This window comes from Sylvia atricapilla, chromosome 11, assembly GCF_009819655.1.
Source record: "Sylvia atricapilla isolate bSylAtr1 chromosome 11, bSylAtr1.pri, whole genome shotgun sequence".
NCBI lineage: Eukaryota > Metazoa > Chordata > Aves > Passeriformes > Sylviidae > Sylvia > Sylvia atricapilla.
The window spans coordinates 18,222,699-18,344,594 of NC_089150.1; the positions used below are offsets into that span (position 1 = coordinate 18,222,699).

The window sequence follows — 121,896 nt, forward strand, 5'->3', positions numbered from 1 at the left end:
TGGGAAAAGATGCAGCTGGCAGAAAACGTGTCAAAATCACCACAGAATAAATAGATATTAATGGAAAAATGGAATTATCACAAGCAGCAGTTCAGTTGTCTGATCCTGCCTCTTCTAATTCTCCACATCAAATATATTTGTTAATGCTCTCTTCCAACCTCGTGCTTCCCAAATCCAAGATGCAATTGGAGCTTAGAAACAGAGGCAAAAAGAAAAGGAAAAAAAGGTCTTTGTGCTACCTGCCGCCCAAGGAGGGGGACCCAAACAGGCTGTGACAACCTGACCTTCAAAATGACATTTCGCAGCACTGGAGCAGCATTTCAACAGAATAAAACCCTGTGAAGGCTTTGATCTGGACAAAGAGCAGCACATCAGAGTGAATCCAAAGGGTGACATCCCGCTTATCTCCAGTAGGCATTATCTGAGCTGCAGAAGAATCTTCTCTTCCTCACTCCACAGTCACAGGGACCCTGGAGCATCCTGAAAGCCAGTCAGAGGTTTGTCTGCAGTGTGACTCAAGGGAGCGTTAAATGGAAATGCAAAGGGGGCTGATCTCCCACCAAATAACCAAGGAGACCCTCACAAATCTCTGTGATGTTTTACCAAGTACCTTTGAGCTGCAAAAAGTTCAGGTGTAGGTGGGCTAATATCAGAAAGTTTCTGAGAATAATATCTGTCAATCACTGAAATACTGCTCAAATCAAACACAAACCACGAGTTTAGGGTCATTATCCTTCATGCTACACCAGCTTTTTGTGTCCTGCTGGTGTTTCCAACACCTCTGATTTCAAACCCAAATGTTTCCACGGTGTCATAGCTGATAGCAAATCAAAATTTTAACACTTGCCCTTGCTTTTTTCCAGTTCCCTGCTCCGTGTCCCAGGAGATGTGCAACAGCTGGAAAGGAAAATGGAAGCAGAAACATTTACAGGGTATCATGCTCAGCCCCAATGAAATTTAAAGATAATTTATCTGCCCAACACATCCTTGACACTTCTACATTTCAGCAAATCATTGCAAGGAAGGGAAAAACCCCCCTGGCATCAAGGGAGAGTTCTAAAGGAGCTACGAGTTCATCAAATATTATCCTCTGTGAGAAGAGGGTAAATTTTTAATGTGTGGACAAAATAATGCATTTCCCTCAATGGGAGTCAGCCTGGGAAGATTTTACTGGAGTCCAAATTCCACAGGAAATTGCACATTAAAACTTTCCCTCTCCCAAATTCCAGGCAAGGGCTTTGCCATGGAAAACTCTTCACCTCTGTACTGTGCTCAGGGCTGTGTGGAGAGCTGCACCTGTATTTAAAACTACATGGTCTGAGCCTCTCTGGGCTTAAAAGAGGAGTTCTAAATCTTGAAAAAGCACATTTTCCAATGCTTTTACACGTGCAGCATAGATTTTAAACCTGTTAGAGGGTTTATTTCAAGAAAGAAAGGAATTCTGTGCTTGGCTAAGATCAGATTAGCCTTAGATGAATTAGAGAGCAGTGATTCAGGATAATGATACAACAAACCTAGTCCAGACACAATCATAGAATTTCATTTTGTCTCCACTACAATCCACTTTTTCCTTCCTCCTTGGCCATTTGCAAATAAATCAAGCAAAATGAGTCCGCAAGCAACTGCTGGCTTGGCCCAAAGCCAAATAATCCACACAAATTCTGGTTGATGGCAGAGCAGAGCTACAAAGGACAAGATCTTTCTAAGGGTCTGACATGCTTTTTATACAACAAAATAAGTCCAACACCTACAGGAAATCAGGTGTTTGCACAAAAATGTAATAGAGCTGTGGAACCCCTCTGAGGAGATTCTGTTTTGAAAAGCAAAAACTAAAAAAAACCAAACACACAAAAAACCCCACCACCACCAAAAAAACATCAAAAAGACCCCCCCAAAAAACCCTCCAAACAAATCTGTGGAAGAAGCCTTTCAAAAAAGGAGACCTCTGGATCTTTTTCACCTAACTCTTGGATTATTCCCTGTTGAAGATGTTTCAAGTGCTAAATTAAATTCTCCCTTTGACCCACCCAATTAAATTTGTTCTGAGTTCAACCCTAAATGAAACCTTCACCATTTAAGCAGGAATAAACAGCTCCATTAACCCATATTTGTTTCCCTCAAATGACTCCTGTCTGACAGACACCACTTGTAACCTCACCTGACCCACCAGAGCATGTAAAGCACCTGTGCAATTGGAAGCCTTAAATATTCATTGGGGCAAAATTAATATGCACTAATTATCAGGTTGCCTTTTTTATAGCGAGAGGCAGGGTGGCCAAGGGGGCACTGGTTTTGTGTTTCCCACAGGGCTGAGCTCAGACAGCTGCCTGCAACCAGCATTTGTAAATAAAACGTGAATTTTCTGCGTCCAACATTTTCTTCAACGCCGAACTTCAGACCCCAAGATGTTTCTGAGCAGCGTTGGGATGATAACAGCAAACAGAGCAAAGGAATCTGGCTGGTTTAACGCAATGTTGTGTTTTCCTCCTCTCCAGATATTTCAGAAAGCCACCGACCCAAAGGAAGACGTGTCACAAAACGAGGAAATCGCTTTTATTTCCTCACAAACACTTCACTATTTTTTTTTTTAGTCCAACATTGCCATCCAGTGGCTGGAAGAACAGTGCCAACTAATAAATCCTGTCTCTTTTCCCAGCGCCACCTGGCCTCAAAATGACACAGGCAAATTAAGCTGGTAATTTGATTTCCTGCTGCCACCCTCAGTTCTCATTTCACTCAGACAGCAGAAGGATTCTGTAGGTACAAAAACTCCTCACTACGAGCTCATCAGAGCAAATGCTGAGAGCTGAAAAGCTTTTGGCTGAGATTTTCCTTGATGCTTCACCTCAGCTGAGACTTTTCTGACCCCCAGCTCAGAGTCTGGCCCAGCTCTCACTCCAGGCTGCAAATATGAGCTGAACCCTTCATTTTTGTTTCTGCTGCATCAAATTCCATCAGATTCCATCAGATTCCACCAGATTCCTTCAGATTCCATCAGAATCCAGGATCCATCCACTCCCCAGCCCACCCTGCAGTTTGCTGTGGTCATTATCAAACCCAACTCAGCTTTTCCCCTACAGAAAACCTCTCCTCAGAACATTTAACCAGCCACTAATCAAAGGGCTGCTGAAAATTAAATTACTTCTTAAAAAAAAAAAAAAAATAGAAGGAGAAAAATGCTAAGCAAGGATATCTATTCTCCTTTAGCACACCGAGTCATGTCCTGGTGGGATATTTTCAGGGGAAAAGAAAAATTCAGGAGATGAGACTTTTAATTAGAAACTGGGGTGAAAAAAAAAAAAAAAAAGAAAAGAAAAGAAAAGAAAAAATCCATCGTCTTTAAAACTCCCAGAAGCTCTGCAAGTTGTTAACCTTTTAGCAGAATCCTCTAATTATGCTGGTTGCCATTGTTAAGGGAAGGTCACAAGGAGTGAATTTGGATTTAATCTCGCTGAGCAGGGCCCCGGTCACTGGGTGGTGCTCAGGAACATTCTCAGACACATTCCGGGTTCCCAGTGCTGGGAATAAACACCTTTATTTGGGGGATGTGTTTCTTTTCTGTACTTTTTTCCAACAGACCAATTTGATTGGTGACAAAAAGACAAACCTCTTCACTCACACTGGTCAGAGCAGAGGACGCCAAGAAGAAATCCCTCCTAGGAAAAGGAACGAATAACAAAGTTACAGTTACAAAACTTGTCTCTTGTTTACAGAAAATTGCCTGGGAAAAGAATTTCAGAAAACCAAAACACCTCAGGCACAGAACCAGGGCTACAAAAACTCTCTTTTTGGCCTGCATTTTTACAGAGCAGCTTTTGGAGCAGCAAAATCCATTTTTTCAGCCCAATAATTGAAGTTTCACTCATCTCTCCTCCTTTAACAATCTGAATGTGGCTTAGAATCCTCAAAATTGTTTGTACACATTCATTAAAGTTATCCATTTCTCCCATGTAATCAATATAATAATTATATAATGATTATAATTAATATAATAATATACTATGCTATACTATAATACAATATACTATAAATATACTATTAATAGAACATAACATAACACAATATAATATAAATATAATATAGTTTTAATATATAAAATAAAATAATATCATATAAATAGTATGTTTATATCATATTATATATTATTTAGTATATTATTTTATAAATTATTATACCATTATAAAATTATATAACATGATATAATAATATTATTATATTATATTATTAATAATTCCCACATTCCAAATTCCCATCTGAGCAGCTGCAGATGCTGATTTTTTATAAGTAGGCTGAGAATTAAATTCCTTCCACATCACAATAGATTTCCTGGGGCATTTTGCTGCTAAAAGAAATGCTGGTTGATTTTCCGGAGAAGGACTATTTTAGCCAAGAGAAAGGATGGGAAATGGTCAGTTGAAGTCAGTTGAAGTCAGTTGAATGGTCAGATTTTTGGTGATTCATTTTTTATTTTTTAGGAGAAAAATATGAATTGGATATCCTAGAACAATGGGATTTTTGCTTGGTTATTTTAGTTCACACACACTCAAAAAGAGTTGTTACAAATTGAACTGGAATTCCACCTGTTTGGAAATTGGTTTCATTTGGCAAATTCATTTGTTTCCTTCTATTTCGACAAAAGCTTGCAGTTTCAACAAGAAATGCACTACCATCATGTATTAGATCAAACACTATTTATTAAGTTACAAATGGCTTCCCTTATGTGCATAAAATTTGCAATGAATGTGCTCATTCTGGTGGAATACCAATAAATTAGGGTATTAGTTTAATTTTTTTAAAAAATCCTGAATAATCAGCAGTCTTCAGCCACAGCACGGAACCAGCAAGTTATCCAAATACACGAGGAATTATTCCAAATAACAAGATTAAAAATGTGCATCCGAGGGCCAAACACAGCAGAAAGTGTTAAAATGAAAAAAGGTTAAAGTGAAAAGTTTTTCCTCAGCCCAGTGCTGGCAGAGGTGATGTTGTGCTGGTAAACCTCTCCCAGGGGGCAGAACCTCGAGTGAGCAAAAGATTTACCACAGGCACACACACACACACACACACACACACAAAAAACCAGAATATAATTTTCCTCTGAGAGAGGGAAAGAATAAAGGAGGAAGGGATAAATGTTTGAACTTGAAATTGATTTTTTTTGAAAAAAATTCTCCTTTTCTTTCACTGCAGCCTCAAAATCTTGAGATATCCACAAGTTTTCTGAAGTTCCTCTGATGCTGAGCAGGAAGCAGAATGTGCAGGGGATGGGTGCAGGATGAGCAGGAGATGGGTGCAGGGTGTGCAGGGGATGGGTGCAGCTTTTGGAAAAGTCTGCTCAGAAATTTGGGAAGCTGCAGGGCAGCTTTAACCCAGCCCATCAGGTGGCCTAAGAGACAACATCAAATCACACAGAGAATTGCACATTTAATTTGTTTTATTCACATTTCAGCCCCACAAGCTGGTACAGGCAGCTTAAAAGTTCCTTTTCCTAGGAGGCTGGGTATGTTTTTACTGATTTTTTTTTTTGGTTGTTATTTCCATCTGGGGGTTTTGCCAGCAGAGGCTGCTCTTCTGTTTGAGTTCAGAAAACACACACCAGTCCCACAAACACAAAAATCCAGGGAATCAAGTGGAAATTGCTCATTCTAATGAAATCAGGAACTACTGAAATTAAGAAAACAAACATGTCATTTACTCTAAATCCTGCCCCACTAATTTATCCTCCAGTGCTCCTCAGCAGAAGTTTAATAATTTCTGTTTATTTCATTCAGGTCAAAGAACTTAAAAGTTGTAACTTCATCCTGCAAATATCTTAATTTCAGCAATACTTATGACCTCTTCTACAATATTTATTGCTGAGAGATTTATGCCCCTCAGGAGAAAGAGAGCTTTATTTTCTCAGCTCTGCAGCAGGGAGAAAATTCTTATCTATTTTCCATCTGGACCAGAAAATGGCACAAGAAGAGCCCCTTTCACCCTTCATTATTATATATTATGTATACAATTATATATTATCTATATAATATTTATATGTTATTTCTGTTATATTTATATTGTAATTTTTATATTGTAATATATTCTATTCTATTGTTACATTGTGTTATGTTGTGCTATGCTAAGTCATATTCATTACATTTATATTCTATTCATTATATTCTATTTATTATATACTATTTATTATATTTTATTATAGATGTGCAATATTTACCTTCCCCATTCCCTCTGGGCACTCAAGGCTGGGAATTCCCATGCTCCAACAGAGCTGTGGGTGCCAAACTACTGAAAACTCCTGGGCAATTCAGAGAGAAACCCAAAGCAGAAAGAACTCCAAAGCGAGAGGGCTTTTTGCAGGCTGTAGGAAGGCAAAGGCTCCTTTGTCAGGGTGATTTAATGTTGTATTACCCTCAAGGAATCACATTTTGGATGATGAAAGCACTGCCTGGTCTTTGTGGAAAAGCAAGAGGTCCATCAGGAGCTGTCAGGAAAAAAACCTGGGAGTTTGGCAGGGACTGTTCAGGCTTCTGGCACACGAGAAGGAAGCTGAAAGACTCTGGAATAAACATTCAGAGAAATGTTTAGGGCAGAATTGTTGGGAGTAACACGGGAAGTTGGGTGGCAGGATGATTATCAATGGGCAAACAACACTTCAGGGTTTGAAACATGGGGTTTGGGACTGGGAAACGGGATTTCAAATGGTAACATTTTCTTGCTATTAAAGGAAAATTCAGTCATTTTCTGCAGTAGATGGAAGAATCCTATCTTCTGCTTGTTCTTCTTTCATGGGAGGGATATTACAGAGCTGGACAGAGAATTTACAGTTTAAAAAAACCCAAACAAATCAAAAGAGAAGGAAAAAAACCCAACAAAACTCCCCAGTTCCCTGTGTTCTTACAATTGTTACAATTATGTATAAAATGCATACAGAAAATGTCTTTTTCTGCTCCAGCAAACCAAATTCAGGGCAAAAGGTAAAGGTTAAATGAGAGGCCAGAGAAAGCCAATTCACACAGCCCTGATTTTTCTGCAGGTGGCAGGATCCTGTATTTGTATTATGTTGTCCTGGAAAGAGTCAAGTCAGTTGACAGTCCAGAGGAGAAAAATGAAAGTGTTTGTGCATCTCAGAAATGCAAAGAGAGAACAAAAGGGCTGTTTGGTGAGGGGGCGGCAGCAGAATTTGTCTGTAGTGGGGCAGAACATCCTCACACCACCCACGACAAAGAGCAGAGATAAAAATGGGCTGAGCTGGTGGCAGGGAAACTCTCCAGGTCTCAGGAAATTTCAGATTTTCTTAAAACTTTCACCTACAGGAACTTGTATGCAAGGACTGGCAGGCTCTGGGATTCTTTACCTGTTCTTTTTCAGAGTCTGGGGGGAGTTTTCAGCAGGAATTCACGTGTCAGTGCAGCAAGAGGTGAAGCAACTTAGAATTCCCAGCCCTGGTGTCTGCACAGATCAAATCCTCCAGCCCTGGGCTGGATCCTCGTCCTCTCCATCCTCCACCTCTGCCCATCCACATTCATTTTCCACTCAAAAAAATCCCACAGGAGTAGCCAGAGCAGTTCTGAAGCCAGCAGAGCTTTCAAAACAATTCCTTATCAGTTTCCTGAGGTGTCTTTTGAAGTCTGGGAAAGTTCTCCTCGGAGAGCTGTCGGAATTAATTCTGAAATTATTATCTCACAATGTCTCGCTATCATTTGAAATGATGCTCGGTATTTAAACCAGCTGAAGAATGGTTTTGGTTTTTTTTTTTCAGCACTTCAAGAAATTCCTTCAGATATGTGCTGATGCTTCCTGAGAACAACAGAGGCTCATTACCAGTAACCAAGAACACAGGAAAACACAGTCAAACAGGACAAAGAGGGTACGTTAAGCAAAGGTCATGATCTCAATTCTGTTTTTCCTCAGAATGTTTCCTAAGAAAAACCAGAAGGGAACAAGAATTCTTCACTTTTAGCAATTAACTCTAGTTCTTAGAGTGACTTTCCACGTCCCCATCCACATTCTTCCATTATTATCCCTGGTGTGTATCACCATGAAAATACTGCTTTTAACTGTAAACACTCTTGTAAACACTGCTTTTAGCTGTTGCCCAGATGAATCATCCGTGCAAAAAGAAACCCACAGCAGCAGAACCTGCACTCATTATTCCATGTACTGGAAGGAGTTCTGGAGGTGATGAACTTTTTTAATTCCAGTAAGACACACCAGGGAAATGCCCACCCTGCAGCAGGTTAGGGGGCAAAGGTGGGGAACAAACCCAGCAAGGTGAAAACATAGCCATGTTTCTTTTCATTTATTCCCCTTAACTTCATTTAATTTCATTCCCCTTAACTTCCCACCAGCAAGAAACAAAGATGTAATTCCTCATCTAAATCCTGAGGGATTTTAAATCCTGTTCTTCTTCCTCAGACATGTATTTTTAACATTTTTTACCTCAGAGTCATGGTTTCAATTCTTGTGCATGTACAGAAGAATTTAAAGTGTGACTCTGCTTTGAAAAAGAGAATTTTTCTCCCCACCTGCAGCGCCTCTGCCTGGATTTAGGGAGTTATGATTTCCCCTAACAACCTGACTATGAGCCTCTAACTTGTCAAGTCTTAAACCAAACCCATCCTTTGCAACTTCCCCATAAATTCAGCATTTTGTTCTCAGTGACTGCAATCAGCACAAGCAGCAAACATTCAATTTTTTATCTACAAAAACCACGCCTGGCTGATGTAGACCTGTCAATGAGACATCTTCTGCCACACAGTTTCTCTGGGAGTCTGTAAAAATTGATGAGAATATTGTTTACATTTTCAGCTGATCACTTAGACAGACATATCCTGTTCAAGCTTCCTCGTGGATCTTCACAGGGTTTTTTTTTTTTTTTTTTTTTTTTTTTGAGATAATCTAATCAGCAATTAGAGCTGGAGGAGCCAAAAGCACTGAAAGATGAACATTCCCAGTCCCCCATCTCAGCAGTAAAGTGTAAAGCAAATAATGCACATTTTCTTGGCTCTGTTGTTTTCCCTCCTCTCCCCTGTCCACAGATGCCCACGTCCCTTCCTTTTCCCTGGAATTCCTCTGTTGTCCTGAAGGCTTTCCCAAAAGTCACCCTGCCAAGGCTCCTCCACCTCTGCACAAAGCACTTCTCCCCACAATTAAATCCTACAATTCAATCCTACAATTAATTAAATCCCACAATTAAATCCTACAGTTCAATCCACGTAAAGCTTTGTTAACCCCTCGCTGGCAAAGGCTGCCCAGAAATGCAATGTAATAAAGCCCAAATAATCCAAGTACCAATCTTTCTGTGGGTATCCTGGTGCCTTAAAATCCAAAGTGCCTCTGGTTCAGAATCCAATCCAGCTTCAAGATCAGATCTGAATTTTCCATCTGGAGTAAGGGATTGGACCAACAAATGGCCAAAGAAGGACCCTTCATTACTATGTCTATTCTGAAGCCAAGTCAGCTGAAAACCACCCCCAGAGGAGCTCAGAGTTGTTTTTCCTGAGCTCATCCCCTGCCTGTGAGCCCAGGGAGGGCTCCAGGACAATCCACCCCAGGGACAGTGTGCCCTGACACACACCAAGGGGAGGATGCTCCCTCCAAGGGATGAGCTTTAATTGATGTCCCAGCTCCTCAGGGGCCTTTCCTGACCCTCACTGACCCCAAAGGCTGGAGCTCAATCTCCTCCTTTTGCTGGTCACTCCCATACGTTTTCCCACTGGCAGGGAAAGCAGGATGATCTCTCTCACTCTGGCAGCTCTTCGAGGAAGCAGTGAGAGGTGAAACTCTCAGTGAATCCATGCTAAATGACAGATTGACAGGAACAGAGAGGAAAATGAGTGTTTAAAAGGCACTTCTGCATCTTTTTTCCTTTTTTTTTTTATTTTAATGAGACATCACTGAGAAGACACTCCTCTGTGTAAAAAGTATCGGACAGGTTTTCAATTAAGAAAACCCATCCATGTGCTTTTGTGCTTTTATCTGTTTTCCCTTTTTGTGCGCAGGAAAGCTTTTAATGCTGTTTCTCCAAAAGCTCTCCTCCAGGGTTGAATTTCTCTGCAAACTTGGGGGAAATGGGCTGAAATCTGTGAATTTCTGTCACTTCCAGGATGAAATCCCTGCTGCCTCTGGACACCAGGCAAGAACCTTCCTTCGCTTGATTGCTGCTCTGACCCAGACACTTCCTGTGCTCAGTTTTTCATCACCAACTTACTGCAGGAATAAATTTTGGAGGAATAAAGAATTCAGGGCAGCCACAACTCCGTGCACATGGGCTGGGCCTTCACGTATGCCAACCTGCACCACACAGACCCCACAAAACCAAGGGAAAGGCATTCACACACGGGTTTCTAATTGCAACCCCTCCCCAAAACCAAGACTTCAAGGTTACAGCATTAAATGCTTTCTAGTTCTGCAGGTTTTGGAGATATTCTTTGTTTGACTCAAAGCAGCAGTGGCAAACCACATTTCTTGTTTGTTGATACTGCTGACAGCCCATTATTTCCTTCCACTGCCAACACTTCGGTTTGTTTGCTTTAAAAACCAAACAGACCTGGGCTGTTTCTTCTTCTAAACTCGAAATAAAGTCTGCAGGCACTCTTTCTTTTGGATTTGTCTCCTCATTGAAGCTACTAGTTACAGAGACTAATAATAATAATAATAATAATAAATCATTCTATTTCTATTTCTTGATGCTTCCTGTAGTTTTCTTTCTTTCCATTTCCCGTTTTCCCAGAATTTATCCTTCCCCTCATGTCTTCATCATTAGGACAAGGCAAATGGAGAAAGAAAGAAAGAAATTAGGTTCATGAAAAAAACATTTTAAAGCTGCAAGCTCTTTCTTTGCATCCAAAAATAGCCGAAAAATGACCAGTTTTAAGGACACAAACAGGATTTCATGTAAACCGTGGTCTCCATCTCTGGAGAAGTTGTGGATTTTTACAGATCCTGAGGTAACCCTGGGACAGGATTTGTGTTGCACTGGGCATGGTTCCCATCAAAAGTGGGAACAGCAGCAAAGCTGCTTCCACGCAGTCCTGACCAGGATTGTGATTTTATTTAAGTTTTTCCTGATGGTTTCCATGACGTACATCCACTCACACAGATACATTTTGTGTCTTTATTGTGTGAAGCTTTCAAACAAGTAATTTGCTTCTGTAAATTTTACATCATCTCAGTCTGGACAGAGCATTACCAAAGGATTCTCTTCTAATGGAAAAAAAAATCCTCCTGTAAAACAATGTTGCCTCAGTTCTGAGAAAGCAGCTAAAAGGGAATTATATACCTGATTTAATTCTTTTGGAAGAGATTCACCTGAGGTATTTCTTGCCTATCATTAAAAATTCACAGTATTTACTGGTGATGATGGATTAAAATGATAATTATAGTGATAATTCCTGTATTACCTAGGAAATAATGTGTTCTTAAAGAAGAGATGACAGCAGCACCCTGTGGGGCAGTTTGCTGCACTGTAATGGTGCTTCATAAACACCGGATGCAATTAGTGACTCCCAGATAAATGGGAGCATTCTATAATTAGTTACCTAAATCTATGCAGAGAATTTCCACCTTTCCTGTGGCCCACTAGAATGAAGAGATCACTTTTTGCCAAAGGGTCACAACGATTTCCCCAGGGGCAAAGCCAGCCTTGGTTTTGTTTTCTGCTCCTGTTCTCGTTCCCAGGCACACTCAGGGAGAAAATGGGACTGGAGGGTTCTCAGGAAGAAAAGAGCTGTGATTTAATGTCATTAAATGATTAATGGGGGAGCCTCAAGCCCTGTGGCTGCAAATTGAGGTGATTTATCCCCAATAATTTACTACGGGAGAGCAAGGACAACAGTCATCAAAAACAGCCTCTTTGGAAATATTCTGGATTTAGAGCAATAGCTGCAAAGTGGAATGATGATGGGAGAGCCATGGGAGGCTGAGCCTTTTGGGGGCTCCCTAAAAACAGAGGCCAGACAGGATTAAGGGGATAAAAAGCTGGATATAAAAGGGCCTTCAGGTACATTTTGGGCACACAAAGCCCCCCAGGGGCTGCACCCAAAAATGGACAACAGGTTTTCACACTTTGAGCTGGGAAAGGGGCTCAGCCTGGAGAAAAGGAGGCTCAGGGGGATTTCTGGCTCTGCACAGGAGGGGACGGCCAGGGGGGATTTGGGATCTAATCCCAAGGAACAGGGACAGGAGGAGAGGGAATGGCCTCAGGCTGGGCCAGGTGGGACAGCAGCAGGAATTTCCCCAGGAAAAGGTGCTCAGGTCTTGGCAGTGCCCAGGGAGGTTTGGATCCCCATCCCTGGAGTGTCCCAGGAATTCCTGGAGGTTTCTCAGAGCTCTGGGCTGGGGACAAGGTGGGGACTGCGCCTCCATGGCCTTGGAGCTCTTTGCCAATTTTTATGCTTTTATGTGGAGAAAAGCAGCTTTGGGGACATATCAGCCTTCATTAGTGAGCCCTTCCTAAACCCTGAGAACAGTGGACTATAAATTCCATCTCTATATTGGAATATAAATTCCCAGTGTCCCCACAGCCGCTGGGGCAGCACAAAGGCTCCTGCAGTGAATTCCACATTGAGACACTTTTTTTGTGCACAAACAAAAGGCCCTCAGTGTCTCTCCTCTCTGCTGACTTTCCATTACCCCTTCAATTCAACACAGAACATTTCTAGAAAGCTGCAGGCGCCAAAGAGTGGGATCAGGCTTCACGTGGAGGCAGAAGAGCTGAGGAATATTGCATTTTGCTCCCCACAGCCTGTGGTGGACATTAACGTAATAATGTTCAAGTACATACCTTGAGAGTGGGACAAATTGTTTATTTAGTAGCTTTTCCCCCCCCCCCCCGCCCCCAGGATAATTTTCTACTTCGTTTTAGTTTACTTTCTCTATATATAAAATAAACTTGTTTCTAGGCCAAGCTTAGGTGTGTTAACTTCATTTCTTGCACTTCAGAGCACTCTGTGTTCAGAATGCTTCCCACTCCTAAAATTCTGCTAAACTTTGCCTCAAAACAAACTCCTGTGAGGACAACAACATTCAGGTCACTGGTATGAACAGAGAAATGACAAAATAACTGCAGATAAACACACAGACGGGGCAGAGGAAGGGGAGGAAAGGAGTTTTGAGTTCCAGCAATCCCTTTCTGAGAAAAGTTTTTCACCTTGAACCCCGCTCCCAGCTGCACCCCAGAGCTGCAAGAATAAATGCACAGATGAGACCAACTTTTTTTTTTTTTTGTTTTTTTTTCTGAAGCAAAATAATGAACAGTACATGCAGTAGAAGAGAAAAACAAATGGATGAAGTGTCGGAAAAGGCACTTTACCTTCCACTGAAAGCGCTTCTGTCTCCCTGAATCCATCTTGCAATTATTGAGGACTTTCTATCACTCAGAAATATTGAATTTATTTTTTTTTTTACATAGGTTTTATACCCAGGGCAACATGGATTTTAAGCAGACTTTTAAATCCAGGGCAAAGGCAATGAATTCCACCAACACCTTGGGCACAAAACAGCAGCAAAACACTGCCACAGTTTCTGGTGCTATTATGTTACATTTTTCAAGAGTACACAGCATCTCTCAGTGTTCTTTTATTCCCCTCACAAGGACAGCCCGAGATGTTTAGCACAGATTCTCTGGGGTCGCCTCATTGCTCCTCCTCTGGCACAGAAAATCAGTCTGATCCATGAGGAGAACAATTCCCAGAAATGGCCAAGACACAGGGATGTCACCTAATATTATCCTAATTATTACTATTATCTTAATTAATTAATCCTAATATTATTTATTATTATCCTAATTATCCTAAACCTAATATTATCCTATTCCTATTCTTATGTTATACTGAGGTTAATGAATTTATTTTTTATCTTTATTTTATTTTTATGTTATTTTTGCTGGAAAGAGTCATTAATCACCTAGAAAAGTGAATTTGTTTCAATAGCAAAAGGACCTGTGAAAAAATTTCTGCCCATTTTCTACATTTCTCCATTTCAAGAACTTTGTAAGAACGGGCAAGGATGTTAAAAATTAAACCTCTCACCAGATGTTTTGGTCAAATTTTGGTCAAATTCACCACAACTGGACTCAGATCATCTGGATAGGAGCCACTCGGAAAGATTTTAGCATTTTTTCATGTTTCAGCCCAGAAAAGCTCAGGAGCAGCCACAGAGGATTTCATTGATGGGAAGAGACTATTCCCAAAGACAACACTTCCCAAAGAAATATGCAAAAGGCTGCCAAAACCAGGCCTTAAAGTGACTCAGATTCCTTCTCAGAGGTGCAAAAACAATGAGGAAAACAATCTCTCCCCTCCAAAAGCTCCAAAATAACCTTAATCCTGAGAACAGACGACACTCAAGCTTTTGTTCAAAGTTTAACTCTGTTGACAAGGGATTTTGGAACTTTTATCAGCTTTTCCTTCAGTATTCCTTTATACATTTCCTGTAAAGCTGAAAAGAAAGGTGTTTGCCAACTCCACGTCCTCCAAAGCGCTGCTGGAGTTGATACCAAACCTGCACTGAGGTTCCTGAGATGCTTTTTGTGTCATCCCCATCCTCAGGAAGCATTAATGAAACATTTTTAAACACCTTGGTTTGTTTTCCTCTCCCCTCATAGCATTTCTAAGACACCGGTGTGTGATCAGGGAATCATTAAGGTTAGAAAACACCTCTAAGAGCATCAGTCACACCCAGAAGTGCCAAGTCCACCACAAAATCATGTCCCTGAGTGCCACCTGCCTTTTAAATGGCACAAACACATTTATTCCTCGGTCACAAACAGCCTAATGAAAAATTAAAAGGTGAATATTTTGTCTCGGCTGCCAGGTTTCCTCCCATTGCTTCTTCAGAGCCAAGTAATAATTAGGGGGGGAAAGGAGAATTTGAAAGGGGTGAAATAATCAGAGTTTAAGTGGTTCAAGGTTTAGACCCTGCCCTTATAAAACTACAGAGATCTGACACAATCCAGAGTGCTTCCTTTGAATCAATCCTGTTGCAGCTACAGCACCTTTCCCCACAAGTGATCATATTCAGAAGTTGTATAAAATAATTTTTCTCATAAAAATTGTTGGCTTGGTTAGGAAGGCATCTTGCCTTTAATCTTAATTCTTAGTGTGGACAGATTTCACTTGCTCACTTAAAATATCTGCAAGTTTTTGGAATCAAATCCAGTATAAAAAAAAAATTGAAAAGCTGTTTTGGCAAATCCAGTTAAATTAACTTTTGCAGATATTAGGTTGAATCGAGTCACATTTTCCAAATATTAAAATACCCATCAATTTGCAAACAAATCCAGTATTTTCTGTGTTACAAGGACAAGGATCTCCTGCTCTTTCCTCTGTCAGATATAAGAACTGGAAGCACACAGAATCATTTATGAGAAAGGCAGCCTGATTTTAGCTGATCACATCTGAAAGACTTGGTTTATGGAAAAGAAATGTCTAATGAGAAAGAAAAAAAAAATATCCCAGCACTAAGAACCTGTCACAACAACACTCATAAAACTGTACTCAGGCTCACAATAATATTTTTAGAACAATATTCTCTCTGCTTTTCAGATTAATTAAAATCAGCCAAGGTTTCAATTCTTGTAAGTGAGGCCATTTCAGTACATTTGCTTCTTTGAAATTGATTCACCTCTCAGACAACAAATGTAGATCTGGATAAGCAATTAGTGACTTTGAAGGTCATTAAGATCTCTGATATGTGCCTCGTTCCAGTTTCTGTCTGCAACAACTGCTAACTTCAGAGAAAACTTGTTTTGCAAGACACTGATTGGTTTGGGTCCAAAGAGACCTTAAACCTCATCCCAATCCACCCCTGCCATGGGCTGGGACACCTTCAGAACATTTTCTTTTTTCCCAGGGAGTCTGGAATAGCCCTGCAATTGCACAGATGAGCTGCAGGTTATTTCCATGGAAGCCCAGGATGGTTTGGGTTGGAAGGGACCTCAAAGCTCACCCAGTGTCACCCCAGCCATGGGCAGGGCCACCTCCCACTGCCCCAGGCTGCTCCAACCCCAATGTCCAACCTGGCCTGGGACATTCCAGGGATCCAGGGGCAGTCACAGCTGCTCTGGGCACCTGTGCCAGCCCTGCCCACCCTGCCAGGGAACAATTCCTGCCCAACATCCCACCCAGCCCTGATCTCTGGCACTGGGAGCCATTCCCTGTGTCCTGCCACTTGTAAATCGTCTCTCTCCATCTTTCCTGCAGCCCCTTCAGGCCCTGCAAGGCCACAATTCAGCCACCCTAAAGTTTCTCTTTTCCAGGCTGAACAATCCCAGCTCTGCCAGCCTTTCCTGCCAGCAGAGCTGCTCCATCCCTGGGATCATCCTGGAGCCTCTCTGGGCTCTCTGCAGCAGCTCCAGCTCCCATACCCATTCCCTGGGAATTATGGACCTGGCCAATGAAAAGGACACGTTTCCACTTCACAGAGTGTTTCTCAGGAACACTAATGATTTTCCATCAGGGACCAGAAGAACTCTTCACTGCCATCAGCAGAACTTCTCCAGGTGCTGGGAGAAGACACTCTGAGCAGGACCAGCCTGCTGAGAATCACCACAGTTAAGGGAAAAACTGGGAACTCTTCCCTACACTGCTCCTCCTCCAAGGAAATATTTCTGTGGCCGCTGCAGGCACAAAGGAGATCTGACTCCTAACACTAATTTTTTTTTTTTTTTTATTATTTCCTTCAGTGTACTGAGCTCCAGAATTCCCTGAAGCTGGACTTGGGATTTCTGTGGAATATTGCACAGGAAACATAATCATCCACTGTTCCTTCCTGCTAAAACCATCTCAGAAGAGTCTGAAACACATCAGAAATCACTGAGCTCTCCTGTCAGGTCCATAGCATCCCCTACATGATTAATTCTGAATATATCACCTAGAAATAATGTATATACTTTTATATATCAGCATATATATTGCCCACATACACACACACATCCAGGACGTGTTGGACTTCTGAGGCAAGAACTATCTGGCAATTTTCAGGATGAAAAGTTTTTCAAAAATCTCTTAATGAAGAAAAGCAGAGAGGGGGAAGAAGCAGCTTTTCATCCCTAAAATTTCAAAGGTAATTGTGAAATCAACCCAGTCTCTTCTTGCTGAATTCAGTCAAGGCCAAATGCAAGTTTCAGATCCTCCAAGTCTCTTCAGGATCTAAAATAATTTCCTTTCCTCTTGGCCCTGGCCCCCTGCCAAGGAAAACCAATTGAATGTTCTCATTTCCACCACCTTCCTTCAATACAGAGGGCAGAACAGAATTTTGTCTCTCCTATCTTGGACGTGAAAATCTTTCTTCTTCCTTCACCGAACACAGTTACCAAACATTAATAACTTCCCTAAGTATCTAAAACTTGGGACTTTTGACCAGGAAAAGTGAAATTTCTCAAGATTACACATTCCCTCCGACTGCTTTTCAAGCAGTCACATTTCAAATTTTGGAAATTTGCTTTTCAAATTCCGATTTTTGAAATTCCTCAAGTTTTCTATGACACAGATTTAAATGAATATTTTTAAAGTGTAAGCACCAGGCAGTGGCCTGTGAGAACTTTCGAGTGTTTTATGTGTGGCTTAATGGCTAAAAAGAGCTTTGTGGTTCACTATAAAAAGCACTTGTGTACTTTTAAAAAGCATTTTTGTAGTAGTGCCTGGTGTGGAATGAGCTCCAGCTAAAAACAGATCCAGGGATGGAATTAGAAAAGCACAGGATTCTCCTCCTGGCCAGTTTCTGTCCATCCACAGAGACAATCGGCCAGTATTGGTTAAAATTCATGGGCAGTTACCCACCTCAACAGCTCCAGCACAGAGGCAGGAATAGAAATAACATTTATGTTGGAAATTACAGCAATTTACAGCAAACATTCACTCAACAGCATCATAAATAAAGAAAGACAGGGGGGAACAACAATCAAAGTCCAGAATTTGTGGAAATCTCCAGCAGAGCCAACCCTTAGAAGCTCAAAAGCAGAGATGCTGGAACAGTCCTTAGCAGAAGCATTAATAAGAATAATCTGGTTTTGTAGTGGCTGAACACTAAGCACAAACAAACCAAAGAAATCCCCCCCCCAAAATTTCCTCCACACAAAGTGTTTCTATTCTTTGCAAAAACTATAAAAAGGAAACAATTCCATAGTCACAGGCCTGAAATAAATCAAGGTTATTTTAATTCTTCCTTCCAGGAGCTTCCACAATGCTTCCATATTTTGGAAACTGATTTTTCTTGTCTCTTGCCTGAAAAAAAATTAAACTCATTTCTATTGGAGAAAACTCTGCCCATCAACATCCATGCACGGAGAGATGGAAGTGTTTTCAGTAGGAAATACTGACTTTGATTGCACTAGAAAATTGAATCTGGTTTATTTATTTGTCATTAATCACGGATTTTCAGTTTTGGATTGCGTTCTGCTCACAACAGAGAAGTTGGAGGGCCTGGGAGGATGATTTGTTTTCACCAGAGATTGAGCCTCTATCCTTTGTATCCCCATGTGCAAAAGCTCATAAATTGAACTGAAAGACACCAAATAAATTAATGACAACGAAATTTTGTTCAACCTTCCCAAAGTGGCTTGTCCTGTGACTCAATCCCATACCCATGACCATCATCATTTACTACTAATAATTTCTAATATAGTAATTTATTACTAATAATTTCCCTGGCTCGCAGCTACCCCCAAACCATGCAGAGAGATTTAAAGCACAGATGGAAACACGGAGTTCAGGATCAAAGTAGGATTTCCCACAGCAAAAATTCATCTTTTCATATTTAAACCAAATAACTAAAATAGCACTTTAAAAAGCCATTTGTAATGACACTTCCTTAGTCTTATTCCCTTGGTTAAAGTGGGAGTGGTTTATTAAATGTATGCACTGCCATAATAGATTTCTTTCATGGTGTTAAAAAATGTTCAAACTATTTCCAAGCTGCCCACCTCCACTTCCATTCCCAACAAAGACCCCTAAAGGATGACCACAACTCTTTTTAGTGTTTCATCCCATAATTTCATTTACTCAGGGCCTGAATTTCACCTTAGGGGAGCAGTGCAATGCCAGAGTGACCTACACAGACAGGAGGTGGAATTCCCATCCCTGGAATCTTCCTAAAACTGCACAAAGCCAGGGCTGGGCAGCTCCAGAAGGGGCACAAATCCCACTGGGACAGAGTCTGGATTTGGTGACCTTTCCCACTGTGCAGAGCACAGAAAGTAAAGCAGAAACCAAAGGATTTCTGCCTGGAAAAGCTGGACTTGGGAGCTCAGGGTGTAATTTCCCAGCTCAAACAGCATCCACAATCCACTGGCAGGTGGAAGACAGGGAATGAGCAGAGTTTTCTGCCTCCAGCAGGTTCCAGATGTCTGGAAATGTGCAGCTGAGTGATTACATAGAACCTTTGTCCCTCCCCTATTCCAGAAGCAAGGAGCTTTCAAACAGCAAAACTCCCTCTTTTTTTTTTTCACCCTGCTGCTTATGGTTAATATATATTCAGCCCTTGTGACACAACAGAGCCCTTTGAAGGGGCAGAAAGCTGTTTCTTATCTCCCCTGGTTTATCTTTACTGGGCAGTTTCTCTGACAGCGTTTTATCCCGTTCCAGAATAAATCACTCGCTGGGAGCACAAATAAACACTGCCCATATTTATAAAGCAGGATTAATCTCCCCATTTCTTGGGAGAAGGGCCTGCCACAATCTGCAATTTCAGCGCCGGAGGCCAAGTTCCCAAGTGTTTTCTGAAGACGACTATTTTGAGATTTCTAGGGAAAATTTACCACATCATAGATCTCTGTAAGTGTCATTCCTGGTCATATTCTCAGGAACTTGGAGTTCACTTTTCCACGTGAATGTGTTTGAGCTGTGGCTGAAAAATTGACCACCCAAATGGACAAGGCTGAGCATTCACCTACACTTAAACAGATTTCCCAGAGGCACCTGGCACGTTGAAACAATAATGAGAATTTGATATATCCATCCCAAGAGCTCCATTTCTCAGAACCCAGCACTGTGCAAACAGAACACCCACCAGGCTGTCCAAGAAAAACAAAAAAACTGAAAAAAACCCCACAAAAAACCCAACAACCACACACAAAAACCTTAAAAAAACAAAAAACAACCAAACCCCAGCTAAACAAACAAACAAAAAAATTGGAGACTAATTAGCAAAGATACCATAATGACCATTATACCTCATTTATTGTCTTCTATTAAAGGCAGTACCAGAAAATTTGCTGTATTAAATATTTCATATTTATCCAGCAATGCCAGGGATCCATTGATAACAAAGCAACCCCCTGAGGACAGAAATAACACCCAGCACATGAAGAACCAGCACAAAGGTTGTCCAAAGCCAAAACCAAATGTGGGGTCAGAGTTGAAACCTCAGTCCAGAACTCCTGGGCATGGAGTATCAAACTTCACCTGCCTGACTCATTTTCCTGCAGCCCTGACCTGAGGGAAAGGGGATATGGCTGAGCCCCTCCTAAATTCAGTTATAAATTCGTTTATAAAAACATTTATAAATGCACAAATGTGGCTGGGAGCCACCTCCCTCCTTCTCCAGCCCCATGAGCGCTGAGGATGTTCTTGAGATGAGGTTTGGTACCTCAGCTTTTGCTTTGCAGATGTTGAATTTCGGAATTAAATTAAGAAACATGGGCTTCATTTGCCAGTCCCAGAATCTATAGGTGTAAGCCTTCACATTTAGTGTGCTCTGCCAGGAATAGCCACATAAATACAAATATAAATATATTTTTTTTATTTATATATAATTGTATTATATTGTATACCATATTGTATTGTATTGTATTATATTATATATTTACAACATATCTCTACATCTTATATAAATATAATATTGATTTGAATACATTATAAATACACATTATGAATATTATATATAAAATTATGTCTGCATTATATTTATATATTTATATATAAATAATATATAATATATATTTATATTATATATAGAAATAACAAAAATATAAATATAAATATAAATATAAATGTAAATGTAAATGTAAATATAAATAGCATATCTATGAAGTAAATGTCCCAAGAATCTATAAGTGCAAATATGCATGTATTTATATTTAGCTATATTACATTATATTGTATTATATATAATCTATATCTATATTTTATATATAATATATACATTATATATGTATATTATATGCATTTTCTATATTATGTCGTATGTATTATGTATCATATAATATACAATATATAAAAATAATACATAATATAAATATAAATAGTATATCAACGAAGTAAATGTTACAGTAATTACAAAAAGAGAGACAACAAAAAAAGAGAGAGAGAGGGATAAAAACAATTCAAGAGGCAGTTTTTCAATCAGAAACCAAGAAATTGCTAAGTGAGTTTAATGACATTAAGTGGTCTCCCAAATTGGCAAGTTGTGCACAATCATTTAATGGTTGATGTGCATTGGAAGCAGCAACTCATGGATCTCATTAAAGACAGCAGGATCATGGATATTTCAAATAAATGCTGCCAACAGAAGGTCGTTTGCATCCAAAAGAATCAGCAGAAGGAAACACAGATAAACAACCCCAGCACATATTTTAGCTATCACATATTGCTGCTTTTCCCATAAAGGGCACCAAAAAGAATTCACAAAGATTTTCTCTTCTGCATGGGTGGGTTAATTTATTATTTATTGTTTATTGCAAAGAAGAATCTGCAAATTAAACCAAAACTCCACTTTAATAATTGCTTGCAGCGCTCTGTAGTTTAATAAGCAGAATTAAAAACAAGAACAGTGGGCATGCAGACACTCAACGAAAATTCAAACAAAGTTTAAAAAACCCTGACAAACACTCAAACACTTGTACTATTATTAGCCTGTTGCTCAGTCTTCCCAAATAAAAACTAATGGTGTTGTAAATCAAGAGGGCTCCGTGTCTCACACCATAATCCATTTGCTTTGTTTGAAATTCCAGCAGAGCTTGTTTGAAACAGGATCTCCTCAGAATCCTCCAGCAAAAGTAGGAGTTTTTAAGAGGAAGCTTGAGAAGCCTACTAAATTTGTTCGAGTATTTTGTGAAATTCTGATTTATAACCCTCTGTGAGCTCGTTCACGTGTCATGACAACTTTTGTAACTTTGCCTGGCAGTGTGAATGACAATTCCAAAATAAACACAGAGCTCTGGGCATGAGGCAATAGAGGCACAGCCCCCAAATTTCTTCCTGTCACAGCTGGAGCTCCCTGAGGTGTGGGGACCAGCAGGGTGGCCTGGGGACAAGGAGACAAATGGGGACCTGGGGACACCAGGGAGAGCATTCCCAGCAGGGCTGGGAGTGATCCTGTCCCTGTGCCCAGCCCTAGGGCACATCTGGAGTGATCCTGTCCCTGTGTCCAGCCCTAGGGCACATCTGGAGTGATCCTGTCCCTGTGCCCAGCCCTAGGGCACATCTGGAGTGATCCTGCCCCTGTGCCCAGCCCTAGGGCACATCTGGAGTGACCCAGCCCTGAACACAGCCCAGAGGGGCTGTGGGGTCCCCTCCCTGGGGATATTCCAGTGCTGTGTGGACACAGCTCTGTCCCTGTGCCCTGGGCTGGCCCTGCTGGAGCAGGGAGGTGCCACCAGCTGTGCTGCCTCCCAGCCTGAGCCATCCTGCCACTCTGTGGTTTACCTTGCTCCTTTCTCTAGAAATGCCAATTCCAGTGGTACCCTCAGCAGCACAAAGCCCCTGCCCTTCTAAAGGAGGTTACAGCCAGTTTGGAACAAACACCTTTGCTGGGATACAGGAACATCTCACAGCAGCTCTTCAGCACGGGGTTAAAGCCTCCATCTCTGCTTGTGCTTGTAGACAGCATTGTCTGCATGGAAGAGGTCCAAAGGAGAATAAGCACACAGAGCAGATGCAAATTGGTCTTACAGGAAGTTATAAACATCCCTGATTTCCAGTGTTCCACCTCAAACCTGTCTGCACTCAGCAAAAAGGTCAAACAGCAAAGAGACTGAGCAGGAAACCGCTGCAGAAGTGAGGCCAAACATCACTGGGTGGGCACACAAGTTGTGCTTCAAGTCCTGGGCAACAGGCACGAGCAAGAAAAGACATTCCTTCATTCATCTCTTACACAACCATTTTCCAGGGTAAAGCCCCTCAGCACAGGATGGGTCAGGCTGGGAGGAACCACAGGGGGTCCCCTGGTGCCACCTGGGACCATCCCAGGAGACATGGATGGGATGTGTCCACACAGCTCTGGAAGATCCCCAGGGACAGGGACACACCACACACACACACAGGGACAGGGACACCCCACACAACCCCAGGGAGGGACAGTCCACACACACACCCGGGAGGGACAATTCACACACCCCCACGGAGGGACATTCACACACCTCCTCTCTGGACAATCTGTTCACTGCTTGGTCACTGCCCAGGAAAAAAGTTCTGTCTCCTTGTCAGGTGGAATTTCCTGGGCATCACCTCCTCTCCTATTTTCTCAGAGCCTGGGCCCTGCTCTGACACCCAGAGACACCCATGCTAACACCTCTTTAGAAACTGGGCTTATCATAATTGCAATGGGACAGGGAACAATTCAAGAACAGAAAGACTGCCTTGGTAAGGCCAAAAAGGAGTTAATGCATGTAACACTTAGTGAGAGTTGCACTTTCTGGCAATGGATATTATCCTCTTAGACTGAGGGCAGGAACACGGCGATTTTCCTGTTTGCTCATGGTGGAGGGGAATTGTGCAAAGTTTACAATTCCTCTTCACCAGTTTACAATGAAGTTATCAAGTGGCCGACAACGGTGCTTGGAAAAACATCATTGCATAAATGCTTTGTGACTTTACACAACAAAATTACCCCTTGGAGTCCACAGAGAGTTTTGTGCAATACATTTCTGAACGTTTTTTTAAAATGAAGGGGAAATATGCATGATCTTGAAGAAAGGAATGAAAATTGCTAAGTTGGTGGCAAAAAAAAAAAAATCCCCCCAAATCCTGCTTGCATGTTTAACATAGAGCAGATGCACTGAACCCGTGTGAATCACAAAAACATCACTAGTTAAGTATGCAATCGTGCGTTGCACATGCGGGATTTTCCAGACCTCGAAGTCATTGAGTAAGGCAGCTCCACTAAAAGAATCTCCAGGCAGCGCTACTTCAGCAGCAATGCTGGTTGTCAGTGACAGCGCTGTGAGCGATGAGCGCTGGGACGATCCCAGAGCACGATGTGGTGTCTGATCCTCCACAGCCTCCTGGGCTTACCTCAGCTGAAGCCCCAGTCACCTGCCCGCCGCAGCCGGCTGATTCCCACAGGTTGGCAGGCACAGCCGGAGCTCCCGGCAGAGCAGAGCCGCGGGCAGCGGAGCGGCCGGAGCCGGGGACATCCCTCGGCAGCTTCCCGGAGCTCCGGGGCGGGATGGGGGCCGGGCATCCCATCGCATCACCTCCTCCCACCACATCCCATCGCTTCCCATCGCCTCCCATCGCATCCCATCGCACCCACCTCCTCCCATCGCATCCCATCGCTTCCCACCTCTTCCCACCACATCCCATTGCATCCCATCGCATCACCTCCTCCCACCACATCCCATCGCTTCCCATCGCCTCCCATCGCATCCCATCGCACCCACCTCCTCCCGCCACATCCCATCGCTTCCCACCTCCTCCCGCCACATCCCATCGCTTCCCACCTCCTCCCATCGCATCCCATCGCCTCCCATCGCGTCCCATCGCCTCCCATCGCGTCCCATCGCATCCACCTCCTCCTACCACCTCCCGCCACATCCCATCGCATCCCACCGCCTCCCATCGCATCCACCTCCTCCCATCGCTTCCCATCCTACCTCTTCCCATCGCTCCCCACCGCCCCCCACCATACCCCCTCCCCTCCGCGTGTCCCAGCCCAGCCGTGCCCGGCCCAGCCCGGGCCAGGAGGAGCGGCTCCGCCCGACCTGCCGCCACCGCTGCCGCTCTCCCGCCGGATTTGGTGAGTGCACCGCGGCGGGGAGCGGGAGCAGGGAGCTGGGCCGAGGGGGATTTGGAGGGATTGGAGATTTTGGAGGGATTGAGGCTGGGGGAGCGCGGGCGGCCCCTCGGAGCTCGCCCGTCCCGCCGGAGGCTGCGGCGAGAGGAGCGGGGGACGAAAGCAAACGCGGGCAGCGCACACAACTCACCAACAAACACACTCCGCCTCTGAGAACTCTCCCTCCGCAGAAACTGGGAGTCTCTTGGCAGATTGGGGCTGCTCCTTACCCGGCCCAGAGCAGCAGAGGGGAGCGTGGGGCAGAGGGTCTCCCAACAGGGGCAAACGAAGTTGAAGAAAAATCCCCCAAGTGCAGCAACACCGTGCAGGGAGCTCCGCCGGCTTTCCTCCCCGCACGACACTTGTCCAGGCTGCACATCCAGCAGCTCCAGCGGATCCCAGGTTTGTCCCTGCCCCCGGAGCAAAGAGGAGTCGCTGCCAGCAAGGGCCGGAGCACGGAGGGGATGTTCCGATGGAAATGGAGAGGAAGGGAAGGGAAACGGATGGATAAAGTCCCGATTCTCCATTGTGCTTAACGGCCACACTTGATTTAAGATGGTTCAGGGCAGTTCCTGTCTGCCTGCAAAATATTCATGCTCAGTTTCCAGCGTCTCTCTGGTGAGGGAAGGGAAGGGTACCTTCCCTGGCTGGGAAAAACAGGCAGGGAGGGGCTGGTTCCTCGTTATAAGGGAAAACAGTGGCTTGGCTGAACAAAGAGGAAGAACTTAAACCCTCAACTCCTTCCTCACCCTCTTGTGAAAACAATGGTGCTCTTATGAGGAAAAACCGTAAATGCATTGTTTTCATCCAAATCTTTTCTCAAAGACAAGCCCAGCACATCCTGAGGGGGTTGACCCTACAGCAGGGACATAACCTGTCCTAAACCTTATCCCATTCTTGAGCCCTCTACAGACAGGAGTGATGGAGAGGAATCAGAATTCTTGGATAAGATGTTTTTAAAGTTTTACTTGGAAGGCACCAGGCTCTCTCACTGTAAGAGACCCTGTGCCCCTTTGCCATCTGCTAAATCCGCAAAACATTAAAGCTGCCTGGAAATTTTTTTTAAAAGGAGCTTGTTTGAGTCAGATGTGTATTTCTGTAAAGGAAATCTTTTTACCAGATCTTTATGTTTGAATGACAGGGTGAGTTACATTTCTAGAAGTTAATTGTATTTCCGATGCAGAGGGATTAAACCTACCAAGTTTTACAGTTGTCAGGAGTTGGAGTCAGTAATAGCAGGAGGTGGAGTCCAAAAAACTCAAGTGGTTTTTTACCATCCTTGTAGGAAAGATATCCTGTTAGATTGAGTTGGGATAATGGGTTCCAAACCCAGAACAGAAAGGCACCACTGCAGCTGCTCAGCTTTAAAGGAAGCACATTTCGGGGAAATTCCCTTTGTTTATAAGGGATTTTCCAGCTCGTGGGTTTATTCAGTGCATCACAGCACAAAGGTCTTTTCTCCTATTACAGCAGAGATTTCACTGCTCTGGCACCTATAACAAATTCTCTTTTTACACATAATTAATGGAGTAAAGAACACAAGACAACACAGCAGTACTTAAAGAAAATGACATTTAAATACTGTTTTGCTATGAGACCATATTAATGACCAATCAGTTGATATTGATGACATTTATATTAGCAGGAAAAATTAAAATCATGTGTGGAGGCTTGGGGATTCTACACAAGATGAGTTTTTCCTCCAATCTCTCAGCAAAAATAATCCATATTTGGGAAATGCTATCACAAGAACAAGACTGGATTTTGTCATGGAAAAACTGACATTTAGAACAACTTAATCCAGAAAATGGAAGAGGAGTTTCATGGAAGTCTGAGCTTACATTTGGAAGGCCAAAACATTCTTTGGAATGTGTCCATCTTCTGTCAGCTCTTTTTAATGTTCACAGAATATAGGCCAAGTGTTAAAGAGAGTTGTTAAAAAACACCAGCCAGAGTCAAAAAAGTCTGTATCTCCTGATAATTTCAGGCTAAGGCTGAAACTTAAAATAATAAATTTACTTAGGAAAAAAAAAAAAAAAGAAAGTAAATACAGTGGTGTGCAGAAAATTGTTTCATTAAGTAGCTGGTTATGCTGCTTGAAGGATCCTGAAGCTAAACTTCCAAACTGTCCTGGCTGGACTGAGACATTGTCACTTGAGTGGGAACAACAGGCAGGTTTACCAAGTTTTTTTCATTTACTTTTTATCAAAAATATTCCTTGAATATTGGCAGGCATTGAATAGGGATTGTTCCCTTTCAGAGAAATGAATGAGTTTTTGAGAGGGAAATTAATCAAATTTCTAACGTGTTCATTCTTTCAACAATGCAAGAATAATTTAGGGGGAAAAAATCAATAGAAATAAATAAGTCTCTTAAGTACAACAGCGTGAGCAAAGGCCATCTGAATTAAAATCTCACTTTCTGCCTTCACTTGAGTGTGATGAACAAAAAATTTGCTCTTTGGAGCTGAAATTTCTTAAAAATCTATCAGCAAGAGAGGTGCCAGTTTCTAGAAACTTACTCCCACTCAGTCGGAGCTTAATAGATTTCCCCTGCACTAATAAGACAAGGAGGCATCCACTTAGTGTCTCCCAGTAGATTCTTGTTCATTGGAAATGTGATACAATAACAAATCGTCATTGCTGAGCCTCCCTGTGGAAAGAGCTCTTCACAGACAGCAAAAATTAAAGAGGCATTTCCTGGTAAGATCAGGATTTAGAACTTCCACAAAGCAATCCAAGGTTTGGGCTGGGCTTTTTTAAAATCCTTCTTGGTGAACTTTGTTTCAGCGTAATTAAACTGTGCAAATATTAAACCCCATTTATTCATTATTATTATTACTTGCCTCTACTGGCAACTGAGGTAGAGATAAGGAATTACATCAGTAGCTCCTGAAGAAAGGGCACTTTAACCTTCTTTGGAGCAGGAGTAGCCCAGATCCATTTGGCAATTTGCTTCCTAAACCCTGCATTATCCAGCCACAGCAGTGCTAAGGAGAAGGTTTGGGAACACTATTTGCTGCATCCTGCTGGTTTATTCACAGAATCACAGAATTGTGAGGTCTGGCAGGATCTCTGCAGGTCAGTCCAAGCCCAAATGTAGTTCATATATTCAATATACATCCAAGGAGAGTTCTCTCACCAGGCTGGTATTTCTTTGCTGGTGTTTTTTTCAGTTGAAGACTCAACAAAGTCGCCTTTTCTCCCGTTATTTTACCATACATTTAAATGGAAATACGAGGGGGTGAGGATCAGCCATTTCAGGTTCTTACATCAGCTCCTTGCCTTGGCCATGCCCTGCACACATAAACTTAAAAACACTTGAAGAGGGGGAGAGAAGAACACAGACTGGGATGTAAACACTTTCCAGACATGCTGGTTTAACATCCATGGAGTCATTTCTGTTCTCAACATGCATGGAATACTTTCTGTCCTTGTTCTCAGGAGATGCTCCAGGGCTCTGTGACCTGTGAGCAGCTGCCACAGAGGAATTGTGCTGGCAGAGCCTGAAGGAATCTGGGATCACAGCACTCCCCAGGATGCTCCTCATTCCTCTGCCTGTGGATGCTGCTGGCACCGAGGGCACAGCTCCTCTCTCAACACCCACCTGTGAGTAAAGCCCAGGCAAGAAGGAACTTGACCTCTCATAAGGAAGCACAAATCATTTGAGCTTAAACTCTGATTACTGGAATAAAAAGGATAAAGTTAAATGAGGTATTGCATCATTGAATTTCAATAGCAAATGCTGATTATTGAACAATCTGTTGCATTGTATTTGTCTGGTCATGTTTAGAGTTATGAGGGTGAGAAATCCCGTGCATATCTCAATGTTAGTTGAGTAAATACTCCGAGCAAATATATTTACAGTCTCAATTTCCTTCCTTATTGCTTTGAGAGATTTACCAGAACATAAACTCAGACAAGCTGTGAAATGGCACAAAATGTGTGTCACCCTCACAGGCGATTTTCATCAGTGGACTGGAGGCAGAATTTGGTCAATTGGTCATTTGCTCCAAGATGCAAAATATTGTTAATCAATTCTGCACTGCAGATCAATACATGAAGATAGCAGTTGGGAAGCAGAAGATGCTTATTAATCCTGAAAAATCCTTTTATTTTGCATTTGATCTCAAACAGGCCTGGCATCTTTAAATGTTTGAAATCTGTGTGAGCCTAAATTGTGTAGGAAGAGATTACTCATTACCTATAATTTGAATAACTGCCTACTGACTGCCAACTGCTGGATTCTCAGACTGTTAGACGGAGGTTGTAAATACGCATTGGCTTGTTTAAATTATTTAGCACAAAATATGTGAATATTCCTTTTAATACTACGTTTTAAATTGGTTTGCCAATATGGAGTTTATGTCATGGTTCATGATCAGCTGTTTAATGTGATATAATGAATTAAAACTGTGAGGAATCAAATTTCTTCTTCAGATTCTAGGGCCAGAAATAGATGAGGCTCTATGAAAACTGTTTGAGATTGCTAAGTGGGGTTTCATAAAACACAGATTACCTGTATGTAAAATGTTGTAAAAATCTGTTATTTAGGAAAGCCCTAAAAGGGACAGTGCTAAGCTAAGGCACAAATTAGCTTTATTATCTTATTACTACAACGATTGAGTATGTTTTTTGGGGTTTTTTTTCTCTAGTTCTGGAAATAAAAATCCCCAAGCAACCCAACACATTCTCATCCAGGAGTGCAAACCATGACTGAATGCCCAAGGCCTGCACGTCCACTGGGATTCTCACTCTCTGTACCCACGAAAAAGATGTCCAACAACACAACAGCGAACTCCAGCAACACTCCCTCGGCTTTCCTCGGCCTGTTCCTGGGAAGCATTTCCCTGACCACCATCATCATGAACATTTTGGTGCTGTGCGCAGTGAAAACAGAGAAGAAGCTGCAGACCGTGGGTAACTTATACATCGTGAGCCTCTCCATCGCCGACCTGATCGTGGGGGCGGCCGTGATGCCCCTGAACATCGTGGACCTGCTGAGCCCCAGGTGGCCCCTGGGGCTGGCAGCCTGTTTGTTCTGGCTCTCCATGGATTACGTGGCCAGCACGGCCTCTATTTTCAACCTCTTCATCCTGTGCATGGACCGGTACCGCTCGGTGCAGCAGCCGCTCAGGTACCTCAAGTACCGCACCAAGATGAGAGCCTCGTTCCTCATCCTGGGGGTGTGGCTGCTCTCCTTCACCTGGGTCATCCCCATCCTGGGCTGGCACGTCTTTGCCAACCAAGGGCAAAGGAAGGTGGCAGGAGACGAGTGTGAGACCGAGTTCTCCAAGGTCACCTGGTTTAAAGTGCTGACAGCCATCTTCAACTTCTACCTGCCCTCCCTGCTGATGTTGTGGTTCTACTGCAAGATCTTCTGGGCGGTCCGAAAGCACTGCCAGCACCGAGAGCTCTCCAATGGATCTTATTGGTCTTCCCGGGAGAAAAACACCGCGCAAAATCAGACTAAGACGAGGAATGAGAAAAGTATTTTCCTCCAGAAGCAAATCCCAGGTGAGAACACCCCTGGCACAGACAAGCAGAGCTCCCCAGAGCCACAAAAAGTGGGGGCAGGGCTTCATTTCAGCAATCCTGACAAGGCTGCCAAGGCAGTGAGTAATGGCAGTGTCCCAAAGTGGAGCTGTTTCTCTGTCAGCACAGTCAAACCTGAGCCTGGCTTGGATAAAGCAGGGAAGAAGAGGGTGTGTGCCACCAAAATACCTGGGAATAAAGAGCAGCCTGACTGCCAGGACAGTGACTCCAGCGTGGCATCAGACAACCACACCTTCACTGAGGTGGTCCCCTGTGCAAAGCCCAGCCCCAGCGCCAGGGGATCCTGCTGTCCTCAGGGAAGGGCTGAGCACAGGGAGTCCAGGGGGCTGACATTCCTGAGGAAAACCTGGCACACCCTGCACAGCCACTCCAGGAGCAGCCAGCGGCACGGCAACAGGGAGAGGAAGGCGGCCAAGCAGCTGGGGGTGATCATGGCAGCCTTCATGCTCTGCTGGATCCCCTACTTCGTGCTCTTCCTGGTGATCACGTTCCACAACCAGGAGCAGCTCTCAGAACTGCACAAGATCACCATATGGCTGGGCTACATCAACTCCACCCTAAATCCATTCCTCTACCCTCTCTGTAACCACAATTTCAAGAAGACTTTTAAAAAGATCCTTCGCATTCATTGATGCTGGTCTGGGGTTTTGGAGCTCAGGAGTTCAACCAAACCAAAGTGTTCCAGTTTCAAAGGATGGGTACAGTAAAAGGCTTTGGCAAACCACAGTTTATAAACAAGTGTTAGTAAAAATGGGAATTGTGCATTTAATAGTTTAACACATTTTAAGAGCAACTTCAGATCGCGATTCTGAAAAACTCAAGGTCAATGTGTGAACTGTTACACTGCTGTCAACTTTTACCATTTGAGATCATCACTTCCATCCCAGAAATGGAGATACAAATAGACACCTTCAGTGATTATAAATTATTGATCTACAGAAAGGGAAACAATCACATTCCTGTGATTGGCCAGAAACATTTTTCTCTCTCAACTTACTCCATTAAACACATTGCTGGTGAAGTGAGATTTACAAGTGGAGGTACTTGGCACAATCAAAGAAAGAACTTCCAACTAACTGTTTAAAAAAACTCCCCTATTTATTTATAGCTTCCTCTAAGTCACAAACTTTTCATCAAATGTCAAGTTTTAGTGTGTATCCTACTGTATCTCTTTGATATCATGCTTATATTAACTGTACATTAACTTTGCTGAAAAAAAATTAGAATTTTTTATGTCCCAGAAGAGTTTTCATGCTCAATATACTGTCAGCATCTGCTGCAGAAGGGTGTGCTGCTGCTTCTAGACTTGCAGAATGTAGTTGGTTATACATGAAATACGTTTACCTTTTTTTACCCTTTCTATTTAATTGTATTTCATAAACCTTGCTGTCAAATATTTCAGGAGAAAAACACAATAATAAAATGCTGGAAATAATATTCAGTGTTGGAAAAGAGACCACGAAGATGTTGAAGCACAACTGAAAGCTGGGCTGGCTTTGATGTTACAAATTAAAAAGAAAGTCCTCTCGTTCTTTTTGTTGTGCTCATGAATTTCCCACACCCTTTAATTGTATTTAAAGGATTCAGTATTAATTGAAGCCCTAATATATCTGCATTTTAATAAACTGGGTTAATGTGCTAAAGGAATACACTTAAATTCAGTCTATTTCAGTGTATCATGCAAAGTCCAGAGATCAATTGGCTTTGGTTTCAAGTTGCACACAACAAAAACTGCAATTAGGAAACTAAAATCTAGGACGAATAAGGCAAAATGCAGAGAGAGAACAAAATTCATTGCAGAATTCAGGCAACTTTTTCCCTGCAGGAAGAACACCTGCACAAGTAGTAAAACACACCTTTTTGGAGTAGAGAACAGAACCTTTTGAAACACATTCTCCAAGCCCTGGAGATTTGCTCAGCTCAATTGCTGAGCTTCACAGCCATTAAATTGTTCTCTTTTATTATTCCAATTTGCAACAGCAATTCAGGCCAAAAATGGATGGCAATTTAGATAAGGAAATAAAAGTCAGCCACAATTCTTAGTGCTGAAAAACACATTTACCCAAGGGCTGCTGAGAGTCTTCAAGAAATCTGTCCTGTTGATCATGCAAATTGCCTTTTCTGACCTTAAAATATACTACTAATACACAACAAAACCTCAGCAGGATCATTGAAAACTGGTCTAAAGATGGTGGTGGCTTTAACAACAAAAACCTTTGGTTAAAAAAAAAAACAAACAAACAAACAAAAAACCACAACACCATTCAAAGAGCTAAACCCAGGAAAATAAAGCTGCCTGAATATTGTTTATCTCAAGTCATCTTACCAATGATCTTTGTGTAACTGTGTTATGGCAAAGACGGGATTCGTGATAGCCACATTTTATAGCTATTAGATAACAATGAAGCAGGGAAACAGAATAATGTCTATGTTAAATTGCAAATACCTAAGAAAATTTCTCAGTTTATTTCACTGAACAGGAAATTCCAGTGCCTCTGGCTGTGAAGGAAGCAGAGGAAAGCAAATTCGGGTAAGAAAGGGAGAAGCCTCCCACCAACATGGGGCCAGGGCTCAAGAGAGGATTTCAGGCGTGGTTTCCTGTAAAATATTTCCAGTTTTTCACTCCACAGCCGAGGTCAGAGGACACGGAGGTTCCAGAGAACATCAGCAGTGTGGGGATTTCTGGGATGAAGGTGCGGTGGGAGCGGACCTGCTTTCCAGGCACAGCATTCCCCTCGGAGCGTTCCTGCGCCACTGGGGACATCTGGCGGGGCAGGAGCGAACGCCCCGGCCAGCGGGGGATCCTCATCGCGCTTTGCCCTGCACTTTCAGGAAAGGAAACATTACATTTTGGCCTTTTCGCACCGTCTAAAAGAACACCAGTAAATTTTCTGAGGGTTCTGTTGCGTGCCGGGGAAGGTGGGGCAGGACACGGCTGCGGACACACGGCTCCAGGCGCTGAGGGGCACGGGCCCGCCTCAGCCGGCGGCTGTGGCTGCAAGGGACGCTGCCGAGGGCGGGCGAACACCGCCGAACCCCGCCGGGACCGGGAGCGCTCGCGCCGCGCCCGTGCTCCGCGCCTTGTGACGTAATCACTCCGCGCCTCGTGACGTAATCACTCCGCGCTGCCCGATCGTCATCTGCGCGCGCCAGGCGTGACGTCACCGGTGTGCGCGGGCCGGCGATGCGGGAAGTGCGGAACGAGCGGCGCAGCCGGTGAGAGGGAGTGGTCGGGTCGTGTCGGGTCCTGTCGGCCACTGCCCCCGCGGGGTCACAGCGCCGGCACTGTCCCCGCCCTGCCCCTTGCAGCCCCCGCGGTCGGTGTGTCCTGCCCTCAGCCGGCTCCCCGGGGCTGCAGTCACGCATAGACGAGGCGGAGCCTGCCAGTGCCGGGCGGCCGGGAACGTGTCGCTGTCAGTCCCGGTGCCGATGCCGTGTCGCAGTGCGGGGCCGGTCCCGGGGTTGGTGATCTCTCGGTTCCGTGTCGCTGTGCGGGGCCGGTCTCGTATCAGCGTACAGACGCGGTGCCATGTCCATGTTCAGGGTCCGTCCCGTGCTGGTCCCATGTCGCTCCTGTGTCGCTGTGCGGGGCCAGTGTCAGTCCCGGTGCCGGTGCCGTGTCCTGTGCGGGGCTGGTCCCATGTCAGTGTTCGGTCCCGGTCCCGTGTCGGTCCCCTGTCGCTGAACAGGGCCGATCCCGGTCCCGGTGCCGTGTCAGTGTTCGGGGCCGGTGCCGTGTCAGTGTACAGCCCCGGTGCCGTGTCAGTGTACAGCCCCGGTGCCGTGTCCTGTCCGTGCCCGGTGCCGTGTCAGTGTTCGGGCATTGTGCCGTGTCAGTGTACAGTCCTGGTGCCGTGTCCTGTTCGGGCCCGGTGCCGGTGCCGTGTCAGTGTACAGCCCCGGTGCCGTGTCCATGTTCAGGCCCGGTGCCGTGTCCTGTTCGGGCCCGGTGCCGGTGCCGTGTCAGTATACAGCCCCGGTGCCGTGTCCTGTTCGGGCCCGGTGCCGTGTCCGTGTCCGTGTCCGCCCGTCCGCTGTGTCCCGTGTCGGCCCGCCCAGGCTGAGCGGTGTCTGTGCCCCCAGGCCTGTCGCCCTGCGCTGAGCCATGGCCGCGGCGGGCGGGGATCCCGGCGGCGCCGCGCTCTCCCGGCTGCAGTTCGCGCCCTTCAGCAGCGCCCTGGACGCCGGCTTCTGGCACCAGCTGACCCAGAGGAAACTCAACGAGTACCGCCTGGATGAGACCCCCAAGGTCATCAAGGGCTACTACTACAACGGTCCGTACAGACCCTCTTTACTAGTCGGGGTTCTCCTGGCGCTCCTCTAAGTGCCTGACATATTTCAGGCGTTTTGCTGAAACACTAGAAAGTGTGCCTGTGAATTTGATGTGTTTCACTGGGTAATTGACATCAACAAAGTGCAAACTTTCACTGGATACTTCGTATGTTCACTGGGTATTTCGTATTTTTCACCGGGTAATTTACATCAACAGAAAACAAATATTTCACTGGGTATTTTGTGTATTGCACTGGGTGATTTCCATCAACATTTGATTTCCATCAAATGTTTCACTGGGTGTTTTGTGTATTTCACTGAGTGATTTCCTTCAACAAAAACCAAATGTTTCACTGGGTGTTTTGTGTATTTCACTGAGCGATTTCCATCAACAAAAACCAAATGTTTCACTGGGTGTTTTGTATGTTCACCGGGTAATTTACGTCAACAAAGATAACTGGAGTGTTTCAGTTTCAAAGGAGCTTTGTTGCTTCTTTTTTTTTTGGCCAGGTGATCCCTTGGGTTTGCCAGCTCGCTTGACACTGGAGTTTAGTGCCTTTGATATGTAAGTACAGGCTGTAATTCACCTTCGTTTGTGTGTCAAGACACTTTCCTGGCATAAAATTGATATATTAGTCAGAGAAACTCTACATGTGAATAAATAGCATTTTAATGAGCTTTATAACAATGGAGAGACTGTTTTGAATCACAAAAAATTAACTGCTTCAGCCTGAATTTAAAATATTCTGAATCCTCAAATTCACTCACTTTCTGCATGTATGTTTATATAAAATACATTTTTTTTCCTGTTTGCTCAGCTTTTTGCATTAGGGAGGCTTTTTTAGTCCTTTGAGTCTTTCCCTTATAGCTTTAATTAGGATTTCAAAGAGTTTTTACAGACCCTGATTATTACACTGTAATCTCTTCCAAAGTGGTTATCTGTTATGACTGGAAAAATATCAGGTTTTGAGAACAGTGTTAAAGGAGGCAATGAAATCAATCTGATCTGTAAATTAAGGGAATGTTGTAGGGTTTTTACGTAATTTATCTCAAAAATAAGATGCTGTTTGCAAACAGCAGCTTCTCCAGCTGATGATGCTACAAACTATAGAAGCTGCTCAATCTTTTGTCTGGATGTGTTTTAAACATCAAATTGAATTAATTCTTTGAGTACAACACTGACAATCTACATTCAGCTTAAATCAGTTTTTCTCGGTGCAAATCCTATTTATCACAGGTAGCCTCTACTTGAACAGAATTTAAAAGCTTCAGTCCCTGATTTGGTGTCACTCTGCTTGGAGAAAATGCAGATGCCAGATGTATTTCTGATGTATTCCATCATTCCATGCTCATAAAGGTGTTTTCGATAGAGGAGGTGTTAATTCAGTTGCTGTGCCTCATCATTTGATAATTGAAGTTTACACCTTAAGATAGATCATGCTGCTGGTGATGGATGTGTTAATTCCCAGAGTTTTCCTTGTTTTTTTCAGGAATGCTTCCATACCAGCACATTGCTGTCCTGCTTTTGGAACTCTGTATAACACCAACACTTTGGAGACTTTCAAATCCTGTGATAAGAAGTCTCTTCTGGACAAGGAAGCAAATGAGGTGAGGTTTAAAACCAAATCACAGAGTGTTTCCAAGTCCTTTCTAGCACTTGAAATGCTTTACACTCTGCCCCAAATCTGGAGATACTCCAGTCCTGAGTAGCCTCAGGATTTAGCTTATTCTGGAAGGAAGAGTTTAGTGTTTGCTTTTTACTGTTCTTTACAAGAGAATAATTTAATTAATGATAACTTATTCTACTTGGAGAAGTCCATCACATTTTGAGCTCTGCAATGCTCTTGGAGCTGTCAGGGACTTGAATTCTGTAGAGCACATTTTTAACATTTGCCTTCATATTCAAAACCCAGCAGTGCCTGGTTTAAACCTCAGATGACTGCAGTTTATCTGTGGGACAGAGATGGGGAAACTCCCCAGCAGCAAGGAGCCTGAGATAAAGTAAGAAAAAGATGTGTCAAAGGAGCTGGTCTGACTGCACTGGCACCAGTTAATTTAATCTCATGGCCTGGGGAGAGGTGAAAGTCAAATTAGGATGCTTATTTTGACCAGTCCTTGATTCCATTAATTAGTTGCCTCGAGTAACAAAATTTTCATGCATATCTTCACTCCAAACCAGGAATTTTTTGCATTCTTGTGGCCTCGTAATTCCCTGCTGTCTGACCTTTAAAAATCCTTTTTAACACAGATAACAATGGATAAATGCAGTTAGAAAAGATCACAGTGAGTGTTTATTTGCATGCTTTAAAGGTAGCTGGAAGAATTTCAGATTTTTGCAGCTGTTCTCATGTTCTCTTGGTGTTTTTCTGCCCTTTCTCTTCCTTCTTGGCCCCACAATCCATGGCAGATCTGGGAATCCATCAAATCTGGAGCTGCCTTGGAGAACCCAATGCTCTTGAACAGGTTCCTGCTGCTGACATTTGCAGTGAGTACAGATAATTTGTAGATAATTTGTGTCTCCTACTTGTAGTGGAGATAACAAAGTCGTTTCTTTTTAGAAATATTAATATATTTTGTATTAATAATAATGCTGCATTAATATATTTTTATCTTATTTTCTACAAATGTAGAGGATTGCTTGATGGTCTTATAGGTATCAATAAAAGTAGGACAGCTGCTTCATGTTTAATAAACTGAAAGGTTTACTAAATGCTCCAGCTAACAAAACCTGAAGGATTGTACACACATTGTTTAAATCTTAAATAAAAACTTATACAGAGAATGGAAGTCTTTTGCTATTTTTGTGATCTTCTAAAATCTTTGTGAGGTTAAAGATCCCTGTGGTTCCCATGGTAAAAATCATAAGTTATTAATTTTAATTAATATTATATATTGCACTTCAATATTTCTCTTTATTATCTAATTTTACAATATTTTTTTCTTCCTTAGGATTTAAAAAAGTATCATTTCTATTACTGGTTTTGTTACCCTGCTCTCTGCTTCCCTGATGGAATTCACATCACTCAGAAACCTGTGTGTCTTGGGGACAGGTTCTCACTAACTCAGGTACTCAAAATCCTAAATACTGTAAATTCTGCAATACTAGAACATCTGTTAGCTTTAAAACTCAATATTTTTTATTACCACAAACTGAATTAATTGGACACTCTAATTTCTTTTATAATCTTTGGGGGTTTTTTATTACCAGGGTGGTTTTTTGTTTATCTTTTGTTCCATGATTGTTTAAATTGTCTCAGTTTATGGCAAACAGTTCTTGAAGAGAGGATTATGTTAAGGTATATATGATGTATCTATTTTTGAGAATATATGTTAAGCTGTAATAAAAATTAAAATTAGTGTATAGTTATGTATATAGCTTAGGGTTTGAAACTCATTTAAAAGAACCCTTTATAAAGGGACATCCCCTGAGTGAGCCAACTCACTAAAACTACAAAATTATTAGTAAAATGCATGATTAGACAAGAAAAAGAAGTTAAATTTTTAATCTTTTAGGAAAAAAGCTGAATGATTTTTAATTTCTTTCATAGGATATTGCAGAATTGTTAGAACTGGTGGTTCAGTTGTGTTTGCACTTTCAGATCCAAGCCCTGCAGAAAGCCTATGATGACCTCTGCCAGCAGGAGGGGGTGACAGCCCTGCCTTATTTCCTAATTAAGTATCATGATAATTCTGTCATGATATCCCTGCTGAAAACGTGGGATGGCTTCTTTCAAGACCAGGAAGGAAAAGTAATGAGAATTTTATATAAACTTATATATTTAAACCTTTTACTCTGGGAATGATTTGAAGCTCTGTGCTGGGCACAGTGGTTGTGTCTTGAGGATTACTGTAAAGTGGTTTTTATGCTGTTTTCCCTTTGATTTGTTCTCTTGCTGCCCTGTGCCCTTTCTCTTTTGGATAATCCCAAAATCAATGTAGAATTTTGGGTTGGGAGCAAGGCTTCAGTTGCTGGATTTCCCTTTTAATTGTGTTTCTAAGGTAATGAAGGTGCATTTATTGCAATGTCCCTAAAGAGGCCAAACTGAATAAATCTCAAAGCTGTGGAAAAAACCTTGATTAAAACATGGTTTGACCATGGATGAAATATTTATAAATACAAATTTATATATATATATATGTGTGTGTGTGTGTGTGTGTAATTTTATATGTATATATAATATAGTCCTATACATATAAATGTATGTCTATTTATATTATATATATATAAATTTATATATCTTTTTATATATTTGTAAATATACAAAACGTGTTTGTAGGCCTGCCCTGTCCAGAATTTTTTATTTGAAAATGCCAAAAAACTTTGGCATGACTGTGGATAGATGACTTTTCATGTGCAACAATTTGATTTGCAGGTGACAGTTGGAGTTTATGATCCCTGTAATTTATCCCAATATCCAGGATGGCCACTGAGAAACTTCCTGATCCTGGCAGCTCACAAATGGTATCTGCTTTATTCTTTCCCACCAAGTTTATTTATTGGCTGATATTAAATGAGATATTTTTGTCCCCATGGCATTTCACTCATATCACCCACCTGAGATTTTGCCGTTTTCCATTGCCCACTCAGAGTGATTCTGATTTTGTGCATTTTTCTGGGTTGTTTTACTTCTGTCAGTCACAAATTCCTATTAATCCTAATCCTTACATGCACCTGGAAGTGGCAGCTTCATACCCTCCCAACACCTCCCAAATCTGTGTCAAATCTGGTTTAGAATACTCTCTGAATTTATGTCGTTAATTAGTGTCAAGTTATAGCAGACTTAAATTGTAAAAATCAGATTTCTTAGGTTTTCTTCTTGTACCACTTGAATTTTTCTGTTGGGGAGAAGATGGGAAGACAAGACACAGTTTTACACTCTGGGTTTTCAAAGAAAAGATTTAACTTATCAAATAAATTTGGGTTGCTGTAACAGAACTGTAATTAGGTTGCACTTGGGTGTTACATTTACACAGCCTCAGGGTTCAGAAGGATTTAGGCACTAAAATTCTCATTTTTTGTTTGGGAGTTTGAATCATAGGGAGGAAAAATTATGTATATTGAGAACTCTGAGGATCTTGGTGCCACAGCAAAGTCCCAGAGTGTCACCTAATGTGTGCTCTGGTGCTTTTCTGCTTTTTATTCCTCTCAATCTGCAGTTTCTCCAGTAAATAAATCAATTTATATAGATAAATGCAAGGACAGGCTGACAGTGGCATTGCTTTGGAGCTCTTTCACACCAAACCAGTCATTTTCTTACACTTGAGCAATTATTTATCTTTCTGATAAAGCAAACAATGTTCAGTACCAAGACAAAAAGCCTCGTTCAGAACCTGCAGGGCAATAAACCTGTGTGAAATCCTGGTTAAAATAGCACTTCTATTAATTTCTTTTAAAGAAATTACATGCCTGTCTCTCTTTATCTTTTATTTCCATGGCAGGGGCAGCGTTCTGCAGAGGGTTGAAGTGCTCTGCTTCAGAGACAGGACCATGCAAGGGGTGAGAGACATCACACACAGCATCATCTTTGAAATCAGACTGCCAGAGACACCCCTGGGCCCAGGTAATCCATTCAAAATACTGTTTTCCCTTTTTTTCTTTCTTCTTAATCACTGCTGGTATGACAAAAGAAGTTATTGCTACAAAATGGTGACTTAAGTGATTTATTTCAAATGGATTTTAAATTGTTTGAATTTCTGTGAAATGTCTCTAAAGGAAATGGTTCCTTTTTGGACAAAGAAAGAAGAGAGAATATTCTCTCTTCATTTTTTTCCTCCTGTAATTGTGTTTCTAATTGAAAAGCAAGAAAAGCCCTGCTGGTGTCATAGAAAATACAATAAACCAGCAATTTGGCTCTTTCTTTTTTTTGATGTGGAATTTGTATCCAGTCCCTCAGGTAGGCAAAAAGTGACAGTGAATTTATGGGATGCAAAATTGCTGGAGAATTTCTAAAATGGTCAAAACCTGCCCCAGAGTGAAACTGTTCCTTTAATCCCACAGTGACACTTTAAAATCCAGGTGGATTTTAAAGCAATAGACTTGAAGTGTTAAAATATAAAAGATAATTTGATATTTAATTTGTAGGTACAGGACAGTATCACAAAATTTCTCTTACCTCAGGCAAAAAATTCTGACTGCTTCACGTGTCATTGTTGCAAATTATTAAATTATATGTAGTTAAATATTTAATTTATATAATTATATTATATATGGAGATATATATATGTGGAGAGATGTAATTCCCTACTGAATTTGCAGATGAGGTCTAAGGACCATGAAATGATGAGTGAAATTGGCAAAATTGACTGAATAATGAATTTACTGAGCTTGATATTAAAGATCTGAGGGGGAATGATGGCATCTCTGTGCTGGGTTTGAAGCTGAACAGGCAAAAACAGCACAGGGAACACCTGAGAGCAAAGAAATCCTCCAGGAACTTTCAGTTGATGTAAAGAGCCAAATTTGTATTAGCGGGGCAGGTTTAAAATAAGGGTTTTTTCCAACAGCTTTAAATCCAACAAAATTTCTTTTTTTTTCTCTCCTGCCATATTAAGGTTTTCATTCTCTCTTTCCTTTTTTTTTTTTTTTTTTTTTTTTTTTTTTTTTTTTTTTAATGTGTGTGTGGTTTTTTATTGTTTTGGGGGGGAGTTGGTTGGGGTTTGGGGGGTGTTTTGAGGTGGGTTTTTTGGGGGGAGTTGGTGGTTTGTTTGTTTGTTTGATTTGGTTTTTTGCGTTTTAAATATTTCAAACAGATTGCCCAAAAGCTGTTGGATGGGAGAAAAACCAAAAGGGAGGCATGGGGCCAAGGATGGTGAATCTCAGTGAATGCATGGATCCAAAAAGGTTTGGTTTTTATCTTTTAAATTCACATAGTTTTCTTTACTTGGGTTAAATCCACAGCAAATTAAAATGTGAACTAGGTAAGAATATCCAATAAAACATACTCTGGATACTGTCTGGACTTTCCTTTTGGAGGTCAGGACCTTTACAGAGCACTGCACTGCCTGCAGCAGAAATCTTGGCACTTTTGCACTCTAGCTGAAAATTCAGAATGCATTTATTTAAAATGGAGTCAAATGGAGGTCAGAGTGTTACAGGCCTGTGGTAATTTCATTGAATTCTCTGCCCTGTGGGGTGTTAATGAAAATAAACCTGGGGGAAAGCTCCTCCTTTGGGATTTGTCAGAGTGGGCCAGGAAAGAGCTCAGGAAATGTGACTTTAATGATTTTCATCATTCTGTACATAATGTTTGGGCAATGGATTGAGAAGAATGAGGTTACAGAGTGTCTGCATCTGTGTCCTTGCCTTGGAAAAACTTTATTGGTCTGATGGTTCACATTCACATTTTGCCCATCAAGCAAAGCCTTTTTGTCAAGCATTTGTGGAAATTCTCAGTGTCTTCACAGATACTCAATAAAGTTCATCTCAGAGTTCTTAATTCTTTAGGTAACTTGCATTTCTTTACTTGTGTAAATTACTGAAGTGATTTCCATAGAGGTGTAGGTTTGAGAATTGCTGTTTAAGCCCTTGCTGCACAAACAATTTACTGGATGCTGAAGAAATTTTATTTATGTGCAAGGGAATGGAATTTGCAGGAATCTTAGACTTGTGGTGGCCTGTCCTGGTGAGAAGTTTGAACAACCTGTGTTCTGATGGATCTAAAATTCTGCCCCTTGCTTGAGCACGGATTTCCTACTTCATTTTCCACAAAGAACTGCCCACATGCTTTAGGGTACAAGTGGAAAATTGCATGTTAAGGGCAGGTGTAATTGCATGCAGGAAACCTGGTAGTGTAAAAAAGAAACAAAAATTTATGGACAAATTATCTGTCTTAGCACTGAGCTTAACAGGATTCTTGGCTGAGACACCCATTTTTATTTTCATGCTTACATCAAACTCATTACTAAAACTTTAGTTTTGGATTGTTACTTTTTCAGAAACTGTTGTCTGTTTTTTGTATTGCCTGTGTGTTAAATTGCTGAATTCTTTCTCTCCTTTAAAAAAACCTTTAAAATTTACCTCCTCCATCTAAACTCCCAGTGATTGCTCTGCTGGAGAAGCACAGGAGGGTTCAGAAGTTGTTATTATTTATTCCATGGCACAGGTTGGCGGAATCATCCGTGGATCTGAATTTGAAGTTGATGTGCTGGAGGTTGGTGCCTACTCTGGATTTGGAGAAGATTGTGACTGCCAAGTGTCTGCTGCTGGGAGCTGGCACCCTGGGCTGCAGTGTTGCAAGGACCTTGATGGTAAATCCTTCATCTTATATCTCCTGTTTCTCATAAATTGTGTGTTTTGGTTGGTTTTTTGGGGTTTTGTTTTTGTTTTTGTTTTTTTTTTTTTTTGGTCCACCTGGACATCAGAGACAAACTGCATCCTCTGCATCAAAACACATTAGTTATATTATGAATTGCAGGGAAGAGGTGCCAGCTGTAGCCAATGGAAATAAATAACTTCATGTTCTGCTGATATGAGAGTGAGGGAACGTAGGCAGAATATTTTGGATTTGTATTAAGAAAGAAATTCTGAAACAAATTCACAAGCTGAAAATTCACAGTGAAGCACTTGTAATAACTGTGCTGATAATTCCTTTCAGGGATGTTCACCTCTGAATTCAGCAGGGTTGGAGAGATTTCTGTTAAATGCTCTATCTGGACCAACCAAATTTTTTGTTCCCTTATTTCAGGTGCTTCGAAAAATTGCAAAACCTTTTGTAGCTTAAAAAACTGGACAAAACTCAATGTGGAGTGTGTGGCATTCCTCAGGGAGACTTCCCATGGCTGTTTTAATTACCTTTATTAAATGCTGTTCTCCTTTAGGGCTGGGGGGTGAGGAAAATCACTTTTGTGGACAATGCCAAGATCTCCTACTCCAACCCCGTGCGGCAGCCGCTCTACGAGTTTGAGGATTGCCTGAGTGGGGGCAAGCCCAAGGCTCTGGCAGCAGCAGAAAGGCTGCAGAAAATCTTCCCAGGAGTGGTAAGATCATTGTTTCCATCTTAATATCACTGTGGAGTTAAAAACAAAAAAAGTGATTTTAAATTGTTGTTCCAAGTTCTCGTAGTTAAACGTTAAAAAACTCAGCGCAAGTGTTCTGTTGGTTACTGGCTTTATTTCAAAATAAAAATCAGGATTTGATTTCAAATCTCTGCTCTTGGTAACTTTATTGAGGGAAATATTTGTAGTAATGAAATATGATTAAAGATCATTTAGTCATCTTGTAGCTTATTGATAGTGAAGTGAATTTTTGCTGTCTAGGATGTCCTAAGGAAATTTGAGTAATGCCAGGTCAGGCATTTTAACTCTGGGAGTAGGTCTTGAGGGAAGTAATAAATGTGGTTTTGAGATTTCCTATTATGTTTTAGACCCCGAATTTGCAATCTTCTCTAAATTGATTTTCTACATTAGAAAAATGTAGCTTAGTTTTTAATTTGCAGTAAAGGGAACAACATATAGTCCCCTTTTTTAGTGTCATTCCAATATTTTATGAGATGGTAGCTAAATATTTTGGATAATTTGGAGGCATTTGAAAACTTTTCTTGTATTCTTGAGATTTTAGGATTCTGTGGAATGATCAAGATCTTTCTTTGGGGATATATATGGACATTTAGTCCTCCTTAAAATAATACCAGTGTACCCTTTGAGCTCTTTTTGCCATTTTTTGGCTGCCAAAATGCACCTCTGCCATTTTGGCTGGTGACTGCTGTCATTTTTTGATTATTCAAATAAAATTGTTGAAGCTGCCAGACTTGACTGTATTCCTACAGCTACAATACCTGGATTGAACTTTTTTATTGGAATTTTGGCAGGATTTTAGTATTTACAACCTCATTGACCATTTTTGGGTGCAGCTAATGTCCAGCTCATTTATTTTAATTTATTAAACCAAAATTGCACTCCTAAATCACCAGAAGTGTCAGTTGAGCTGATCTAATCAATTAGCACTTTGCAACACAGGCTTGATGAGTTATCCATGAGTTACTCAGGCACAGCATGGATGAAGTTTTATATTCCTGCCACAACTTTCTGGAGGAGATAATGACACTAAAGCCTGTCCCAGGAATCTCCTGATGTCTGTGGTGATGGTACAGAGGGGGGAAAAAAAGGTTAATGCAGATACTACCCACAGTTATTTCTCCAAGCTGCTAAATGGGCCTGGTTCTTCTTACCCTCAGAGATATTTATGTATTTTCACCCTTCTGGTTATTTGGCTCAACTGGATTTATGAGTTGTGCTGGTAATTAATTGGTCTGTGCAAAGCAAATTCCACCAACCTTTCTTCCCTCTTTTCCTGTGGAATTTTGTGCTTGGTTCATCCAGGTTTTTTACATTTTGGTTTTGAATTTTTCCTGCAGTGCCGAGCAGGGAGACTTTGGCAGGGCTTGTCCTTCTGTGAGATAAATGAGGGATCCATCCTTGCCTTGCAGCAGATGGCTGGCAGATTGTGCTGACACATTTCCAAAGGAGTGAGTTCATTGTTTGCATTGTGCAGGCATTGTGTAGATGCTGATTTGGCTCAATATTTGCTCTCAGTGTGCCCTGCCCAAGTAAGGGGCTAGGAGAGGGAAATGTTTCTACCACAGGAACAAACTCCTCCAGCATCTGCACAGTGCAGGCCTCCAGCTCTGCAGTGACAAATCTCAGAAGAGCTTTTTGCTGTCTCAGGTTCCCATGTGGCTGGGGAATTCCAGGGAAATCATCTGAGGCTGTTCTTCTCAGGAACTGAGAATAAAGAGCAGAGTGTGTGCTACTGTCACTGAGTCAGGATCCAGCAGCAGAAATACAAACTGCAGCCTGGTAAAATGATGTGTGAAGGGGCTGGAAAGAGAATCCAGGACACAAGTTTTAATCAGAGATCATAATCAAATGTAAATGTGGCTGCTTGGCTTTGGGGTGATGTTTGTGACCCCTGGGATCAGGAGCAGTTGCACTCTGTTCTTGTAGTGATTTGCTAGGTCTGCTGAGACTTCCTGAGGCTGTTCTGCATAAACACAGAGTGAGAAACTCCAGCACTGTGCTTTAGTGCACAGCACTGCCACCCAGAGAGGTGCAAAGAGCAGAGCTGCCATTCTGACAGACAGGAATTGCGTTTGGACTCTGATTTGTATTGAATTTCACACCAATTCAGTCACAAGGTTACCTTCTGAACTGGTGATTTTCTGTCTGCCTCTCTCTCTAGAGCTCTGAAGGTTACAACATGAGCATCCCCATGCCAGGCCACCCAGTGAATTTTTCTGAGGTGACAATGGCCCAGGCTCAGAGGGATGTGGCCAAGCTGGAGGAGCTCATTGATGCCCACGATGTGGTTTTCCTGCTGATGGACACTCGGGAGAGTCGCTGGCTGCCTGCTGTCATTGCAGCCAGCAAGAGGAAGGTATTGTAACAATCCATTTATTCCCCTTCCTTTCATTCTTCCTTTATTTTTGTCCTGGGTTGTAGTTTAGGGTGTATTCTATCACCATCTTCAGTTAATGGCCCATCAATGCCTTTTGCATGACTCAGAGATAACTCCCTCCGGGCGTTATCTCTCTCTTTAATGGGCCATTAAGGCTCTCTTCCATGACTCATCATCCCATTGTGAGATGCTCCGCCCATGGAGAAGAGCCAAGCATTCTCACCTGGATATAAGCTGGGATTTGGGACAGTAGAAGCAGCCCTCTCCCACTGGATTCCCAGAGGACCGGAGCTACCAGACCTTTCTACAAGATTTCTGTTTCAGGAAGACCACCTCGTCTGGACTGTTTCCATCACCCTGATCAGGTTGTATTCTGACTCTGTCACTGGTTTTTTCTTTTTGTATTTATTTTATTTTATTCTATTTTATTTTCCTTTTCTTCTCATTAAATTTTATTTCTGACTTAGAGCCTCTTACTTGGTTTGTTTTTAAACCACAACATATTTTTGGCGCCCAACGTGGGGCAGAGGCAATAAGAAAAGTCAGAAATTACAATCTTATTGAGGACACCTGTCTGTTATGATGCCCAACATGCTTACATGTGTCTTATACCTATCTCTCTATATTTTTCCAAACGTGGGGCACTATCTGCCGGCCTTAATACTCCTGCATAGACCAGGATATGGTACTAAAATTGCTTTACTGGTCTATTATGTCCATTGCTTGATAAAATCTGAGGCAATGAACATTATTCAGAATATATACCCAGTTTTGTATTCTTGTTCTAGTCTAGGATGCTACGTCTGGAGCCTCAACAATCTCACCCAGCCCCTGTGGGGAGGAGTAAAGAATGATTTTTTCCAGCTTTTCAGGAAGGACATAGCAGTTTTTGAAAATATTGAGTACCCTCTGGATGCCAAGGACAGCATAATGTTCTTGTTAGTCCTGCTTTGTTTTCTCTGCACCATGCTTAGAATCAAAACACTACATGGTGTGTTGGAGCATGTTCTTAAAGAAGTAGAAGAGGTAAAAAGAAGCAAAGCAATAACATCGACGACTACACAGACTCTCACAGAGGAAAAAGGAACCAAAAGTGCTGTCAGCATCTCCACACAAACCGTCACTGAACCGGAACAGCCTAAACCAGTAGCAGTTGCCACCACTCAGAAGAAGAAATCAAGGAGCAAATCAGTCCGCATAGCGACTGACGAGGATGGAGCAGGACCTTCGCACTCAGCTGAAGAGACAGAGACAGAGATCATCACCCGCTCTCTATCTCTGGGTGAGCTGCGTGACCTGCGAAGGAAATTCACCCGTCAGACCAACGAGTCCATCCTCACTTGGCTGCTCCGCATCTGGGATGCTGCAGCCAATGACACCATTCTGGATGGAACTGAAGCCAGGCAACTGGGATCACTGTCCCGCGATGTGGTCATTGACCAGAGAATTGGAAAAACCCAAGAAACTCTCAGCCTCTGGCAGCGACTGCTAACAAGTGTGAAAGACAGATACCTTTGTAAAGAAGACCTCCTAGTGCACCAAGGAAAATGGAACACAATAGAACAAGGTATCCGATGCCTAAGGGAATTGGCTGTGCTGGAGATCATTTTTGCAGAAGATGAGAGATTTCCTAAGAGCCCAGATGATGTCCAGTGCACATCACGGATGTGGTTGAGATTTGCACGGCTTGGACCAGAAATGTACTCGCGTTACCTGGCAACACTGCAATGGAGAGAAGGTGAGGACAAGGTGGGTGTCCTGGCTAATAAACTAAGGATTTACGAGGACACTGTCACCGCCCCAGTTCGTGCCCATGTCTCATCTGTGGAAACAAGACTGGCTGAGCAAGTCAGGAACTTAATTGAAGAAGGCCATCAGAAACTGAAAAAAGAACTTAAGGAAGAAATTTACGATATTTCACCAGAGCCAACGAGAGTCTCTGCGATTAAGAGCAAGCGTCCCCCAGCCAGGGAGAGAGGATACACATCCCGAGGTAACCTTTGGTCTTTTCTTCGGGAGCATGGAGAAGATATGAAGAAGTGGGATGAAAAACCTACCTCCTCCTTAGCAGCCCGGGTACGTGAACTGAAAAGGGAAATGCCTACAACAAAAAGCTCATCTAGAATCAGTGTTGCTCCGGTCTCTCGTGCACAGAACTCCAGACGTTACAGGAATGATGATATGACTGATCCTCTTGAAGAAACCTCAGCAACTCATTTACAAGAAGAGAACAACGTATGCGATGACCAGGAATAGGGGGGCCCTGCCTCTAGCCAGGAAGAGGAAAGGGACAATCGGATCTACTGGACTGTGTGGATCCGATGGCCTGGCACATCTGACCCACAAAGATATACAGCATTGGTTGACACTGGGGCCCAATGTACCATGATGCCATCAAGGTATGTAGGAACAGAATCCATTTCTATTACAGGAATAACAGGAGGGTCCCAGGAACTGACTGTATTAGAGGCCGAAGTGAGTTTAACTGAGAAGGAGTGGCAGAAACACCCTATCGCAACTGGCCCAGAGGCCCCATGCATCCTCGGCATAGACTATCTCAAGAATGAATATTTCAAAGATCCAAAAGGATATCGTTGGGCTTTTGAGATAGCCGCAGTGATGAAAGAAGGCATCAGACAATTGAATACCTTGCCTGGTCTCTCAGATGACCCCTCTGCTGTGGGACTGCTAAAAGTAGAAGAACAACAAGTACCAATTGCCACAGCAACAGTACACCGTCGGCAATACCGCACAGACAGAGACTCTGTGATCCCCATACATGAGATGATCCGCAAACTGGAAAGCCAAGGGGTGGTCAGTAAGGCCCGTTCACCTTTCAACAGCCCGATTTGGCCGGTGCGTAAGTCCAGTGGAGAATGGAGACTGACGGTGGATTACCGTGGTCTGAATGAAGTCACGCCACCACTGAGCGCTGCTGTGCCAGACATGTTAGAGCTTCAGTACGAGCTGGAGTCCAAAGCAGCAAAGTGGTATGCAACCATTGATATCGCCAACGCCTTCTTCTCCATTCCTTTGGCAGCGGAGTGCAGACCTCAGTTTGCCTTCACCTGGAGGGGCGTGCAGTACACCTGGAACCGGCTGCCCCAGGGGTGGAAACACAGCCCCACCATCTGCCATGGACTGATCCAGGCTGCACTGGAAAAGGGTGAGGCTCCAGAGCATCTGCAGTACATTGACAACATCATCATATGGGGGAATACACCAGAGGAGGTCTTCAAGAAAAGAGAAGAAATTATCCAAATTCTGCTGAAAGCTGGTTTTGCCATTAAAAGAAGCAAGGTTAAGGGACCAGCTCAAGAAATCCAGTTCTTGGGGGTCAAATGGCAGGATGGTCGTCGCCAAATCCCCACAGAGATAATCAACAAGATCACAGCCATGTCCGCACCTACCAACAAAAAGGAAACACAAGCTTTCCTAGGTGCCATAGGCTTTTGGAGGATGCACATTCCTGAGTACAGTCAGATCGTGAGCCCTCTCTACTTGGTGACCCGCAAGAAGAATGATTTCCACTGGGGGCCTGAACAGCAACAAGCTTTTGTTCAGATCAAGCAAGAGATTGCTCATGCAGTAGCCCTGGGCCCAGTCAGGACGGGACCAGATGTGAGGAATGTGCTTTACTCCGCAGCTGAAAACAATGGTTTGTCTTGGAGCCTTTGGCAGAAGGTGCCTGGGGAGACTCGAGGCCGACCATTGGGATTCTGGAGCAGAAGTTACAGAGGCTCCGAGGCCAACTACACTCCCACAGAGAAGGAGATCTTGGCTGCCTATGAAGGAGTTCAAGCCGCCTCAGAAGTAATTGGCACTGAAACACAGCTGCTTTTGGCACCCCGACTACCAGTGCTGGGGTGGATGTTTAAGGGAAAGGTTCCTTCCACACATCATGCCACCGATACCACATGGAGCAAATGGATTGCCCTCATTACACAGCGCGCCCGCATTGGAAACCCAAATCGCCCTGGGATTCTGGAAGTTATAACGAACTGGCCGGAAGGTGAAACTTTTGGATTATCGTCTGAAGAAGAAGAAGAAGAAAAGCAAGTAACACGCGCTGAGGAAGCCCCACCATATAATGAGCTACCGAAGACTGAAAGACGATATGCTCTGTTCACTGATGGCTCCTGCCGAATTGTAGGAGCTAACCGGAAATGAAAAGCTGCAGCATGGAGCCCCACACGACAAGTTGCACAAGCTACCGAGGGACAAGGTGGATCGAGTCAAGTTGCAGAGCTTAAAGCTGTCCAGCTGGCTTTGGAAATTGCTGAACAAGAAAAGTGGCCGAAGCTTTATCTCTACACTGACTCATAGATGGTAGCTAATGCTCTGTGGGGATGGCTGAATCGCTGGAAAAAGGCCAATTGGCAGCGCAGAGGAAAACCCATCTGGGCCGCTGACATTTGGCAAGACATCGCCGCCCGAGTAGAGAGGCTGACCGTGAAGGTTCGACATGTGGATGCGCATATACCCAAAAGCCGGGCTAATGAAGAGCATCGCAACAACGAGCAGGTAGACAAAGCTGCCAAGGTGAAAATATCACAAGTGGATCTAGATTGGCAGCACAAAAGAAAATTATTCCTAGCTCGTTGGGCCCATGATGCCTCTGGTCATCAGGGAAGAGATACAACATATCGATAAGCCCGTGACCGAAGGGTGGACCTCACTATGGACAGCATCTCACAGGTCATCCACAGCTGTGAAACCTGCGCTGCAATCAAACAGGCCAAGCGAATGAAGCCTCTGTGGTATGATAGACAATGGCTGAAGTACAGGTACGGGGAAGCCTGGCAAATTGACTATATCACCCTTCCCCAAACACGCCAAGGAAAGCAGTACATGCTGACCATGGTGGAAGTCACCACTGGATGGCTAGAAACCCACCCTGTGCCTCATGCCACTGCTCAGAACACCATCCTGGGCCTTGAAAAACAAATCCTGTGGAGACACGGCACCCCTGAGAGAATTGAGTCGGACAATGAGACCCATTTCAAGAACAACCTTATAAACACCTGGGCTAGAAAACATGGTATTGAATGGATATACCACATTCCTTATCATGCACCAGCTGCCGGAAAAGTTGAACGGTGCAACGGACTATTAAAGACTGCCCTGAAGGCACTTGGTGGGAGAACCTTCAAGAATTAAGAACTAAACTTAGCCAAAGCCACATAAATAGTTAACACCCGAGGGTCTGTCAATCGAGGTAGTCCTGCCCAGTCTGAACCCTTACACACAGTGGATGGAGACAAAGTACCTGTGGTACACATGAAGGGCATTTTAGGAAAGAGTGTTTGGATTAATCCCACTTCAGGCAAAGGCAAACCCGTCCATGGGATTGTCTTTGCTCAAGGACCTGGCTACACTTGGTGGGTAATGCAGAAAGATGGAGAAACCCGTTGTGTACCACAGGGAGACTTAATTTTAAGTGAGAGCAGTGTGTAAGGTTTCATTCTGTATGTCTATATGCATTCATCTGTAAGAATGTATTGATTTAGGCATGTTGTAGATGGTAATAGAATAAGGGGTGGATTGTCCTGGGTTGTAGTTTAGGATGTATTCTATCACCATCTTCAGTTAATGGCCCATCAATGCCTTTTGCATGACTCAGAGATAACTCCCTCCGGGCGTTATCTCTCTCTTTAATGGGCCATTAAGGCTCTCTTCCATGACTCATCATCCCATTGTGAGATGCTCCGCCCATGGAGAAGAGCCAAGCATTCTCACCTGGATATAAGCTGGGATTTGGGACAGTAGAAGCAGCCCTCTCCCACTGGATTCCCAGAGGACCGGAGCTACCAGACCTTTCTACAAGATTTCTGTTTCAAGAAGACCACCTCGTCTGGACTGTTTCCATCACCCTGATCAGGTTGTATTCTGACTCTGTCACTGGTTTTTTCTTTTTGTATTTATTTTATTTTATTCTATTTTATTTTCCTTTTCTTCTCATTAAATTTTATTTCTGACTTAGAGCCTCTTACTTGGTTTGTTTTTAAACCACAACAATTTTAAATACATTTCTGGCCCTGAACAATGGACTTTTATTTCCTTTTAGCTCAAATGAACTTATCTTTGACAGTGGAGAGATTTAGTGAGGGCTTCCCTGAATTTAAACTTCAGTTGTGTGTGTGTAACTTTGTAATTTCATGAGTTCCTCCTTAATCCTCCTGCCCTTTCTGCAGCTTGCACCTGTTCTCTTTCAGCAGTGTTTGAGCTGTTTAAAAACAGGACAGAACTGACAAAAAGGGCAAATTTGCAAAGCTGGCTGTTGAACTGGGAAGTGCCAGGGCCAGCCTGCTCTTCCATGATGGTTGGGAGTTTCCAGCAATATATGGAGTTTTATGTGTACATTCTGTATGAATCCTGTGTGGTTCAATCAGGATGGAGTGGTTTTATGATCTCCAAAACCTCCCTCCCACATTTCCTTGCCCAGCAGTCCTCCTCTACCTTCTTCTTGCAGCATTCAAATAATTTTGAGGATAAATTTTGAAACTTCTTTGTGACACTTTCTCTGTTACTCAGTGGTGTAGCGTGTCTGCATCACAGTTGGTTGATTTGATAACATCAGTTTGATCTGAGGAGATGGAATTCTCTGTCATTGGAAGAAACACAGCAGGGAAATCTCGAAGTGTTCAAACAAATGCTCAGTATTTGATGTTGGTAAACACTCAGTGGGAGCTCTGCTCCAGATGTGATTTTGTGTGGCACCTGCAGATCTCAAGCACTGCACAGTTTGGTCCTGAAGCTCTCAAAAAGGCACACGGGAAAGAGGGAACATGGTGAGTGATTTGTGGAAAATGCACAGAAGCAGCTCTGTGGGTGGCACTAAGAGTTGTTCTCCCCACTTCATCATTCAATTCTTGGATGATCTTTGCCATTCCTGCAGTCCTTCCCCAAAACATGCACCTCAGACAAACCAACCCCTCAAAGGCTAAATCCTCATGTCAGATGTTCAGTCTCTGTTCCTGCTGAGCACTGGAACTTGTGAAAATTTCTTTTTTTTTTCTTTTTGTTAATCTGTGCCAAAAGATACTTTTCCGTTTGTCTCTTGTACTTTCCCCTTGTCTCTCTATCAAAACCAGATGATTTTTTTAATTAAGTCTCAATCAGAATGAAATAGTTACCTGCCAGTAAACTGAGAAGAGAGAGCTAGTTGATTGCATTGGGAATTGTTTAACAATATTATTAATTTTTGCTAATACCAGCAAGAATTTTGGAAGTGGAGCATCATAATCAGGTTTTACAGGTAGATGCACTGAGAAGATGCAGTCTTTTAATTGCTGCAGCCCAGGATAAATTCAACAGCAGGGTTCCACTTCAGGACTGAGGAAAAATAAACTACTCCAAGGCTGAAAGAGAATCTGCAGAAATAATTGGAAATACTGAGAATGATGCTGAGACTCAAAGCTTGCTAATCAAGATGATTAATTCTTGAGAGAGCTTCCCTCAGAGCTCTTCTTTTAAATAATTCCTGGCTGGGAGAATGGGAAACGAAGAAGTGCTGCACCAGAACTTTCATCAACAGTATCTGCAGATGAAGCAGTGAATCTTCCTTTATGTTTGACTGGCTGCAGTCAGGATGGTGTTGATGTTGTGCCTCAGATTCCTCTGTGCACTTGCCACAAAGTGGAGGGAAAGGGGGAACATGAGGACAGAGGAATTGTGCAGCACAGCTGCTCCTGCTCCCCATGTGACTAAGCAGATGCAGATGAGGCCCATAAGGGATCATTAATTGCTTTCCTTACTGAGCAGAAATTGGTTTGGATAACAGATGGCGTTTCATTGCTTGAAGTTGCTGTTGCTTTTTTGTCACAAGTTTGTGTAACAGCTAGAGGGAGTCATTCATTGGGAGCAGATTGCCCTGAAAGGCACAAAGACAAGGGCCTGTGACTTTCTGAAACACACTTTTATTTTGGGTTTGCTTTTGGTATCTGCAGTTCTGCACCTTTCAGAAACTGTTTTTTATGGCTAAAGTGGTAAATATGCAGCTGATGGGTTGTTTATCCATCTACAGTGGGTGGAGTTTTGGCATTTATAATGAATAAAAACCTGGAGGCTGTTTTTTCTTTCCCCCTCGCTTTTTTGGCTCACTTAATATCTGTTGTTCTCTCTTTATTGTTCACAGTTGGTCATCAATGCTGCCTTGGGATTTGACACTTTTGTTGTTATGAGGCACGGCCTAAAGAAACCAAAACAGCAAGAATCTGGTGATTCCCATTCCAGCAACGCCTCTGCTGCTTCTGATCTGCTGAGCTCCTCCCTCTTCTCAAATATCCCTGGCTATAAACTGGGCTGTTACTTCTGCAATGATGTTGTGGCACCAGGGGATGTGAGTAGAACCTCAGATGTTGGTTGTATCTCTTTTTTTGTTGCAACTGGAATTTTTTTATTTGGTTCTAAGGGTGTTTCACAAAGGGATCTGCGCTGTGTTGATGCACGTGAGGTGAAGAAGATCCCAGCTGTGAACTGCACAGCCCTGGAGGTGTTTTGTACAGGGCAGCTGGTTACTTTGGAGTTGTTTTTGCTTGCCTTCAGAGCTGTCTGTGTTTGTAGTCCACCAGGGATCGGACACTGGACCAGCAGTGCACGGTCAGCCGGCCTGGACTGGCCATGGTGGCTGGAGCCCTGGCAGTGGAGTTAATGGTTTCTGTCCTGCAGCATCCAGAAGGGTGAGCCATTGCTGCTGTGCTCAGCTGTTCTCTGAGAAATCAGATCTTTATCAGGATCTTTAGGGAGCAGGAGGAATCACATCTCAAGGACAGTTCTGTGAGGGGTCATGTTGTCTGTAAATTAATGCGATGTTGTGCAGGGTTTGAGGGAACTGCCTCATCAAGTGTGAAGGTTTTCTTCTCTCTATTGAATTTAACCACAGAAAAGTATTAAGAATCTTTCAATTTCAATTCAATCTTTCATTGCTGTTAGTAATCCTGGCTTTCCTTTGCTGACCAGTGTTTGGGTGTGAGGAGGAGCTGTGTGGCACATGAAGGAATTCAAGATCAGCAAATCTTATTTAAAATTCGGTGTGTGTGCTACTGAAATCACACTGAAAATTCTGCACCTTGAACTTGAGGCTTGTTTCCTCTTTAAAACCTGTGAGTGAAGAAGTGATTTAGGGGTTGAAGATGAGTCTCAGATGAGTCTCAGAGTGATTTATTTATATTTATCCTGCTGAATCTTGATTCCTATGACACAGACTTTCCACATAGATTCCTTGCCTCATTCTAAGCTGTAGCAAAATGCCTGGAAGCTGACTGGAAATTCTGAGTGTGTTGACTTGCTCTAATTTTCTCTGTTGGGTTTTTGGCAGTGGTTATGCTGTGGCCAGCAGCAGTGATGATAGAATGAATGAACCACCCACTTCTCTTGGGCTTGTTCCTCACCAGGTAAATTATTTGTGATAAAAGCTTTTGTTTAAAAGCTGGGAACTGATCATCACAGATGTTGACTCCTTAAAAAAATGCTGATGCCATTCCCCAGAGGACTGACTCTCCATGTTTATATTAAAAAAAAAAAATTAAAAAATAATATTAACCCATCACACAGCCCAGGCAGGGCGTTCCTGGCATTGTGTTTGTGCTACTCATGGACACAAAATTCCTGCTACCTATTGAGCTGAAATTTGTTTGGAGCAGAAATTATGTGAATAAAACAATTTCTGACTTTTCTGTTCTCCATCAGAGCTGCTAAATGTGAGCATCCTAAAATTCACTTTTTAAATCTCTTCAGAGTTTGACAACAATTCAAATCAGCCAATTCCCAATAATTATGTGAGTTGGCTGATTTTTATTATTACTATTATTATTATTATTACAAAATATTCATGTTGCTTTGGTGCCATACAGCACTTTTTTTCTTCAAGTCAACCCAAACTCTACTCACAAATGTGTGACAGTTTTTCAAAAACTCAGTTTTATTAAAACTTCAAAATTGAGGTATTACTATTTGTATTTCAGTAGTTACTTAAGTTCTGTTCCTGGTGCCATCTGTTCATTGTAATAAACAGAATAAAAAGGACGATCAGTACTCCAAAGAGTTCACAACTGAAGTGATCAAACCCTGCTGCAAAGTGTTTTCAGTGCTCTCTCTGTTAGCAGAAAGAGTGGTCTGGAGTTTTAAAATGGCCTATCAATAGTATCATAGTGACATCATAACTGAGGACTGCACACCAGTTAAATGTTCAGTGTAAAGGTTATAGAGATCGGGGGAAAAAAATGTGTTTCAGTGGTCACACACCATGACTTTTTATTTTTCATGGAGCTTTGCACTGAGGAAAGGCCAACTGCAGATGGTGCTGTGCCTCCATTTCTGGTGACATGATGCTGCATTGAGGCAGTTGTGCCATTATTTGTACACAAAAAAAACAAACCAAAAAAAAACAACAAAAAAAAAAACAAAAAAAACAACAAAAAAAAAAAAAAACAAAAAAAAAAAAAAAAAAACAAAAAAAAAAAACCACAGTATTATGTGCTTAGTATAAATTCACTGCAAGTTTTACTGTTAGAACATGACAGATGTTCTTTTTATGGAATGGATGCGTCCAGTTCATGATGAATTTTGGAAGTTTCAAATAGTAATGTAATTTTTTGGCTCTTTCATCTTCTAGATCCGAGGGTTTCTATCCAGATTTGATAATGTTCTTCCAGTCAGCCTGGCATTTGATAAGTGCACAGCCTGTTCAGCCAAGGTAGGGCTGAGTTTGTGCTTTTTATTATTTTTCTATTTCTAAGCTCAATTTTGGGGTACTTTTTGACAATTTCTCTGACTTCCTTAGGGCTTGGAATCTGTTCCTACTTCAGCTAAAGTTCTTTTTCCCACACAGCCTTCTGTTTTTTAGCTGCTTTTCAAATTTCTTTGGCACCACCTCTTGGCATGTTTATCTCCACATAAATGCTTACATCAGCTGAAGAATCCAAGCAGAGCTGGACCAAGACATTTCTGAAAAGTTGATTACAGAAGCATTGTCATTATCTTGCAGCTTTGTAGAAAGGGATGAGATTGGTATTATTTAAGAAATCCTTTCTGATATGTGGTGAATAAATCACTTTATCCTTCTGCAGCTTAGTGTCTTTCCAAAGAGGCAAAATGGTCAAAATTTCTGGTTTGTGATACAAAACAGACAAATAATGAACAATTGAGGGGGAAAAAATGACTTCTTACCATTTCTTTCTTGAGCAAATTGTTTATTTTGCTGCTGGTGCTGCCAGTCCTGAGTCACCTCAGAGTTCCCAGCTGTTTCTTGGCTCTCTGGGGCAGCTCTTGCATTGTTTTCCTCTCCTGTGGCCTTGAAAAGTTCCCTCTGGCAAGTTTTTTTCTGGCTGTGGAGTGCAACTTCCAGAAGTTTTCCCTGGGATATCTCAGCAGGGAGATTCAGAGGGGTTTTGACTGGTGGTTTTGAAGTGCTTGGAGTGCCCTTAATTTATTTCACTCTCCTGTACCTTGAGACTGACTGCAGGAAGTTCTTTCTGTTCCTTTCACTGCACTCATCCTCCTTTCAAGCAGCCATCAAAAAAATAATGGGGCACTGGCATCTTCTGGAGAACTTGCACAATATCTTCTTACCCAGTGTTCCTTTTTTCCCCTCTGGGCTATCTGGGTACATCTGACAAGTTTTGAAGGGCTCTGAATGTGCATTTTCTCTTCAAAAGTTGAAGCACTGAAGTTGGACGTTTCTAAAAATAGCAGCAGTTTTATCTGCCCTGCTGAAGAGCTGAAAGCTCAGCAGTAGCTAAAGCCTTGCTGCTGGAGGATTTAAACAAAGTTAGAATGGACTTTTTCCTCCTTCTTTTTCTCTTATTTTCTCCTTATCTCCAATTCAGGAAACACTGATAGGTAGAAACAATAAAAATGTACATCCACACAGATAAAGTCAATGCAGGGATCAATTTCTCCTTAGCAAATCATTTCCTCTTGGAGGTCATTTTGAGAGAGCCCCGTTTTACATAAACAGACTTGATGATTTAATAAAAACTGCCTTGGATTTTAGCAGCTGTGCTATTCCCAGAGAGATCACTTTTCATGTGGTTTGGGCATTGAGTTACTTGTGTGCTGAAAAGGTTGCTGCATTGGCTCACGGATTTCCTTACAGTAGAAACACAGCCTTTGTTTACTTTGCTAACTTTATTTATTAGCATAAGAGTATGTCACCCTGCATTATGTGGAAATCTGATGCTGATGCTTTGAAATGACAAATCCAATTGTGATTTAATTGTAGTCTGTATGTTGGTTTGTTATGTGAGGGTTTGTTTGGTTTTTAATAAGGTAATTTAGTGTTTCATCCTGCTCTGTGTCAGAATTACTGGAGATTCAGACTTTCAGCGCAGATAGAATTGGATTTGCTGGCATCGTGTTCGTTGTGGTTTTTTCTTTTGTCAGTACTCTTCTTGAGCTCTTGTCACTCTGTAACTCTTAAAGCATAAACCCAATGAATTAGGAATTTCAGAAGAATTCCAGTACATCCTGCAGCCATCCAGTCCAGCTGGAGGACTTGGGAGAAGCTGCTGAGGATCTGCATGTTTGGAGATTCGAGTCCATTTCAGTCATTCCTTTACTTCTCTGCTTTTGAAGCTGCAGAGGCCAGACATGCAAGCAGCCAACTTTTCCTTACCCTGCCCAGGCCACGTGCCAGAGAAGCTTCCCACAGCCAATTGTTCAGGAATTTTGGGATGGTCACAGCAGAAAACCAATCTATTTTTATGCTGGGCCAATTTTTCCTTGTATGATTCCCCCTCTGTCTTGTTCTGGTTCTGCAGGAGCTGTGCTGGAATGTCAAATATCCCTGTCAGAGCTCAGGGCACTGAGAGAGCAGCGAGAGCTCTTCTGGTGCTGAGCTTGTTCTGGCACCAGCAAGGGAGACTCCAGAGTTCTTTGGGATGGATATTTATTGGTAACAACTGCTTTCCTTACAGGAGAGAACATTTAGGTTATTACTGACTGGGCTAATTAACCTATTTACCCCATTGGGAGCAAAATGAGGCTGTTCGTTATGTTATGGTGAGAAGTGTTGCAATTCCCTGGAAAACAGATCTGATCCCTGCAGAAAACTGCTTAAAGCCTTAAATCATGAATGTTGGACTGTGGATGTGTTTTAATGCAAAACTGCCAGAGTTTCTATTTTAATGAGGGCAATGAAAATTTCCTTTTATCGTTCCCCTCTACTTCATGGAACGAATGAGGAAACCCCACAGATCCAGAGTTTAATGTCACAAAAGATAATTATATATCACAAAATGTCACAAAAGATATTTATGTAAAATACAAAGATGTAAAACCCCTCTGTTTTTACACATAGCTCACATTTCTTCCAGAGTGAGGATTTAGCACCCATGTGCTGGAAATGTGACTTGGTTCTCCTTAAAGAGATTTCTGAAATCTCCTTCCCCTACTTACAGACATTCTCCTGCGTAACTACCCCCACTCTGCAATTTCTAAAACTCAGCTCAAGGATCTCTGCTCATTTTCAAGTTCTTTCCCAACTTTCTCCTGGGTGTGCTGGGAACTGGAGCTGCTGGAGTGGCTTTTTACCCACTGAGTTCGTGCTGGGTGTTTCTCAGTCTCATTGCGTGTCACCAAGGGGCAGCCACTGGGATCAGGGATGGTATTGTTGGCATGATGTCACAATTTCTGTTTTCAGGCAGGATCTTCCCCTGCCCTTGCAGATGGTTTTTTCCCTTTTTGCCATCTCAGGAACCCATTAAACCCTTTTGCTGTGACATTTACTGAGCACTTGGGTTGCATAAGTTATTTATGAGCGTTGCAGTTTGGGAATCCATCATCGTGGAGCCTCAACAATGCTCTCATTGTTCTCCTCTGCTGACTGCTGGGCCTGCATTTTTATTTGGAATTGTTCTGATCACTTATGACAGCAACCTGCAAGATTCACTCACTCACTGATGTTTTTCAGTTGAGAGAATTTTGATTTTGGTTCCAGGCCCTTCAGATTTGTCCTAACTGCACTAAGACATTTCTATTTGCTTTCTCCCAATAGCAATCTGTCACCGAAACTCCTTTAAATCTTTTCAGATTATACATTTCTGAATTCAAGTATTGTGTGGATGTAAAAGTCATGGGGGAGGGAAAAAGCCTTGGTCTTTCCTGTGCTAAAAAAAACTCTCTTGCAGAGCTTGCAGAAATGGTGAAGGAAATGGGGAGAAATGTTTCAGGAATGAACATTTCAAAAATTGAAGAGAATGTTTGAAAAGAGTTGTTCCTGTAGCAGTGCTGTAACTTGAAGTCAGTGAAATTGAGTCCATTTCTAACTTATTTCCTGAATTTCCATATGTGAACACTTGACAAGTCTCTGTACGGTGCAGCCTCTATATTAATGTTGGAGGGATTTCACTGAGACTTGAAGAACTCATCATTAATACACCCGGGCATATTTTCAGCATTCTGAGTTAAATGTTTGACTTCCCTTAGAGATTAATAAAAAATGAATTTTCCCATTGTTACATTTAAATTTCAAAACAGGAGGGTTTAAGGGAAAGAAGAAACCTGCCATTGTTGAAGACAATGGAATCATGTTTCCGACAGGTTGGATTTCTGTTGCATTTAAATTAAATTTTATGGGTCTTAAAGGGTTTTTTCTTTGGGTTTTTTTTCCCCCAATATTTCTTATTCTTCTAATTCAATTAAATTATAACTACAATTAGGACTTAGTAAAGGACTATCAATGAGGAAAACGCATCACTGCAGTTTTCTGGTATTGACATGTTCAATATCTACCTGTGCCTAGAATATAATTTTTAATTATTTCTATTAACAGCAGCTCTGTGCTCTCTTGTCATCTCTCTGAAGCTTTTACGCAATTCCTTTTCTGTCACTTCAAACTGAACTAAAATACTTTTTGTGTGAAATATCTGCCTACAAGAACTGCAAAAACAAACTTGGAGAACACTGAACTGGATTAAAAATTAGGAATATTCAATGTGTGGTGCTGGGATGATGATGATGATGGTGTTCATTCCTCATTCTGTTGGATTCCTTCTGCAGCTCAAAAGATCAGTTTGTTTTGCTGGATATGAGCAATTTGTAGTTGTTCTTTTTTCCTTCCATAAGATTTTTTGCATTTTTGCAGCCCAGTTCTTTCTATTTCCAAGTTTATTCTTCAGATATTCCAAAGATTCAGTGCATATTCATGGAGACACAAGATTTTTAATTATTTAAGTTGTTTCTCGTTTTCATTCTCATTCTTAATTATTGTACTCATTTTTCAGATGTTTTCCTGCATTTTCATTGCAGTCTTTCTCAGGTGTCTGTTTACCCTGATGCCCATTTTCTTAAACTTAAACATCAGCCTGGCTTTATTGGAAAGCTGGTCTTTGTTGGCAAATATTTTTGACCAGTTGAAGCTCAGTTTGACTTCTGTTCAATGTTTCCACATTTTTACAGTGCTGATATATCTGTCCTTCCAGAATTGTTTCGTTTGAAATTGGCAGAGTGGAGGGAATTCAATTTCCAGAGATGGGAAAACAGAAGAAATCGATGAAATACGATTTTGGAGAAAAAGCTGTTGCTCCTCCAGTGCTGTTTTGCACAGGCATTGCAGCACATCCAGATAACAAAACCCTCTGCTCAGAAATAGCCACAAAATGTGGATTTTTAAGCTGGAGCTGTGTTTGGGAATCACTGAGCAGCAGCAGTTCCTGCCTGAGGCAGAGCCAGTTTTGGGTGCTCAGCGTGTGACAGCTCTGCCTCCTCCTGAAGTGCTGCTGGCAGGGGAGGGCTGATGGAATAAAATGACTTTTTCCTGGGCACTCCCCAGTCATTGCTGCCTGCTGGCTGCCTCCAGCCAACCCTGCAGAGCTGGGGCCACTCCTGCCTTTATAAAATCAAATTTTGTGCAGGCAGCCAAAGCATCATTCAGCAGCAGGCAGTTGATTTGCTGGGAGAAGAATCATTTCCTTTAGACTTTGGGAAGTGCCCTTGCTTCTCTCCTAGCTTTAGGGATTCTCTGCAGATAGGGGATGCTGCTCCTGGATTTTTCCTTCAAAAATGTGGGGGTGAGGTGCCTGTGCATGTGTTACACACGCTGCAGCCCCAAATTGTCCTTCCCGTGGGATGGGGCTGGGAAGGATCAGGGTTTTCTGCCTCCCTGGATAACAGAGGGTGACTGATGCCAGAAGGAGCTGGAGCCAAGCATGCCAGAGCTGCTGCTGAGCTCAGCAGCTGAAATTCTGGACAGGAAGCAGAGTGGGGATAAATGAAGTTGTAAATATCCAAGTTGTAAATATCCATCCTGTGGAAAAGCTGGAGTGAGCAGGGAGGGGACTGAAGGAGGTGCCCACGTGTTCAGGGAGGTCAGGACACACAATCTGATGGTGCTGCCTACCAGAAAACCCCCTTTGTGCCTCTTTCTCAGTCTCTAAAATGGATTTTTGATCCATTTTTCTCTTGTTTCCTTTCTTTCCTTTCATATCTCTCTAGTCCCTGCATTCCCAGGCAGGGAATGCTTTCAGTTGTGTGCTGTGCCATGAAACTTCCTTAGCCTGACTGGAATCTGGGGATGCTGTTACATATAAAATAAACTGTGAGAAATATTTGAAAAAGGAAAGAGCAGCTAAAATCAAAATCCTGCAGTTTTATCTGTCAGATAATTCTTATCAGAGAAAATGGTTGCTTGAGGAAGCACACCAAGATTATTTCAGGAAATGATGCATGCATCTCCCAAGAGCTAAATGTTGACAAAGCCATGCTTAAACTGGCATTTCTTAAATTTCTAAGAACTCTACTTTCCTTCTTCTCATTATTCAAAAGAAACTGAAAAATCTCAAGTTAAAGAAAATCCTGTTGTGACCTTTCAGAGCTGATTCTTCAGTGAGTTAATTCTCCATTTTCTGCCCACTGCAATTCAGAATCAGGGGAGGAAATAGCAACAGCGAAGCTCATTCGTATCACTCCTTTTCTACCCTAAATTAAAACAACAATCCCTTCCTTAAATAATAACTTTTCAGCACGTTGTACTTGGATTAGTTTGGGTTTTACACTGATTTGTTTTCATTTTTAATACTAATTATGGGAAGGGAAGGAGAGAATGGTGTATGTGCAGAGGGTGAGTTCATGATTTGGACATGAGCCCAAAGTGATGCCATTTTTGCCTGGTGGTTTTCTGATTTCCAGTATTTCCAGCGTGGCCTTGCTCAGGGCACACCTGGAGCTTTCTGCAGAACTTTGTTCTTCCAACTTTATGCACAAGTTGTAGTTAATTTAATTTTCAGTAATTTTTAGAGTAATATCTTTTTTTTTATATAATGTTGTCAGACTTTTCCTGTTCCAAACCCATGAACTGAGGCCCTGAAAAATCATTCCATGATCCTCACCCAAGTGTGATTTTATTGCCTTTTCATAGCTGTGTTACAGCATCACCTTATTAGACTTTCCTTGACAACTTTTTAGGATCAGGTGGCAATAAAAATTGAGAACTTTGTGAAAAGGCAAGAGGCTGGGAATGAGGATTTTTTTAAAGGAAACAAGAATTATGGGTTGTGTGTTAACATTTTGAATATTAACTCAAAGGCTCAGCTTACTCCCTTCTCATTCAGGAGAGTTCCTCACAGCATAAAACTTACATTAAATTGCAACTTTAACAGCAGATACATTGAATTTTGAAGAGTGGAGCTGGCAAGATGTTTTCATGGCTGTCTTGTTTTCCAAACGTGCCTTTTCAGCAGGTGAACAGTAATTTTCTATCCTTGCTGCATGGCCTTTGATGAGCAGGGAGTGTAAAAATATATCCAGGCCTGTCCAATTCCTAAACAGAGCCTTGAATATGGAGATTTTTCTGACTCTTGAACATCTGAAATGTTTATTGAAGTATCTGCCCCATTTAAAAGAGGGAAGTGTTTAAATCCAGGAACTTTTTTAGGGGTGAAAGTTACCCAGAAATCTTATTTAGTGTAAATAATCCAGCTGGTAGCATTCATTCCTTATTTTATTTTTCCTGGAAAGTTAACAGCACTGGTTCAGACGCACTCCTCAGATGCAAACTACATTGAAAAGGAGGAAAAAAAAAAAGCCAAACCAAATGTAAATACTGGTTAAAAAGAAGTTTGAAATTGATGTGACAGAAATAAGACAAGAGCCAATTTTTCCATGAGTAGCCAGTTTCTTTGGGTTAGGAGCTTCTTTTTTGTGTTTTTCCTTAAGCAGATATTAACTTCTCTGCTCTGAAGCAATCCTGGGGCCAGATTCTCCTTCTGAGTATCTTTGTACCCAGCAATTGAGACAACTTTGTGCAGAATGCTGTTAAATAGAATCTAACACCAAGGCTGCACATCTGTTTCTCATTTCAAAGCAAGTCCTTTTACTCCAAGCCTGTATTTTTTTCCCTTCTGCCATGAGATTTGGGGTTTTTTTTAACTTCAGTGAACAGGCCACAATAAAAAGATTGCTGATGAAATGGGTTACTGGGTATCATTTACTCTGAAAGCTTTGGCAATCCATGGGTTTGGTCCTGTTGTGATGAGATTGCATCCACAGCTTGATTTGTTCTATTAAAATGCCATTGTGTAAAAAAACAAAAAACAAAACAAAACAAAACAAAAAAAAAAAAAAAAAAAAAAAAAAACAACTGGAGCTCTGGCTGTGTGAAATGGAGACTGAAATCAAGGTTGTGGCCTCAACCTGAGAGATTTGCATGTCAGGACAGAATGGTGTGAAAATGTGGATTCTCCTGGCAGTGTTTGTAGCAGCCATGAAATCCAGAAGGAATTGGGGTTTTCCAGCTCTCCTGAGCTCTGAAAAGGGACCTGCAGGTGAAGAAAAGATCAGAGTTCCTCAATAAATCCTTCTGCTCCAGCTTTGCCAGGCTGGGTGCAAGAACTACCTATTTCTGGTTCTTTTTGTTGTACTTTTATATGGGGTTTTTCTGCCTCAAAAATGAGTTGCTGCATTGTGACACCTCACTGAAGGATTTGGTTTATTCCCTGGAGAAGTTCAGGCAGGATTTTGTCCATCATTAACTGGTTTGAGATCAAGAGTCATAAAAATTGCAGCATCCTGTAAAACTGTTCCTCAGGAGGATCACAGGGGGACCAAGGATGGTGGGGAATTGTTCAGAAGTGCAAAAGCAAATTCTTGCCAGCCTTGGGCCTTTGGGCTCTGCTGGACATGATTAAATAGGAGAAAATTTCTTTTTCATGCAACAACAAATCGTTCACTTATTAAATCTGGAAGCATTTTTTAGAATTATTTTGTGTCTATTTGTTGTCCAGACTGGTTTTATTCCTGTGTGATTATTCCTTGTGTGGTCTCTTGGCATAAGAATCTGGGGTTATTTTGCATCAATTTTTTCCTTTCTGAGCTCTGAGGTCTGATCTGTGCCCTGTTCCATTTATCAGAGAAATCTGCTGCTGAATTTGGGTAGGAAAGGTTAGATGTGGGCAGCTTCAGGGAGTTCCTGCCTTTTGTGGCACTGGAAAGTTTGAATCATCTCAACTGGGAAATAAAATCCCTGAGGGTGACAAAATATTCACAGAATTCACAAAATGTTCTCCCAGTCACTGACTGTATTAAAAGGATTTCATTGTGGATATCTTCTTTAATGGTACCTGCTCAGGCAGCCAGTGTGGTGCTGCAGGTGACTTTTTTGGCTCTCTCATATGACATTTGTTGGCTGGAATTCTGATTTTAAACCTATTTAACAAATCCTTCCATTCAGCAGGCTGTCCTCATTGTAAAAAAGCAAGTTGTTATAATCAGTAAGTACACTTTTTAATGCAGCTTTTCAGGTTTCTGTGGTTGCTGCTAGAAGAAAAAAAATGTTCTTTATTGTGCTTTAGGTTTTTAAGATCCTATGTGTATAGTCAGAAATTATTAACTATTTTAATTAATAGCTTGATTGATAATTAATAATTTGAATAATAATTTACTTTAATAATTATTAATGCCAAATCTGAATTTGGCACTGTGGCACCATGGAAGGTCTCTGCCACCCGGGGGGGAAAATAAATGTTTAAATCTTTCCATACCAATAGATTTGGTCATGTTAATGTGTACCAGTGCAAAAAAAAACCCTAAAAATAATGTAACTGCAACTCCTGGATCTGCATTATTACTATTTAATAAAGTATGTTGATATTAAGTAATATTTTATATATTAATATTTAATAAAATATTTATTGTTATTTAATAAATATTAATATTAATACTTTAAAAGGCCGCTAATGAAAGACTTCTGGCTTTGTCCATGCTGATGACAACACCAAGGGCTCTTGGATTTCAGGGGAGCTGTTCCAAGTGCTCCATCCGAGGCACTGCAGGACCTGGGGCTGTCAGGGGCTGTGTGTGGCTGAGCTCAGGAGTTCCTGGCAGGGGCCAGCTCAGGGCTCCTGGTGCTCAGCACCCTCTGGGTTCCTCCCCAGAATGAGGGAACAGCACCTGGGCATTCTCACCCTGTTGTGTTCTATCTTCTTTTTGCCAGGGTGGGGGTTAAATGCTCCAGACTGTATTTTGTGTTCAGACTCAGGTGTTTATTAATTCTTATCTATATTACAGACTCACAAACTAAAAATGGCCCCATCTCTCTCTCTACAAGGCCTTTTAAGCACAAACTGCCCAATTAAGAAATGACACCTGAATTATTTTGACTTTTAACCCAATAACCAACCACCCGTGGCCCACAATGAGGATTTTTCTACCCAATTACAAAATCCCACCCAGACCCATGAAGGAGAAGATGAAAAAGGAGGACTGGCCTCTGCCCTAAATCCTCCATCTGGCTTTCTATCTCTATTACTGTATTCTGAACCCTTAAACTGTGAGTTTTGCCCCCTGTGAGATCCCACACTTCTATCCAAACTCCACAGCCACAATCCCAGTGCTGTCACTCAATTTTGGGAGCCTTTTCCACGGCCTCAGGTCAATGCAGAGTTTGCTGGGGGTCAGTGTCTGTGAGCACAGGAAGGCTGAAATCCTCAGTGCCCAGGGCTCCAACATCACTCCAGGCTCAAATCCCAGTTTTTGGGAGTGAGGATCAAAGCCGAGTGTGCTGAATAACAAACCCAGCCAGCTTCAAGGGCTGCTTGATGGATGAGCTGTGTACAGAAAGGTTACACTCAGTTCCCTGCTCTGCTCACAATACGTGCATAGCCCAAGGTGGTTTTACATCTCTTTTTTTGTTTTACCCCTGGGAAGAGACCAAAAGATCTCCCTCTTGTTGTCCCTGCGTTTCTGTGAGGTGCTGTAATAATTTAAATATATGGTGACTAAAATAATGCCACAGTGTTTTCTCCTCATGGACTTTTTTCAACTGAGAAATACAAATGAAGTCATATTTTGATAAAGGGCTGTAGTGAAGATGTTTTAGTAGTGATTTAATTGATACTTTTAAGCAGTAAGTCATAAAAGTGTACTGCTGCTGCTTTTTTCAGCTCTTCCACTAAAGCATTTTGCAAAAAACAGGATGATAAACTACATCTAATAAAATCATACCTGGATAACTGCCCTTTACACAATAAACCGGGAGCCAGTGTTGCTTTTAAGTGCCAGGCACTGCTCCCAGTCAATTTAAAATAAGGCTGAGGTTTACTGTGTGCCGGCTGGGGATGGTTTCAGGTGCACTTGAGCTCTGATCTGTCCTGCAGCACCAAAAATCTGACTTGTGGTTCCCCCAAAAACCTTGGAGGGAACCAAAAAACCCAAAATTCCCACAGAGATGGCTGTGAACACACTCCAGGTTAGAAATTGGTGTCTGTGCAGTTTCTCAAGAGCCAGATGCAAGAGACTGCTGCTCTTGGGTTGTTTTAGGGGAATTTTGAAACCCAGAATTCTCATTAAATGTGTAAATCCACAGTCCCACCACATTTAGTGGATAATATTGAGAGGACGCATCTCAGATGAAATGCTGAAGTTGTTCAGTTCTCTGCATTGCATTGTGAACACTCACAATACTTCATTTCTCTCAGGAATAAAAAAATACAAGAAAAATAACAAAGAAATGCTCCAAATAATTTTTTAATCCCTTTTCCTTTTTTAATTCATGTTTATCAGTCACTGTACACACACAAACCCCTATGGCAGAATTAATCTTTAAAGTATGAAGAACAATTTCTGTAGGTTTCAGGAAGAGAAGGTGAAGAGCTGGGTTTGCTTATTTTAGAAGAACAAGTGTGGTCAGGAAGGTGCCAAATGTTTGATACTCACCTACATCTGGCTTCCTTTTCATAGCTCTTTATGTTTCTCTTTATGTTTTTTGAAACCTAATTATGCATTAGATAGTTTTGCATGAAGAGCTAAGTGAGGAGCCCAGTCTATTTTTACCAGCAAACCTAGAATCCAGTCAGCTAAATATAAATGTGATTTTTAATGAGCCTGAATTCCTGTAGGACTCAGTGTAAAAGCTCACAGGATGTGTCTTGCTGAAGAATGTTGCTGGGCTGGGCAAGTTCCCGCAGTTTTATCAATGAAATGGGTCTTTGAGACCATTAGGAACTGTTAAACTAGGAAGGAGTAAGATAATATGGAGATTGTAAGTTGTGATTTGATGGATTCTGATCAGAATATTTCTATTCTTGTGAAAATCTTGCCTCTTCTGGATCCTGGTGATCCTTCCCCTGTCACACATTCTGCTGCTTTTTAATTAAATTTGTGTGTTCTTGAGGTCTCTGCATGAATCCTGCTCTGCTCCTGTTCTGCAGTTCTGAAGAAAAAGTTGTTTCTGTAGGAAAAGTTCTGCAGGACAAGTTGTTTGTGCAGGAGAAATTGTCTGGAATGCATCAGGCTCAGCTGCTTCATCTGTGAGAGTAGGGTGTGAAATGATCAGAACTTGGAACAAAAACTAAAGAAACCAATGGATACTGGGATTGCTCAGGCAGTTCCTTCCATTTTCTCACTGCCTGCTGTCACCAAAGGTGTAGAATGGTGTTCATGTTTGATATTTGTCTTCTCTTCCCTCAGTCTGCATCTCACTGGGTTGAAATCAGCTTGGCAAATCCTTCCCTAAAGCTAAAATAAAATAAAAAAAATAAAAATAAAGTTCTTCATGCTTAGGGCTCAAGAGGAACATAAACTAAAAGCTCACAGTTCTTGCAGGAGCCTGTAAGATTGTCCAAATAAAAGATAAACTGGGGAAAATTAAAGCAGAAAAATAAGGCAAGATACAAGAGGCTCAGAACCACGAATCTCTGGGGGCTGGGAGGGTGTTGGGTTTGGACACCTACTCGGGGCATTTTTCCAGGCTGTCCCAGCATGGTTCTTTCCCTGAGCTGATCCCCTGGAACAGGCTGTTACTGTGTTCTGTGGCACTCCAAAATGCTCTTTTCATGGCTTTGCAGCTGAGTTTTCCTTCTTGCCCCTGTCAGTTGTCTTGTTATAAGCTTAAAAATGCGTTTAAAGCAGGAAATCTTAAACCTCACTTCTCTTGCCTCGTGCTTCCACCTCTCCTGAAGGTTTCACTGTTGAATTTGAATTTCACTGTTGAAATTCAGTGAAATGAGTTGGGGAGAATGATTGTTCTGTTCTCTGTCGTTTTCTGAGTGTTCAGAGAGATTCTGCTTTTATTTTGTGAGCCAAATACGAGGATGAATGAGATGATGGGTATTACATTTGAAATATTTTTTCTGTTTGTTTATTTGGCAGGTCCTTGAGCAGTATGAACGAGAAGGGTTTAATTTCCTAGCCAAAGTTTTTAATTCTTCACATTCCTTCTTGGAAGACTTGACAGGTCTGACTTTATTACACCAGGAGACCCAGGCTGCTGAGGTAAGCAAATAAAATGGGGATATTAAATAATCGTGGGATCAAATGATAGAATTAAGCAGCGGTGTTTGATTTCCAGAATTACTGACACAAAGATTTAAACATTCTCTTAAATTAATTGTAACTTTCTGTATCTGAGTCTTCAAATATTACTTTTAAAGGAAACAGGTGAGTTATGTGGTAGAAAGAAATCAGTTGCAATTTTAGGTCCATTAAAATTTAATTATGCTGCTTGATGGATCATAATATGAGGGAAACAATGATGTTTACTTGGCCAGTGACAAAAAAAAAAGTGGAATTTGGGCAGAAATTGTGCTTGATCTCGTGGGCAGCAGCACTGGTGATAACTCAATATTGAGTTGTGAGACTGTTCCATAAAAGGTGAAACAGGTATTTCCTAATATTGTATTTAACAATGATTTGTAGTCCTTCCTGGAAAGGGCTCCACAGTGTTTCTTAATATAGTTTTGGGTGGATAATGATGACTTGGCTCTCTGCTTCGTGTTTTAACCTTTGAAAAAGAAGCATAGCAGATGCTGGAATCATGAAGTGTAAAATACCTAATGCATTCTGAAATCACCATGGTCATAGCTGGAAAAAAATTAAATATATATGTGCTTATAAAAATATTGTGTGTATATATAAATATATATCATATAAATAAATAAAATAAATATGTATATTAAAATAAACATAATATATAACATTATATATACATATTATACAAATAAATATATAAAAATAAATATAATAGATATTATAATTATATATAAATATATATAAATGTATATATGAGTGGGATCCAAGAAGAGAAAACAAGCACCCTTTAACACATGCTGCTCATTAACAGCAAGAATAATTAAAGGCTGATTGCCAGGCCTGACTTTTAGTGGCTAGGCTGCTAATGTAAAATGTAAAACCAATTTAAATTAGTAATGTATTACTTTGCAGGTATTGATCCATAAATCCCTTCTGCAGCTTCAGGATAGGTGTGTTAATGAAGTTTTAGATACTCTCTACAAAATTTAGAGTCTGGTGTGAGTTTACTGCAACTTACTAAAGTTCAAAGTTTTGCTGATAACACAGAATTTTGTCTTTTCAAAGATCCTGGGGCATTTCAGTGAGGTTTCTGCAGTGAAATCACTGCTCTGAGGTGGGAAATCTGACATAAAATGGTTTTGCAGAGCTGAGGCTTTCAAATCAGGCACACTGCCATAAAACCAGGGAATTTGCTGGATTCTCCCCTGTAGGATTGCTGCATTTTGTTTGGGGGAAAATTCATCTCCTTGTGCAGTAAACCAGTTGAAGAGTCATGATGAATCTGTGTCCGTGAATGGCAAGGGCTGACAGGCAGATTACTTGGAGATTCTGGAGCACTCTTGCTTTGGATTAAAAACTAAAATTCATTAGATTTGGCTCTGAAAAACAAAGAGGTTGTTTTGTGCTCCTCCACAAGTCTCTCAGTTCATCGTTTGAAGCCATTCTGAATTTTTTTAGGTGTACAAGAGAGAGTGCTTTTAACATCTTTTCTGCAGAATTACTCTCCTATCTTGAGCTCATTTTCTCTTGTATTTCGAATTCCTTTTTCTCACACTGCAGCTGGGGAGTGTGAGGTCTGAAAAATGGTATTTTTGGGGTTTCTTTGGTTGCTTTGGAGCTGCTCCTGGCAGAATGGATTCCCTAAAATAGAGCCATTAGATTTGCTGAGATTTATTATTAGATTTGCTCCTTTAATTTGAGATATTCTCGTTACACTCCAAAGACTGCAGCAAAGGCAGTGAGAGGTTTCATCAGGTGTGCATGGCCTGGTTTGGGATGGGAATATTTCATTTTTCTGGCCAGAAGTCATCTGCTTTTCACCACTCAAACTCTTCAGAGAGATTTTGTGGATTATTGGTGCATTTGGAGACCATAAAAATGGCTTCTGGTAACTACAGATTTTCCTTTCCTCCTGTCCAGTAAAATCTATCCAGTGCTAGTCCAGAACTATAAAGAAAATAGACTTGTAAAGTTAGATGTCATCCAACCTTGTATTTACCCAGTAAGATCATAATTGGGTTGTAATTCCACCTATAAATCCCTGGAATTTTACTAATAAACCTGCATCTGATAGGGGAACTACTCAATCTTTTGCTTGTTTTTAAAAGGTTCACTGGTAAAATGTGAATTCACTCAGAGCATTTCATTGAACATTTTGCCAAGAGTGTTTTGTTGTGGTCAGAAAAACTGTTGTACTTCTCTTATGTTTCAATTTTTTATTGATATTTTTTATTTTTAATTCACCTAAATGCTTAGCTGCTTTCATGAATTGTGTGTAAAAGTGCTTTAATGAGAAATTTTTACCAAGCTTTGAGTTTGCCTAAAAGAGCATCTGGAGAAGTTGGGCATGTTCTGTAGGAGTGACTGTTAAATACAACATTTTGGATAACTTGAATTTCCATGAAAACTCCCCCCACATTATTAGTACGGAGTGTGTTTGCCCAGATTTAAGAAACACAATTTGCAGTAAGACATGGGAGACTTTTCACTGAGTGAAAATCTTTTTTTTTTTACTTGGACGGTTTCATTCCTATTCCAGGGCTGTGCTGTTGACCAAAATATTTTAATACAGATTTAGTGTGGTTTAAAGTTGATACAAATTACAGGATTTTCAGTCAAAAGAACACCTATTTCTTCAACATGAGCTGCATCAGGAAATCAGAAATGTGACTTCCTAGCATGACAATTAATAGATAATAACACCAGCAAGCTTTCCTATCCTGTCCTCAGCCCACAGCACATTTCAGGCATCTGTTCCTGCTACATCTGGGTTTAATTTAGGAACATTTTGGTCTTTTTTGTTTTCCCCAGTTGGATGTTTCTGTGCAGCCTGTGATGACACTGCTGGCTGGGAGGGCCAATGGAAGCTGTGGGAAACTCCCATGTCAGCACTCAGGGCCCTGTTTCCACTGGATCCAGTTCATCTGGATCAGGAGCTGATGGAAGCTCTGATTTTCTGCTTTCCACATCTCTCTGGTCTTTCTGAAAACCTCAACTTTTAAACTTGACCCTTGCTCGCCCTGCGCTCCAGTTTAATGGCTGGGCTTAAAATAGAGACAGCCTGAGCATCCTTGGGTGTTAATCAGGGGCTGGAGGTGTGGAATTGGAGGCAGAAAAGGGAATTATTTCGCTGAATTTCCAGGTCAGAGCTTGGCTGGGCTGCCCAGGACTGTTTTATATCAGTGCATCCTACACCAAACTGGTCTGCTCCCCACATGCTCCACATGAACCCTGCAAAGGGTGTTGGGGTGTAAAGATGCTTTTCCTCCAAAATTCCTAATTCATCTAAAGTTTCTCGTGCTAAATTACAGCTTGCTGATATGCTCAAGTCATTTCTCTCTGTAATTGTCTGTAATTCTTATTTCCCTCTGTAACAAGGCACCAGTGTAAATACACTTTTCTTCCTTTGCATTTCGATTCCTGAATTACTTGGATGCTTTACTGCTCTTCCTGCTTTCATCAGGTTGAAAGGAGATTATAAAACACACATAGAGCAGAAATAAAATTGTCACTTGGTTTTCTGATTAAAAAAACAGGATGGGGCAGAAGTTGCAGTCTAAGAGGATCATAGAAAGCATTGGAAAAAAAATCAAATCTGGAGCAGAGTTGCTATTTTTGAATGTGAATTTAGAGGTCAGGTGTTGGTGCCAGCAGGTCGTGATGTCTCAGCAATGTTGTATTTCACAGTTCTGTCTCTCACAAGAAGTGTGCTGTCTGTAGTTTGTTGTAGTCAGTGAATGAGGCCTGTTTGGTATTTCCAAAATCCCTTTTCTGTGCTGGTTTGCTGTATCCCAAACAATCCTTATTAGTGAAAATAAAAAGAATTCATACTGGTAAAACGTGCTGAAAAAAGAGAGACAACCCTGTTTTATCATTTCTGCATGTATCTGAGCTTTGTGCCTGGCCATTTTTCCTTTTCTCCAGTCATTTCTTGAGGAAAAAGGCTTAGCTGTAGAACAAACAGCTGGTATTAAAAAGGAACTTTGTGTTTGTCCTAATTTGGAAGAAAATTCACAATTCCAGTGGTGCTTTGCTATTAAAAAGATCCTGCTTGTTTCTGATGCTGCATTATATTATGCAGTGCATTTGATGCTGGAACAATAACATATGAGTAGCCAAAAAAAACCCCAAAAACCCAAGCAAAACAGAAAAACCCAGCTCCAACAATACTGTAACAGTAATTTCTGTAACTTGACAATTTCTCTCTGCAAGCCAATCATTATTCATAATTTCATTTTATTTGGTGCTATGAAAACTTCCTAAAGAAATCATTACTGATGGGGAGCCCAAAATTAATATTTGAGACTTTTGTGTGACTGTGAACTTTTTTTTGTTTTCCTTCATGTTTTTAATCTGGTGCATTTCTGGAGAAATTTATTTTGACAGATTCAGGCCTGCCCTGGAATTTCTTTCTTAAGAGATTAAGAGATTAATTTGTTTTCTTTCAGGAGGTGGGTTGTGTTTTTTTTCTTTTTGAATTTTCTCATGATGTCAATTAGTGTCATCTTTTTTTTCTTTTTTTCATTCAGCAAGCAATATTTCCCAGCTCTTTGAATAATGGTAACTTTTTTTCCGCTGCTTTTGGAAGCATTTAGAAATCCCTGTAAAGTGATGCCTCTGTTTACTACCAAAACATGAGCTCTTGGCCTTTCCCCTGATACCTGCGCTGATAATTTCAATAATTATCATTAATTATATTCAAATTATCTTCCTGGGACTTACGTCATAGAGTGATGTGCACAAATACTCCTGTTTCATGAAAAATCTGAATAAATATGAGTTTGTCCCTTCAGGGCAGGGAGGGGCTTGTGCAAACTCTTTTTTTTGGGGGTGGGGGGGAGGAAAGGACAGTTGGTTGGTATCCAGTTATCATTTTTGTTTGAAATGTCAATACATGGAAAAAAAACAACCACTGGCAGAATTGGAATAATGGCCTTTGGGTTAACAACAGGTTGGGTTGGTTTATTTTACTTCATGTATTTAACTGAACTGCTGCCTTAGTGCCAAAATGCTGATAGAGTTTAAAACTCCGTGTAAAATTTCACAGTCCATCTCCTGTAACTCTAAAATGGAAAGTGCTGATAGGAATAAATTTAGTATCTCTCATCACTTTTTATATGAGGGGAAGAGACTCTGCAAGAAAAACCTGGACAAAACCCACAGGAGCATTAATGTCCACTCTATATTCTTCATGAAGCTGCTGCAGGCTGGAACTGCTGGCTGGTTTTGCTCTTTGGGAGCACTATTGATCACTGGAGGGGATCAATAATCAGCCATTCTCTCCCAGAGCTTCCTGGGCTTTCCTCTTTTAAGGAGAACTCCACCTCCAGGCCAATTGCCAAGGTGCTGTTCTGCTGTTCCTTATGACTCATTTTAATTGCCCTCGTTAGATCAGCGCCTAAACAAGGAATATTTGAGCTGATGAAGTCATGTTTTGATTTGTGGTAGTAAATTAAGTTAAATTGTACTTTATTGAAGATTTTATAGTAATTCTAGCTCATGATGAGCACAGCACCCCACAGTTTTGAAGGGAACTGCTAGACTGAAGCTGTAAATCTTTGTTTTGGGGAAGCAGGTCTCTTCTAGAAATGTTTCAGACTCTTTCTCCAGTAAAGGAGAAATTACATAATTCAGGGATTAAATCTCTTCCATTCCAATATACATTGTCCCAGAGAAGAATGACTAGACTGTTCAAGATGCATTCTGTTTTTCTCATGTGAAGAATAAGGAATCACACAATGCAGACAAACTGATGAACTTTTTTAATTCTAATTAAGACCACAAATTCTACAGTGTGCATCTCAGTCGAAGAGTACATGAGCCCTCGTAGATCATTCAAAATAAAAAGAAAAAAAGAGAGAAAAGTTTGCTGCTGGCCAAATCAGTGCCAGATTTCAATAAACACCAATTGCTGTAGCCTCACTAGAGGTGCTGAGAATGCCTTGGGGCAGGGCTGCCTCAGCACCCCCTCAAGTGTTAATTAAGTTGCTTCATTAAGGGATCAATGTCCTCTGCTCATCTTGGAGCCTGTGAAACGTTGCCCACCAGAATATTTTCATTGCTCACCGTGTTTGCCTGCCCCTGACAATCCAGATTTCCTCTGGAAACATCTCCTGGACTTCCCTGAGGGCGTTTCTGTCAGGGTGAAGCCATGCAGGTAATTATCCCATCCCACAAGTGCATTGGTGATTTGTCATTGCCACCATCTGATTCACGCCACAAAACCTTTCTGCACAAGCAGCACTGGCTTCTTTTCAGCTTTACAATCAATTTTCCTATAAATAGGGGGGACTAGGAAATGGTAATAAATGAAGCTGATTGAAATGTGAAGAGCTGCTGGAAAATCCTGTGGGCTCAGTACCAGCCTCTCTTCAATGCCAGTAGTTGCTAATTCACAGAGGACATTAAGCACCACTAATTTTAAGAACAGAACAGCAGTTTTAAGATATTCCTCTGTGTGGAAATCTCATATGGAAAACTGTTCAGGAACAACTTCTCAGCTGAAATTTTCATAATATCTCAGGGTTTCTTCCTCTGTGAATGCTGGAATTAATTTACCAGTATGAGCATTTAAAGATTTGCATCCATGTTGCTGCTGAGTTTTGCTTGACACTAATTTATAAAACTCAGTTATTTTGGTTGACACTAGTTTATAAAACAGGCAGATTTGAGAGCCTTTAAAATATTACTAATCTAGCTCTTACTGGCCTGAGCTCTCTTTCTGTTTGAATATTTTCCTGGTGTTTGCACATTAATGAACCTCTCTGTGAAGTGCTGGTGTTTCCCTCACTGTACTTCGGGTTCTCCTGAAGTTTCCTTTTCTCCAGTATGTTTTTTGGAACGCATTAGAACTTGGCTTCCAGCTGAAATCTGCCATGCAGCACAGTTGTTTTTATGGAATTGGCTGGAGTCCTGGAGAAACCACCTGATATCTTAGGAGTGATAAAAATTAATGACCAATTCTTGTAGTTAAAAGCCAGCTTTGATTCCAAGATGAGCCATTTTGTGCCTGAGAAGATAAGGATTGGTTCTCTCTTATCTCTTCAGTGATAATTTTTCCTTAGCAGGGACTTCTCTTAGTTGATATAAGGTCAATTAGTTGGAAAGTTAAATCTTGTACATTGTAAATTAAAGTTGTGCCTGATCTCATGAAAACATGCAAAACCTCTGCATTGTTATGCATGTAATAAAAAATTAGCCACGAGAAAAGTGTCTCACTTAAAAAAACAAAAAAAAACAAAAAAAACCCCAAACTTTTAGGATGAGTTTCTGGTCTCTTGGGCTCTCAACTTTTAAAAACCCCACTCCAGGTATTAAATAATGTCCTTCAAATTAGTGATGAGTTGTTGCTTTTTATACTGTTGAGTCTGGGACACCAAAGCTTTTCCTACATGTCATATTTCACAAAGCAAAAAGCTGCTCATGAGTGACTGAGTTTGTTGTTGTTTTCATATACAGGTAAACTTTTTGTTATCCTGCAGGTATATGAGGATTTTTAGTCCATTTAATTGTTACACAGCAAACCTTAAAATACTGCAGTTTTACTGGATAAATAGGAGTGGTTGTGGTAAATAGAAAATGTTTGACCTGGAAATGTAACAGCAGAACTTCTAAAAAGTCAGGCTGAGCTGCAAGCCCTGGTAGGGAGGGAAATTCATGGCTAAAATGTGATTAGGATCAGCTCCCCGAGCTGATTGAAAGTCTGTGTGGTAGCCGTGCTGCTGCCATCTCTGTGCAGGAAGGTGCATGTGTAAAATGAGTGTTTGTGTATTGAAGTGTAAATATTGCAAAATGGCCATTTAATGACACAAGACTCTCTAAGACAAGAGGTGAATTGACTCTATTCCAGTTAGAACACAAAAGTAAACAGAATAAAACTGTTCTAGTTGGAATGACCTTAAAGCTGGGAGATTATGGAAATAAATCTGGAGAAACTCTACACGTGCAAGTACATCAGGACTTCGTCATCAGAAAATAAGGGTTCTGCTGAAGAACTTGTTACACAAAGATAAACTCCTGTAATTGTAAAGTTACATTTCAAGCCCACCAGGCAATGACTTTAATCCCCTGCAAGTCAGTGTGAAATCCAGCAGGTTAATCAACAAATGCAAAAAAATCCATGCTTAGGAAATAGACACAAACTATGATTTAGGTGGAGATAACTGCTTAGAGGCTTATTTACTTTTTGGGGAACTCAAGAAAGTCACAGAAATGGAAGAAGGGAAGCACAAGTAAACCTGTAAAGAATTAAGCAACCACTTTGCAGCCTCTCAAGGGGATAGGGGGTTAAGAGATACAGTTTTAAAAGTCTTTATGTTGTTGAAAAGTTTATTTGTCTAGTGTCTACTGAGACAGCGTGCCAACACAGCAAAACCAATGCAAGTCAGAAAGAGAAAACTCCTACTGGGAAGAGAACATGAGGGCATAACAAAGCTATTTAGAAATATTCCAGTGCAGCAGCTGGTTTTGCTAATGCTTCTTGGTTATTTAAAAAAATAATCATCATTTGAGTCCTAATTCCCTTTGTCTTCTCACTGTGAGTAGCTGCAGTGTGTGAATATTGCTGGCCCATGACTCATTCTTCCCACTATGCCATTTCTTTGAATAGCACTCGTAAAAACATGCATTTCGTGTTAGTTGTCTTAGCTGCAATCGAGGAGGGGTTTTGGGTTGTTTTTTTTTTCTCCCTGGTGAGTGATTTATGTGTGCTAATCTGTGATCTGCCTTCGCCACACATGGTGCCTATGAAAACACTGCTGGTGCTGTACCTGGCCTTGGCCGGCTCACCTTCCTGCAAGAGTACTCCAGCACTAAACTCATTTCATCTCTCCTCCGCGGGCAAGAGTCTCACATCTCATAAATTCTGATACTTGGGCTTCTTGTCAGGGACAGGTGGGCATGAAACTGAGGCTGGAGTTTAGTTCTCACTAGAGCTGAAAAAGGATACGGCAAAGAAGATGCAAATGTAAAATAAGATGTTATTTCCAGCCTCTAAAAGAAACTTACTTGATTGGTACGTCTGCTTTCTGGATTTCATCTATATTTTAGTGTTCGGATCAATTGTTGAATTGCATTTACTATGCGTTAATTGCATTTAATATGCATTTAATGTTGTTTGATTTTTGGATTTATGCCTGCAGATGATGTTTGGATTGCTCAACGAAGTAAAATCTTGATTATAGCCAAACACATTGATCAAGGTCAAGGAGCTGACTGTGACTTTTCCTTATACGTGGTGGAAATCAGAGATGGTTGTGGGAGGTTTGGGAGAAGGGAGTGATGCTGTTAAATATCATTTTAGTTAAGGTGAGGCACAAAGGTCAAAGGTTTCTGCTAAGTGAGGTTAAATTCAGGCAGGATTGGTTACTAGTAGCATCCCTTTAGTAAACAGCTGCTGGAGGATGCTGCAGGAGTTTTCAGGACAATACTAGAAAAAAGTCAGAGTATGTGGAAAATTGCTAGAATTTCAGCTCACTTATGAAATAGAAGAATGCTGCTTTCACTGAGAAATTTCTAAATTGAAGAATAAATGTTTGATCATTGTGTCCTTTGCATTCAAAGGCGAATGATTTTCCCAGTTCTAGCATCAAGTCTGCAGTCCTTCCTTCTGGTGAGATTTTTATTTATTCTTCTGTTTAGGAGCTAAGAAAAAGAGCTTGTGGCAGAGGAAAACTGCCTATAGAACAGCCCTGGCTGTTTAGAATGGTTTTTTGAATGGGAAGGGATGAGGTAATAGAGCACAGCAATAACCAGCAAGCTGCAGTCTTTGATTCCAGCAGCAACAATCCACAGGCCTGATCTCTACTGGACTTTTTTTTTAAATTTGGGAGAAGGCGGGGGGGGCCTCTGAGTATCATATCTGCTTCAGGAAGAGTATCAAGAGTTCTCTAATTTCATATTCAAATCTGGGATCTGATTAATACTCCAGGCATGCAGAGAGCTATAACGTGAAGGCTGTTGTTACTATAGTGAGATGCTATTACAGACATCACAAGACTTGTTATACAAGGAACATGATTACTTTGGATTAAAGGAGTTGCCAAGGCCTGAAGGATTTATTGGTGCTGCTGCTTTGAGTTATATATAACTTCATTATTTTGTTGAAAACAGTGAGCTCTAGAATTATGAGCACAGTAAAATGCTGCTGAAATGAATCAGCAGGTTTGACAGCTTTGAACTGACACTGAGCCCTGATGGATTTTATGGGAGCATTCTTCAGCTCTCCAGATTGCTGGAGATGTACAGAAAGGAACAAATCGGGGTTTTGCACGGAGAAATGAGGCTTAAAGAGTGCAGTGAGGTGCAGCAGAGTGGATGTGATCAAGATCATGTTTCTGAACTGACTTGAGGAAATGGCCTGAGCTGCTGGGGATGGGCTGAGTCTCTGGGATAAAACATCCTGGTAGCAGCATGAGGGACAGCTCATGGGTGTGAGCAAGGCAGGAGGAAGGGGGGAACCATGGGCTTTTAGAAACAAAGGACGAAATTGGCTTTTTTTTTTTCCTGCAAAACATAGTCATGGGTAGTGAATTCGAGAGGCAGTGCAGATGTGAAACAGCTCTGTGGTGTGCTGGGCTGCTGCAAGGTCTCTTCTCTGTGTGAATCAGGAGTTCAGTGTGTCTCCCATCCATTGGATCATTTCATTAATCTCAGCTGGATAAAACTGGCAGCCTTTTGACACTGCTTCCCTCACCCAGCTCAGGGAGTGCTGTGACATCCAGAAACGCTTTCTAGACAGCTGCATTCCTTCCTTTCTGTGAAGGAACAGTACTGCAGAGATTGTTTCAAAAGGATTATTGCTTGAGCAGATGATTAATTGCAAATTATTTATTGCTCTTTAAAATTAGTTCAGCAGTCATCATTTGCTCTTGATAGCATGATGCAGAATTAGTGCTGTGGGAATTAATGAGAGGCTGAATGAGCAATGGGCCATAATCGATGATGAAAGGCTTTTTAAGTTTTGAAATAGGTCTTACAACATTATTCCTTACAAGCAATACTCTAAAGAGAAAATATGTGATGGCAGAAATGGTTCTTGAGCTCCCTTTGACTCTTCCCCTCTGTAATGTGACTCAGGATTCAGTTATGTAAAAATATGACTAAGTTCCCTTCTGCCTTTGAGATACAGCCCTGGGTGAAATCCAGTATGAGGTTGGATTTCAGTAAATTGGATAACTTATCTCCCAGTCCTTTTAACTTGAATTTGGGACACAAGTACATCAAAAGCGGGAATAGCTTCCTCATCTAACTAGTGCATGGCCAAGTGGGGTGTTTTTTCTTTCTCTTCAGATAGTGTCTGATTACTAATTAAGCTCTCAGTATCAATAAATCATTTCCCTGCAGAGTCAAACCTGTAATTTCTCATACCTGTTGTCTTCTGTAGCTTTGAAGTCTCTCTCTGGGGGCTGTGGAGCCCAGGGTAGGCAGAGCAGACAGAGCACAGAGGAATCCAGGTGCACGGTGCAGTTTTGGAGGGGGTGACAAGCTGGACGCATTCCAGAGGATTTACCACGAGAACTGAGTGAACTCTGGGAGCACTTTGGGCTTTACACAATGAGGAGCCAAGTGAAAAACCACACGAGGGGTTTTTGAGGAGCCTCACAGTGTTGTGGTGTGATCCATGTGAGGCTCAGCAGGGCACTGCCGTTCCCAGGGAACAGTTGGGGAAGCACAGAGGATCATTCCTGATGTTGCAGAGCATAGCCTGGGGAACCAAACACAGCCCATCCTGATTCTGGATGTGTTTCTCAGCATTTAGGGATAAATCAGAGTCTGCAGAGCCAACTGTGGGGAAAAGAGTGTCCTACTCCTGAAGTGTTGCTTGCAGAACCCGTTGTCCAAGTGTCACTGGTGTATTTCCTTTCAAACTTCTCTTCTGTGCTGTGAGGGGCAGCACAGAATCAAACCTTCAAATGCAAGATCTGTTGATCTGGATGGCAAAGAGTTGGAGGGAAGATGGAATATCTCTTGCCCAGATTATAATTAGTGGCAATTAGGAAAATTCTGTTTGCTCCACCAAACCCAATCGCTGGATTTCTCCAGCCCTGCAAGCCTTCAGCTCATTTTTCTCTCCGTATCCCACCCAGGGTATTTTTAAAGCTGAATGAGACAGCTCTCATTCTTTATTGTGCTTCTATTGACATGGTCACAGATGTTATGCTGTGCAAACCACTGGGCATTATTTTGCTCTTAACTACTTTCCTGGTTTCCCTTTTGCTGTGACGCTTTCGTCATTGTTGCTGGGAGCTGGAACTATTTCATTCATGGCCTACAAATGTTTTGTGTTAAGCATTCAAAACTTCCCATCCTCCTATTGTGCTGTCCAGTTTACTATAAAGTGCTCCAGCCCCATCCAATAGGCTTGGTTTAAGCCTTCCTCCATTGCCTGATATTTTTAACATTTCTCAGTTTGGCTTTAATCTCCAAGATGTGTCATTGCTGAGACTTTAGTGAGGAAATTCGCTTGTCTTACTCACTCACTTCAATCCCAATCTCCTGCCTCCTTTGGATTTTCGTTCTCCTCCCTGTTTGCTTCAACACTGCCTGCGTTGGCTTGTGAATGTCTCCTTTGCCTGCTCGGAATGTTGGATTTGAAATAAAAATTTTCATCTTTCCAGATTCTTCAAGTTATTTCTCCAGAATCAACACTTGTTATAACACTTCCTGTTATTGTTGTATTTTTTTGTTCCAGTGGGAGTTGTAAGCTGATATAGAAAGGCTTCTAAACAATTTACTTTTCAATAATGGACTCTGGTTTTTATCAGAAAGTTATTAAAAATGCTCTTTATTACTGGCCCTTTCTTGCACTTTTCCTGAGCCTTGTTGTGTTAAAAAAAACCCATAATATTTCTTCAGTCTTTCTGTTCTTTCACAATAATCTGATTGAGTAATGCAGCATTTATTCAATTTATGCTTGCAGACACTTCCATTTTAAACAGCTACTGGACAAATTAATTACATCAGTAATACAGTGGTGCTGTTAACCGACTTATACTGAATTTTTATACTTAATTTTTTTTAATTTGCATTTAAATATTTAAATTTGTTCTGTACAAAGAGTGGACTTTAGGTTAGTAATACTGTGGTGCTGTTAACCAATTTAGACTGAATTGTTATACTTACTTTTTTTGTTATTGTTGCATTTAAATATTTAAATTTGTTCTGTACAAAGAGTGGACTTTAGGTTAGTAATACTGTGCTGTTAACTGGTTTAGACTGAATTTTTATACTTTGTTGTTGTTGTTTGCATTTAAATATTTAAATTTGTTCTGTACAGAGTGGCCTTAAGGTTAGGATCAGGTGCTGTGTTTTATTCTGTTTGTTCCTTTAGTGAGAGCTGACTGCCTTGCCCAGCATTTATTCTGTTTTCCCTGTAAAGTCAATTTAACATTCTGGTTGATTTTCCATTCTTCTTGTACAAACACGCGCCTTCCAATATTTGCATCCCCATTGAGCAATCAGAAATTGCCAGTACCTGTTTTTCCTGCCTTTTGAGCATCAGGTGTAATTTCTCAGGCATTTTTTGGGAAATATTCCTTCGGCCCATTGCCCCTCGTCAGCAGCCTCCCTCTGCCCTGTGTGCCTGGGGAATTATTCTAATCTTGGCTCTTGCCAAGGCCTGTTACCTCCACATTTGACAATTAAACATCAAAAGTTACACTTGAAACCCTAACATTTATACTAAAAGAAAAAAAGGCACTTTTTTTCTTTAATATAAATCTTGTTTTTAATATAATCTTGTTTTTCCTCTTATCTTCTTCATGCCTGAAATTATTGTAATTTCTTGGAAATTTAAGGTTGTCCACAGGATACTGATGGCCTCAGATACTTTTTTTTTAAAAAATACTCTGTTCCATTGTCAGAATTAGATGTGTGGCCTCGTTCAGATGAAAGTGAGTCCATCTCTTTCTGCCTCTGGTTCTTCTGTCAGGATTTTTTCTTTCTGGACTTTCCACTGGAGGTTTTTGCTGTTATTTCCCCCCAATTCCATGGAAAGAGTGGAGCGCCAGGAAGAGCTGAGCTGAATTTCTGGTATTGCAGCTTTTGGGTTTTGTGTGTTTTTATTACAAACCCAGAGCATGTTGACATCACCACCAATTCCCAGATTTGTTTTCACCCCTCACACAACAAAAAGGAGGAAGAGCCCTTTCTATCCCATTTTTTGTCCAACTCGGGTCTCTCCATAGCTTTTTATTGAGCAGAAGAGCCAAGGAAGTGAAAATCTGAGAGAAGTTTGTCATCCTTGTTCTCAAAATCAATTCCAGCACGTTATAGTCAAATTTTTACCCCTGGCAATTGAATATCTCTTCAGTGAAAAAATACTGAAGTTCTTGGAATTGCAAACATACCAGGCCATGAGCCAAGCTCTCCCTGGCTGGGCAGTGACAAAAGCTGCCAGTGGATCTGGGGTTTATGTGGTGGGTTTGTTTTTTTTTTTTTTCCTACTGTTCTGAGATCATCAAACTTATTGCAACAGGGATTCAATATTGGGGTTTAATCGGAGTTAAAATGGGAATTCTCACTTAGGGAACAGCCGTCAGATCGTAGCTGAAGTTGTTCCTCTGTAATTTTCAATGAAGTTTATCCCAGTGTATTAGTAATTTTAGCAGGATGTTCTAATCCAGAATGAAAATCAGATGTTCTTCATGGAAATAGGGAAGTCCAGACAATGGGTATTGTGTTTAGATTACAAGGCTTGTGGTCTTCCTTTTTTTTAAAATGTTATTTTCATTGTTTGCATTGCAGGCAAGTCTTTGTTCATTTTAAAGAATAAAGCTATTCGTTTAAAAGCACTATTTTTTTTTTTTAAGCTTGTATCCAAAAATGTTTCTCTTGAGCTGTATAAAAAATGGGATTTTCTGGAAATTCATTGCCCTCATGAATGGACTCCTGGCGAGCGAGGAATTTTTATTACTCCCTTAAAAAAACAATTGCAGGCATTCCACAAATAAACAATACATTGATTGGGGGGGAGCATTTTAATGGCTATTTTATAATTATTTGTTCTCTAGTGTTTATTTCAGTATGGCATGTTGTAATTTTAAACTCAGTTATCCTAAGAATTCCCTTGTCCAGAGCTTTGGCAGGAGCCAATTCCCAAGTGCAGACACAGGCCTGACTCTGATGTTTTCCACTGATTTCCACAAGTTCTGGAGGAAGAGCTGGAGTAGTTCAGGCCAGCTGCTTTCAGCTTCTTTTTGCATCTTATTTTGATCTCTTCTCCTCAATTAGGTTTTCCTCCCGTGTCACTCATAATAAATTTCACGTGTGATTTTCCTTTTGTTCGATTTTTCTCCTTTTCAGGGCTGTTTTTGCTGAATAGTTGACCACAGTCCCAGCTCCACTGGATTTGGTTTTTCCTGTGTGTAAACCCCTGTGAGTGACAGTTTTCTGATTTTCCTGATTTTCCTGGCACAAGAAGCAGTGACTGTTAAATACAACATTTTTTGGATAGCGGATTCCATGAAACACCTCCCCCATTATTAGCACTGAGTGTTTTGCCCAGATTTGGGAACACATTTGCAGTAAGACATGGGAGACTTTTCACTTAGTAAAACCCTTTATTTTACTTGCAACTGTTTCATTCCTACTCCAGGGCTGTGCTGTTGAATGTCCAGCGCACCAACCAGACCATTGCCAAGAGAAAAATGGTTTGAAAAATTGGGAGAAGGGGGGCTGGCAATCCTGGATTGGCTCCTTGTCCAGAGGGAGCAGCAGTCCATCACTCTTGTTGCTTTTGGACAGGATTTACTTTTTACCTCAATCTGCAAATATCCAGGAGATTGCTGTTACCACCAGCAGCACAGTATGGGATTCAGCTCACGCTCAGTTGCTGCGGATTTTTTTGCTGATTTTCAGTCATGTCATATATTTTGTTCCTGAGAGGCTCAGAGGGAAAATGATAACATGTAGAAAATTAAGGTGTGTACAGCCAGGATGAACTGGGGTTTCGATGTTGAGGTCTTAATTTCCTTTTTTTCAAACCTGTGGGTGTCGCTTACGCAGTTTTTCCTGGACTCCTTTAATCCGTCCATAGAAATGTTACTGTTTTTTACAGAAGAATAGATTATGTGAAGCTTTTGTGCCAGCAGCTCTTGGTGTGTTTGGGACAGGGAGCTAAGTTCCTTCTGTGTGTGTGCACATAAATAACAAATATACGGACAGCAGTGACAGATTTGTCAGCCCTTCCTCCTCGAGCGAGCCTGGCACACTTAAGGTTGATGCTGTCAGAAAATCATGAAACAAAAAAAAATACAAATTAAGATGCAGTGATCTCCTTCCAGCTCTGCAAGAGCACAAGTCCTGTGGCAGACCCCGAACACTTGTGATTCTGCAGAACATCAGATGCAGAGCTGCTCTGCCTTAGGGGGCTCAGGAGGGACAGCAGCATTATTCCCTGGGATTACCCCTCTCAGCAGTTCCTGAGGCTGAATTTTTCTGTCTGAATAATTATTTGACTGTGACAAGGTGATTTGCCACAGTTCAGCAACAGATCAAGAGATGGTGGAAAGATCATAGCAAGAAGAAGGAGGTGTCCAACATGGGATCCTGTCGGGTGCTTTAGGAGGCCGGAGCTGGGTTTGCAAATTTTAAACTTGGCGGACTCCATGATTCTAATTAATTGATGAATTTTACAGGGGTTTATTTCACATCAACAAAAACTCTATGCAAAAGACAATGTTTTTATGAGCGTCAAACTTGTGTCCCTCCCCACGCTGAGGTTTCTCCAAATCCCCCACAGCAGAAAGGGAATCACGGGAGAGCAAAGCCTCGTGCTGCTTTATTGCTCTACTAAAAGTCCCTGTTTGTACTTTTTCAAGAACAGTTAGAGGGATTCAGGTTTAGTCAGCTGTATCTTAAAGCTGCAGATCTGATACAATTTGTCATTTATTTTGAAATTCCTTGAAAATGTTATTTTCGACTGTCCAAGCACTCCCCAACGAATGCTTTCAAAGATTTCTTGCTGCTTTATTTTATGGCAGGAAAGCTGATGGGTGTGAATTATCACAGAGAAAACATTTTCTGAGCAGTGCTGAGGAGTGCCAGCACTTCCAAAAAATCAAAGCACAGGGGAGCAAACAACTTGGGTAAAACTTGGGTGTCATTTATTAATTAATTAAGAACCTTTTCAAATTCCAGCAGCAGCTTCAGTTTTACTCAGCTGTATCTTAAGCTGAAATCTGAATAAGTTGTCATTTGTTTGTGAACTTCTTGAAATCTTTTTTTTTACTGTCCAAACAGTTCTGCCTGCAGAGATTTCTGCTGCTTTATGATAATGGGTGAGTGAATTATCACAGAGAGAGCAACATATTCACATTTTATTTCCTTCTGAGTTCTTCCCAATACAATTTGAACGTGCAGCCTCTGTTTGCAATAATTAGCCGTGGTTTACTGGGGGAATTTTGGGGACTTTCATGTTGCACCAGCTTTTGATCAAAATTTCCCTGCACTGCCTCCTTTAATTCTGGCCATCTGGATTAAAAGGCTCCCTTAATCTTAAATACAGATTGTAACTCTTTCTTTTGGAGTGTGGAGCCATAAAATTCGGCAGCACTCCAGCTTTCTTCTTAAAGCGCTCTTTATTATGGTTTGTCGGCCATTAACTGATTGTTATGCACAATGGGCACTTGATGATAATTGCTGGAGCTGGGAATCAGTTACAGCAGCAATCCAGTTCTGTAATTAAAAGAAAAGCATGTTTATACCTGCCAGCATCTCCTGAGAGCTGCTGAGGGTGAGGAGAAAACAGACTTGAAAGGCAACAATTTCTGCTAATAAGACCTTGAAGGGCTCTAATCTGCCAGTGTGCTGTGCTGTGGAAATGTGATTTTTTTTTCCCCATAATAACTGGGTTTGAACCAAAATCTGTGGTTTGTGACAGGGATGGATAAAAGGGCAGTTTTATTTGGCATAAATCTCCTCAGATCTTTGATTTTTTTTGTTTTAGGTTAGAGAGAAATGGGAGTTTCTTGCAGAAAAGGAGCAATGGGGGATCCTTGAATTCTTTCTGAGCTTTGTTTCTTCTCTTGCTTTTATCAGGGAGCTCAATCTCACTCTTACTGGGTTCTATCACCTGTAAAGTTTTTAAAAATCAAGAGAAAATTGCTAGCTTTAAAATTATTTTAAACGGGTGTTTTTATGGGTGTTTGTGCGATTTACTTTTGAAGTTGAAAGAATAAAAGCAGGTTTGTCCAAACTGCACAGTTGGACTGTTATGGACAAGTGTGGCATAGCTGATGGTGTAATTTAATCTCATTGTAGCAGTATTTTATGGATAACCTAGAGCAGATACGTGATAATTTAATAAATATTAATAAATAGTTCTTTATAATGTTGAAGTTATGTAGCGGCTTTGTAACACTTTTTTTCCTGATCTTGGGTCTCCTAAGATTTGAACAGTTATAGACAAGCGTAGCATAGCTGATGTGTAATTTAATCTCATTTTAGCAGTATTTTATGGAAAACCTAAGCAGATACATGATAATTGAATAAATATTAGAAAATGTTCCTTATAATGTTGAATTTATGTAGCAGCTTTGTTTTGCTGAACTTATGTCTCATAAAATTCCATCTTGAGATCCCTTCTAGTAAAGCTGCACCTGGAAAACTTTCCTGGGGGCTGAATTTGGGCACATTTGGTGAGATGAAGCTGTGAAAATTAATAATTTCAGTTTCAATTTTATAAAAGCATCTGTTTGGCTGAAAACAGTTCTCTGTCCCTGCTGAGAACTCGAGAGATGCAAAGGCCAGGTGTGCAACAAATTCGCCCTGAAGTTAAGTGTTGTGCATACAGGAGGTCAGAAATTTGCTTTTTAAACCTCTCTCAAATTTGAGCTATCAAATTAATAATTAAAACATTTCTAATGGATTAAAATAGATGATAATGTGGGTTGTGGATTATTAGCAAGATGGTGCAAAAATGAAAGCTGTGGAATTGAAGTGCCCTTTCCCACAATTCTAATCAGAATTCTAACAACAATTCTAATCAATAAAACAAATTCTAATCAGAGTTGTTGATAATTTAATCAGGAATTTTCAGTCTTGTGAGGAACACAGAGTGGAATAAACCCAGGGCTTTATAATTCTGCCTTGGGAACCCTGACCTTCTGGTGGACACAGTTAGAGATGTTCAGGTCTTCTGAGGAAAATCTTCATCACTTGGAATTCCAGAGTTACCTGAAAAATACTTTCTTCTCTCTTTTTATGAAGGTGTTTTTTGATTGTTTTAATACCTTTGTTGATTTTGGAAAAACTAAAAGGCTTTTCTTGAGAATTTAATCTCCTCAATGGCAAGGCCTTGCAGTGCCTTTGCCAAGGGTTTATTTCACATGTGTTCAGTCCAGTTTTCTTTTCACATATGTGAAATAACATCTTGGCAAGTGGGAAAGAAAATACATGCAGCAAAGAGAGAGAGACCTGTGCTTTTTATTGAAGTGAAAAGATACATTTTATAAAATAATCCTTTCATTGAAGTGAGTAATTAAAGCTCAAATAGATGAGATCTCATCAGAGATTGCACGGTAATTATGTAACTTTTAAGAAAAAGGAGTTGATGGTGATGAAGCCTTTTCACTTGCCGGAGTTTTTCTTGGAGAAGTGCAGGATCATGTGGTGGTGTCGCGCAGTGTGTGAGAGCAGCGTGCTGCTCCACAATCCAGACATCCCCAAGTGATTTCCAGAGGCCACATGTTTGTCAGGGCTCTCTTCTGGAAGGGGTTTGGTTCAGGCTTCTGATGGTGTCATCCCACATTTGTCCAGGGGACTGGGTGCAGGACCCACAGAGAATTGATGGTTGAGGAAAGAAAATTGTTCCTGTGGCTCGCTGGGAATTATGAGAAAAATTATCCTGAGCTATTCCTGATTCAGAGAAAAAAAAAATCTATATTTAGATTTTATATTTTAGAATATATATATTATATGTGTGTGTGTGTATATATATATATATTAGAATTTATATTTAAAATTTTATTTACATTTACACAATAAATAAATATATATTTAATATAGTCTCCCTATATTTTTAATATTCCTTATATTCATATGTTAATATTTTATTTATAAATATATATAATACGTATAATACAATATCTATTATATCTATAATATATTTCTATTATATATTATTATATTTTCTATAGTATACTATATATTATAATGTATTATATATTTATTATATTTCATATTTATTGTGTGTTTTGTATATATTATATATTTTATGTATGTGTGTATGTATAAATACAGATGTAAAATAGCTACATATAAATATATACATATTATACCTGCCTGCATCTCGTGAGAGCTGCTGAGGGTGAAGAGAAACAGAGTTGAAAGGCAACAATTTCTACTATAAGAATATTTTCATGTTGTATTGAAAGCAAACCGAATGAAATCAGCATCTCCAGAGCTTTCTCTGACCCCCAGAGATATTCTGAGGTGATTTATTTTATAATTGGCTCCATTTTCACAGCATGGTGCTAAAAATACCCAATTTCTGGGTTTGATCCCTGTGTGGGCCATTCACTTCAGGATTGGGTTTATGTTATTACAACTGAAAATATACTAAGGATATTTTAATCACATATCTGCTAGTCTGCTTTCATAGCAATAACTAAGATTAATTAAATTGATTTAAATACCTAATCTTACCAGATAACATGGTCATTTCAGGGGAAAAAAAAAAACTAGAAAGCAAGCAAAACCTAGTTTAAAAAAAAAAAAAAAAAAGTCAAAACAAAAGCAAATGTTGATCTTTATTTCCAAACAGAAACTAATGACATTGAAATTGCACATTGTGAGTTGAGGATGCATTCTTTTGCCATTTATTCCTATAATCCCACAAAAAAAGAGATGTATTTTTCCAATCTCCATCTAGTTCATCATTGCTGTGTTTTGTGTGCTTGGCTGGAAATGCAGCTGTACTTGATTTGACACGGGCAGTTCCAGTCTGGCAACACCACAACAAAAAATTCACGGTGAATTAAAGGATATTTGGGTTCCTTTTAGCTCTGAAATGTTCATGGCAATTGATAATTGTAGAATGTTTTTACAGGAACCTGGTGCTAATCAAATATGTTAAGGACGCTCCTGTGCAAATTCTGTGAGATTTTGGAGGGTCTTTGCACAAAACTTGTGCCACCAGCCCTTTGTGAAAGGGTTTGATTTCAAAAAATCAGAATCAAGGAGTTGCTGAGGCTGTGGCTCTCAGAAATGCTCGTTCAAGCTTGCTGTTGTGGTTATTGATAATAAAGTCAGGCTTTAGGGCAAGGTCTCTTCATGATGGTAACTCTAAAGTTAATTTATTCTTGCAGCTCTTTCCAAAGTCCGGGCAGAGCCTGTTATTTGTATTCATGTAGGTATCTGTAGTGACAATCAAATGGTGAAAAATTACAATTTCAAGATATTAGTGGTGTCTTTCTTTAATGTTAAAAGTGCAGTAACTTTGCAGCCACTGTCTCATTGCAAGGGCTGTGTTTGCAGTCTTTTCAAACAATTTACATATTTACAGATAACTTTACAACATCCAGCTCTGTTGATTTGTTCCATGGAAGGGAATTAGGAGAGATAACATCTGAAGGCTTTATGTGATGCTTGCAGTACAATTGTGTCTTTTTGAAGGATTAATTTGAGAAGTGAAGCCTCTGGGGTATTTCTCAAGATCTATCAGAATTTTCACACACAAGGAGTTTTCTTGAACTCCTTGAAGTTACTCAATTCCAGTCAATATCTTCAGGTTATAAAATTAGTTCCTAATTAACATGATGGAGTTTGACAGAAATTAATGAATCCTTGAGAGCTCTTGCTTGTGTAGCAGACTTTACCCAGCTGTCCGCCAGAAAACTTCTGTAGGGAAAATCAGAGAAATTCAACTTGGCAAGAGTGTGCAGGTATTACAAAATTGGATTTCTAATTGCTTTGTCTCACACTTCAGCCCAGGTCTCATGTCTCCAGTGTCAGAAGTTTCACACCATTCTCACATGCTTTATCCAAGAAGAGAGGAAGAAGTACAAAAAAATGGTATTTTCAGCAATTGGGACCCCAATATTCCAACATCTCCTTCAGTTCACTGAGAAAATGCTTTTCTCAGTAGGGAACCTGGCACATTTTGCTGCCTAGGATAGAAAAGAAGACACTTTGGCAGTGAAGATGTAGGTGACAAATTCACTTTGTTGTTTATCTTGGTTGTTCACAGTTGCTGTGGAAAGGATTTGAAAAATCAAAGTATAAAAACTCTGTTGGAAGTGGCTGAAATCTATTTTTCTCCATTCAACAGTCAAATGCATTAAAATTCTGATGCAATAAAATATTCATCTTCAGATATTTGGGGGGGGGGGGGGGGGGGGGTTGTGGGATAAAAATACCATTTAAGTGCAGATTTGGACAGTGCCTCTTGTGTGCACTTAGCTCCTGACCTGTGCCATTCCTGCTGTCGTTCCAAGGGAGCTTTTGGTGGGAATTCTCCAGCCAAACTGTTGGAGTTTCGTGGTCTGTAGAGCCTCAGATCACAATTGAAATAGAGAATTGTGGGTGTAGAAATGTCAGGCAGAATAAGCCAAAGCTGAAAGCTGGAGATTGTCTTGCCCTCTGCGTGGAGATTCAGGATTTGAGGTGCTGATGTTGTTATTCAGCAAATATTTGGGTGAGAGCAGAAGAGGAGGGGTTTGGCTGATCATTCCCAGCTCCTGCACACAGCAGGAGCCTTCTCTTACATCCAGGGAGAGTCAAGTAAAGCAATTGCCAAAACTAACCCAGGATAACTCAGTGCAAGGCTTGCAGTTCAGTTATGGAAACTTCTTGCAGATGCACCTGCCTGGTGTTCCTGAGGAGCAAATGTGGAGTAAATCCTTCCCTCTTCCTCTTTCTCCTCCTTCTCCTCCTAGTCCTTCTCCTTCTCCTCCTTCTTTGCTCATCCCAGCGTGGTTGGAGGGTGCTGGTGTAATTCCAAGCTGCTAGGACCTGATCCATGCTTATTCTGCTCTGCTTTGGCTTTTTAGTTAATTTTTCCAGCTACTTCTGAACCAGAACTGGAGCTGTGCCCCCTTGGGCCTTGGGAATGTGGGGTAGAGAGGGAATTCTTTGTGTTCTTGGCTTTATTCTGTAGAGATGCATCTCTGGATTATGGAAGATGCTGACCAAAATGGAGTATATTAGAATTTTTTTGCACATGGAAACTCAAGCTTCTATTGTATGTGGTGGTTTGAAAATTAACAGGGAAAAGCTTCTTTGTAAAGGCTCAGTCAGTGCTGGATTTTGGAAGTACTTGTGCTGTCACGTTGTCTTGTTCTAGGTGTCATAATAGAAGAATATATAGCAGTCAGGGTGTTCTTCTTTATTGTGTCCAGGTTGTCTTTTGGGGGATTTTCATAATTAAGTGTGGGGACTATTTGAATATTTAAAGCAAAACCAAAAAAAAAATCAAATGTCATTTGACTGTAAAATACTCTTTTTCCTTTTTCCGCCAGGAGGAAAATAACACTTAATTGAGAGGTGTCTTTAGCTTGTTTGGACTTGTTAATCTTAACTAAATGAAACAACCCCTAAAACTGTTTGTTTTGCCTGAATTTTTCCTCCTACTTGAAAAAATGAGGTTACACCTGTCCATTGTTTCCTTTGCTGTTTGTTATGATTTTGTTTAGAGGAAAGTCACGTCCTTAAATTGATATTGAAACCTGGTTTCTGGTCAAGGTTAAACTTAAAGAAAAGAGGTAGTTTACAGGACAGGCTTCGTTTGCGTGAGGCTGAACAAAAATCATTCTGCTGTGGTGAATAAAAAGCTTTTAGTCATCAGTATTTGTGATTTTACAAAGCAGGAGTTTTGAGTTTTGTTCACAGGAGTGTGGTGAGCATTGAGATTTTTGGTTTTAAATATCCAGTGCAAGCAGAGGGTCTTCATCCTGAGGGAACTTCGTAGGATCCTGAGGAGTTTTGGGGTTTAAAAGTGATTTCATTCCACGCTTTTACCTACTTTAAATCATTTTTTGATAATCCCCTAATTAAGGCACTGTACTTGGAACAAACACAAAATTTCTGTCTTTCTAGGCAGAAAACTCTGTCAGAGATGGGGAAGCAAAAAGATGAAGGGGAGAAGGTTTAAATGGAATGAGTTTCCCATATATGCAAAAAAATGACCTCCAGGTGTCCCTAGCTTTTTCCCCCTAACTAATTCTTTCCCTAATTTTTTCTATAATTCTGAGAAAAACTCCTGTAATTTTTGACATAATGAAAGGAAAAGCTGGATTAAGTATAAAGATGGAGAATATGTGCTGGACTTCATGCCTGTAACAGAGACAGCACGATGGGGAAACTGATATTTATAGAAATCTTGGATCTTTCAAAAGACTATAGAAATTGAAATTCTGGAGAATTCATGCATATAAATAATGCAGGAGGGAAAACAAAATTATAAAGAATGCTAGAGGTCAGTTTTTAAAAAACTGTGTTCATGCAAGACCTGCCAGAACTCTGGAGTGGTTGTGCTGAGGATTTGCTTTCATTTATCTTTCCACCTGCGCGCTCTGCAAATGCATCAGATTGTGCAGATGTGGCAAATGGTTGCTGCTTTTTCTCTTCCCCCTGGAAGCCTTCAGCTGTCCTCACAGCTCAGCTTCTAGTTCTGTCTGTGAGTCTAAAAAAACCTGGGAAACAGCAAATTGTTCCAGTATGTGGTGTCCTGAAAATATAAGATGGTGGTAACCAGCACCATGGGAAAAAAGGTCTCCTTTTCCACTCTAATTAGTGCTCAGTACTTTTAGAAAGTATTGGCAATAACACCCTCAGCTTTCTTTTTTTTTTTTTTCTTTTTTTTTCTTTATTCTTTTTTTTTTTTTTTTTTTTTTGTCTTTTTGCCTTCTTATTTTTCGTTGGAGCAATAGAATTAATTGTTTGGAAAAATAAAATATCGTAGCTTATCTTGAGGAGGATTTTTTCTCAAGGGGAAAACCTCTGTAAGTTCATGAACTCCTTCCAACAGTAGGATTAAGATCTCGCTGGGCCAGAGTTATCAAAGGCATGACTCTGTTAGTGAAGATGAGAGAGTGAGCAGTGTCTCAGTGCTGCTGAGTCTTCACAAGCTCCTGATTTGAATGCTTGCAGGAACAGGAATCTTGGCTCCTGCAACACGGGGAACATGTCAGTGCCTCTGCCAAGCAGAGCATGGGCTGTGCATTTCAGCTGGAAAAGAAATGCCAGATCCTGGGATGAGTCTGGGAGTCTGCAAATAAATATTTGGATTGGCCATGTCTTTAAAAATGCATTTCAATTGATTTCATGAAGGCTGGCATCCTTCCAGCAGTGCTGAACAAACGCTTTGGGATCCCATCCTTCATCGTTGAGATAAATGCCAAAATTCCGGCTGACTTCAAAGGGAGCACAATTAAGATCTCAGTCCCCAAAGACACCGAGTGATTTTTATCTCCTGAACGGGAGGCTCACGTGGGAGGCTTTGTTTGACAGGCAGGAATCAGGAGCTGCAGGGAGCTGAGTGATCCCTCAGTGTCCCAATCACTGGAGCCTGGTTTTGAAGACATTTTCTCTCTTTCCATGTGCTGTTGAGCAGTCAGGATGTAACTCAGCTTGCACCGAGCAACAAAACTCCACCAGTGATCCAACTGTCCAAATTACTGCTTGCTTCAGTCTTTGTTAATAGGATTCTCCAGCTGGAGTTGGTGACGTGGAGCAGGGAATGTCCTACAGCAGTGGCAGGCAAGGAATGAGCACAGCAAGGTTGGCAGGGAAGGAAATTCCTGTATTAGGGAAGGAAATTCCTGTATTAGGGAAGAAAATTCTTTGTATTAGGGAAGGAGGTACCTTGTATTAGGGAAGGAAATACTTCGTATTAGGGAAGAAAATTCCTTGTGCTGGGGACACTGAGTAGCTGGAAAAACAAAACAACCTCTTGATGTAGGATATTTACGTATCAAGGAAAAGCTGGAAAATTTGGGTGACTGGAGCTCCCTCATTTGCTCTGAGACTACACAGCTCCATCCCCCTTTTTGTCTTTTAGGACTGGTGTTGGACTCTCTTTGGGCTTTATTCCCCACAGGTCACTCTCCCACTCCATTTCCCAGTGCCAGTCCTTCCAGGGTGGTTTGGGGGCTGGAATTCAGCGGGTGACTGGAGGGCATTGAGTGATCAGGCCAAAGTAGGGAGTGTGAGCTCAGAAAATTGGTGGATTTGGGCTGATTTGGTGGAGATTGGTGGATGGTTTGATGGAAATTGTTTTGTTGTTGATAACTGGATGCTTTTCCTATTCCAAGGAGCTTTTCATTCATCTTGAAACTCCTGGCTGTAAAACATTTTCTGGAGAATTTTAGATAAAAAGCCTAAATAGAGCTTTTTTTTTAAACTTCTTCCTTCCAAATTCTCCACATCTCCTTCTCCCCTCCTGTGTCTCACTTTGTCTTCTGAGTCAATGATGGCAGCTATGCCCATTTATAATTTTCTAATTTAAACATCATTTTTTTTGCATCATGCCAAGCCAGGCACCAGGGGTTTTTAAGTTGCCCTGATTGAAATCATTATTTTTCCTTCTGCACGTTGCTGTTAACTGCTCAGTTCATACATGGAAGAAATGATTCATTTAAGAATCATGAATTGAAGAGAAAATTTTCAAGAATTAACTCATTATAAAACATTTAGGAGCAGTTTTAACATTAGTAACAATAGTTAGGTCTCCCACACTCAATAAGCTGTTTATTTGCTTGCATTTCAAAGTCCAAATACACAGATATTTGTGGGGAAGGATGCATGCAGCATCCCAAGACCCAACTCATAGGCAAAGGTTTTCTCCTTTTGATGGGTAACTTCTTTCTAGTTCAACAAACAAACAGAAAATTAAGAAGTTTTCCTTTGAGCCAGAGATGGGAATTTCATTCAGCTGTGCAGACAGCTGATGTGCCTTGGGGCAAATATGGCAAGAAACAGATGGCCATAAAAAGAGAAGCACTGGGGAATAAAATAATTGAAAATTCCAAGCAAGAGTTTATAAATAAAATCTGTGGAAGCTTACAGTACATAAAATGCAAGGTAAGAATCCTGCATGCCATGGAGAATCTTAAAGGGACAACCCAGGGAATTTGCTGGGTTTGCATTCACAGCCTTGGTTTGGCCTTTGTGCTCTGTGGAGAATTTTACCATGTTCTACGGGGTTATGCACATCATGTAAATAAAAAGTATTTCATTTTAAATTGAATCTAACCTGCATTTGTCTGCAGGATATTTTCACTGTGTTTGTTAGAGTGTTTTCCGCTCATAACAATTAATAACAGCACAAGTCGAAACATTTAAAAATTCAGATTGGCATTGCAGTGTTGTGAACTCCCTTTGAATTTTGCAAATTCCTCCAACACATTCTCTGTGGACCTTATAATGTCTGCAATTAAAGATATTTCCTCTTAGGCAGAGGAATAATTCTTCAGGATTAAATAAGTGACTGGCTCTTGGTGAACACTTGTGTGCATCCAACCCAGGCCATTTTAGGATTCTGTGATCTTAATTATTATACTTCAAAAGTCTAATTTGGGTGTAATTTGGACATCCCTGTGGGTCCCTTCCAACTCAGAATATTCTGTGATTCTTGAGTGCTGTGACAAGCCAAGCTGCAGTCTGTTGGGGTCGTGTGTCTGTCTGTCCCAAATTCTGATTTATGTGCTGTCAAAAAGGTATTCTCCTCCTGAACCTGAACTTTTGTTCACTCACTGAAGGGGGAAAAAAAACCCCTTCCTTACCTTATATGTGTAGGTCAGCATAAAACATTGCATTTTGGCTTCATTACAAGAAATCCTCTTTATTCCTTGGTTGGTTGTTTCATTTCAGTGTCTCTGAATGAGGCAAACCCTGATTAAAGGAGCGCTAAACTTGTATCAAAGGCACAGAACCGTTTCCAGGGGTGTTTCTTCATTTTTTACGTAGTAAGAGTAATTCTAACAAGTTTGATTTGCACCTGACTGCTGCCAGAGCAGCTATTCCAGCCTAGTCAACTTGGAGGAGGTTAAAAATACGGTGGGATAAGCCTGGGCTTCAGCCAGGGAGAACAATTCTGTTCTGACTTGCCCAGCACGAGGAGCAGAGTTGTCTCCTGCCCCTGTTTCCCTGCTCCCCCCTCATAGCCACGAGCACTCCGTCGTGTTGACACGGGCACTGGAGCTGTCTTGCTTTGAGTTTGAAAGAAGCACTTTTATCATTTCTAATACTCAGCCTAAGGCCAAAACAGACAAAGCAATTTGGAAGGACGAAGTTCAGCAGGAGGCTGGAATTCCCATTGTGCAGCCCTTTGGGAATAGGAGGCTGGAGCAGGTTTTTATCACAGGGATAAAAACTGCCCTGCTTGGTCAGCTGAGCTCCACTGAGGTGGGACAAGCTGGTGGCATGAACAGCATTGTGATCTGGTTTGTTAGAGCTGCCAGAATTAACCCATCTCGTTTAATCTGACTCTTAAACTTCAAAAATCATAATATTCCCATAGATCCCAATATTTAAAACTCACTTACTTTGTTTAATCCAATTCTTAAACTTTAAAAATCAGAATATTCCCATATATTTAAAAGTCACTTATTTTTTTTAATCTGGTTCCTAAACTTTTAAAACCATAATATTCCCATATGTCCCAATATTTGAGATTCACTTATTTTGTTTAATCCAATTCTTAAACTTCAATAGTCATAATATTCCCAAATATCCCAGTATTTTAAACTCATTTGTTAAATCCAGTCGTAAACTTCAAAAATCATAATATTCCCATAGGTCCCAGTATTTCTCTAAGATGCTGGTCCACATCATTGTTTTGCCCCTTCCACAGGGAAAATGAATTCCTCAGGCAGATGTGCCACCAGTTCTGAAGGTGACTTTCCTGGTCCAGCAGGGTCTTTGTGTGGTTGAAGGTTTTTCACCTCCAGGATTTTCTCTTTTATTCAGCCCCATATGTGCCCACAGTTTTTCTCTGCAGGGTTTTACCCGTGTTTTGCACAAAGGGGTTTTTTTATTCTGGCATCTCTTTGTCCTTTCTGTTGTCAGTCACCATGAGCTTGGCCATGTTTTGATCCGTGCATCTTGTGCCTGAACTCTCAGCTTGTCTGAAAATTTATTTAACTTTATATCTATCTCATTTTGAACTCTCTTTCCCAGTGCTGTCAGTGTTCTGACACCTTCCTTCTCCTGCAGGATGTTTCCACTCTGCAGTGATTTTAGAACCAAGTCAATAAATTTTTCATCTCAGTTTCTGTGAAACACGTCCAATAAATGTCCTTTAACTCATTTTTCAGGGAGCTGTCACCAATAATCAGACAACCTAAACACATTTGTCCTTCAGTCTCACTGTTGTGTCATTTTATCAGTTCAGGTGCTGCCCTTTCTGGAGATGCTTCTAATTTCTCTTTTTTTATGGATTGTAAATCAAAGTGACACCACCATTTTCTCAGAGTAACAAAAATCCCCTTTAGTAATGTAATTGTGCCATAGTGAGTAAGTCAAGGAACTCAGTTGTGTCCTGCTGATCTGATGTTCTTTGAGTCCTGTAACAAACATGAACAAATGCAAGATTTATCCCATTCCCCATTGGTTTTTAGTAACCCTTGACTCACTACACAATTTTCCATAAGCTTTGTTGCACTTTTTATCTTTGCATGAACTTTTTGAATGATAAAAATTTGTCACTTGTTCTGCCTTTCAGAATTTCTGTTGGGGTTTGACTTCTTCCTTCGTGTTAGCAGCAGAAGTGCCAGAATTTAAAAACCAAATTCCCCCAATGAAATAATGGGGGTGTGCCATCCCAGCTTTGGACTTGTGCTCCATATGAATTTCATTTCTCTTTGGTGTGGGAAAAGTTCTAGTCTGGAGATAAATCCCTTTTTGATTGGCTGCTTGAAAATAAAGCATAAAGCCATTGTCTCTAAACTAATGGCACTGATGTTATCACTGCCCCAGATTAGAACTTGGAGACATTGATGGAGAGAAATCATTTCTTTTATTGAACCTGATCTTTTAGGGTTTTTTGCTTGTGAAAAATAAATCCTCCTCAGTTCTTTCACGAGACGTGAATCCTAGATGTAGTTTTTTGTTCAGAAGGGCTGAAGTTTAAAGTAAGCTTAAACTAGGTATTAAATGTATTTTTATATATTAATTAAGAATTTGGTAAAATAAATTATTTGTATCTATCACATGCAAGGCTTAAAATTCTCAAGAATATAAAATTAAGCTGAAGAGAAGAGTGGATATTTCCATATAAATATAAAAGCTCCAACAGAATAAATCCACCTTTGGGTCATACCATGCTCCCAATGAGACAGAGAGATCCAAACCAGTAAGATTTGTGTGCTAATTTTTATATAATATATAATATTATCATATTACATATTGTATAATAATATATAAAATATATTTATTATATAATATCTATTGTATGTTATATATGATATAACTTTTGGTTTAATATTTTGCTGGTTGTGGGACATTAACCCTTTGTGAGCAGGAAGAGCTTTAGGCTGGTTTGGAACACGGATTAGAAACCTTGCTAGAATATTTTAGAAAAAGTCCTGCTACCTGCTCCATCCTTTTAGAAATGAAGCCACCAGTTTGAATTCCTGTCCCATGCTGATCTGTAGTTTTCACTGCTGTCCTCAGCTCAGTTTGGAGATCTCTTCAAGCTGTTTCTAAACTCAGAATCCCTCCAGACATCCCTGGCAGTGCAGGGGGTTTATATGGAAACATCCACTCTTCCCTTCAGCTTAATTTTGCATTCTGGAGAATTTGAAGCCTTGCACGTGAACAAAAAACTACATCTAGGCTTCATGTCTCATGAAAGAACTGTGGAAGATTTATTTTTCACAAGCAAAAAGCCCTTAAAGATCAGGTTCAATAAGAGAAATTATTTCTGTCCATCAGTGTCTCCAAGTTCCAGTGCTCCTTTGTCACCAGCTGTGTGGCTGACCTGGCTGAGGGAAAATCCGTTGAATGGGAAAAAAGGGGTGGAAAAACAACTTTGGAGGATTTCTCGACGTGTGTGGAAAGAGGCAGTGCAGATGTGTTATAACATCCTTCCCCCCGAGCAGACATGACTGAACAGACATTGTCTGCTCCCAACAATTAAGGAGTTTGCCGGGGTGTGCAGCGCCCTGTGCAGGTTCCAGCTTGCTCCCAGCTGGGAGAGGAGTTTCTCAGTTTGTGCACAAATATTGTTCAGAGTCTCTTCATTTTGGGGTTTGCTCAAGAATTTTTCAAGGAACCATTTAGTCTTCCCTTCCAGTCTCTGGATTTTTGATTTCCCTGGAAGCGGCGCTTTGTCCGGCCAAAAGCAAGGCCTTGCTTTAGAGGAGAACAAATTCAGAAAATCCAGTGCTGTTCATTCATGAGCACAGCAGCTTTCTGTCATCATGACTCACAGGAAGACCCTGAGAAGCTCTGCCCAGATCCTTGTTTTCTGTGGAGACTCCTGAGTGACATCCCCAGGGCGCAGGTTGAGCCTGACGCTGATGGCAGCAGCAGCTTTGGGCAGAATTAGTAAGAGAAGGAGCAGGAAAGTCACTAATTAAAGGTCAGACAGAAACAAATGAGGTTTTTCATGATGCATGGGGCACCTGGCTCCCCTGGCACTGAGGGTGTGGTTTGGGAGCAAATCCCTGCTGTGCTGGAGGATCCTTCACCTCTGAGGAAGGCTCAAGCTGGACAGAGAGAATTCTGACACAAGCTTCACGCTCTCGTTGCTCTCATGCTCTTGGTAATTGGAGAAGTTTGCTGGAGAATCCTTCACCCCTGAGGAGGACTCAAGCTGGACACACACACACAGAATTCTGACAAGGGCTTCATGCTCTCTTTCCTCTCATTGCTCTCATTCTTTTGGTACTTGGAGAAGTTTTCTGGAGAATCCTTCACCTCTGAGGGAAGGCTCACAGGCTTGACACACACACAGGGAATTCTGACAAGGGCTTTACGCTCTCATTGCTCTCATTCTCTCTGGTAGTCGGAGTTTTCTGGAGGATCCTTCATCGCTGAGGAAGACTCAAGCTGGACACACACACAGGGAATTCTGACAAGGGCTTCATGCTCCCCTAGTCCTCATTCTCTCTGGTAATTGGAGTTTTCTGGAGAATCCTTCACCTCTGAAGAAGGCTCACAGGCTTGACACACACAGAGAGAATTCTGACAAGGGCTTCATGCTCTCATTGCTCTCATTCTCTCTGGTAATTGGAGTTTTTTGAGGCGAGTCTCAAGTCCTGACTGCTCCTCATCCCAGAAAATGGAGCATGCAGATGCAAACCTGAGATAGGATTGTTCAAGGCTGGGTGATTTTCAGCCCCTCAGTATTGCTGATTAATGTTATGGAACTTTTTTGGTTGTTGTTGGGATTTTAGTGGGGCTGCACAAAGGGATACAGAGGTTTCCATCAGCAGTTCCTTCCTCACATCACTAACCTCACTCAAACAATGTTTAAGTATCAGGTCAGTAGGAAATGAGTACCTCACACTAGGACAGCTTCATTTAGTCCTTCAGGAGCCTTTGGAACTAGAAAACAGTTCCTTGACTTTCAAAACGAGAATTATAAAGCATGGTTTGTACTAATTGTAGATTGTTTATTTATTTATTCAAATAATTAGGCAGTATCTGGTTAAATATTTTAATTTGCTGTTTAGGTTTTCAGCTGGAAATGGAGCTTCACTGCAGTTCATGCTGAGCAGCACATGAAAAATAAGTGCCACCCCTCCTTCCCATAGCAATCCCCCCTCTGCCACCAAGAAATGAGCTTTAAAATAAAAAATATTCAGTTAGGATGCTAAACCCACTGGAGGTTAAAATGTTCATGACAAATATGACTAATTCATCTGAGTAACATCATAAGCCTAATTTCTTTAATAACCTAAGTTATTAAATAGTTGATAGTTCGTCTTAAAGAAGGAAGAAATTGCTTCTTGAAAGGAAGTTATTCCTTTAGGTGAATTATATGTAAGCAGCAACATCCTTAAAGCTTGCTTTATCTTAAAGAGAGCACTGATAGAGCTCTGATTTGTAAAAATCACCACTGTAAACAAATTTATTCTCTCCCTTATAGCTGTGTGTGTCTGCAATAACTTATCAAGGTTGCCAGGGCCAGGTGCTGGTGACTACAAACTTTTATCTGTGGAAGAAACAGGTCATGACTTTAAAGGCAAACTTTGCCTGATCTTCACAAGGCAACTAAACTATATTAAATGTTGTGCAGAGGGGCAAGGAAGAATGTCCCTAATTCAGATTTAGCCCATTAGAAAATATCTTCTGCTACTTATAATAAGAAATAAAATAGGGCAAACCAGCCATCCCTGATGGAGAGGAAATCAAAACCTCAGGTTTTAGCTGCAATATAAAAATTTTATACAGTGCTGAGGACAAATAACGCCTTCCGTGGGATAGTGATGCTTTTATTTATCACACCAGAAGAAAAATATCAGAGGAACATAACAGCTCTTAAATAAATTTTGTGCTAAATTAGTGGCACTTGAAAGGTTAATGCAGGAGAAGGGGATGTGAAAATACAAAATTGACTTTTGTGAGCTCTCAGTGAAGATGTTTGGGTGGAATCCTGCTCCTGGGAAAACTGCTTTGTGTTACATGTCTCTTGTGGGGCTGTTTGGGTTGGGGTTGGGGTTTTTTTGAAGTCTCTGCATTACACAACAGTTGAATGCAGAGCTGGCACTTTGTGAGGATGTTCCATTGAGCCAGAAAAAGGGATGGGAAGATTTGGTGTGGAATCAGACAGGCTGAGAATGAGGCGATTCCAGCAATGATGCAGCTCCAAGCATCTCTGGCAGTGTCCCAGGCCAGGCTGGACAGGGCTTGGAGCAGCCTGGGACAGTGGGACGTGTCCCTGCCATGGCTGGGGTGGCCCTGGATGGGCTTTAAGGTCCCTCTCAACCCAAACCATTCTGGGATTCCAGAAGTGTAATACCATTTTAAATGTTTATAAAAGAGTGTAAACCTGCTTTCACGGGGAAAAAAAATAATTATAACTATTATTGTTGTTATTATTTAATTGGGGGGGTGTGGTTTGGGTTTTGTTTTGTTTTTAGTTTTTTTGGCACCTGTGAAGGTGTCACTCCTGGTGTCACTTCTATTCTCCAAGAGCTGCTGGAGCCTATTCCTCCTGGCACCAAAAGCAGCTGGAATGGCAACTCTGTGCTGGTTGCTCTGGGATAAATCCCTGCTGAAAGCTGCTGGAGCCTGGCATCACTTGGCTTGTGCATCCTGCTGGGAATCATGAGAGGGATAGCCCTGAGGGCCCTGCAGTGTGTGACCATTTCCTGTTTGACTTAAAACTCCTCATGGTTCAAAATTGTTCAAAACAACCTCATGAGTGTATTCCAGATCTTTCTTTGCAGGGGGAGAAGAGGTGAAGTGACAAAAATGAGAAATTTAGCAAAATGCAGATTTAGTGCCGTGAAGAAGCAAAGTTTGTTCTCATAGTACAGATCTGTTGTTTGTTTTAAGATGGATTTTATGGAAAATCCAGTGAACCTCCTAGTTCTGAACTCCCATTTTGAAACCACACTCACTCTATTTGCTGCCTGCCATCAAATGTTTTAAAGTGGCTTCTCACTCTGTGGCTCTCAGCTGGTCTCACACGTTCTTTGTGCTCCCAAAAACTCAGGGAACTGCAGTCACAGAACAGGCCAGAAGATCAAAGGCATCCCACATGGGAGGGAAAAGGGAATTGTGAGCCAAAACAAGCTGTTGGCCTTGGGAGCATCTGGGGCATCCCCGGAGCTCCAGAGCCCTGTGGGCAGCTCGTGGCTCTGGGATCCAGGGAAGCTGGGCTTTGCTAAGCCTGAATAAACCTGCCCTAACAGGTGGTTTGTAGCTGGAGCTATGGTTGTCCCTCTGCTTTTTCCAAGTGCAGCAGGATGGGCTTGATTTGGGATCTCTAAACGATTTGCTGCCCTCAGAGATTGGGGTGGTTGTGGACTCTCCCAGCAGCTTTGGGATAAGGTTCAGCCTCCATCAGAAGCTTGGGAAAACTTGGCTTTGTTCCTGGCAGTGAAAAACCAACAGTGTACAGCAAGTGGGCACCCACTCTGTTCCAGCAGCTCCAGATGAAAATTGGGAATTAAATAAGATTTGATAGCTGGGGACACAACTACTTGCAGACAATGTGTTTAGTCCAGCAGATGTTGAAATGCTGTGGTCAGAAAATCAAAAGCAATTTTGAAAGGACTTGCAGAATCCAGATCCCTGCAAAACCCTCCAGGCCCAAAATCTCTGCACGGTCTCATCAGAATTCTTGTTTGTTCAGTTGTTTCTGTATGAATTGAAGTGTTGCAGGAATAAATCTGACACTTGGACAAGTTTTCAGCTGGATCTGGGTGGACATATGGTTTTAAACCAGTACATAAGTTTGGAGTGAAGTTGAGACTGCCTCTGTTGTTTATTGTTAATTTATTGTGTATTTATTGTTAATTTATCGTTTATTTATTGTTAATTTATTGCATGGGCCTAGCAAATGTTTTCAGAGCAAGGCAAGGTGCTTGCAGAGTTCTCTCACTGCTGAGGCACCTTCTGCTTTTTCAGGTTTTTCTATCCACTTGAAACAAAACCAAACCAGAAACCAGATCTGCCTGTTCTGTTTCTAGAGCATCATTACCTTACCTTTAATTAGTGATTTTTTTCCTCTGTGCTTTTATACCAGCACTTGCAGTTTTCTGGGTAATATTTATTTGGATAAACCTGATAGGAAAAGTGGCAGGATTAATCAGGAGGGAAACTGGCACCCAAGATTTCAATACAAATGGATTTATCTTCCCTGAGTTGCTGAAGTATATAACATGAAATAAATCTGATAATCCAGTATCCTCTGTGCATTTAACACTGCAAAAACCATGTTCTTTTGTCCCCTCAATTTCTATTTTCACAGATTATTTTTGTTTCTAACTAAATGAATAGCATTCCTCCAGTAAAAGAGGCGAGAGGAGAAAGTTTCCCCCACCTCCACAAGATAGAAATGTTGTGTACACACCACATGGATCTCCATGGAAGCAATGATGAGATTAGTGAAGTCACTGGATAAATCAGAGTTCTAATGAATTAATATTTTGATTGCATTTCAAGTTTTCTGTTACTTCTGTGTTAAAACCAGTGTATGAGAGGAAGTCTGGTTAGACTGAAGCTGTGCTCAAAATTCACATGTAAAGATGACATAACTGCATGTGGCACTGGTGTTAATTCTTTCTGCCAGATGTTTTCTGATAATGGGAATTGAGCTGAAAAGGATCCCTGTTCTTGTTGAGTTTGGAATTATTTAGAAGAATGCATATTTTGCTAGTGTTTGCCAGCTACACTTTGTGAGGATGGAGTGGGGTTGATCAAACATGAAAATGCTGAAACTTGACTTATATCTGGGTTGGGTGACCTTGCAGTAGCACTTTTTATTGTTATGGGAATCTGTCTCATCTGAAAATGATCTATGCTCTTTAATCAGTCACTAAAGCCTCAAGGATTTCTATCAATTTTTTTTTCCCTTCGTAGAATTTTGAAAAGAAGACTCTCCCAGTTCTCAGGGACAGTGTCCCTTCATGATCTGGTTTGCAAATGTCAATCCAGGTTCTTTCTGCCACCCAAAATCTCTGATTCCACGGGGAGTGCTGGGATTGTTCCTCCCCACAGCCGTGTGTGCCCTGCCTGCCCAGCTGGAATTTCTTTGGAATAAATGAGAGTTATTAGGTTTCTAGGTGAACAGAACTGTAGAATTCAGCACCTTTGAGCTGTTGGAAAGACTGGATGAGTGTGCTGCTCTTGCCAGGAGGGCGTTGCTCTGGCAGGGGCTGTGAAGAAACATTGTGAGGACAATGATGGTGAGGATGATGATGATGATAAAAGACATTTATGGGTATGTGGTAGCTATGGGTTAATTTAACCAAGACTATCCTTGCTTCAAGAGATGACTTAATCTCATATATGGATGTTCTAACACTGGAGCAGGGTTCTTGGAGAGGCTGTGACATCTCAGAAAGGTTTAAAATTAACTCAGCTGGATTAATTAAACCCTTGTGGAATTGGGTGGGGATTTTGTGGACAGGAGCCTGAACACCCTGAGGTTGTTGGCCCTGCTTGGGGGAGACAAAATGATTCCCAGAGGTGTCTCTGGAGCTCAGGGACTCTGTCCCCATGGCAGAGCACTGAGTGTCCCTTAAATCCCATTTTTGGTAATCTCTCGGTTGTTTCTGGATTGTTTGCTCCTGCAGTTCAGTGGTGGAGTTAAGCTGCTGCTCATCTTGAACCCCTCACCACCAACTGTTCAATGGTTCTGACCTGAAAGCTCATTTTTTGACAGCACTTCTGCATCACCTGGGAGTTCAAAAGATGCAGTGGGACATGGCAAATGCTGCCATGGCAGATTTATACCAAATGCATGGCAAATTTATACCAAAACAAATACAGTCTGGGCAGTCGGGGTGGCACAGACTCAGGTGTAGAAATGGTTTGATTATCCTGAGATCCATTTATGTATCCAATCCACATTTCCTCTAGAAGCCTTGAAAGAAAATTTGGTTTTATATCTGTGTTATCAATTTTTTTTTTTTTTTTTGCAGGACTTATAAATGTGATGAATATAAACTTACACTTTAATTTCTAACGTAAAACCTGGGCACATCAAAGGCAGAAGGTGATAGAAGAATAAAAATATACGCTATAATATACCACATTGTTTTATTTTCATTTCAGTCAAAGGCTTTCTATCTGATTTAATCATTCCTGTGACAGAATTTCCATTAATTGTGGCTTCCTTCAAACGTTCTTCTTGGATGGCTGCCTGTTGGTGGTACTAAAATGAAGCTGAAAATCCCCCACAAAACAGAATTGTGGCCATCCCCAAACGTGCTTGGAGGCGTGTTTATTTATTTTCCCACTTGTTGGCAGGTTTTGGGAGCCTGAAGAAGAGGCTGAGTAGTAGAAAGTCTCCTCTTTTAGCCCTGAAAAATGCCCTTTTCAGCTCAAAACACTTCCAGACAGGAGAGAAATCGGGTTTGTGGTTGCTGCTCCTGTGCTTTGGGACCTTTTTTTCCCCTCATAAAACAAGAAACAATGGAAGGAAATCTGTCTGAGGCATTTTTATACCAGAAAAACCCCCGTGTGCAGTTTTTGTTTGTTTCTTTTTTGGGGTATTGTTTCGTTCATTGTCAGTCGGGACCAAAAAAAAAAATCATTTTTTGTGAAAGTTTTCATGTCATTTTCTGATGGATACCTGGGAAAACTGCTCTAAACCCCGAAGGGACTAACTAATTACTGCTTGGTGCTACTGTTTGTTAATCTGCTTGGAACTGATCTTAAAAAGACTTTCTAGCTGAAAGTTTATTTGTAAATAAATATTTCCTGTGCTGTTTACTTGGCTTTTTTCTGTGTTGCTCTTAAAAATAGCTTTCCAAGTCCTTCAGATGCCAGTTCTACGAGATATTCAGGCTTTAAGGTCCCTTCCAACCCAAACCATTCTGTGCTTTTAAGCATTGTACACGTATTTTAAAAATTTTGTACAAGAGGAACTTGTCGAAGAGTTGCCGTTTGTTGAGGTTAAAATGAGAATTCTCATTCTCACCCTGACCTTGCAAGCTCTGGGCTGAAAATACAGAATTTTGGAAAGGCTTTAAGGGTGAAACAAGCAGCAGTCAGGGTCACCAGCATTGAACAAAACAGAACAAAACCCCGAAAAAGGTACGAGGTTGATGGACTTGATTTTATTGCAAGATACTGAAGGGAAGGCTGTGGGGGCAGAGACAGACAAAGAGAATTTGGGGAGGTACAAGGGATGCCAGGGATTTTTCAGCCAGGTCAGCTGGGATAGAGCCATTGTATGCAGGGATCTGGAGAAATGATCACCCTCTTCTCCACCTGCTGCCTAAATAAAGCAGCCTGAAGAAAGAAATGCAGTATATACAAGCCTTGGATTCGATTTTGGTTTTTTTAAGGCTAATTTCTCTGTGTGTGTTTAAGTTTGGAATCTGTGTGTCAGCTGGGGGAGGAAATATCTGATAGTTAATTACTCAGATTATGGCCTGATTCTGGGTATAGTTGAATTAAAGGAAGTTAGAAGGTAGTTTTGAGAAAAAAAAAAAAAACCAACGGGGGAATGAGTGTAGGATGAGGTCTTGCACTGGGAGCACAGGTTGGTCATAAAATGACCCCAGGGAAGTCATAAAATGAGAAGATAATAAAGCTTGGGATGGTGAGCACCATTTTGGAGTCGTTGTTTTGGAAGTTCAGTTTGCAGTTGTTAATGTGATTGAGAGGAAATACAAAACTCTCAATTCCTCTGGATTTATGCCTCTGGATTTATGATTGAATGCACAATCTGGAGCTATGGAAAAATCAATCAGTGGGAATTTGTGGGCTTTCCCCCCACCCACTCCTCCTCTTCTTGACCAGAAGAACAGTTGGACTTGCAGGAAAAGAAGTGTGGGAATCCTTCTCCTGTCCTGGCTGGGCACGGTTTGAAATTCCAGCAGCTCCCCAGAGGAGTGGGGCTCTAAGAGCAGGTACTGGAAGGAGCAGGTGCCTTCAGCTCATCTGCTGGGCTGGTGCAGGCTCTGCGCTGGGGCTGGCAGCTCCTGCATCATCTCCCCATGTTCTGACTGCTCCTGCCTTTGCCTGCAGCTCTCTTGGGGTTTGCCTCGCCCAGGTGTGCTGCAGGACACTGGAGACGTGAAAAAACTCCAAATTCACGGCTTGCTTTGGAAATCAGACTCTCTTGACAGTCGTATCACACGTCGTCTGTCTTGGCTTTCTGTATTTTATTTCCTCTCTTAAAAGGTTCAGTCTTTGGAAGTAATCCCTGGAGTTTGCATCATTATCTATTAAAGTGTAAATGGCTTTTTTTTTGAAAACATCCATTGCTCTTAGTCAGGAGCCTGTGATAATTTAGCTGTCAGTATTTCACACAACTTCCTTTGCACAATCCCATGGAGCTTGTTTTCTCTAGGGTAATTTGCAGTTGTTAACTTCTGCATTGAATTTTCCCTTTTGTTTCGTGTTTTCCTCTTCCCTCTGCGTGTACTTTGTTAGGGGAGCACTCCTTTGTTCTTTATGAACCTTTTGGTCAATCGGACACAAAATGCTGTGCTGGAATTTTTGGAAGTGTCCAAGGCCAGGTCGAATTTGGGATTAGTGGAAGGTGTGGAATAAAATGAGCTGTGAGTCCCTTTCAACCCAACCCATTCCATGATTTAATGCATCTGACTGCTCTGAGATTGCATGAAGTATAAACTTATATAAAACTCTCTGTTCTCCTAGAGGGAAAACACTTTCCAAACATCTAAAAATCATCCTCCTCAATCCAGGATGTTTGAGTGTTGGTTAAATACCTGGGAACTTCATTTTCAGTGTTGTCGTGATTATATTTTTTTGTTAAAAGCCTCCTTTTTGTTAAAAGCTTCCTAGAAAAGAGCTGTGCTTTAGATGGGAGAGAATTTCCTTGTCAGGCTGCAGTCTGTGGGCTTTGTTTGCAAAGGGGGACTGTCTGAACTCGGCATTGCTGCTTTTCTCTGCCTTGAATCATACCCTAAACTCTATTTAAAGATTTTGGGTTTTGTATTTATTTTCCACATCCTTGACCCTGACTGGCGAGCTGGACATTTGTGTTTGCCTTGGCAAGCTCCGAGCTGCTCATCTAGGGCAGGATGAAAACTCCTTTTTTTTTTTTTCTCCTTTTGTAAACAAACTGTTCCTCCAGTATTTTCCATCAGGATTTACACCACCATTTTGTGCCTCTTCTAGGAATGGAGCAAGTCTTGCCATTCCAAGTTTTCCTTTTCCACAGCTCGTAGCACTGCAGAGGAATGTTTGATTTTATGTGCTTCCCTAGGTTGGGATTTGAAGAGCTTTTCTCTGAACATTTTTTAATTCCAGAAATGGTTTTTTGGGGGTTTTTTTTGGTTTTGTTTTTTTCCTGTAAGGGTTTATTAAAGCTATAGGTCAATAAGCATTGTTGCCTGTCTAGAAAAGGGGTTATTTGTATTTTTTATTTGTCTACCCAGTGCAGTGAGAACAGTGCCCCATTGTCCCAGGCAGTGTGTGCATGTAAAATCCTCCTTTGTGCCCTGCAGAATTTACAGCCCAAATAACTGTTCATGCTCTGCTGCCAGGGGGGTTGATATATTTTAGTGGTCAGGATGTAAAATGAGAGAATAACTCAGCTGGCCACTTGATGCCAACACACAAAAAGTTGTTTTTTGGAGCAGAGGAACTGAATTTGATTTCCCCTGGGACACAGAAATGCTGCTGCTCCTCTGCTCAGGTCATGGCCAGCCAGGGATTTCTGGAGGCTCTGGAAAAATGACATTTCTGTGCTTCCCATCCAAATAATTCAGGCAAGTTTGAAATGCTCCCAGTCACAGACAGAGTTTTATGTGTTATATACTTGGTGTTATTGGTGTTAAATCCAACTCCTGGGATTAAATCTCAGCTGAGTAGTTAGTCCTGAGCTTAAACCCTGCCAAGTGGAAGGAAGGTCTTTGTCATGAGCTAAACCTCTAAAATTTTAGAAAAAGTGTTTTAGGAGCATCCCTGCGTCTCAGGAAGAAAATCTTGGAGGATATATTGAGAATATCCTCCCAGAGAGCTCTGCAGATCCCTGCTCTGAATTTCTACCACTCCCCCTCAGTGTGTTCACCTCGCTATTCTATGGAAATATTCACTTTTCTCCCACTCTATAATCACTTACTGGCCAAGGGCAAGTCAGAAATTAACAGTACAATTATGTTACACTGCAGGAAAAAATGGTTTTGCTTCATTCTTTTCTAAGCAGCAGAAAGGTACAAATTTCCATATAACTTCTTGTCCTTAAGCTGCTGTTTATGAGCTCTAATATTTAAGTGTAAAATGACCAATGAATTCATCATTAATGTCCAGACATTTTTCTGCAGCGTTTGGTAAAATAAAAATGTTTCTTGGAAGTGATTACTCCCGGGAAGTGTGTGCCAGTGAGTCAGCAAACCAACCCAGAATGTCTGGGGTTTGATCTGAGCCTTACTGTAAATGAAAATAAACAGCAGATAGCCAAATTTATTTATTATCTGTAAATGGCAATGAATAGCAGATAGCCAAATCTATTTATTACCTCTAAATGACAATAAATAGTAAATAGCCAAATTTATTTATTGTCTGTAAATGATAATAAATACCAAGTAGCCAAAGTGAGAAGTGCTGAAAAGTAGATATTAAAAATACCCCCAGGATGACAAATAATTCTTGGTCTGTAGGTTGTTAACAGAAGAGAAAAATACTGAATTTTCTGTAAAGCTCCATTGGTGCTAGTCAACAGTTCATAAAACGCTATTTATTATTCCTTTTAAGCAGCAATGTGAGTTTTTAGGAGTGTTTTAAGAACATATTTCAACTCCACAAGCTAAAAATCCTTTTTTTTTTTTTTTTTTTTTTTGCAGATCTGGGACATGAGCGATGATGAAACGGTCTGAAATCAGGTGCTGAGGAGGAGCAGGAGGATGCTCTGGACTGCAGCCCTGCCTTTTATCTGTGCTTTGAGGAGTTAATGATTGCTTTCCCCTCCTGACTGCTGCAAAGACAAACAAACAGAGCCCACGTTTGGCCAGGAATAACTTCCATTTCAAAGCAGTCTCTCATGGGCAGAACTGGCCACATTTTCATTTTTATTGTGTAAATAACTGGAGCAATGTGCTTATATTTAAACCTGGTCTCTCTCTTTTTTTTTATTTTGTTTTTTGTTGGGTTTTTTTTTTTTAAGTTTCTAAATATGGCTTGCATATAAAAAATGCTGCTTAAGTAAATTTGGGTGGTTGGTTTGGGCCAGGTTATATTTTGCTTGTCAACGGCCACGTCCAAGCAGCATTTCTGAATGGTTTTGTTTCTGGTTTTTTTTCATCTCTCTCAGATTTGGAGCACTTTAGTTGAAATTTGTGAAGATTGATCATTTTCTCCTCTTGGCAGTTAAATTTCATGTTTAAAGGTGGGTTAGGACCTGAGGCTGCTGCCTCCACCACAGGAATTATTTGCAAACATGAACTTCAGTGCAGTTCTGGATGTGTCCATGGAATTGTTATTCCCTGTAAATATCCCACATCTTTCCATGCTGTGAAAACAAAATTTGACTGATTTTTGCCCAGGAAAGACCAAAAGCATTTTTATCATGATGAGGCTCCTCTGAAGCTCAGAGAAGATTCTGTTGTATGGTAAAAAATTGCTTTAGGGGGTGGTGGGTCATTGATTCAGTCAAAACCTGTAGGGAAAGGCTTCAGTGAAATGAGAAATTTGTTCTCTGCATGACTCTGGGGTGTGGTCATGCAGAACCATGCAGGTGTTCAAAAAGAGCAATTCCCTTTTCCTCTTTGGTTCATCTCATTTTTTTTCAAGCATCTTCAGAGATTGTGGCTGAGCACAAAGAGGAGTTGGAGAATCCTTGAGTTTAAAAACTTAGCTTGAGGGAAAAGGAGTTTTAAAATATCAAAATCCATCACTGCAAAATTGAATCTCTCGGTCTTAACTTGGAATAGGTTTTAGAAGGAAATTTGAAATCCCTTTCATAGCTTTGTATTGGGGGGGTTGTGAGTTAAACTCACTTAGGAAAAATGCAAATCACTTTATCTGCCGAGCAGCCTCTAGTTCCCAGATATATTACGAAAATTAGTTGGTCAATCCAATTATTTTAGTTCCTTCCTTAACATAAGCTCTGAAAAAAAAATTTATAGAGAATTTCCCATCTTCTCTCTCATCAGAAGAAGTTCAGTCAGGTCAAGGATCTCTGCAACTCCCATCTTCTGATCAGAAAAGAAGATTTATTGAAACCTGCTGAGGTTTGCACCAAGTGTCTAAAATAGCCATTATTGTCTAAAATAGCCATTATTTCTATTTATTTATTATCACAGTCATTATATTTACACAATTTCTTACCTAGGGGAATGTCTAGTTTAGGTAACTTCAGTGTAATATAAAAATATATATGAATGCAATGTATTTTGGAAATCAGAGTAAATCATCTCTTGGTGGTTGAGACTGAAACCTGAAATCTGCATTTTTAAAGCAGTGAAAACACATGATGACTTTGCAGCCCTCTTTTTAGCCATGCCATAGTCCAGCTGGAGCCCTGGGGGGTGCCAGGAGAGTTTAAAGGGAATAATCTGGAGAATAATCTGCTTTTTTCATCTTTGGGAGCTGCTGACCGTGGAGTGTGAACAGTTTGGGGTTATCTGAGACTTGAAAGCTGCACATCTTTGTGAGCCTGGTGAGCATTAATAATTGTTTTAACTCCCTGAGCTCATGTTCATGGCATGTTTCCTTCCCTTTGGCACTGCAGTGTCACCAGCTGTCCCAGGCTGGCTCTTTCCTGCCCTGGTGCTCCCCACCTGTCCCTGATGTGCACAGACACTTCCCTCTGACCTGGGAGAACCTCCCTTGTCTGACTGAAATGGTGTTTTCTTATTCCTCCTGGAGCTGAATTGTTCTTCTTTGGCTTTTACTGAATTTCTGGGCATTGACTGAGTGAGAAATCCCAAGAATCCATTCCAGTGAATGAACATTCAAATACTAACAGCAGATAAACACGTTTATTTGCTGCCTTGGCTGCTCTTAATGCAGGATTTCTGCACAGATCCCAGCTCCAGTGCTTACTGGGCAAGCCAAACTTTCCTTTTCTTCATGGAGGAGCTGGGATTTTAATGTCATTTGTGCTGCCAGGAGCTCTTCCCCCATGGCACCAGTGAAGAGAAAAATATTGAATTTTTCCCCATTGGTGCCAGTCAACAGTCCATAAAATGCTCTTTATGATTCCTTTAAAACATTAAACAGTGAAGAACCTGAACTTTCACTGGAGAGCCCAGCCAGGGCTTTTCAGGTGGGAACCAGATTTGTTGGGAAGAGTGAATGAGCAGCCTCAGAGGATCCTAAATTCATATTCCTGAATTATCTATAGGAATATAGTGGCATTTGATGGTGGCCTGCATTTGTGACACCCCCAGGCCTCATCTGGGGACGTTTAATTCTGCTGGAAGATCTCAGTGGAGAGCTCTGACAGCACTTCTGTACTTGAGCATTAAAGAAACGCATGGAATGACAGCTTCTGTTGGGATCCCACCCTTCTGCCAGATGGAATTGTGCCTCATTGTCACCCCTGCAGTGTGTTCTGCTGACTGAGGTTTGGGATTTGTTACGGGGTCCATCACAGGGAGGAGCTGGAGATTCTCAAATGGGAGTTTTCTTCCCTGGAAGCCTGGAACACAGGGAATGGATTTCCAGCTGGGGACTGTCCTGGTGCCCCCACAGCCGTGGCCAGAGCCCTTCCCAGAGTGGCTCCTGTGAGTCTGAAGCCTTCAGCACCGGGATGTGTCGGGGAGAAAGGCCCAGCTGTGAAAATCCCGCTGAGGAGGAGGATTCCTGATGGCCCAGACAGGCTGGTGGGGAAGGAGCCACAGCAGTCCCACTCAAGAGCTGAAGAGACTCTGCTTCAGTAGAAGGCAGCAGCGCTGGAGGTGGTTTGGCACAGCAAAGGAAACTGCAGTGACTGACTGCTCCAGGCCTGAAAATCATGGACTTTGAGCTTGGGAAAATGTTTTCCCTTCCCTGTGTCCTCAGAGAAGCCCACTGAGGTGAACTGAAATTCCCATATTGTCATCTTTGATACTGTTATCCCACTTCCTGCATCTCCCTGCCCGTGGCAGGGGGTGGCACTAAATCATCTTCAAGTTCCTTTCCGACCCCTTAACATTGTGTGACTCTAATCTTGTTTCTTTGTGACAATTCTGGCTGCTCACCTTAAATAGATGTAACAGAAGTACTTGCAAAATTGAGAGACTCTGCCATTTATAAGCACTTTATTTTAGTTTTTCCCTCGTGCTCTTCTTTAGAAAACTCACTGAAATGGGTTTATTCCTGAGCTTTGCTCTGTGGAATCATATTGTAACACTTTGAACGAATTCTTCCTGAGTACCTGGTAACTGGCATGACTGGGATTGGTGATGGAATCAGGGAAGCATCTGGTTGGAAAAGTCCCTTCAGATCCTGGAGTCCAGGGCTTACCCCAGCCCATCCTCACTGCTCTGGGATGTGCTGCACCACAGAGGGCTCACCCAGCTCCCAGTGTCCCTTGGAGATTCTTCCCCTTTTCCCAGTGCAATTCTGAGATGGTTTTTGGGACCAGACTTTGCTGTGCAGGATTCCCGTGGAGCCCAGGGCTGGGTGAGCTCACCCATGGGATCAAGGTGTCGCTCTGCCTCTCACAGAACCCACGAGTTTATTTTTATTTAGTTCCTCTGCAAAGCATAACCAAATTTTAAGGGTTCCAGGTGAGTTCTGGCTCTGGATTCTTGGGAATTGTTAAGATTGCTGTCATTCTTGCAGAAGAAAATCCATTTCAAGCTGGCACAGCCCCAGCCTGTCTGCTCCTCCCACATGCTCCAGGCCATTCCTGGTGTCCCTGCCTCAGGAACTGCTGCTCTGGGACTTTGCATTCAGGGGGCACAGAGGAAAGAGAGCAGGAGCAGCTCAGGGCTGGGATTTCACTGCCAGATTTCGAATATCTTTTTGAAATAACAACGCAAGGCTTGCCTTAGAAACAAATAAGCGTTTTATACTCCAAAGAGAGCCTTTAAAGAAGTATTTGCAACATGGGAAATTTTAGCTGACTTCATAAGAAGCAGAGTCTGGAAGATGTCTCCAGCCTGTTGCCATTTGGCTCTGTTAATTCCTTTCTTTATTCCGTTTTCAGTGCAGCTGATGTGCTCGTGTGTATCCTGCCAGAGTGAAACTTCCCTTCCAGAGGCTCTTGTGCACCTTTGCCCTTGCAGAGCACCTGGATGAGCTGTTTTAAAAGGCAGAAATTCTACACTAGAGAACTCTGGACCGTGCCAGGGTGTAAATTCCTAAGCCATGAAAACCCTTCTTACCTATCCCATTCCCAGCTCTCCTTCCCTTGCAGCTGCCTGGGTCCTCTCCAGAGCCTCAGAACACCACCCCGGTGATGCTTTAAGGTTTGAAAGTCATCATCTGGACCTGCCCTCTCTCTGCTGCCTCTTCAGCTTTCCAGTACAATCATTCCCAAAAAAGTTCATTTTCTTACCTGTGCAACACTTGGCTGGTTTGAAAGTAAAAAAAAAATACCCTTACAGTTTATTGACCTTTTTTTGTTTGGTTGGTTGGGTTTTTTAGGTTTGGTGTTTTTTTGGTGGTTGTTGGTTTTTTGGGGGGTTCTTTGGGGTTGTTTTGGTGGGGGGTTTTTGGGGGGTTTTTTGTTGTTTGTTTGTTTTTTGTTCCTCTCTCCTTTAACTTTTATTGATAAGTTACCAAGAATCTCTCTGGGTTTTATTCTCAGTTGTCCTGGGTCAAAACTGTTGTTTTGTTGCCATGTTGAGGGGTTAATAACCAGGCTGTGGCTTGTGCTTCCCTTTTCCTGACACCCAACAATCCTGCTTTGAAAGGAGTCCCTGGGGTGGGTCACCTGAGGATGATTTTAAGCAGGCTGAAGCTCCTCCCAAAAGAAGGCCCAGCACTAGGCTGCAGTGGCAGTGATGTGCTTTAAGCACCTTCCGTGTCTTAGGGCAGCAATTTTCTCACCTCATTTCCCAGTCCAGATGATCTCAGCCCAGAATGAAGATGCAGATCACTGCTCCAACCATATTCAAGCTCTGATTGCAGCCTCACTGATTATGTTCTCAGCCTGTTGTGAGTTCAGCACAGCAGTTTCTCAGATGCAGTGGAATTATTTAGGATAGATTTTCCGCACCCACCAGTTCTTTGTCAGGATTTAACCAGGTTAATTCACAGGTTGTTTCTGCTTCCCCAAGCCAGTGCTGCCTTGCCCCTTGGAGCTCCGTGTGTTTAGGGAGAGAAGGGACAATCAGGAGCTGTGAAGCCAGCCTGGGTTGTGTTTCCTGGCTGGCAGGGAGCACACACTGCTTCCCTCCATCTCCTGCACCTCTCTAAATGCTGTTTCCTCCTGTTCTGTTCTGGGGGTTGGTGTAGGGCATTGATGGGAAGCACAATGGGCTTGTGCAGTCAAGGTCACATGCACACACATGCCTTTCATTTTAAATGGAAAAAAATGTCAATTTGCTTCTTAACAAATTATTGCAGTGAGCTAAGAGGAAAGGACAGGAGCAGCGGCGCTGTGCTGCTCCAAACCAAAAGCCAAATCAAATCCAAATCAAGGAGTTCAATGAAATTATTCCTTGTCATTCTCCTGCTCTCCCATCCGGTTCCTTTCTGTTCTCACATTCCTTGGCTGCGGGCTGCTGCTCCAGTAGTCTGAGCATGCAAAAATCCAGGCTCGTGTGTGACTTTGGCACTGGGGCTCTGGACTTTGCAGGATCTCAGCAGAATGATTCATTGCTTGATTTGTTAGTGAAATTCTGTTCTGCACTACGGAAGCAGGAAAGGAGAGGCATTAAGCTGGATTTCTGGAGGTTTTTTGCCTTAATTTCTTTTCTGGTGTTCTGATGGTCTTCCCACATTTCTCAGCAGCTGCATTGGTGCATCCTGCACTGCAGGGTGCAAGGCATGTGAAATGCAAGCTGGAGTCTTCGTCGCTGGAATGTTTTTTTGCTCCCCAGATGAAAGCAGTGCGGGCTGAAGGTGCCTGGAGCAGAGCTGCTGGAATTGTTCCCTCCTTGGGAGGGAAGGTGGGAAGGAAGGAGGGAAGTTTCCATGTCTGCTGCTCTGAAAGCATTTGGAATGGCTTTTGATGGGTTTGGGTGTCCTTTCTTTCCTCTTTCCTTTTCCTTTTCCCCTTTTCTGCCCACGTGTCTCCCCGGGGAGGGCTCTCAGTGACGCCCATTTCATTGCCAGTGACAGATCAGATCAGGGAGGATTCTCTGCAGCAGGCACCGTTTGCCTTTTTGAGGTTTTTGCTTTGTCTGTGAGCGTCTTTATTTTCATTCCACGCTTCCAAGGCTGACTTTTATCCAGTAATTCCGTAGGTGTTGCCACTTCCTCAGGAACCTGTGACTCAGGCGACGTTTAAATGCCGTGACATCAGCAGCGGCTCCCTCTGGAATTGCCGCTGTCCTAAACGGGGCTTCGGCTTCTCCGGGGCTCCTGCAGCCCCGCTGGCAGCTTTTGGGGTGCGGGGGATTGGGATGAGGGGTTCGCTCCTTACGGCAGCGCTGCCGTGCCCAGGGTCACACCGGAGCTTTGGATGGGCTGAAATGGCCATTGAACTGCGAGAGCCGTCAATCCGGATTTCTGAGTGGAATCGCTGTCATCAGACCTCGGTAGAGGTTCTGCTGTAGATGGGGCCTGATTCCCTCCTGCCCTGGAGAAGGGAGCGGAGGAGGGGAGGGAAAGGGCTGAGCAGCGTTCCCCAGCGGTGGTTTTGGGAGCGATGCAGAGCGAAGGCGCCGTCTGACACCGCGGGCAGCGGAGCGGCTGGGAGCAGAGCCCACTGCGGGGCCGGGACACACACTGCAGGGTGTGCCCGAGGGGACAGGGACAGCCCGGGGATAGGGACAGCCCGGGGATAGGGACAGCTCGGGATAGGGACAGCCCGGGGATAGGGACAGCTCGGGGATAGGGACAGCTCGGGATAGGGACAGCCCGGGGATAGGGACAGCTCGGGGATAGGGACAGCTCGGGGACAGGGACAGCCCGGGGATAGGGACAGCCCGGGGATAGGGACAGCCCGGGGATAGGGACAGCCCGGGACAGGGACAGCCCGGGGACAGGGACAGCCCGGGACAGGGACAGCCCGGGACAGGGACAGCCCGGGACAGGACAGCCCGGGACAGGGACAGCCCGGGACAGGACAGCTCGGGACAGGGACAGCCCGGGACAGGGACAGCCCGGGACAGGGACAGCCCGGGGATAGGGACAGCCTGGGACAGGGACAGCCCGGGACAGGGACAGCCCGGGGATAGGGACAGCCCGGGGACAGGGACAGCCCGGGGACAGGGACAGCCCGGGACACGGACAGCCCGGGATAGGGACAGCCCGGGACAGGGACAGCCCGGGGACAGGGACACCTCGGGACAGGGACAGCCCGGGACAGGGACAGCCCGGGACAGGGACAGCCCGGGACAGGGACAGCCGGGGACACGGCAGTCCGCAGCTGGCTCGGCCTTGGCCAGCGGCGCTGGGACACGGCTGCAGCGGGAGCTGCCTGCGGGAGGAATTCCGGCCACGGCAGGAATGTGTCTGTGTGAAAGCAAAATTCAATCTATTGCTCTTGGAATAGGTTTTGGAAGGAAAATTGAAGTCCCTTTCATGGCTTTGTATTGGGGGAGTTTGTGAGTTAAACTCACTTAGGAAAAATGCAAATCACTTTATCTGCCGAGCAGCCTCTAGTTCCCAGATATATTATGAAAATTAGTTGGTCAATCCAATTATTTTAGTTCCTTCCTTGACATAAATTAAACGATCTTTTAATAGAGAATTTCCCATCTTCTCTCTCATCAGAAGTTCAGTCAGGTCAAAGATATCTGCAATATCTTTTCTGATATCTAAGCAGAAAAGAAGATTTATTGAAACCTGCTGAGGTTTGCACCAAGTGTCTAAAATCGCCATTATGGTCTAAAATAGCCATTATTGCTATTTATTTATTATCACAGTCATTATATTTACATGATTTCTTGGGGAGTGGGGTCAGTGGCTGCTCCAGGTAATGGCTTTTCTTTCAGTGATGTCAAAATCTGGTACTATTATGAATTAAAGTTATTTTTCAGAGGATACATTAGACCAAAGTTCTGCAAAAAAAGATTCTGTATCTCTTTTTATCTCTTTCTGCTTTTTCTGATTTTTTTTTAATTCATCTTACCTTCCTAAAATTGCTGTTGAGCTAGCCTTGGGTCCTTTATTTTCTAAATTACTTTTTAAATTGCTTTTACAAAAATGCTCTCACTGCAGTCCCACTCAGTATATATATATCTATCTATCTATATCTCTCCATCCTATGATATCTAGGAGATATGTATCATCGGATATATATATATATATATATAGCCTATGAGCTATATCCCAGTGATTTCTCATTTTTGGCACCAGGCTGGGGACACTGAGATGCACAGCTGGTGTCAGTGTGATAACATCACAACTTTTTGGTTACACAAAGGCAATTTTCCTCTAATTAAAACCTTTGCTGTTGCATGTCTCTTGCATGCATTTAGCCACTCTTTGTGATTTTTCCTTGGGCTGGCTGAGCTGTGAATTCTGCCCTATGAACTCAGTCGAGTTTAAGCAAAGTTAAGCCAGGTTTTTTAGCCCTGATTTGCCGGATCAGGTCTCTGGTTCATGGCCAGCTTTGCCCTGGAGCTGGACACATTCTGGTTTCATTCCCAGCCACAATGGGATCTGGCCATTCCTTTTCCTGTGGATGGGATTTGGAAATGTCATTAAGAGATTCCGAGAGATAACTTCAAGACAGCAATTCCTAAAAGTCCTCTGGGAGCAGGGAATAACAAAATACCTGGTGATGTGAGAGCCTGAATGGGACCCAAATGTCACCGGGGTGTCAGCGGGGGCTGACACTCAGGACGTGGGGACGTGCAGCACGACATGTTCCAGAGTGTGACCAAAGCACTGCTTTGCAATGATCCTGCTGCTTTAGTTGTAGGTGATTTCAGGAATTTTCTAAGCCAAGGTGTTACACTGCAGCTTTCACCCTTTGGAGTTTAATGTCATTAATGACTGGGCTTTTTAAAAGCGCTGCTTGTTCAAAGCCCTTTGTCCCCTCTGTCATAACCATGGGCAGGTGGATGGAGACAGAACTCCCTGAGAGTGGAGCTGGTTCATAGACACTGCAGAGTCGGGCCTTGGCAGAGCAGCACCAGCCTCAGTGGAGGAGAATCAGTGGTGCAGATCCTGGAGGTGCTGCAGCTCTGCCTCACCTCTCACACTGTCAGTGCCCTGCAGCTGAATTTGGACACTGGGGACTGGAATTCTCTGCCTCAGTCTTTGGATTCCCAGCTTGGGATGCTCTCTGATGGTGGCTTGACCTGGGTTTCAAAGTTCTGAAAGAAGTCTGATGTCAAATGTAAAGACAATCGTACACTAAGC

General features: G+C 41.7%; 2 protein-coding genes across 5 annotated transcripts; both read left to right on the top strand.

The window, feature by feature from the left end:
• The first annotated feature begins 29,644 nt into the window (after positions 1-29,644).
• On the top strand, positions 29,645-32,180 carry HRH1 (histamine receptor H1). Its single transcript, XM_066326934.1, has one exon. The coding sequence runs from the start codon at positions 29,696-29,698 to the stop codon at positions 31,169-31,171; it is 1,476 nt and encodes a 491-aa protein (XP_066183031.1). The 5' UTR covers positions 29,645-29,695; the 3' UTR covers positions 31,172-32,180.
• A 2,456-nt stretch (positions 32,181-34,636) lies between these two features.
• ATG7 (autophagy related 7) lies at positions 34,637-112,593 on the top strand. 4 transcript variants are annotated; one of them, XM_066326939.1, is made up of 18 exons: positions 34,637-34,813; positions 35,322-35,376; positions 36,302-36,419; positions 37,219-37,296; positions 37,761-37,877; positions 38,411-38,560; positions 39,185-39,273; positions 40,251-40,372; positions 41,562-41,652; positions 42,914-43,058; positions 43,629-43,787; positions 45,988-46,182; positions 54,341-54,544; positions 54,769-54,884; positions 55,523-55,598; positions 56,819-56,899; positions 69,787-69,909; positions 112,329-112,593. In XM_066326939.1, the coding sequence occupies exons 1-18, from the start codon at positions 34,645-34,647 to the stop codon at positions 112,359-112,361; spliced, it is 2,121 nt and encodes a 706-aa protein (XP_066183036.1). In that variant the 5' UTR covers positions 34,637-34,644; the 3' UTR covers positions 112,362-112,593. The 4 variants fall into 4 exon arrangements, with proteins under 4 accessions (XP_066183036.1, XP_066183034.1, XP_066183032.1 ...); XM_066326937.1 differs by lacking the exon at positions 112,329-112,593 and adding an exon at positions 74,475-74,760; XM_066326935.1 differs by lacking the exon at positions 112,329-112,593 and adding an exon at positions 72,757-73,217.
• Positions 112,594-121,896: the final 9,303 nt, after the last annotated feature.

Coding starts and splice junctions, on each gene's coding strand:
- HRH1 (XM_066326934.1), top strand. CDS start 29,696: ATGACTGAATGCCCAAGGCCTGCACGTCCACTGGGATTCTCACTCTCT.
- ATG7 (XM_066326935.1), top strand. CDS start 34,645: ATGGCCGCGGCGGGCGGGGATCCCGGCGGCGCCGCGCTCTCCCGGCTG. Junction 43,788..45,987: donor AGAAAATCTTCCCAGGAGTG/GTAAGATCATTG, acceptor CTCTCTCTCTAG/AGCTCTGAAGGTTACAACAT. Junction 55,599..56,818: donor TTGGGCTTGTTCCTCACCAG/GTAAATTATTTG, acceptor TTCATCTTCTAG/ATCCGAGGGTTTCTATCCAG.